This window comes from Myxine glutinosa, chromosome 11, assembly GCF_964187855.1.
Source record: "Myxine glutinosa chromosome 11, kmMyxGlut1.1, whole genome shotgun sequence".
Classification (NCBI taxonomy): Eukaryota; Metazoa; Chordata; class Myxini; order Myxiniformes; family Myxinidae; genus Myxine; species Myxine glutinosa.
This window is the reverse complement of record NC_136271.1, coordinates 36,961,899-37,092,817: the sequence shown is the minus strand read 5'-3', so window position 1 is coordinate 37,092,817 and position 130,919 is coordinate 36,961,899. Positions and strand designations below refer to the sequence as shown.

Genomic DNA, 130,919 nt, shown 5'->3' with positions numbered 1-130,919 from the left:
GTCGTTTTGCTGTATACATGCTAAATACACACGATTTGATGAAACACACATGGTTCTGCCCCCGAATAGTGACTTGCAACAAAAAAAATCTGCACAAACAACATGATTTTGTGTCAAAAAGCTTCTATTATGAAAACGAGGCCGTTTTTGCACAAATAAGTTTTCTTTTGAAATATATGTTGATTTCATTGTTACGGATTCGTCACTTCCGTCATTGTGGTTTTCATCCACTGAAAGCATTTTTGGTTCCATGTACTGTTATTGTTATCGTTTCAGTGAAATGGAGATAACTGTTTGCAAAAGGTAAAAAATTAATGTTTTAAAGGAAACCGGAAACCGGATCGAGAGAAAACCGGATGAAGAAGAGGAGGAAGAAGAAGCGGAGCAAGTGAGGTCGAGAAGAAGCCGAGTTGCTTTGAGGTCTTGAGCAAACGCTGGCGAACGGGGGGTCACGAGCGAACTTTGGGTTTCCTGGGAAAGGGATTCCTGTGACAGAGTGGTTATCGCTGTGGCAGATAAACCTGCATGACAGGTTTTGCGGTCGATTCCGAAGAGAATTGTTGTTGAAGTGTAGGTACGCCTTCAGTACGGGCCCGTCGGCCTTTTTGCCTCGCTCCCGATTTCGCATCGCTCCAGGCTTTTCAACTCGCTTCAGCCATTTCACCGCACCCAGTCGTTAAGCTGGTTTGCGTGTGTAAAGTGGATTTCGAGTGGGAATTTGCGGTTCGCCGTTTGGGAGCCGTTGAACGTTCATACCCGAAGGTGTGATTTCCCAGTCGCCTTTTGAGGGCACCTTTGCGCATCTTTGGCAGCGTGACTGTCAGCCGAACGGGATTCTGGTCTCGATACGATATCGTTCTTACGATCACCGGAGCGTGGATCGACTTTGGCTTGATGCCGGGACAGAGACTTTGGGAATGTTCTTTTCGCTCACTTGGAGCACAGTGAGTTATATTGTAAGAAATTGATGGTACCATCATAGGAATGATATTGTTGCGGTTTTGAGAACCCCTCACTTGTAAATACTTGTAAATAATAACTCTTGTAAATATCCCAGCATTTAATAAGGTCGCACCCATAGTTAGGCCATATGCAACAAGTAGGACACCATAGGACTGTCAGTTATTTCCTTAGTATGTGTTTCAGATAAGGCTGTGTTCCCAATAGTTAAATCTGCGTTGCATTAATTAAATAAGCTAGGCCCCATTCCGTCCATTTTGCCAGTCTCTCTCTCCAAATTGTATTACGCGCCTCTGCCAGCTGCAGCCGCCTCAACGTTCGCTCCAAATGCCATTACGCACACGGTCAAGCTTGGAGAAGAAGGGGGCAGAGAGCCAAGAACGAGGCGTGGCCCTGTCAACGTTCCGTCAAGGGCGGAGCCGGTGAGCCCTCGCTACCCAATCAGGGCTGAGGTGAGCTTACTGATGGGCGTGGTTTGAGAGTGCGCGGCCTGATTTCTAAGCGGACTATATAAGCGCAAGCGCAGCGCCTTTTCAGGGAGAGGAGAAGAGGAGAGAGAGGAGGAGAGAGAGAAGAGAGACTGCGGACTGCGCGAGGAGACCGATTGGTAACGGAACGGAGCGAGAGAAAGCGCTATCGCGGAACTGCGCGAGGGTACCCTCTGATACGAACATTGAGAGAGAGAGAGAGAGTTGGCACACATATTACGTATGCTGCATCCCAGTCCCCCGATATATCTATAAGGTCCGGTCGCGCGCCAACGACACGCCAAGCTGCCTGCCATTCTTCGCCGCGGACCCGGAGCCTGGAACCATCTGCTTGGACCTTCTCCTCCTACCACTACCATCCCGTGTGAGTCTGTCTGTTTGTCCTGGGGTTGTAAGTAAGACTGTTTAGATAAGCTTGCCCTGTGTCCTTTTGCTCTTGTGTATTCCTTTCGTTTCCTCTTTGGGTTTTTGTATATAATTAATAAACCCACTCGTTGTTCTTATTTTCTGGGTTTTCTCTTATTCAATCGTTTGCATCCTTTCTTTCAATTGAGTACCTGTGGCACGATAGGAACCGCTTTAATCGGGTTTAGTCTATGGTTAACGGCCCGGGTCGCGGCTCGCTTCGCTCGGCGTATCCATTACCGCTGCGGCTCGGGTGGGAGTTATCTCCTCGCTTACGGCCGGTGGTAGTACTTAGGTAATAAGACTAATTGGGCTTACAACCCTACTTACAACCGACCGGAAGTGACGTCATAATTTCCAGGTTTGGGGGACGGCCAGCTTAAAAGACAAGGGGATTACCCCCCCCCCCCCCCTTGATAAGGGGAGAGCCGACCCCCGAATCCGCAACAATATATTTGTTGTACAATTGATTAATATTGTTCTTGTACTGTTATTCTTGTGTGACCTTAATACAATACTTGTTTGTTGGTAACAATTGGTGTGGTGCAAACTTGTGTGGAATTTATCTTTTTCTGGGTCGCACCTCATGCGCGGCCTGGTAACTTGAGGCTTCCCTCCCCCCGTCAGTATTTTGTGAATATAAGTTCTTTCCTTCGCTTTATTGCTTGTTTCTTTGATTTTCTTCACCCCCCCCCCCCCCTACCTCCCACGACCATCTTACCCTTTGTCTAACGTTTTAAATCCAATTTTTTATTTATTTACTTTATTATTTTCTTCACTCCTCGTGGAGACGTGCTTGTTGTCTCACCCCACCCCCTTTATCTCCCTTTTCTTCCACCTCTCCAGTCGATACTCTCCTTCCAACTCCAGTTTCCTCTATGCTCATTCAACCCTTTCTCCTTCTTTCTCAAATCCACGTTCTCACTTCAGGGACTTTTCCCAGATTGTTTTTCACGGTTTTGTTTAAATATTATTTAAATATATTTAAACCTTGCCCTGCAATGTTTTATTCAGTGGTTTATTACAACACGCTGTTTTTCTTCCTATTTAAAAGGCTTTTTTCAATTTCCTCTTCAATTAATTCCACTTCAAAAAATTTCAATCTCTTACAGTCCTTCCTCCCTACATTCTCTGAACTCACCTTCATTCCACCTCTCCTCTATCGTTTTAAAACGGATCTCAAACTTGAAAATCCCAATAAAGCCAGTTTGTAATAAATGTTAGTTTTTCATTTATCATTCACTTTCATTGCTCCGCTCTAACAGGGAAAATGGCCTTTAAAATGCATGTTGTTGTTGTTCAATCCACTTTCTAAATTCCCCCCTCACAACTCCCCTCCTAAACTCCCCCCTCACCCCTCCCCTCCTAAACTCCCCCCTAAGCCCTCCCCTCCAAATCTCCCCCCTTCATCTGGACTGGTCTCCCATCTCTACTGCCTCTGACATCAACTCTAACTGGGAATTCTTCCAAAGTAAACTGCTCACTCTCATGCACAGATTTATCCCATCTCGTCTTCAGTTGTCATACCCTTCCTCCCGTCCATGGTACACTGAAGCTTGTTGTGAGGCTGTTGCCCTGAAACAACTTGCCTTTTCCTCTTGGAAGGGGAATCTAACTGTCGGCAATCTCAGTTACTTTCACAAAGCTCGAAACAAGTGTGTGTCTACCCTCAGGAGAGCCAGGAATCATTTTCTCTCTATTCCCAAGACTGAACTCTCAAACCTGTCTCCTTCCTTCAAATCATGGTGGTCTCTGGTAATTTCTGTTTCTGGTGTTTGTTCCCCATACATCCCCTGCCTTACCTCAAATAGCTACACAGCTGACACCACACATTACAAAGCCGAATGCCTCAACTCTGTGTTTGCCTCAAAATCTTGTGTCCCAAACCCATCTCTCTCTGTTCCCACCTTACCCAGTCGAACCCAACTGCTCCTGGACTCTGTGTCCTTCTCTCCTGACAAGGTGGAGAACTTTCTGGCAAACCTCGACTCTGATTCTGCAACTGGAACAGACAGCATCAGCCCACGGGTCCTAAAATCCTGCTCTGCCGCTCTTTCACACCCTCTCTCAATTCTCTTCACCCTCTCTTTTGCTCAAGGTCATCTGCCATCTGCTTGGAAATCAGCCAACATTACCGCTTTACACAAGAAAGGTGCAAAAACAGATCCTTGCAACGACAGACCAATCAGCCTGCTCCCGATTATCAGCAAGATCATGGAATCCATCATCGCTTCTGACATCAAATCCTGCCTCTTCTCCAATTGCTTGATCTCTGATTATCAATTTGGTTTCAGACCAGGTCACTCTACTCTGGGCATGTTGCTTCTGCTGTCTCAACAATGGATGGAGGTCCTCAATGCCAAACAGGAAATCAGAGCCGTCTCCCTTGACATATCTCGTGCCTTCGATACGGTCTGGCAACCCCGCCCTGCTCACCAAACTCTCCTTGTATGATATCCATGGAAACCTCCACGCATGGCTTGTGGACTCCCTCTCTGGTTGCAGTTAGTGTGTGGCCCTGAATGGAATTCTCTCATCTCCCCTTCCTGTTCAGGCTGGAGTTCCCCAAGGCAGTGTTCTGGGCTCTGTGCTTTTTCTGGTCTTCATCAATGATCTCTCCGACTCTCTGGAAAATCCACTCTATCGCTTTGCTGATGACGCCACTATTTGCCTCTCCATATCTCAACCCTAGGATTGGCAGGCTGCAGCCTCTTCACTCTCTCCAGATCTGGACAATATCACAAACTGGTCAAAGAAGTGGAACATGTCTTTCAATCCAGACAAATCTCACACTCACTATGTGTCGCCGAAAAGACCATCTGGAAAACCTTCCCATCTACTATCTCAACAATCCTCTTGAATAAGTTCTGTCACTCAAGCTTTTGGGTCTCACTATCTGCCATGATCTTTCCTGGGAAAACCACATTTCAAATCTGGCCTCCAAAGCCAGTCGCCGACTGGGCATCCTCCGTCGTGCGAAGTCCTTCCTTGGCATACCTGAGCTCCTCACCACATACAAGGCTTTCATCCGCAGATTGATGGAGTACTGTTCTCCTCTCTGGGCTGGTGCTCCTGCCTCACACCTCGCTCGGCTTCACGCTGTAGAAACCAAAGCTTTCAGAATCATTGGAATCTCCCAAAACGAAGCTGATTGTGAGGGACTTTCACTCACTCACTCACAGCAGGCAGGTAGGTTGTGTTTCTGTCTTCGACAGACTCCTATCCGGCCTAGCTCCCCCAGCTCTCTCTGGGCTCTGTCCCCCAAATATTCTTGCAGGTCGCACAAGATATGCCTGCAATGGTTAAACTGCCAAAATCAAGGACTCTCTGCTCACCTTCACTCCTTCATTCCCCTTTTCTCCCGCCTCTGGAACAAACTCCCTCACTCCCTTCAATCCCACTCCTCCCTTCAGGTCTTTAAAATAGCTGTTCACCACCATCTCTTATCTTCCCCCTTCCAAACCCTTGATCTTTTCTACCCCCATGAATTTACCCCAAATCCACCTCTTTCAAATTCTGTTTTCTTTCCTGAAAACCCTTGAAGTATCCATCTTGTGTACCCCGCCCCAGCCCTCTCCCTTCCACATGTCCCGATGTCCCCGTTCTCTAATGTTGATGTCCTTCCCTCTCTCTCTCCCTTTTGTGTCCCACTCCATTTATTATATGTTCTATGTGTCAGTTCTTACACGAGCCTCGACTTATTTTACAAAAAAATGGGGCTAAGTAAATAAATAAATGAAAAGAAACACGTGAATAATAGCGAGGCCGTGGGATGAGAGATCGAAAACGGCTTTGTTTTCGAGTTTCGTTCACTACGTCCGAGGCATTACAAAATACACAGCTTACAATTATGCTAACAATCAGTATTATAACAACCTAATTGTTCTTTTTGACAAAAGTTGCACATTATGGAGAAGTCTACGAACAAATGACAGACTTACTGCGCCATAAACATTGACAGCACAATGTACAAACTGGCAGCGTCTGATGAGACACGACACATGTGCATGCACTGAGTACGGTGTGTATCTGTGCATAAGCACGACACATGTGTGTGCACTGAGTACGGTGTGTATCTGTGCATAAGCACGACATGTGCATACACTGAGTATGGTGTGTATCTGTGCATAAGCACCACACATGTGCGTGTACTGAGTACGGTGTGTATCTGTGCATAAGCACCACACATATGCATGCACTGAGTACGGTGTGTATCTGTGCATAAGCACCACACACATGTGTGCACTGAATATGGTGTGTATCTGTGCATAAGCACCACACATGTGCGTGCACGGAGTACGGTGTGTATCTGTACATAAGCACGACACACGTGCGTACACTAAGTACAGTGTGTATCTGTGCATAAGCACGACACGTGCGTGCACCGAGTGCAGCGCGTATCTGTGCATAAGCAACACACATGTGCGTGTACTGAGTACGGTGTGTATCTGTGCATAAGCACCACACATGTGCATGCACTGAGTATGGCGTGTTGCTGTGCATAAGCATGACATGTGCGTGCACTGAGTACGGAGTGTATTTGTGCATAAGCACCACACATGTGCGTGTACTGAGTACGGTGTGTATCTGTGCATAAGCACCACACATATGCGTGCACTGAGTATGGTGTGTATCTGTGCATAAGCACCACACACGTGCGTGCACTGAGTACGGTGTGTATCTGTGCATAAGCACGACTCACGTGCGTGCACTGAGTACGGTGTGTATCTGTGCAGAAGCACGACACGTGCGTGCACTGAGTACGGTGTGTATCTGTGCATAAGCACGACACACGTGCGTTCACCAAGTACGGTGTGTATCTGTGCATAAAGACGACATGTACGTGCACTGAGTACGGTGTGTATCTGTGCATAGGCACCACACATGTGCGTGGACTGAGTACGGTGTGCATCTGTGCATAAGCACCACACATGTGCGTGTACTGAGTACGGTGTGTATCTGTGCATCAGCACCACACATGTGCAAGCACTGAGTATGGTGTGTATCTGTGCATACGCACGACATGTGCATGCACTGAGTACGGTGTGAATCTGTGCATAAGCATCACACATGTGCGTGTACCGAGTATGGTGTGTATCTGTGCATAAGCACCACACATATGCGTGCACTGAGTACGGTGTGTATCTCTCCATGAGCACGACACATATGCGTGCACTGAGTGCGGTGTGTATCTGTGCATAAGCACCACAAATGTGCGTGCACTGAGTATGGTGTGAATCTGTACATAAGCATCACACATGTGCGTGGACCGAGTATGTTGTGTATCTGTGCATAAGCACCACACATGTGAGTGAACTGAGTACAGTGTGTATGTGTGCAATAGCACCACACATATGCGTGCACTGAGTATGGTGTGTATCTGTGCATAAGCACCACACATGTGCGTGCACTGAATACGGTGTGTATCTCTGCATAAGCACGACACATATGTGTGCACTGAGTACGGTGTGTATCTGTGCATTAGCACCACACATGTGCGTGCACTGAGTATGGTGTGTATCTGTGCATAAGCACCACACATGTGCGTGCACTGAGTACGGTGTGTATCTGTGCATAAGCACCACACATGTGAGTGCACCCAGTGCGGTGTGCATCTGTGCATAAGCAACACACACGTGCGTGCACAGAGTGCGGTGTGTATCTGTGCATAAGCACCACACACGTGCGTGCACGGGGTGCGGTGTGTATCTGTGCATAAGCACCACACACGTGCGTGCACTGAGTGTGGTGTGTATCTATGCATAAGCACTACACATTCGCGTGCACTGAGTATGGTGTGTATCTGTGCATAAGCACCACACATGTGCGTGCACTGAGTGTGGTGTGTATCTGTGCATAAGCACCACACATGTGCGTGCACTGAGTACGGTGTGTATCTGTGCGTAAGCACGACACGTGTGTGCACTGAGTGCGGTGTGTATCTGTGCGTAAGCACCACAAATGTGCGTGCACTGAGTACGGTGTGTATCTGTGCATAAGCACGACACGTGTGTGCACTGAGTGCGGTGTGTATCTGTGCATCAGCACCACACATGTGCGTGCACTGAGTATGGTGTGTATCTGTGCATAAGCACGACACGTGCCTGCACTGAGCGCGGTGTGTATCTGTGCATAAGCAGCATACATGTGTGTGCACTGAGTGCGGTGTGTATCTGTGCATAAGCACGACACTTGCGTGCACTGAGTGCGGTGTATATCTGTGCATAAGCACCACACATGTGCGTGCACTGAGTACGGTGTGTATCTGTGCATAAGCACGACACGTGCGTGCACTGAATGCGGTGTGTATCTGTGCATAAGCACCACACATGTGCGTGCACTGAGTACGGTGTGTATCTGTGCATAAGCACAACACGTGCGGGAACTGAGTGCGGTGTGTATCTGTGCATAAGCACCACACATGTGTGTGCACTGAGTACGGTGTGTATCTCTCCATGAGCACGACACATATGCGTGCACTGAGTACGGTGTGTATCTCTCTATAAGCACGACACATATGCGTGCACTGAGTACGGTGTGTATCTGTGCATAAGCACCACACATGTGTGTGCACTGAGTATGGTGTGTATCTGTGCATAAGCACCACACATGTGCGTGTACTGAGTACAGTGTGTATGTGTGCAATAGCACCACACATATGCGTGCACTGAGTATGGTGTGTATCTGTGCATAAGCACCACACATGTGCGTGCACTGAATACGGTGTGTATCTCTGCATAAGCACGACACATATGTGTGCACTGAGTACGGTGTGTATCTGTGCATAAGCACCACACATGTGCGTGCACTGAGTACGGTGTGTATCTGTGCATAAGCACCACACATGTGCGTTCACCGAGTGCGGTGTGCATCTGTGCATAAGCAACACACACGTGCGTGCACGGAGTGCGGTGTGTATCTGTGCATAAGCACCACACACGTGCGTGCACTGAGTGCAGTGTGTATCTATGCATAAGCACTACACATTCGTGTGCACTGAGTGTGGTGTGTATCTGCGCATAGGCACTACACATGTGCGTGCACCGAGTATGGTGTGTATCTGTGCATAAGCACCACACATGTGCGTGCACTGAGTACGGTGTGTATCTGTGCATAAGCACGACACGTGTGTGCACTGAGTGCGGTGTGTATCTGTGCATAAGCACCACACATGTGCGTGCACTGAGTACGCTGTGTATCTGTGCATAAGCACGACACGTGTGTGCACTGAGTGCGGTGTGTATCTGTGCATAAGCACCACACATGTGCGTGCACTGAGTATGGTGTGTATCTGTGCATAAGCACGACACGTGCCTGCACTGAGTGCGGTGTGTATCTGTGCATAAGCACCACACATGTGCGTGCACTGAGTACGGTGTGTATCTGTGCATAAGCACGACACGTGCCTGCACTGTGCGGTGTGTACTGGTGCATAAGCAGCATACATGTGCATGCACTGAGTGCGGTGTGTATCTGTGCATAAGCACGACACTTGCGTGCACTGAGTGCAGTGTGTATCTGTGTATAAGCACCACACATGTGCGTGCACTGAGTACGGTGTGTATCTGTGCATAAGCACGACACGTGCGTGCACTGAGTGCGGTGTGTATCTGTGCATAAGCACCACACATGTGTGTGCACTGAGTGCGGTGTGTATCTGTGCATAAGCACCACACATGTGCGTGCACTGAGTGCGGTGTGTATCTGTGCATAAGCACCACACATGTGCGTGCACTGAGTACGGTGTGTATCTGTGCATAAGCACGACACGTGCGTGCACTGAGTGCGGTGTGTATCTGTGCATAAGCACCACACACGTGCGTGCAGGTGCATAAAACTGTATGCATTGTCGATTTAATGCGTGTCTAAAGATTATTAGTACTCGCAGAACACTCCCAACCCCGCAGACACAATAATTGTCTCGTGCACGGAGTGCGGTGTGTATCTGTGCATAAGCACCACACACGTGCGTGCACTGAGTGCAGTGTGTATCTATGCATAAGCACTACACATTCGTGTGCACTGAGTGTGGTGTGTATCTGCGCATAGGCACTACACATGAGTATGGTGTGTATTGTATATTTGTGTTGGGCCCAACTTTCATTTTAAACTTTCATATGATTGGGATAGACTATTTTTGAACAAATCACGCATTTCCAAACGAATTTTGTCATATCCAGCAATTATATTCTGACCTCTGACTCTCCACAAAACATGTACATCAGTGTAATATTAAGTGTTCAAACTTACACTTAATTCATCAAACATTTACTCAAATATATTGATCATGCAATCACACACATCTTATCTCATATAACTGATAACCTGAACTGATAATCTGAACTGATAACCTCAACCGCAAAAACGTCAATTAGCCAAGATCTATGCATCATCACCACGACACCAGATCACATCATAACTTACGGCCCTATCTTTTTACATCTAGGCCTAAGTTAACATTATTTGTGTTGGGCGACAATAAATTGTTGGGCGACAATAAATTATTGTCGCCAATAAATGGTGACAATAAATTTGTGTTGGGCGACAATAAATTGACAATAAATTGTTGGGCGAAAATTTATTGTTCAGAGCGACAATAAATTATTTGTGTTGGGCCCAACTTTTAGACCTTGGACACATGATCAATCTCCATCATTCCCCCAGACTTCGTTCACCATACACTACCAACATGACAAATGATATTGATAAGCATACAACTTGTTTAGGCTAGTCTAATAAATATATGAGCCAGGGCCAGGGCAATAACATTAAGTTTACATGGTTTATGTTAGATCTAAGCTTTATTTTGTTAGCTTGGCATAATTTTGCAGCCTTGCCTTTATATAGACTAGCAACGGTACCTGCCCTATGGGCGGGGCTTCAATTGGGAGGCCCAAATGAAAAGGCAAAATATCAGAAATTGAAGGCTTTTTCATTTTAAACGATTTATATAAACATCCGTTAAATCATATCACACGCAAATCATGAAAATCTAAACAGTATTTGTAGAATTTCAATAAAAGCCACATCACTGTTCATATCGGTAAATATTATTCCTTTGTGTTTGGAAAAACTGGAAAATTTGGAAAAACAATATAGTGTAGCAGTTGCCGCTGAACATACACAATCGCCTTACACATGCCGAGGACGCAACCACGGAGCGATCGCTGTGCCGGGCTCGCCCAGACACGCTCAGTCTCGCCTTTCCCGGGCATGCCCGGACTCGCCTTTCCCGGGCTCGCCCGGCCCGTCCGGCGACACCCAGTCTCGCCGTTCCCGGGCATGTCCAGGCACGCCCGGCCCGTCCAGCGACACCCAGTCTCGCCGTTCCCGGGCATGTCCAGACTCGCCCAGGTCTCCCGGACACGCCCAGTCACGCCTTTTAAGGGCAAACGCTCCGGCATGAGATATTCGAGTGCTTGTATATAATGCTGCCCGATAAACGGGCTTTTCAGAGTACCCGAGTTGATTTGATGCAATAAAGAAACTTGGACGAATTCCAGCTTTTTGTCGCATCCATTCTTTCGATTCGAGTTGGAGCACAGCTCCTTCATTGGTGACCTACCGACATGGACACGGCAGTTGCCCTCAAACTGCCTACCTTCTGGGAGGCTCACGCGGCGGTTTGGTTCGCCCAGGCGGACTCCCAGTTCGCCCTGCGAGGCATCACCGCCGACGACACCCACTTCCACCATGTGGTAGCAGCACTCGGCTCAGCCACCGCGGCCCGTGCCCTCAGCCTCCTCCAGCACCCGCCAACCGCTGACAAGTACGGCGCGATCAAGAAGCTCCTCCTCGACGCTTTCGCCCTCTCATCGGCGGAACGCGCATGGCGCCTGCTCGACCTGCCCGAGCTCGGCGACACGCGCCCGTCCGAGCGAATGGATTACATGCTCTCGTTGCTCGGGGAGCACGCCCCAGATTTTCTTTTTCAAGAGCTGTTCCTCCGTCAGCTGCCTAGCCAGGTACGCCTCGCCCTGGCAAGCACGCAGATCACGGGTCCCCGCGCCCTCGCCAGGGAAGCCGACAAGATCTCCTCGGCAGGCCAACGCATCGGGGCAGCGACCTGGAGCTCGCCGCCGTCCGAAGCAACGCCCATCGCGCCCGAGCACCCGGCACGGTCGGCGGCCGAACTGCCGGCGCAATTGGCGGCCGCTACGCCGCGCCGACCGCCTCCAACACGACGACTGGCGCCTACACCTGACCAGGCGTGGTGTTACTACCATGCCAGGTTCGGACAAAAGGCCCGGACATGCCGACCCCCGTGCACTTTCGGCAAGTCGGGAAACGGCCGGGCCGGCGTTCATTACCAGCCATGAGCGCCGGCCACATGGGCAACTTACTTTATATCAGGGACAAAGCGTCCGGACGGCGCTTCCTGTGTGACACCGGCGCCCAACTGAGCATCATACCCGCCTCCGATCAGGACAGGCAGTCCGCGGTTTGCGGCCCCTCCTTGGTGGCGGCCAATGGATCGGCCATCCGCACCTTCGGCCCGCGCAATGTCACCCTCTGCTTCAGCAGCCAGTGCTTTCATTGGACTTTAGTGACCGCAAGCGTGCCCATGGCTCTGCTGGGCGCCGACTTCCTCTGCGCACACGGGCTGCTGGTTGACGTCAAACGGCGTCGCCTCGTCAACGCCGAGACCTTCAGCTCCCTGGCATGCACGTTGAGCAGCTCCGCGCCGACCGAGCTAGCATGCGCCCTCCCGGCGGCGAAGGAGTTTGCTCGCCTGCTCGCGGAGTTCCCGGCCCTCATGCGGCCGACGTTTTCGGCCGTCGCGGTACGACATGGTATCGAGCACCACATACCAACTACGGGCCCGCCGGTCTACGCCAGAGCCCGCCGCCTCGACCCAGCCAAGCTCGCCGTGGCCAAAGCAGAGTTCGATGCTTTGGAACACCTCGGCATCGTGTGGCGCTCCGATAGCGCGTGGGCTTCGCCACTACACATTGTACCGAAGCCAGGGGGCGGCTGGCGCCCATGTGGCGACTACCGCCGCCTTAACGACGTTACCACCCCCGACAGGTATCCGATCCCGCACATTCAAGACTTCTCCGCCCGTTTGGCAGGACAGGTCATTTTTTCGAAGATCGATTTGATACGGAGATACCACCAGGTACCTGTCAGGCCGGCCGACGTCCCAAAAACGGCCGTCATCACGCCGTTCGGCCTATTTGAATTCCTTTGAATGCCATTTGGCCTCAAGAACGCGGCTCATGCGTTCCAGCGCTTGATGGACGGTGTGCTGCGCGACCTGCCGTTCCTCTCGTCTACCTGGACGACATCCTCGTCGCCAGCGCGTCCCGGGCCGAGCACCTCCTCCACCTCCGAACACTGTTCGGGCGCCTCAGCGAGCATGGCCTAATCGTCAACCCGGCCAAATGCCACTTCGGCACGACGGCCGTTGATTTTTTGGGCCACCACATCACCAAGAACGGGGCCGTGCCGCTGCCTACCAAGGTCGAGGCCATCACCGCGTTTCCGCGTCCCCGCTCCATCAAGGCCCTGCAGGAGTTCCTCGGAATGGTGAATTTCTATCACCGCTTCGTGCCCCGCGCTGCTCAGCTCATGCGGCCCCTCTACGAAGCCCTCCGGGGCAAGCCGGCCAAACACGACGTCGTCTGGTCCGCAGCCATGGACACGGCATTTACAAGCTCAAAGCGGGCCCTCACCGACGCAACACTGCTCGCTCACCCGGTGCTCAACGCTCCCATCGCCCTCACCACGGATGCCTCCGACTACGCGGTGGGCACCGTACATGAGCAATGGGTAAACGGGGTTTGGCAGCCACTCGCTTTTTTCAGCCGGCAACTCAGGCCGAACGAGCTCAAATATAGCACGTTTGACCGCGAGCTCCTCGGTCTACACCTGGCCGTTCGCCATTTCCGCCACCTCCTGGAGGGCCGACCCTTCACGGCTTTCGTCGACCACAAGCCGTTGGTTTACGCAATGGCCAAAGTCACGGAGCCGTGGTCGGCCCGCCAGCAGCGCCACCTCTCCGCTGTGTCGGAGTTTACCACGGACATCCGGCACGTCGCCGGCAAAGACAACGCCGTGGCCGACTGTCTTTCTCGGGCCAGCGCGAACGCGGTCCACCTCGGCGTGGACTTCGCGCTTATGGCGGCTGACCAGACCACCGACACCACGGTGCAAGCCCTCCGGGCAGCGGACACGGGCCTCCGCCTGGCCGACGTCCCCTTCGCCGGCACTGTCCTGCTCTGCGACATCTCCCAAGGCCAGCCTCGCCCCATCGTGCCCGTTACCTGGCAACGCCGCATCTTCGCCTCCCTCCACGGCCTTTCCCACCCGGGCCGGAAAGCTTCCCAGAAGCTGGTGTCGGCGCAATTCATCTGGCACGGCCTTCGACGGGATGTCCGCGATTGGACCAGCACCTGCACGGCCTGCCAACAGGCCAAGGTCCACCGACACACCCAGGCCCCGCTGGCACCTTTCGCCATGCCTGAACGGCATTTCGACCACGTCAACGTGGACCTGGTGGGCCCCCTCCCCCCATCACGGGGTTTCACACACCTGCTCACCATGGTGGACAGGACCACCAGGTGGCCGGAGGCCGTTCCCCTCATCTCCACCACCACCGCCGACATGGCGCAGGCTTTCATCGCCACCTGGGTCGCCCGTTTCGGCGCACCGGCGGACATCTCTTCGGACCGCGGGCCGCAGTTCACCTCCGAGCTGTGGGGCGCGGTCGCCCGCAACCTGGGGGTCAGGCTCCACCGTACCACGGCCTACCACCCCCAAGCCAATGGGTTGTGCGAGCGGTTCCACTGTTCCATGAAGGCCGCGCTCATGGCCGGCCTTCAGGACGGCGGCTGGACCGACCGGCTGCCGTGGGTCCTTTTGGGCCTCCGCACGGCCCCCAAGGAGGACCTCCGGGCGTCCACCGCCGAGCTGGTCTACGGCCAGCCGCTATGCGTCCCGGGCGAATTCGTGCCCGACGCCACCAGTCCCTGGTCCGCAGCTCGCCAGCGCTCGGACCTCCAGGAGACCGCCCGACGGTTTGCCCCCGTGCCAACGTCCCACCACGGTGACCCCCAGGCCTACGTCCCCCCAGCGCTTCGCACAGCGGAGTACGTTTTCGTGCGTCATGACGCACACCGGGGGCCACTCAGGCCACCGTACGACGGACCCTTCCGGGTCCTGCGACGGGACGACAAGTCCTTCGTCATCGACGTCGGTGGCAGGTCGGACCGGATTTCGGTGGACCGCCTCAAGCCGGCGCACGTGGACATCGACCAACCACCTCGGTTGGCCCTTCCTCCGCGGCGGGGCCGCCCCCCGTCCACGGTGCCTCCCGCTCGACCACCCACCCCCACACCGGACCCCCCCCCACGACCCTCCAGGGGTCGCTTCGGCCGGGTCATCAGGACCCCCCTTAAATTGACCCTGCCGGTGCAAGTCGATTCTGGGGGGGCGTGTGTAGCGGTTGCCGCTGAACATACACAATCGCCTTACACCTGCCGAGGACGCAACCACGGAGCGATCGCTGTGCCGGGCTCGCCCAGACCGCCCGGAGACGCTCAGTCTCGCCTTTCCCGGGCATGCCCGGACTCGCCTTTCCCGGGCTCACCCGGCCCGTCCGGCGACACCCAGTCTCGCCGTTCCCGGGAATGTCCAGGCACGCCCGGCCCGTCCGGCGACACCCAGTCTCGCCGTTCCCGGGCATGTCCAGACTCGCCCAGGTCTCCCGGACACGCCCAGTCGTGCCTTTTAAGGGCAAACGCTCCGGCATGAGATATTCGAGTGCTTGTATATAATGCTGCCCGATAAACGGGCTTTTCAGAGTACCCGAGTTGATTTGATGCAATAAAGAAACTCGGACGAATTCCAGCTTTTTGTCGCGTCCATTCTTTCGATTCGAGTTGGAGCACAGCTCCTTCAATAGCCTATTTTACTCCCAGGGGTCCCAGGATTACCCACCCAAAATATCGTTGCGATCGGTTCAGCCGTTTTTGCGGTACATGGGAACGGACAGACAGACAGACATTTGGTGAATTATAGTAAGATTAGAGGTCCAGTGTTAAAGAATGTTGAAAGGCAACTGGGAAGACCTACACTATACCTTGTTCTTGACTAGTACTGGTAGAGGATCGTGGAGCTAGAGCTCGAGATGCATGTGCTCTCTCCGCTAAACCAAGCTTTGAGCCATCAGTGAAACGTTGGTAGCCAAAGGTCTCGATGGTAGCCAAAGTGTAACCTCAAGACCGCTCCGCACACTGCCGAAATTTGATCCAGGAGCTCACGGAAAACGATGAAATCGTGGATTTTGTCGACGAACAGACGTGCATACAACACTCCATGTTGTGGTACGTGCACGTACCGTATATATAACGTGCGCTATAGCACAATATAACCTCGTCCATGCCGTATTTTTCCCCTCACGTGTACTATGTATCAACGCATGTGATTGGTCAATCAGTGTATACACGTTATTTATAGACCAATCGCGAATACCGTGAGAACATCGACATATTTTACGTCGTCAAAATGTTCCAGTTTTTATAAAATAATTTCCCATTCATGTGCAACTTTTGACAAAAAGAACAAGCATATTCGTTATTCAAATATTTTAATGCATTTTTAAATGTCAAATCTGTGTAGTGCCTCCGAGGCAGCGAACAAAACTAAAACAAAAACGGGGTCGTCCCACCGCCAAAGAGGAGTTAAGGAAGGGGCAGGATAAATTAGTGGAGGCGCATAGGGGAGTAAAAGGGGAAATAAATGACAAAGAGGGGCTGTGCAAAGAGAAGTACGGAGGTAACAATGAAGACGCAGGAGATGGGACAGATCATGGAGGCAAAGCGACTTGAGATAGACAAACAGATACAGAGAGAGGGAAGGAAATAGTAGAAAGGGAGTTCGTTGGAGCAAAGGGCGCAGTCGAGAAATAACTGAGGAGGTAAAGAAAGCCAAGGTAGAGGTAGAGAAGACCGGGGGGGGGGTAGGGGTGGTGGGATTCGGAAAAAACGGCAAAGTAGGTAGAAGAAGTAAAGGAGGAGGTTATGGGATGCGTGTTGGCTCTGGGGAATGATGCTGTGGTGACTTTACATGGCCACGAAAAGTGTCTGAAAGGTCTTGAAGCGCGAGATAACGGTGGTAAAAAAGGAAGTGAGAAGACTCGTGGAGAGCCACATCGACCATGTAAACAGGAGTGAGCCTCCACCCTTAGTAGTCCTTCCGTTGTACTGCTGCAGGTGCATTAAAATGTCCAAGGGCCTCTACCGATGTCCAAGGTGGATGGAGGGCTCTGCGACGGCTCCATGAGGACTGGCATTCAGAGTTCGGGCTCCAGGGTTCCGGGTGGTTCCTCTCGCGCCATGATGATGGTAAGAGGCGACCTGGGGGCATTCCTCGTGCAGTTTCACTGCGTAGCGCTCATGGGAACAGCTGGACCCAGGACGAGGGTGGGTTGCATTTGGTGGCAGCATCGGAGGTCTTGGCGACCATGCATGATGGCCCAGCATCTTTGAAAGACCTCGTTTCAGTCATAAAAAGAAACGATTTGGCATAGAACAGCAGAGTAAGCTTGTTAGATCTCATGTCAGTGCAAGAACGACACCAGATGAATCGGCAGCAGAATTAGGACATGGCATTCGCCGCACAGTGAGGATTGCGCATGCCGACATGACAGTGCCTGCTCAGAAAAGCTCGTGGAAGGAAGTGGCCTCTTCTCCCATGAAGAGGCCACTTCCGGTCCGGCATGGCCTGGACCGGCTTGTCCAGGCCATGCCGGAGCCAGACCTGAGGTCCCAGCTGTTGGTATGGCGCTGCATCCACCGTCGAAGCAGCCAACATCACAGCTGCTGGTGCCCACCAAGAGCGGCATGACAGGTGGGACCGATGGACGCCAATGGGTCTGAAAAAAATGGCCGAGGGGGACCAGGGACCCTCACTGCACGAGGTGATCAGCGCCATCATTGATGAGCGGTTATCAGGAATGGGACCAAGGCAGGTAGCTCCAATGGTGGGATATGGCAGGCTGTTTACAAGGAAACCAATTAGGCAACCCTGGAGAAGCGTGGGGGGAGGGGTGGGGATGTAGAGGGAGCGCACCACCCTACCAGGTGAGGTGCTTTAATTAAGGCCGGTTGGATCATAAAAAAGAGACTGCAGGTCTCCCCATCAGAGCCAGGGAAACCAGTAAGTGCCGAACATATAGGGTCGCGTTCGGCAAAGGTAGATGGTACAGAGCCCTCATCGTCATGGGAAATTGTCTTTTGTGGGCAAATTGCTACTGGTGATTTAATTGTTCGATGCAATTAATGGCATAAGGGTAGATAGAGGAACAGGAGCAAGGACCACATTCATCACTCCTGTGGTCCTGAATTAGAGTGTAAACGGCTGGGATAACATCCACCATTTGAAAGACCACAGTTTGCAGCTCTGGAGCAACTTCTCCCATCGTCGGGCATGGTTTTGGCACCCTGAAATTGAGTCCGGTAAAGTGGAGAGTCGAGGTTTTGGTGGCGGAGAATGTGTGGACTGTGCTTATAATAGGGTCGGATTTGCTATCTGCCAGTGTTTGTAAAATCGACCTGGGCCAAGGCATCCTGTAGGTGGGGTCGGAAGAGCTGTCATTGGGGTGGAGGGGTGTGAGGTAACCACGGAGGACAAAGTGGATCTGGAGCTTCCGGACTCTGTGACCATCCCTCCAGGTGCAGAGGAAATAGTCCCGGAGCAGTGGCAGATTCAACCAACCTGGTGGGAGCCTTGTGGCCTGGTGGAGCCGTTGGCAGAGCACCTATTCGAGGACTTCGTCGTGAGTTGCACCTACGTAAAGTAAAAGCTGACGGGCCTGTTGTGGCTGTCAGAGTAATTAATGTCAGTACAGAACCACACACTATAGGACCGGGCATGAAGGTAGCTGACTGCACCTCAGTTATTGCTGTCGCGAAGATGAGGGACATGAACATCCAGTCGAACTGACCCCAGGGGGAATGTCCAGATTCTCGAGTCTAGAAGGAATTGGTCCAACCCAATTTGTGAGATGGTTGATCATAGTAGTATAGATCTCAAGGAGGCCCAGCAGGAGGCCTTCCACAAATTAATAAGTAACTATGTGGATATCTTCACCTTGTCCTACGAGGACATTGGACACACAGGCTGATGAAGCATCAGATCCACACCGGCAAGGCCAGCCTGTTTGTCAGGCAACCCAACGGGCCCCATGGACAAGAGGGAGGAAGCTGATAAGCAGGTAAGAAAAATGATTGATGCAGGAGTCATCAAGCCCTTAGTAGTCCTTTGCTGTCACCGGTTGTGCTGGTTAAAATGAAGGATGGGACCACGCGTTTGTGGGTGGACTATCGCTAACTGAACAATATGACATTCAAAGCCTCCTATCCCTTGCCTAGAATTGATACGCTCGATGCTATTGCGGGCTCAAATGGGTTTTCACCTTACCTTGCGTAGCTCTTCTTGGTTGCTTATATGCAATTTTCTTTGGATAGAGGAGCATGGGAGTTACTTTATTTGATATTCCTTGACACCTGGGGTAATTTATTAGATGAGAGCTAATTGATTATTCCCTCAAATTATGGGTGAGAGACATGATTGGGCCTTGTTATTTTTATATTAACTGCTATTGACATTGCATATGGTACATGATTGGGAGCCTTAGTTGTTCACATTTCTGTCTATATGTGCCACTGATGATTCGCTAACAAGTGGTGAAACCGGTAGAGCGGTTGAAGGGGTGTGTAGCATTGGGATTCTCATGTCTGTACTACTTTTGAATGTCTGCAGCTGTAGAGGAACCCGGCTAGTGTTTGAAATGTCAAAGGGCTTACCTGGTGTGGCTTTTCTTGGTTGCTTTATGCAGCTTCCTTTGGCTAGAAGAGCATGGGAGTATATGATTATATAAATATATCTATATATATCTATATATATATATATATATATATATATATATATATATATATATATATATATATATATACAGACTTGGCATTTAATATGGAATATTTTTTTTTTCTTGACTTGGGTTTACTTTCTTAACTCAGTATATCAATCTAGTGAGTTTCTTTTACACTTTGGTGATTTATTTGTTAAAAGAACCATGTCACTGATTGTCTGTCGCAGCAAGAAGTCAACAACAGGATTATATCACAGGTGGCGTGGCAAAATGTACGGACAGGTGCATTTGATGATTGGCTTCACAGTCGGGTATACAAGGGTTGTTGCATTCTGTATTAGTAGAAAACAACTGCTGCACATCTCCAAAAGTTATTGCCGCTTCCTCTGGAGATGGTCCGTCAACTCGACAATGCTGTTTGTCATGGAGTGGTGGCTTTACGAAATTACGGCATGAAACAGCGTGCTATTGCTCGGCAGTATGGCATCACTCAAGGTCAGGTGTCAAAGATCCTGAAACGAAATGCTCAGAGGGGTGTCCCTACTCCAATACCGAGGCCAGGACGTCCCCGCAGAACCACAAGGAGGGATGATCGCCAGCTGCATCGGTTAGTCCGCAATGGCCGTACCAAGTCAGCGAATCGGCTTAGGGCTGAGTGGCAGCAACTGACAAATGTGCCTGTATCCAGAAGGCTAGTCAACCATCGACTGGTTCAAGCAGGCTATCGTGCCAGGCGTCCCCTGAGAAAGCCACGCCTGACCAGACAACACCGCCAGCGCCGATTGCAGTGGGCCAGGGCGCACCGTCAATGGCAGCCAGGACACTGGAATCACATGATCTTCAGTGACGAGTCGAGATTTCTGGTCTATCGTCAAGATGGTCGCGTCCGAGTGTGCAGACAAGTGCATGAAGCCTACAACAAAGATTGTATAGTGCCAAGAGTCCAAGCTGGAGGTGATGGGGTGACCGTTTGGGCTGCTTTTCATGCAGGGGGCAAAACTGACCTGGTTGTTCTGAATGGAAACCTGAACCAGTTCAAGCACAGGGCCATTCTGGAAGAAACATTGCTTCCATTTGCTCGTGCAGCCTTTTGAGGAAACTTTGTCTTCCAAGATGACAATGCACGGCCTCATCGTGCTCGCATGATCCAACACTTTCTTACTGACCGTGGTGTAGAGCATATGGAGTGGCCTGCCATGTCCCTGGATATGAATCCGATAGAGAACTTGTGGGCAAAATTAACGCATCAAATCGACCACTTGGACCAGCAGCCGACCTCTGTGCATGAATTGCAGCAGGCAATTGTCACTGCATGGCAAGCGATTCCTGTCCAAACCTTGTCAAATCTCATGAACAGCATGCCTCAACGTGTACGTGCTCTTCTGAATGCTCGTGGGGGTTACACGAAGTACTGAACTGTAATTTTACTGTCCGTAATCCCAGTCGTAATTTAACTTTTGTTATTGTTAAAAATAAAATATTTGGCTAATGTGCAAAATAAATAGATACTTCTGGAAAACGTACAGAAGTTTAACACAGTACTGTCCATGAATTGAGTTCGATATCAGTTTACATCACTTTCAAGGATCAATTTATTTGCTTCGAAATGTCAAATGTGGTTTTTGTTTCTTTTAAAGGTCACATTAACAAAATCTAGAATAATTTCAACATAATTCCAATGAACTTTTGGTTCTAAGACATCTTGAAAAGTAAGTTCACTCCCACAAAAAAAATATTCCATATTAAATGCCAAGTCTGTGTGTGTGTATATATATATATATATATATATATATATATATATATATATATATATATATATATACATACAGTATGTACATTTTGAGGTTTTCAATATATGGGTTTTCATTACCATTACATACACTAGGGCGTGCCCGTACGTGGGTGCAAAAAAACATGCGTGCAAACAACAACAACAAAAAAAAACTTTGAAACCACGTGGCAGTAACGACCACAGAACCCCCCCCTCTATTTACATGAAATGGTTTGGTCCATTCGCAAAGCCAAAGCGAACGGCTTGCGAGTACGGTAGAACCCCCCCCCCCCCTCTATTTACATGAAATGGTTTGGTCCATTCGCAAAGCCAAAGCGAACGGCTTGCGAGTACGGTGACCATACCTTGGGAACCACTTGTCCGATTAATTTCAAACCTTGAAAAGGCACATCCTCGGGTCCCCAGCAATATACCTGGCAAGTTTCAAGTATATCAGACCCGTGGTTGTCGAGAAACAGCGGTCACAGACAAACACACACACACACACACACACAGACACACACACATACACACAGAGATTACTGGAATTATTACATACATACATATATATATATATATATATATATATATATATATATATATATATATATATATATAACCTTAAAATGGTGATATAAATTTGAGAGTGTAATGTGTGTCGTTGTAGACGACATAATTTATATCTATGGGTAAGAGTCATGTTTTGCCTGTTTTAGATCTGGCAACATTGAGCGTACTAGGGCATTGCCCGTACGTGGGTGCCCGTTCCTTGCCAAAAAAAAAAAAAAACGCTACCCGTACGCTCTACCCCGCCCGTACGCCCGTAAACAAAAAATAACAACGCTCTTCGCTTCCGCCCTTCGCTCTGACTGAATTGGGAGAAATAATGCGCATAAGAAATCGAATTACGTACCGTAATGGCGGTCAGCTCGTAACGCGCACACTGTCCGGAAGTTCGCATATCGCATATCTATCTATCTATCTATTAATGCCCATTTATTCAATTATCGCCAACGTATTTTGGCTTTTTGCAATTTAATCGCAAGGAAAAGTAGAAAGAGAAGAGGGAAAAAAAGAAAAGCCTTGCCTTGCTGCAAACAGCTGCTGCAAACAACAACAACATGGAAGGCTGCACTGTCCGGAAGTTGGCATATCGCAGTTACGATTATTTTAGTGTTAATGGCCAATTATTCAATTAGCGCCAACGTATTTTGGCTGTTTGCAATTTAATCGCAAGGAAAAGTAGAAAGAGAAGAGGGAAAAAAAGAAAAGCCTTGCATTAACGCATTAACGCTTGCATTGCATTAACGGTTCGGCACACGTGATAGCTCGCTGCTCTCTGATTGGTTGAAGCGTTTTTTGGACATAGCTCGGTAGGTACTTGTCCGATTAATTACAAACCTTGAAAAGGCACATCCTCGGGTCCCCAGCAATATACCTGGCAAGTTTCAAGTATATCGGACCCGTGGTTGTCGAGAAACAGCGGTCACAGACAAACACACAGACACACAGACAGACACACAGAGATTACTGGCATTATAGATAGATGATGTCAGTCGAGCAGTTCCAAGATGGCGGCTCCCTTAGAACCATGTACCAGGAAGGAGCAACGTTCTGTCATACGTTTCTTGGGAAGTGAGGGTGTAAATCTTAGTGAAATCCATTGCAGAATGAAAATGCAATATGGTGACGCTAAAGGAAAACCGTCGCATTACGCTCGATGAAGTGGTCTCTGAATTGAACATTAGCCATGGTTCAGCACACCATATCATTCACAACATGCTCGGGTTCCACAAAGTGTCTGCAAGGTGGGTGCCGAGACAACTCACACCCGAACGGAAAAAACGGCGAGTGAACGCATGTGAAGAATTTCTGCGACGTTACGAAACAGAAGGCGAAGCTTTCTTACAGCACGTAGTGACGAGGGATGAAAGCTAGGCGCACTACTTTCAGCCAGAAACAAAGAGGGCAAGCAAAGAGTGGCGCCATTCAAATTCAACGAAGCCCAAAAAATTCTCCACACTAGTCGTCCGCTGGAAAAGTGATGCTGATGTTCTTCTGGGATAGCCGAGGCCCACTTGTAGAGCATTGCATGCCCAGAGGGACCACAGTCACCAGTGCATCATACTGCGACCTCCTTAAAAATCATCTGAAACCAGCAATCAGATCAAAACGTTGTGGACTACTCACTACCGGTGTTTTGCTGCAGCATGAAAATGCTCGGCCCTGTACTGCCCGCGCTACAGCTGCCACAATCGAGGACCTGCATTTTGAGTGTCTTGCTCATCCACCCTACTCGCCAGACCTCGCCCCTTCGGATTACCACATCTTTGAGCCACTTAAAGAGGTGCTTGGTGGAACCACTTTCCGATCCGACGAAGAGGTCCAAGAGGCGGTGCACGAATGGCTACACAATGCATTGAATGCAATGGAGATTATGTTGAACAATAACAGTCGTTTCACACGTACATGCAATAAAGAAGTTGTGAAAAATATAAAATATTTTAAGGTTACTTATTGACTGCCCCTCGTATGATTTTGAGGTCAAAAGGTCAACATAGGCTAAAGGTCAACAACTTTGTCAAATTTCTAAAATCCTAAATTTTCATCCATTTGACTTGAAATATTAACAGGATTTGCATATTTGGTCTTTGAATTCAACCACCAATTATTTTTAAGGTCAAATTTGTTATCATGGATTTCGCAATTATTGTGCTCTGCATGACATCTTTCTTGTTTGTTTGTCTGTGAACAGGATATCTCAAAAGGTTGCGGATGGATTCAGACTAAATTTGGTGGAGAGGTTGGGTGTGTGACAAGAACGAAATGATTAGATTTTGGTGAAGATCTAGACAACAACATTTTAAAAGTAATTCTTCACCATTGAGAGATAGGGACAAAAACGATGTATAACACGATATACTAAAAAGTTATCAATCAATCAATCAATCAATCAATCAAAATGGTTTATTGAAAGCATGTCTGGCAGCCGATGGCTGAATCACATATGCATACATCTTCATCATTTGCAATCAAGATTGCTTACAAGATAAAAAATATATAAAATCAAAAAAAATTTAAATGGTGAATGAACAAAAAATGTAAAATAAAAAAAACAAACATGCCATGTTTCAAACAGAAGAAAAATATTAAAAAGAATTTTTTTTAAAAAAGCAGAGAATTGTGACTAAGTATTACAAACTATTAAGAATACCAATTAAAAATGGCAATGCGCTTGTTTGAAATCTTTTTGTTTTGCATTTGTACTGTGAGTACTTTCATGCTTTCCCGAGATTAAAAGGTATATCTCTCATAGCAGGTCACCACTTTGTACGAAAATAATGGGTTTCAATAGCGAGTGCAAAATCTTTACACAACTTATATCGTCGTTCCTCCAGGGTTTGTAATTTACATGTTTCCAAAGCAAGATGGTAAGATGTGTAACGTTGTCCTAACATTATTTTTCAGGCTCAATTTTGAACCCGTTCTAAATTGTTCACCTGTGCTTTAGTCAAGGCTGCATTGAAAACAGGTACACAATACTCCAACACTGGTCTTATGTAGCCAATATAAATTGTCACAAGGCCACAGATGGGTAAATTATACGATTTAAGATTACATAAAATTTCTCCTAGAAAATTCATTTCTCCTCGGCCTGGTGTTGGCTTAGCGTTTAGGGTGCTGGCTTGGGATCCTAGGATCCCGGGTTCGAATCTCGGTCGATCGATGAATTAACACCAGGGGGGTTGACTCAGCCTGTCATACTTCCGAGGTCGGCAAATTGAGTACCAGTTCACTGGTAATTCCCTGTGTGTCGTAAGATGTGACTAACAGGGTTGGCGGCAGGAAGGGCATCCGGCCATAAAACATTGCTTCAAAAAGGGGACCGCGGTTCCCAAAAAAAGGCCAACCCCTGCTCTGCAGGGAAAAATGGCCTCTAAAGGTGGTTCTATAAGCATTTCTCCTATATGAGTATCCCATTTCAAGTTTTCCTGCATTGTCACACCCAAGCACTTTGATTGATTTCACACTTGGTAACTGAGTGTTATTTATAAAGAGTGTTTGGTGTTGCACTGGCTGCTTTGTGAAGGAAACTGTCATCGTGTAACATTTTAACGCATTCAGTTTCATGTTATTATCAGATGTCCAATTCTATCCAATTCTGGCTAACCCCCACTCTAGCAGGGGAAATGGCCTTAAAATGCCTGTTTTTTGTTGTATCAGATGTCCAATTCTGAAAAGAAAGGATTGCTGCATCTGTGACTGTTGAGTCTCTATACAACTTTCAACAAGGGTAAGATCATCCACATATTTAAAATACGGGATCGGACTTTTCTCACATGCATCACTGATCATTACCAAAAACAAAATCGGACCTAATTTTGTACACTGTGGTACTCCTGCATGACTATTTTTCATATCTGATATGGTTCCCTTATATTTCATGCACTGCTGACGGAATCCCAAAAAGCTAATAATCCAGGAGATAATATGTGGGCGAACTCCAGGGTGAATCAATTTACAAACCAGAACATTATGATCAATTCGATCGGAGGCTTTTGAAAAATCTAAGAACTACGGCGGATATTGATTTTGGATTATCGGCATTTTCATATAGCTGATGAAGCATTCCTATTAGATCATCACAAGTTGATAGCTTTCTTTTATTGCCGCACTGATTAGGATCAATTTTTTTTTCAATGTCCTCGAGGAGCCATTTTGCAATAGATTGCTCGGATCGTTTTTGGAAAATTCGAAAATTCCGCAACTTTTGCGAAGTGGCTCGTCAGTGCTATTGGTCTCAATTCCCACAAAGTCGGTGGTTGTGACTTTGGAATGGGTGTCACTTCTGCAAATTGGATATTAGAATACAAATGGGGGTAATTTGGGACAATTTTATCCAAGATATTAATCCCTCTCGTAGGTTGTGCAAATACTTGTTCAAAACGGTCATTTGCAAGAAGAAGTGTAAAGTCCAGATCATTAAAATCCCGACTCTGGAAACTCCAGCTCCTGGATATTGTATCAGTAACAAATCAATTGTTGAAATCAAATAATTTATACAGTCATCAGTGTTACCACTTGCAGGTGGGTAATACAACACACACATAACAAGACAAGATACTTCTCGAGGTAACCTTGGTGGTTGCATGATAACCCATAACGCTTCGATGTTAATGTTATCAGGTGTATTTACCGGCAAAACACGTGGTTTCAAGTGGTATCTTGCATACATTGCTACACCTCCACCAGGTCTTCCAACCCGAGGTTCAGAAAAATATAAAAACCATGGAGAGTAAACAGTTCTACAGGTGTATGTTCCTCAAGCCAAGTTTCTGTGAGAGCTAATATATCCACCTTAAGGTTTTGAGCTACAATGGTCACTTCATCAAATTTGTTATTGATGGATCTTGTATTTGAGAGGAGCAAAGTAGGAATGTTAAAAGAGCGTTGTGTTTGATGCTTTTATTTTACACTCATCACTTTCAAATGTCTAAATGTCCTGCAATCCATTGCCTGAGATCGTCGGTGTCATAGTGTTATGATCACTGGTATCTGCTTGTTTAAATGAGTGATGGCAGACGTAACTGTAATGGGGACGAAATCCCCAAACTCAGGGGTACTAAAGACGTGCAATGAAGCACAACAAGCCAAGATCGGCGCTCCGTGTCCGCAGGCCCGGATCGGCGCTCCGTGTCCGCAGGCCCGGATCGACGCTTTGTGTCCACAAGCCTGGATCGGCGCTCCGTGTCCGCAGGCCCAGATCGGAGCTCACAATAATGTGAGATGAAACAGAACAAAGGACCAAGAAGTCAAGTGAGACAAAAATGAGTGCTAAGTTCCTGAGCTGGTCTCGTGTGCCACGTGCAGGTGCCGCCACTACCAACAACCAACCAATTAAATTTTCCGCTCTTAGACTCTGCCAAATAACGCAATGTGGATTTGGACGAAACTTGGACAGGTTGGGTGTCTGACAACGCCAAATTGAATTGATTTTGGTGAAGATCCGAATCCGGATCTGTATGCGATAATTTTTTAATTGATCCATCACCATTGAGAGATGGGGCCCAAAAACGAAATATAGCATGATATCTCAAAAATTGTGGACGAGTTATGACAAAACTATGTGGACGAGTTGGGTAGGTGACAACAACAAGGCTATTCCGATTTTAGTTGAGGTCCAGATCCAGATCTGGCCTATCAGTGAGATACGAAATGTAGACTGTTCAGCCTGACAGAGGTATGCGCCCTCCCATGTGCCGTTCTAATTCTGCATGTAAGCATGTGCTCTAAGTAGGCCAGCATGGCACAAAATGGCCCAAGACATCATGTAATCATCAACCCAACACCATGCATTAAACAGGATGAAGAGTAAATCAGATTTAGCTGCAGCCTTGAAAATATTCCATGTTATTGTTACGTTTATGGGGGGAAGGTAAAAGGATACCGTAGGAAAGGTAGCACTGTATAATTAATAGCATGGACCGTGTGATGCGTTGGAGAAATCTCGATGTACAGTAAGTAGGGAAACTGTAACTTAAGGTTGTTTAAATGTTCTTCACACAGGGGGTGAAGACATGCTAATTAGTGGTAGGGTTTAAGGATAATTTTCCCCAGTGCATGCTTACCCTCTGTAATCTTACCCTAACGTTTTTGCTGCCAAGGGCACCCATGTAAAACCTCCTTTAATTGCATTTACCGCCAAAAAACGCCAAGGATGAACCGGTCAGACTAAGACACACCCCAATGGACCTAAGAGGTGAAATCCCCGCCAACAGGAGGCGGAGAATCAGGGGGGCGGTCAGAAAGGCCGTCAGGCCACTCCCCGAGGGACGCGATTGGGCCTTAGGACATTGGCGGGGCAAACTGCGAGGGAAACGGCCCGATTGGCTCGAGAGAGTGAAGGGAGGAGGTCGTGTTCTCTGCTCGGAGAAAAAGGCCACGCCATCTTGGTGGTTTTCCGATCATGTGCTGGACGGAGTTGGGCATGCTTTTGTGGCACTCGAGGAGCTATTAAGGCAGCGGTTTGTGGGGCTCTTGGCACTTTGGACAGAGTTGAGGGCGAAAGAGGGCCGTCTTCATTGCTCGCTTCACGGCTCTGTGCGCTCTCGCCGTCGTTGGTCGGTGCCAACTTTGGCGCTCAGGCGCAAGAAGCGTTGGACTTGGCCACCACTGCAGACCTCATTATAAGAACCAATTGGGACGCAGAGCTAAGTGCCGGCGCTAAAGGGGACATTTTATTTTATCTTATCATTCCCCTGTGTGTGTTTTGAGTCAGTGTGTGGGGATCCTCGAAGTAGAGAATTTTAGTTTACCACACATTTCATTTTTATTCCATGATTTATTTTCATTAAATCACTATTGTTGAATTTACTGTCTTGTTTGCATGCTTTGTTGTTTCGGGAACAAAGACGTGTATTTTTTCGTTCATATAAATGCCTCGTATCTCTTCCATCCCGCACTTGTAAATTAACCGCCATAATTGGGGAGCCGCCTCGGAGATAAAGCTGGTTCGGTTATCCGTCACCAGGCGATCTTAATCGCCGGTGACACGACAATATACTGCTGCAGAATAAAAGTTCAAAAGGGGACGATAAAAATTCAACAAATTGTTTATCGTGTTAACCTGCAATTTGAGTTGTGGAGTTAGATCTTGGAGTTAGGAAGGTGGACATGCTTCGATTGTCCATTTGACAAATTCCTTACTCATTGCAAAATGCATTTAACGCGATCCAATTGAAGCTGAGTCGAATCTTGAATTTAGCCTCCTTCGATGTGATGTCAATGCAAAAGGAGTCGACCGTCGAGTATTTCCAACTTTTAGCTTCGACCTCGTCTTGCAGTTCATTCTTGCCTTTATTTTCACGAAGCCGGACCCATGCCAAGTTGCCAACAGATCCGAGCATTTTGCCACATATCAAACCTTCTTTGCACGCCAACTCAGCCTCATGGGCGTCTTTAAACTCGAGCTTGTATGTGAAAGTTTGGGGGATGGGTATGGCTCCACCATGACTTTTGCATTTTATGAAGAAGAGAAACTTTGCTGGGTCACTGGCAAGAACTTCAAACGTCTCCTCCATCGAGCCATCAATCTCGGCAAGATCGCTGCTGCTGTGTAAGCCACACAGTGATACCTTTGGAGTGAGAACATGGACCTTCTCAAACAAGAAGGAAAATCTATGTCGTTCATTAGAAGCCATGTATGTCTGCAAATCGTTGTACGTTTCCTTGTACAGGTTGAGCAACGACCAAACTGTTTCTTCCATGGGAAGTTTGGCGAGAAAGAGAAGGCGAGCACGCAACTTTCCATTGAATGCTCCTTGTCCAAAGGTGTTTTTCTTGAGCAGCTTTAAGATGGTAGCTTCATTGCATGTATCAGAGGTACAGCTTCCCTGAACGATAAGCTTGAGTAAGCTGAACACATGAGAACAAAGATCCGGATAATTATGAATGTCACCTTTGTGAAGAATACGTTTCAAGTTTCTTGGGCGAAGACCTGGAAAAAAGTTTTTTCAGTTTAGAAATGGTCGTAAAACTAGTGTCATGACGACTGCTAAACAGCATGAGGATACAAGTTGACGTGTTTTGCTGTGATGCATGTTGTCCGTTTTAGAATAAGTGTGTGTGTGTATGCGTGCATGTGTGTGTGTGTGTGTGTGTGTGCACGCACACATGTGCTTGCCTCATGGCATGCTTGGTTGAGGAAGCCTAATGGGCCAGCTAAATGGCACTTTACTTGATTTTGTTCTCTGTGGCCTGTATGCAATGTCTACAAGGTGTCTCTAATGACCTCAAATACGTTATTCATGCTAATCATGTAAGAAGGATCAAGTATGTCTAAATGTCTCACCTTCAAAGGAAGTGACACTCCAAAGCGAGTGCTCAATGCACTCATATGTGCTGGGTGATAGCTGTTGGAGCCTGTACACTGAGCCACAGATCAACTTTCTAAAGAGCTCCCGCACCAGTTGCGCAACCAGAAACAGAAGAAACTGCCATGACTCACTGGAATTGTTCTCTATATCCTGTAAAAGGTCATCAAAAGTAGTCTTGTAGGCTGTGAAATGGTCTGCAAGCTTCCGTAAGGAATCCTTGAACAAATCCAAGCTGCTGTCATGCTGCAGCAGAGTAGAGAAAACTCATTAAAATGAACTCTTTGAGATGAATTCAGAACAGCAACCAGAACAGCAACCAATAAATAAGTTTGGTTTTTTTCCAATGATTTTTAATCAACATTCATCTCAAAGACGAGCAAAACCGTAGTTCTTTTTGTTTTTAACGAGTATTAGCAAATTAGCAAAAGGCAAAAATAGTGCAAAATTGAACTAACAGCTGGTCATTGCTACAATGGCAGCACCAATACATTATTATCAGAACAGTACTGTCTATCAAATACAACAGCCTGGTGTAATAGTGTTAGTCCAGTCAATCCAAAAAAATGTCATAGCTCAACCCACCACTAAATGCAACATAATTTTTTTCACTGCTATGCATTTCAGAAATGTCCCCTGAGCACCATACTAAAAGTATACCAAAATATATTTGGTGGAAAGGCGTCAAATTTGCATAATATGCCAATTAGCTGCTGCCATTGAAAAAAATACAGAATTTCCACTGTAACTTTGCATCTAAGCATCCATTCTGCATGAGTTTAGCGGTGGCCAGGAGGCTCAAATTTTCAGGTTTAGTATATACATATGAGTAAAACATTTTGGATGAATTATATGCATACATTTATATGAAATACTAAAATTAGCTGTCACCATTAATTTTGGTGACTGTCACCATGAATTAGCTGTCACGAAGTATTGCCAGCGAACAGAAAAGAGCAACTGCACAGGAACCGCCTTAATTTTGTGTTCTTCGCTCAGAGAGCCCGCAGTTCAGTTTAAAAAAAACATTGCTTGTTCTGTGGTCAACCAGCTAAATATGAAGGAAGAAAACGGGGGTTTGACGTCATCCCTGTTAGAACTGAAACGTTCCAAAATACTGTCTTACGTATGTGTGAAGAAAGGAAAGATGACTGGTCAAAGTTAGTTGTAGGTAGGATTGCTTATGCTCGGGAACTTTTTGCAGCTGATGCGGTTTACCATCAGAGTTGCAGCGTCAACTTCAGGACTGGAAAGCAGCTTCCACAACAATATTCCTCTTGTGCAGTTGACAGTACCAAGAAAAGAAAGCTTGGTAGACCAGAATAAAGAGAACGGTATGAAGCATTTCTTATGGTTACCTAGCACTGAGGAAAATGATGATGAACAGATAACCATTGCAGACTTGATCAAAAAGATGGAGACCTGTCTCCTGGGTTCAGAATTTGAGCCATACAGCTTCACACACATGAAAAGTAAATTACTGGAACATTTCGGTGAAAAAATAATCATCTCTGAGTTGAATGGTAAACCAAATGTCGTTACATTTCAAAGTACAGACGATGCCATTCTGCATGAGTTTTATCAGGAACAGAGGAAAGACTATTCAGACACAGAGATGATGAGAATAATACGCACAGCTGCCAAACTTATCAAGAATGACATCAAGGCTGTTCATACTTCCAGGGATACATATCCAACGAGAGAAGAGATGTCTTCAACTGATGAGGCAATGAAGTTCATACAAAGAAACATGGGTTTGGACACTTAATTTCTCATGATTGGATACTTACAGTCACGTGAAAAAGTAAGTACACCCCATGTAAAGTTTTGACTTTTCCAACATATTTCAACATACAGCTATTTGATCTTCATTTCAACAATATTGATAGATAAAGGTGATATAATATAACAAATATCATGAAACATTTACATTTTGTAGTCCATTGTATAATTTAAATAAACATAAATGCAAATTTCGCATGTGGAAAAAGTAAGTAAAAAGTAAGTTATATTACACCTAATCGTCGGTCTGTGTCGTCACAAATTGCTCAGGAAGTGCGAGGGGGGGGGGGGGGGTTGTGGAGAAGTATTGTGTATTGGAAAGCCGAGAAATAACTGCTCGTTTGACTGGCACCACAAAGTAGAGTATTAGCGATAAACTCAAAAAGCAGGTAAGATAGTTTATGATTCAAAATATCATTTATTTGTAATTATAAAGCTAGAAAAAATGTTTACAAGCAGAAACCCAAAACAAAATTTTTTCAACTTTTCAGTGATTTTTCTCCAGGGAACTCAGGGTGGGGGAGCCGAAAGTCCAAGGAGCTAAGGGTTCAAAAGATCAATCATTCTACAGTGCCTTAGCAGCTACATGAAAAGTGATATTAAATTATCCCATTCCTTAGTGGGTGGAGGGAAGTATTTTAGACCCCGACCAAAAAAAATAGAAAAAATTAGATTTCTTTAAAATGCCAACAGGATTAGAACAGCACCGGGCAACGCCGGGTACCCCCAGGGCCACCAAGATTCAGAATGGGCTCTGGGACAATACAATAGTCAAGCCCCCTTAAAATTTTTTTTATCAACCTGTAGCGACAGAGGTTTCCGTATTTTCGTCGCACTAAACACATACTATGTATAAGGGAAATTGGGGTGTCATTCATTTATTCCTATATGCGAATTCGTTTCTTAACCCATTTCATCCAGATGGGGTTTGGCCAACATTCTTTGGTCATTTAAATAATTACATCATACCGCGATTATCATGATGGAAATTGTTCCCACAGTAGTTTATTTCATGAGGGAGGGTGTTCCTCCCCATGACAATGGTATGCCAGGGAATCACCCTAAGTGGCTTGGAGGGAGACACAAAATAAAGCTGCTCATCTTATTTTATCATCACAATCATTATATGAAGAAGAAAAGAAGAACCACCTTTAGAGGCCATTTTTCCCTGGAGAGCAGGGGTTGGTCTTTTTCGGGCACCATGGTCCCCTTTTTGAAGCAATGTTTTACGGCCGGATGCCCTTCCTGCCACCAACCCTGTTAGTCGACTCTTGCGACACACAGGGAATTACCAGTGAACTGGTACTCAATTTGCCGAACTTGGAAGGATGACAGGCTGAGTCAAACCCCCCTGGCGTTAATTCAGCGATCGACCGGGATTTGAACCCAGGATCCTAGGATCCCAAGCCGGCACCCTAACCACTAAGCCAACACCAGGCTTCACAATCATTATATGAAACAAAAATAATTGAAGGAATAATCACGGGCCCCTTTTAGTTCAGGGCCACGGGGTGTTTAACCACCCCCCCCCCACCCCCCTCACCTCTCAGCACCCCTGCGTACCTCTGCTAGTTTTCAATATTTAAAAAAACCCAGCTTGCACACGTGTACAACCTTGAAATTAAAGTAATGTCTGCTCTGTTTGGTTTGGTGTGCACTTATTGTCTACAAATTGTGGTTAGGCTCTTAATACCCTCAGAGCAATTTGGGTTGTGCACAAAAATTGATGGAAAGGAAGTGCTGTCAAAAACGGCACATTATGCCAAAAAATAGAAGCCGCACCTTGCGGCGTTTTTCTCCCTTTCTTCTTTAGGGATGAGAATGGAAGAAGCCACACATGGAAGTAAATGTGAAGGAGAAACAACAAATGAAATCATAGTAATTACTTAAAAAGGGTGAGCTTGTTTGTCTTTTCATCAGAACCCCTGGATACTACAAATCCCATATATGTTTATCTATTGTTTACGAATGTCAATGTGGCTCATCTGAAATTACACCTATTTCTCCTACTGTTGTGTTTGTCCTGCATGTGATGTATGTACAAGCTCCTCCATGAGCTTTAGATCAATGAAAGAAAACAGAGAAATTAAAGGAAGGACGGACAAGTTCCAGAGATAGAAACATGTGAAAACACATACCAGAGTGTATAGCATAAAAATGATCTCAAAACAAAAACGTACTGATTCAGGTGACATTAGAATCTGTTCCATTAATTTCAAAGCTTCAGGGGGATCTTGAAGAACCTCCACAAGGCATTCTTGCACCACAACAGCCATTTTCAATTTCAGATCCTTCCAGTCTGGATTTGTTCCACTGTAATCTCTCTGAGCTATCAACAGCAAGTTCAACAATAAGGCGCCACGTGGAGACACCTGGAACCCTGTACGTGTATACCAACAGAGAGGAACACAAACATATGCATCGAGTCATGATCTAGAGGCGGTGTCTCAAGTGATCAACCAGTATGAATTTAAATAGTGCGATACTCGAAAGTGGAAAACATCTTACAGTCACGCTGGCAGACAGACAACTTGCTCCGAAGACGTTTTGGATCTTTTGAGGCGACCAGGAAGGTCTGTAGTATGGCTTTAAGCTGGTTATAACCATCCCAAGTTTCCAACGTTTCAAGGGCCTCGACAGAAGTTTTGTGACTCAGTCCTAGGGCCAATCCCACTGCCAAGGAGTCAAACTCCATCACCTTGGTTTCGTCCATTCCCAGGAGTTTCTGTGCAGTCACCACAAACTCTGCACAGAGATCAAACGTGCATCGCCATTACCAGCACCGCACAATATTACTCAACATGGTGCCTATAACACATTATTATCCATTAAGGTAGTCGACATCATGTAGTAATTTACCTGCATGACCGGTGTCTGCATTCGATAACCCTAGATCATTAAGCTATTCCTCATCACCGCCACGTGTTGGCAAGGCCCTGTGCTAACTTAGATAACTTATTCAGAGTGGCTGATTGTGTGCATTTCCAGCATGCTAAAATGACATTGGGCATAGTGACAGAAGGTTGTACGTCAAACAACACGCTGTCCCTTTGATGGAGTAGGGGGGGGGGGGGGTTAAGCCGGTAAACATATCTGCGATGCGAATGTTAAACATCTCATCCTATATTCCACAAGTCAGGTAGTACTGAAGTCAAATTCCTAAACCAGTCTAAAGGACAAGCAAAGGGCTAACTTATCACCTTGTTTGCCAAAGACCAGAGAAAATATATTTTCTACAACGTGCAAGGTCTTCCAACCATTTTTTCTCCTTTCCGCCCCCCCCCCCTCCCCTTTTACCCCCTCCTGAGGCACAACCAAGTTTGTTTTACTTGTGCAATTAATTTAACTAGCACAACCAAGTGTGGCCATAGTTTTTACTAGTACCCCCATGATTGCTCATGATGATATGCTTTTTGTTCCAATGAGTTGTATAAACAAGTGCAATGTAATGCCAGCATGGCATGGGGAAGCAAACGTGGGAAGGGTGGAATGTGAACGTCATGGCAAGCAAAAGTAAACCTTGATCACAATGACCGAGAGCCATCTCGGTAGTTCATCATAACACCAATGAAGCTCACAAGGGCAAAGGTCAACAAGAAAAACCTGATAGCATTTATCTACAACACTCACCATGGATTCCGAGCTCCTCTTCGCCTTGCTCCTGCTCGCCAAATTTGACGTTAATTTTGGAAAAATCTACAAAGAATACAAACAACGACAAGGAAATGTTGATTACATACTAAAACGAAAACGGCAATCAGTAGAGAGCATACCTCCACCTGGTTCGCCATATCACTCAATGGTGAAGAATCACTCAAAAAATTATACTTGCTGGATCCGGATCCGGATCCAGATCTTCACCAAAATCGAATAGATTCTTCCTTGTCGGACACCCAACCGATCCAACAAGTTTCGTCCCAAATTCATCCACAACTTTTTGAGATATCCTGCTATGTATAGTTTTTGGCCCTCTCTACCAATGGTGAACAATCACTTAAAAAATTCTAGTAGCCAGATCCCAATCCGGATCTTCACCAAAATCTAATCATTTCGTCCTTGTCACATACGCTACATATCCGCCAAATTTAGTCCGAATCCGTCCACAACGTTTTGAGATATTTTGTTCACAAACGGACAGACAGGGGGTAAAAACATAACCTCCAACCACCTTTGGTGGCGGAGGTAACGACTTTAACAAACACCGATTGCACAATTTGTATATGAAGCATAACTAATCGGTGAAGAAATTCTGTTCTTACCAAGCTACTCTGAAACTAGAAATCGAGAGTCATGCGTTTGTTGACCATTTTCATGAAGGGTAAGACTGTGTAGACTCAGCAAGCCAACAGGCTAGTCTAGTGAACAGTCCAACAAGGCATGTTGGTGTACGAGTCTAGTTTCATATTAAACGAGAACGCCACTCAGTGGAGCGCATACTCCCGCCGTGGGTCTAGTTGGAATAATACGTTTTGTTTTTGTTTGCAGAGTTGAGGCTCATGGAAGAGCTAGTACACTGAATGGATCAGGACGTAACAGCCAAAACCATGACGCAAAATACACATGGAATGAAGTAAACTCCAAGGAGGAAAAACTTGGCACACCTGAACTTCTATCCACATCGCAAGTGGATAGAAGTTCAGGTGTGACAAGGAAGGGCTTTGTATGATGGACGATACCAAGCTGGCTTTGGAGGCCACCTTTGAAATGTGGTTTGCCCAGGAATGATCATGGCTGATAGTGAGATCCAGGAGTTTGAATGACTCAAGAGGATTGTTAAGAAAGTAGATAGGATGGTTGTCCTGTTGGAGAGAGTGAGAGTGTGTGATTTGTCAGGATTGAAAGACATGTTCCACTTGTTTGACCAGTCTGGGATTTTGTCAAGGTCTGAATAGAGAATAGAGGCTGCAGCCTGCCTGTCTGAAGGATGAGGGATGTCACATCAGAGTGTGGAGTCATCAGCAAATTGATAAAGAGTATTTTCCTCAGAGTCAGAGAGATCATTTATAAAGATCAGGAATAGGACAGGATCCAGAACACTGCCTTAGGGTACTCCAGCCTTGACAGAGAGAGGAGATGAAAGGATTCCGTTGAGACGTTGGCTACGACACTAGAGGAAGTCAGTAAGCCATGTGTGGAGTTGGCATTGGATGCCATAGGGCATAGGCAGACAGTTTAGATCGCAAGTTGGGATGCCAGACTGTTTACATTTTGTATCCCAGTGATAGACCAAATCTGGATCCGGACTGTCGTGAAAATCAAGCACAGACACGACGTGACCTTTGGGTAGGTTTAATATCATTTAGATCTGAAGTAACATCCTGTAAAATACATTCATGCAACAGACATTAGAATCAGAGTGTTACATGGGCAATGTCCGATATCAATAGGTAAAACAAAGCAAGCGCAGCATATGGGGGCGTACGTACCATTCAAACTACAGGACTATGTCACAGTAAGTGCCGCTGGAGTGTCCGTGCGCCCCGGTTGTCCCGGGTCTTATAGACGCCCCTTTTAGTGGGATAAGCGAGCACTCCCTGGGTTCGCCTTCAGTATAATTTCACGACACGGACCTTAAACAAAATCCGGTTGGCTTGTTCTTGTCACATAACCAACTCATTCACCTAGTTTGTCATAACTCGTCCACAACTTTTTGTAATATCATGCTATAGATTGTTTTTGCCCCTCTCTCAATGATGAATAATCACTTGGAAATAAAAAAAACCTCGTAATTGGTTCCGAATTCAGATCTTCACCAAATCGAACCAACTTGTCCTTGTCACACACTCAACCTGTCCACCAAATTTCAGCCAAATCAGTCCTTAACATTCTGAGATATCCTGATCACAGACAAACAAACAGGCAGACAGACATGTGTGAAAACATTACATCCGTCCACCTCTGGTGGCGGAGGTAAGTACTAAGGATCAGAAATGAAGGGAATTTTTTCAACAAATATCTAATTAACAAGTGGCTTCAAGTTTAGTATGAAATGAGCAGAGAAACATTTAATGATGGGTTTGTATTGAATCAACTTCATGATTATATCCATCCAAAATCATTCAAATTAAAAAAGGAAAACCAAGCACACTTCAATTTCTTTTTAAGAATTACAACTCAAAACAATATAAAAAAAGAAAGAGCAATCAGAGATTGCAGACCCTCGCCAGGACGTGTTTTTAGTGTTTTTTTAAAAGGCTTTTGTGTTAAAACAAATATCGCGGCCGAACGTGACCGATGACGTCATCATTATTATTTTTTCTCCACCAATTTATCCCTTGATGATGCTCAAGAAATTTCATCTTGATAGGATGAAGTTTTGTACTTGTCGAATTATGACGTCGTAATGGAGCCACCTATGACATCATCATTAACACATGTTATTCCCCATGGAGAGTTCTTTACAATGAGCCATGTCTCAATTTTTTTTATGCAGCGCTTTCGGAGATATAGAGGTGCAAAGATTTTCGGTTTTACCAAGATGGTGCCTGTACCACGTGACCTATGACATCATAATTATCATTAAAAAAAATTCTACAGAGCGCCTCCTCCTTTGGTAAATTTCCTGTCAATCTGACCAACAGTTGCAGAGAAAATCATATTTATTATGTGCGGACAAACAAACAGACAAACAGACAGACAGACAAACAGACTCAGATGCAATACCCTCTCCTCTGGCGAGGGTAATAATGATAAATTTCACACCAAATTAATTGATAAACGAGATGCTTTTCCATTGTATGAATGCCTTTCTTAGACAGCAGCATTCCGTAAACGCTATTCTATGGTACGTTGCATGTGCAACTAGAACGGTACTTGGTAGAGCGCACACCTCTACCAGGCTGAACAATTTATGTTTCGTAGCCCACTGACAGGCCGAATCTCGATCCAGACCTGAACTGAAATTTTATTGCTTGTTCTAGTCACCTAACCAACTCATCAACCTAAAAACCACCTTTAGAGGCCATTTTTCCCCGCAAGCGGGGGTTGGCCTTTTTCGGGAACCGTGGTTGTTGTTGTTTTTCGGTCCCCTTTTTGAAGCAATGTTTTATGGCCGGATGCCCTTCCTGACGCCAACCCTTTTTGCCGCCTTTAACGACAAGCAGGGAATTACCAGCAAGCTGGTACTCAATTTGCCGACCTCAGAAGGATGACAGGCTGAGTCAACCCCCCTGGCGTTAATTCAGCGATTGACCGAGATTCGAACCCAGGATCCTAGGATCCTAAGCCGGCACCCTAGCCGCTAGCCCAACACCAGGGCCCAACACCAACTCATCAACCTAGTTTTGTCATAATCCATCCACAACTATCAATCGGTTTTGAGATATCATGTTATATATCATTTTTAGCCCTTTCAATCAATGCTGAGGAATTACTTTAAAATTCTGGTATCCAGATCTGTATTCGGATCTTCACTAAAATCGAAATGATTCTCCTTATCACACACCCAACCTGTCCAGAAAATTTCGCCCGAATCCGTACGGAACTTTTTGAGATATCCTGCTATATATCGTTTTGGCCCTTTCTCTCAATGGTGAAGAGAAGCCTGGTGTTGGCTCAGCGGTTCGGGTGCCGGCTTGGGATCCTAAGATCCTGGGTTCGAATCCCGGTCGATCGCTGAATAAACGCCCGGGGGGTTGACAGCCCGTCATCCTTCCAAGGTCGTACAAATCGAGTTGCAGTTCATTGGTAATTCCATGTGCTGCAAGAGGCGACTAACAGGGTTGGTGGCAAGAAGGGCATCCGGCCATAAAACATTGCTTTAAAAAGGGGACCCCGGTGCCCGAAAAAGGCCAACCCCTGCTCTACGGGGGAAAATGGCCTCCAAAGGTGGTTCTTTCTCAATGGTGAAGAAATACTTTTTAAAATTCTCGGATCTGGTTCTGTATTCAGATCTTCACCAAAATCGAATTGATTCTCCTTATCACACACCCAACCTCTCCACCAAATTTCATCTGAATCCATCCACAACTTTTTGAGATATCCTGCTCACAGACAAACAAACAGACAGACAGACTGACAGGTGTGAAAACATAACTTCCGTCCACCTCTGGGGATGGAGGTAACTACCAAGATCAGAAATGAAGGGAATTTTTAAACAAATATCAAATTAACAAGTGGCCTCAAGTTTCGTATGAAATGAGCAGAAAAACACAATTACGGTAAGTGAAGAAGTCGAGAATCAGAACCAGCTCATCACATTATCTGGAAATGATCATGAACTTGTATCGCAAACAAACCAGGTTGGATAAAGAATATCATAACATCACAGGAAGCACCTTACCTTCACTGATTGATGAAGCAACAGTAGTTTGTTCTATGAGGGGGTGGGGAAGAGGAAAGGTAAGGCAAAAAAAGAAAAATGAGCTCTTAACGAGGATTGTCCTGTTTTTAAGGTGTTTTGAGGCAAACAGGTATCTACTGTACACGACATTGTAACGGAATGTTGCACGACTTTAAACAAGTATGCTCTCTAATAGATTATTATCGATGTGATAAAGAAACAACGTTAACCGGGACGATGTTAAGCGAGGGCTTACTGTACTTGCATTAGGAGAGCTCATTTTTCAATACTTATGAGTCGTTTTCCACAAAAGACCCAGTGGACTGAGTAAAACAATGAGAATGAACCCCTTCACAAACGACCAATCGACACTTTCACTCCAGTTTGTCCTATTTATTCCTCCATCATGCCTTTCTGCTGAAGACAGTTAAACATGGACCTTGGTCCTCATGTCGACTTCACCTTCAATTACCTGTCCTGAAGCATCCCCCCTACACATGGCTGCTTTGAGCCCAATGTATATTTTAATTGTTTATTTTTTCAGACTTTATACAAGTCTTTACAAGTGGTGTATGTTTAAAAGCACCGGAAATAAAACTAAAGGAGCAAACTTTTAGCCTCCTGGTTACTCTCACTTTTGTATGTTATTGATTTGACAAACGTACACCTTTGTTTGTACAGTCAGTGTTGTGAGCTTTTCTCTGTGAGCACACGTAATAGTACAAATCAATACCAGGTTGTAATAGTGATGTAATGGTTGGAGGGTCCGCTCTGAGTCTGGGAGGTCGGAGGTTCGAACCCCGACCGAGTCATACCAAATTATTATAAAATTGTACATGCCGATTCCTTGCTTGACGTTCAACATTTAAAAAGGATAATAGTATGGGCAAACAACCATACTAGCGCAGGCTTTGATGAGCCTATTAGCCTCCTCCTGTGGCGAGGTTCTTTGAAAGGGAAATCATATTTATTGTACACCGCTCCTTTCCTATTCCATCTCCAGGCGCGCTGCATGACATCATCGCCGGGGGCACCGAAGGGGACCCGGCGATGACACGTGCCGAAAGGGAGTACTCAGTTTTCACCCCGTTTGTTTGTATGTTTTCTTTGTTAGTTGCGAAAATCGAAGATTTTTCAAATATATTGGTTGGTCTTGTGCGTTATTCTGTCTGTCTGTCTGTCGAACGCCTACAGGTCACAATTTTAAACCTATCTTTACAAAACCTAACCAAACGGTTGAGTTGGCCATAAGGATATGGAAGAAGCCTATCGATTTTGAAGTCAAAATGTCAACATCGGCCAAAGGTCAACACCAAATTTCTTTTATCAAATTCAAATTTCTAAAATCCTCGATTTTCATCTGAATGACATGAAATTTGAAGAGGCTTTACATATCAGGTCACTGAATTAAACAACCAATTATTTCTGAGGTCAGCAAAAGCCAAAAGGTCAACGTATGCCAAAGGTCAATAACTTATTTTAGGGATTTGGCCAGTATGCACGACATATTTCTTGTTTGGTTGTTTATTTGTTCGGATGATATCTCAGCCATCCTTTGAGCTAGGAAACTGAAATTTGGGCATAATAATTGAGCACGTGCTTTGGTAAAAATGGTATATTTTGTTTTTTGATCAATCAATTTATTGATTAATTACTTAATTTTTATCAATTTATTGGTTCATGAGTTATCAAGTGACCACTATATTTGTCATGTGTGTGTGTCTGTCTGTCTGTGTGTGTGTCTGTCTGTCAGCAGCATAACTACCCGACGATATCATCCGATCTTGATGAAACTTGGGTGGGAGGTTGATATCATGATCTAGTTGTGTCCTGTCTAGAGTGGGCGTATTGCGCCCATTGTGGGTGGAGCCACGCCCAAAAAAGATGTCTTTTTAGGGGGTAATCGAGTTCAAGCTACATCTTCTCCGAGGGGTTTGGTGGAATCTGACAGGGGTTTCGATATTTGGTTAGGCCAATGTCATGTGTCTAGCCCCACGGAGCTCGATTTTTCATTTTTAAAAATTTTTTAATTTATTTTATTTTTCACCGAATTTTTGATATTGTGTAGCTAACTAACCTCATAACTGATCATACATTATTTTCTATCTCATTTCAAGATCAGTAACCTTCGTTTTGACATTTCCAGGCCTGGAATTGTCATCCTTTGTCATTGAATACCGCTCGCTCGTGAACCATCGTCGTCTCCTGACTTGTTAAGTATTTATTTGTTTTCTTTCTCCTCAGGGCAATATCCAAGGCACCTTTTGAGCTAGGAAGCTGAGATTTGGATACAAAGTGATCAAGAGATTTAGCTATAAAGGGTATTTTGATTTATTGATTTATCAATTAATTGGTTAATTATTAATTTTTTCGATTAATTATTTAATTAATTACATTTCAAAAGGTTTCAGATTCGGATGAAGCAGTGCTAGTTTAGGGATGCTATCAGCCAATTAAGAAATTAATAATTTTACGATTATTATTTATTTATTTTAATTATGCAATTAATCAATCAATTATTGTACACCTTTACTTCCCAATTGCATCTCCGTGTACTGCACTGCGGCATTACAGGGCACCGAAGGCGCCCCGTCAATGTCGCTCGCTGGAGGATATATTATTTATTTATCTGGCATGGGGCGGTGTACTTTGAATGTATCTGTACTTGTTTAATAAATCAGTTAATTTAAACTTACTCAAAACATAAACATCTCTTGCCAACTGATTTGTTTGTGAAATAAATGTTAGCTCTTTCACGAGCCTCGATTCAGTATACAAAAAAACTCTTCAATCCCTACTCCACCCTCCAGGTCTTTAAAACAGCTGTTCACCACCATCTCTTATCTTCCCCCATCCAAAACCTTGATCTTTTCTACCCCCGCTAATTTCACCCCAAATCCACTTTTTTGAAATACCAACTTCTGTCCTGGAAGTCCTTGGTGTCCTTGTGTTTTAAACTTCTCCCACCCCCCCCCCCCCCACCCCCCTTCCCACGCCTCCTCCCCCCAAGCCCTCTCCCTCCCACACATCTCCCTGCTCTCAAATGTTGTGTTTGTGTGCTTCCCCTTCTCTCCCCATCTTGTCTTCCGCTCCCTCTTTTTATATATTTTGTTTGTCTCGTTGATTTGTTTGTGAAATAAATGTTAGCTCTTTCACGAGCCTCGATTCAGTATACAAAAAAAAACCTCTTTAAAGGCAGTGAATTTCACAGACTTTTACATAAGCATCATAACTCCTGAAATCTTTATCACACTTTAAGCCAATGATGCGATCAATCCATCAACAGAATTAAAGCAGTCACACTCAAACTCTCCATTTTATCTGAACTCAAAACGATACCTTTATCTCCATTCTGATTCCCTGCCTAGAGTTTAAAAGGGGATAACTATGGAAGCATATTACAAAGAGGTCGTAGTCAAATTTGATATTAAAATAGATTAAGGTCGTGGAATAATTTATTAATCAGTACCAATTCCATCTCCGACATGCCAAATGTTGGAAGGAGTACATGGAGGATAAGTACATTTATAGATTTAATTAAATAATTGTGGATACAGCATGGGCATGACACCCCAAGTGGACCCCTCCTGCGTTACCTTGCTTTGCACTCCTCGTATCTTCCTATTATTCGTTCAGGGGAGCTTATGCAATGGCGCGTCGTCAGTCCATCAGTCCGTCGGTCCGTCTGTCCGTCAGTCCGTAAACACTTGAACCTTCTCCGAAACCACTGATGGGATTGCGACCCAAATTTGGCACAAATTATATTTCCTATGTTGTGACTAAAGCTCGTTCACGGCATTAAAACAATCGGGGTCGAAGGGGATCTCCCGGGGGCCAAAGTGGATCCAGGTTTGACCCCCCCAAAATAGATATTTGCTTTCTTCTCTGAAACTACACACACGATTTCGATGAAACTTGACCACAACCTTCATCACCCATGATGTACTGAAGATTGTTCACGGCACTAAGAAAATCTAAGTTTAAAGGGGTCTACGTGGGGTCAAAGTGGGTCCAGGTTTGACCCCCCAAAATAGATATTTGCTTTCTTCTCTGAAACTACACACACGATTTCGATGAAACTTCACCACAACCTTCATCACCCGTGATGTACCAATGTTTGTTCAGGGCATTATAAAAATTGGGGTCCGAGGAGGTATACAGGATGGGAGGGGGTGGGAGAGGGGTTGCCCCCCAAAATAGGTATTTTTTCTGTTTAAAGTCTTATGATTCTGTCAGTATGACTATACATGCTGCCCTGTCTTCTAGAAACCATTAAAATTGGTTTAGAATACCTTTAGTCAGTGTGGTATACTGTTTATTCCACCAGGTGAGTGTCAGGGGTATTGCCCCAATGATTTATTAGAGACCATAGCCATCAAAAAGCTACATATATCGAACAAAGTTTCAAATGGAGCTTCTCAGCACCATTAGAGCATTTCAAATGCATAAGATGTGGCAATAAATGTGAACTGTTGTTTCCAGCTTGCCGGCCCGATTATATAAGACTAGCAGAAGTACCCGGCATTGCCGGGCGGGGGAGGGGAGGGGGTGGGGGAAGGGGAGAGGAGGGGAACGGGGGGGGGAGCGAGCCCCTTGGCAAAGCGAGCGATTTTTTTTTTCATAGCATCATAGCGTCATAGCGTTCATAGCGTCATAGCGTTTCATAGCGTCATAGCGATTTTTTTTTTTCATCGCGTCATAGCGTCCATAGCGTCATAGCGTTCATAGCGTCATATCGTTCATAGCGTCATAGCGTTCATAGCGTCATAGCGTTCATAGCGTTTCATAGCGTCATAGTGATTTTTTTTTTCATAGCGTCATAGCGTTCATAGCGTCATATCGTTCATAGCGTCATAGTGTTCATAGCGTCATAGCGTCATATCGTTCATAGTGTCATAGCGTTCATAGCGTCATCACGTGATCGCTCTGAGCGAATCAGCACCCACCTGCTCTGATTCCGTTGATTCCGTGCGCTGAAATGTGCTGAGGTAAATATGAATAAAAAATATGGATCGTCAAATATTTTGAGTTCGGCCATGTTCGTCGCAGGCTCAATGGCCATGTCTATGCCAAATATCAAGCACGTAAGCCTCTCCGTTTAGGAGTCTATCGGTAACATTACACACACACACACACACACACACACACACACACACACACACACACACACACACACACACACACACACACACACACACACACACACACACACACACACACACACACACACACACACACACACACACACACACACACACAAACTGTGTTTTATATATTGTCGCGATCCCGTCTGGGGAATGTATCCCAGCACGGAATACGGACGTAAATGTCCGGGCTTCAAGTAATCCACGGAGTGGACAAAAGAGACGTAATCAACACAATTGTGTTTTAATCGGCCTTCTAGGGGTAAGGCACGATGCTTTATTGGCTCGATCACAAAAACCATGAAAGGTAACCAATGGAATAGGCTGCACAAGCCTGCAGGAACGGTCGGCCACAGACGCTCCCACGAGACGCAGGTCAGATCCTCGCGGCTCCAATCGACGAGCTCCGGGACTCCAAGGATACCAGGATGGAATACCACACAAGGCCGCCAGGAACGGTCGGCCAGGAGCTCCAACACGAAGCAGGCAATATAGGACTCACAGTTCCAATCTACGATCTCCGGGAATCACTCGTTCTCTTCCGGAATCACTCACTCGTACAATCCATAACTATAAACGATCAGCACAACTCGCTGTCGTGAGGCGTAACGAAAGTCCCCTCGCCTCGAGGCCTCGAACCTCCGAGCTGCGTCCGTATCATCAGATGGCGGCCGCGCTCTCTGACCCTCCACCAATCACGTCCCGACTCGCCTCCCAATCGCGTGAGGCTCCAAGGAGGTTACGTCAGTGGTGGGCGGGGCACTCATTTGGGTGAGAACAAAGGTGGTTTCACCGGGGGGTTTCTCACAGTCCTCCCCCCCTAAGTAAAAACCCCGTCGAATAGACGGCGTTTTTAAAACCAGTATTTGTAGTAGGTGCAAATCACATGGCAAGATGATGGCGGGAATTGCTAACAGGCAATTAACGCAATTAACAATTACTAACACTTGTTAACAACAATAACGAAACAACGCAACAATACAACGCAACGCAATGGCGCAACACAATAACGCAACAATAACGCACTTATTAACGCAACAGGCAATTAACAGGCGTTAACAGGGTAAACAATGAACCAGTTTTTTTTGTTTTTTTTTTTCACACACAATATTAAACACCATACACCCCATTAACATCTACCCCACAAGAGTTACACTTCACCCAAAGCACAATAGAGAAACAAGGGAGCCAAACTCAAGGTGGGGAAACATTTACAGGAGGGAAACGGACCGAGACCTAGAGCGGCGGGTTCTCCTCCGGTGTCGAGAACGACAGTCATATGCGTAATGACCCCTTTCACCGCACTGGTAACATCGATCTTTCGGGTCGAACGGCCTGCGGACCAAAGGGCGTCTGAAACGAGGCCGCCGCGACATGCCATTCGACATCTCGACGCACACCCGCGATCCGCAAATTAACCTTCCATCAAGGGCTCTGACCGAATCTTCAGCATCTCGTGGATCTTCAAACTCAACAACTGCGAATCCAGGTGGGTTCCGAGCAACCCATACGTTGCGGAGTGGTCCGTAATGCCCGAAGACCCTCCCTAGCTCGGCTCTCGCTGCTCCATTGCCCAGGTTTCCCACATATACCTTAGCATTAGCGTTCCTGCTGAATCGCGACATGGCGGGAGCGGTCCCTGAGGAGCACGGCACCTGAGGTTGGCTTGACGGGAGGCTCGGGTGGACTTCAGCTGACGCAACGTCACCGTCGGAAACTGGAGTCGAGGCGCTAGGCTCCTCGGGCCAGAGTGAAGATATGTCTGACTCCGCCACTCTCTCCGCCTGTTTACTCTGGGCTCTAGGGACCCCCCCACAGGTCAGAGTCAATGACTCCTCCCTGGCTATGGCATCATTGCCAATCAGCAAGGAGACCCCGGGTATAGGGTAGTAGGGTACTACCACACAGGTCACTGGACCCTTAAAAATGTCACTCCGGACCTCGAGGAGGGCAAGGGGGTACCGGCCAAGAACCCGGTCAATGCCCCGAAGGAGGGTATACTCGCCGGTATAACGCATCTGAGAGGCCGGAACTACCCCCACCCGGAGAACACACCGTGTCGCCCCAGTATCCCGAAGGTATTTGGTCTCAAACTTCAGCATCGAATCGGGGCCACCCACTAAGGCTGTCCCGGAATACTCCTGATGCAGTGGATGAATGGAATTAGCCCCGGTGGCAGTGACCTCGGTCACCGATGCCACCGTCGTGTGCGAGGGCCCGGCGGATGAGTTCCACTGATCTCCCTCCGACTTAACAGGAGGGTTGCCTCGGTATGCCGGACTGGCGGGATTAGAGAAACAGCGGTTTTCACCGTGCCCCACGCGTTTGCAGAAATCGCACCAGGGCCCTGCCCTGGTCTGCGGCTCGCGAGCGCCCCCAGTGGAGGTCATCGGAGAACCCTTCCCCTCGATCCAGCCGCCGGGCAGACGGGGGGCGGTCTTGATCGCAGACTCCTCCGTCTTACGAAGCGACTGCGTGACTTGCAGCATTTTGCACGCCAAAACATGTTTATCAATAAGGTTGACGCAGTCTGCCAAGGAAACAGTGTCTTTGTCGACAAGAAACAATGCTAAGTCAGGCGGAAGCTGTTGATCGATACGGTAACGCACCAGGAGTTCCGCAACCGCTTGAGGTAACTCCACCTTGCTCCCCTTGAACCATCTCTGCAGCTGTTCCAACAAGGCCCGCGAATGTTCCTCATAGGTTTGACTGGACTCACGAGTCCAGCTGAAAAAATTTCTCCTATAAATACATGCGGACACCGCATAGGCATTCAAAATCTCGGCCTTCAATGCCCTGTATTTGTTTGCGTCCTCGGTTGCCATCCTCGCATATACCTCCCTCGCCTTCTCAGATAGATGGCTCACAAGATGGCCGACCCACAAGCTCTCATCAATGCCACCGGCAGCCAACAACTTCTCCGCCATCTCCAGATACGCTTCTGGCTTCGTGTCTCCCGTCCAGTCCGGCAAACGAACATGAACAGTTTCCGGGACTCTTGCAGCAGACCCCTCTGCCCGCAGTCGTTCAGTCAACATTCGCAACTCATGCTCTCTGACGCGTTCAGCTTCTGCTGCCGCATGCTCTCTCGCTGCTGCCGCACGCTCTCCCTCTGCTGCTGCCGCACGCTCTCTCTCTGCTGCCGCATGCTCTCTCTCTGCTGCTGCACGCTCTCCCTCTGCTGCTGCCGCACGCTCTCTCTCTCTCTCACGCTCTCTCTCTGCTGCCGCATGCTCTCTCTCTGCTGCCGCATGCTCTCTCTCTGCTGCCGCATGCTCTCTCTCTGCTGCCGCAGCACGCTCGGCCTCTGCCCTGTCATTCTCCCTGTTATACATGTCAAGTTGTTGAACCGGAGTCAGCCCGGTCCAGAAGGGCGAACGCATGCATTTAGTCATGATGGAATCGCTTCCTAACATCTCGGGTTGAGTGACCGGGTCAAGGCTGCTTGCGTCGCTCACCTCGCCACCCACGTGACTGTCAACATGATCAGGTTGAACTCTCACTTCCCTGGTCGACATAGCTTGGCTACGAGTTATCATACGACCAGGCACAAAACACAACCTCAAACACAACGCTCTGTTGGGGAAATACGACACAACTACGCAATATCACCCGCACATCAAATTGCCAATGAGAAAAATTACCACGTACAAATACTCACGTTTTTTTTTTTTTCGGTTGTTTGGAGGGATCCGAGGCTATTCGCTTATTCTTTGTCGGTTGTTTGGAGGGATCCGAGGCTATTCACTTCTCTGCCCAAGACAGCGTCCTACGGCGAGAAAGTTCCTCCCAGACGGCGTCCGCTGGTGAGAAGGCGATGAACAGATGCCAGAAGATGTCGTCCACTGCAGAATTCCCGTCTCAATCGAATGGCTCTTACTTGAATGATCCTAGGACGAGCAACCCATTTGTCGCGATCCCGTCTGGGGAATGTATCCCAGCACGGAATACGGACGTAAATGTCCGGGCTTCAAGTAATCCACGGAGTGGACAAAAGAGACGTAATCAACACAATTGTGTTTTAATCGGCCTTCTAGGGGTAAGGCACGATGCTTTATTGGCTCGATCACAAAAACCATGAAAGGTAACCAATGGAATAGGCTGCACAAGCCTGCAGGAACGGTCGGCCACAGACGCTCCCACGAGACGCAGGTCAGATCCTCGCGGCTCCAATCGACGAGCTCCGGGACTCCAAGGATACCAGGATGGAATACCACACAAGGCCGCCAGGAACGGTCGGCCAGGAGCTCCAACACGAAGCAGGCAATATAGGACTCACAGTTCCAATCTACGATCTCCGGGAATCACTCGTTCTCTTCCGGAATCACTCACTCGTACAATCCATAACTATAAACGATCAGCACAACTCGCTGTCGTGAGGCGTAACGAAAGTCCCCTCGCCTCGAGGCCTCGAACCTCCGAGCTGCGTCCGTATCATCAGATGGCGGCCGCGCTCTCTGACCCTCCACCAATCACGTCCCGACTCGCCTCCCAATCGCGTGAGGCTCCAAGGAGGTTACGTCAGTGGTGGGCGGGGCACTCATTTGGGTGAGAACAAAGGTGGTTTCACCGGGGGGTTTCTCACAATATATAGATGCCATTTGCAGTTTTACCACCTCCATCCCTATCCCATTTAGAATCTCGTGAGGGTACGGACAACTTGCCAGTATAGTTAAATGCTTCATGTAGAACTTACTCGAGAAAGTAGTTAGATGCAAAAAGGAACAAACCTGTGACCAAAAGTTGTTCAGCGAGGCCAGGAAGCTCAGCAAAACATGCTTTGTAGAACTCCTTGGAGACAGCTTCACCTTTAGTTATGCATACCTGAATCAACTGCATTGCTCTTTCCTGATTGGTGAGCTGGACCGTTATGTTCTCGTAGTCAAATTGTGTGATACACATTTTGGAGAGTAATTGGATTGCAATTGGATGCGATGACACTCCCAAACATTTACTGAGATCACTCATCTCCTGATGCAGCCGATCCACTGAAAGAGAGACAATCACAAGTTAAAAGCCATTGTGTTACGGATTCGTCACTTCCGTTGTGGTAGTTTGCATCCACTGTAAATGTTTCTGATTCCATATACTATTATTGCTTTCAAAAGGTTTATTGTCCATGAGTTGTTTTCAAAAGGTAAAAAAGTTAATGTTAAAAGAAACAGGAAACTGGATCGGGAACCGGAGGACGAGGAGAAAAGAGGGCGGAGCGAATGAGTAGGACAAGAAAGCCGAGTTGCTCCGGGTTCTGAAGCGAACGTTGGTGAGCAAGTCACTAGCGAACTTTCGGGTTCCCGGGAAAGGGGTCCCTGCGACAGAGTTGTCATCGCTGTGACCGATCAACCTGCGTGTCAGGTTTTTGGCAGTGGATTTCGAGGAGGAATATCGCCGGGCCGTTACGTCTCAAGAGCGGGTCGTCGGCCATTTTGACTCGCGCAGGACTTGTGCTTTGCTCGCGGTTTCGTCTCTTTTCGACCATATTCACCGCATTCAGATGTCGATCTGGGGCGTGTGTGTGTGTGACGTGGCTTTTTGAAGGTTACTTCGTCCATACCCGAGGGTGTGATCTCTCAGTCGCCTGTAGGGCACCTTTGGATTTCCCAGTCGCCTTGAGGGCGCCTTTGTACAGCTTCGGCGGTGTGTCGGTACTTGTTATCCGCACAGGATTCTGGTCTCGATTGGACATCGTTCTGGCGATCGCTGGAGCGAATCAACTTCGTCTTGAAGCCGGGAATAAGAGACATTGGGGAATGTTCTTGTTTCACTCACTTGGAGCACAGTGAGTTATATATGACAAAACTGATGGTACCATCATAGGACATATTGATTGTACTTTTGAATACTATTGTTGTTGTACTGTTATTCTTGTGTGATCTTAATACAATATTTGTTTGTGAGTAACAATTAGGGTGGCTTCTCCATTGATCTTTGACACACAGCATAACACATTTTTCTGCCGTGATCCTCTTGGGGCTCGGAGGTACACCGTGACCAGGGGGTCAGGGAGGAGCACGTAACAGCAATTGGGGGCTCGTCCAATTGGCTCGGGGGCTCGAAATTGGGTCTTCGTCAGGGATTAAATTCCCTAATAACATTCGTCCGGGATAGAATTCCCTAGCATTCCCAAAATTCCCAAATTTGGAATTTTTCTAACATTCCCAAATTTTTCAAAAAAATTGGAAATTTTTGTGTGAAGGTTAACAGGTGTTAAGTGATAGTCACCATGGTGTTTGACGCCGAACAGTTTGCGGCGTCCCCTAATGAGGCACAGATCCAAGCGTTAAAAAAAATCGGAACTCTTGATATTGGCCAGACATTTTAACTTGGAGGTACGAGTTAATATGAAGAAAGCAGAGATGCAGACATTGGTGGTAGAATCTCTGGTGGGACAAGGAACATGGACAGAGGTAGCCTTGGATTGGTTACCCGAGGAAAAAGAAAATGTGGAGCTCCGGAAGATGGAGATGCAACTGCAGAGCCAGGAAAGGGTAAAAGCAGAGGAAAGGAAAGCAGAGGAGAGAAGAGCAGAGGAAAGGAGAGCTGAAGAAGAAAGAAGAGCAGGGGAAAGAGCAGAGGAAAGGAGAGCTGAAAGGGAGTTAAAGGAACGGGACATGGATTATCAGAGGGAACTTAAACTCAAGGAGCTGGAATTAATGGGAGAACGGGGAGAAGTAGCATCCATGCCGGCTGGTACGACAACTAGTCAGAACACCTGGGATGTTGGTAAGCATGTGAGGCTGGTTCCACCCTTCAATGAAAAGGAGGTAGCCAAGTTTTTTTTACATTTTGAGAAAGTGGCTCAAATGCTAAAATGGCCTGTGGGGTCCTGGACTATGTTAGTGCAAAGTGTTTTGGTGGGTAAAGCTCAAGATATATTTTCGGCTTTACCGATTGACAAATGTACAGATTATGAGGAAGTGAAGAAAGCCATTCTCAAAGCCTATGAATTGGTTCCTGAAGCTTACCGGCAAAAATTTCGGAATGCCAGGAAGAGGGAGAGTGAGACCCATGTGGAGTTTGCCAGAATGAAGGAAACCATGTTTGATCGGTGGTGTGATTCGAAAAGGGTTGGGAAAGACTTCAAACTGTTGCGACAATTGATCTTGGTGGAGGAATTCCAACAGTGTGTCCACGAGGACATTAAAGTACATCTGGAGGAAAAGAAGGTACCAGAGTTGTATGAGGCAGCAACCGTGGCAGATAACTATGCCTTGACACATAGGATGGGGTTCCACAAACCTAACTTCCCGCCTAGAGTTCGCCAGGGGAGTTATGGTACATCCGGTGCGGAAAAAGGAATTTCATGGGGGCGGCCTAGAGATGACTATGAGGACAACACTGATACCACGACTTTTAGGGATCAGAAGACTACAGTTCCAAGACAAACTTATCTTCCGGGGGGCTCGAGGCAGACCACGAGTTTTCCCGCCGGGCCTACTTGCGCTTTTTGCAAGAAACCTGGACATTTGATGTCCCAATGTTATGCCCTGGAAAGGAAAAATCAGGAGCGGAGTCAGATTAGTCCAACTCCGAATGCATTGGCAAATGCGAGAAATCGTCCTTGGAGGCCAGTGCCTTGGGAAGGTTCCCATGCCAAAGTTACGGCAGCACAGAATGACCTTGCTCAAGAGGGTTACAAACCTTTTATTTCAGAGGGGTTTGTGTCACTTGATGGAGACTTGACTAACCAGAGACCTGTTAGGGTATTGAGGGACACAGGAGCACATCAATCTTTAATGCTGGAAGGCATTTTGCCATTGTCAGAGAAGACGGCAACTGGTGTTAGTGTTCTTTTACAGGGGGTTGGTGGCTGTGTTAAAGCTCCACTTCATGTCATCCATTTAAAGTCTGATTTGGTGTCAGGACCGGTCACCGTAGGTTTACAAGTCACTCTACCTGTAGAGGGAATATCTTTTGTTATCGGGAATGATTTGGCCGGTGGTCAAGTTTCTGGTAACCCGATGTTTGTTGAAAAGCCTAGTAGGGAAAATAACACCGCACAGGTAGAGCAGGAGATTCCGGGTATCTTTCCATCCTGTACCGCGACTCGTGCTATGGGTAGGAAGCGCTCTGAAGAGAAGAGGAAGGTACAGACGTCACGCTCTGCACAGACACTTCTTGTCAAGTACCCTGAAACTAAGTGACAGCACACACAAGTCAGGGATGGAGGCAATGTTGGCAAGCTCTTTGTAGGTGGACTGAACTTCAAAACAAAGGAAGATGTTCTGGACACTGTCTTCGGCAAATATGGACCACTCTGGGAAGTGCGGCTGATAAAAGACCGGGAGACGCAAAAGTCGAGAGGGTTTGGCTTTGTCACGTTTGAAAACACAAAGGACGCCAAAGAGGCAGAAAAGGATTTGAATGGCAAGGATTTGGATGGTCGGACCATAACAGTAGAGAAGGCAGGCCATGGGCGTCGAAGGGGCTACGGAGGAAGAAAATGGGGAGGTAGTTTCAGGGGTGGCTATGGCTCCCGGGGTGGGAGTAGTAGTTTTGGTGGTGGCCGCAGTCGAGATTACTATGGAGGCTCCCAGAGTTACGGCAGCTCCCGAAGGGATGATTATCAGGGTAGTGGCCGAGAAGGAGACCGCTATTCCCGTGACTACAGCGACAAGCGCCCCAACCGTGATTATTATGAAAGTCAGGAAGAGTTTGAAGCACTGAATGCTGCGGAGCAGCCGAGCCAAGATTCCTACACGGATTAACCGTGAACTCCACGTTCCTAAAAGCGTCCATGTAGTGAATACTTCCAGGCCTCACCACCCAACCACCATGAAACCTTGCTCTCAGCTCGGCCTCCCTAAAAAGTGCTGTAGATTTGCTTGACTTTGGACTTTTGATCACAACCCCTTAACCTTCATTCAAAAAAAAATCAAAAAAATCAGAGGTTGAGGAGAGGTTGTTTGGCTTTGCAGGAGTTCGGCTTGGAGATTGAGCATGTAAAGGGCAGGGAGAATGTCGTTGCTGATGCTTTGTCCAGAGTGAACTAACTTTGGAAATCTCTGTGGGTTGTTTGAAGTTTTGTTGCTTTATTTTTGAGAAATATTGATTATTATCGTGGCTCACGGGAATTGATGATTTGGGTGTGAGTTTACTCTTGTTTGTTGGGAGAGTTTTGCTTACAAAGAAAGTTTTCACTATGTTCAAACTTTCTTTCTTGTGTTACATATTTATGTGAATGTATGTGAATTACCATTCAGGGTTGCTTATCCATGGGTAGTAGATTAAGGGTTGTTGTGGTTGGAGGGTCCTGAGCCCTTCTGAAAAAGTGTCCGGAAACGGAGGTGACCGGAAACGGAAGAAAAAAAGACACGAGGAAGAAAAGCGACGGTGATTCTTCTTCCTCGCCCCGCTCCGACGAAAGGGGGGATCGACCTTGCGCTGCGTGGAAAAGCGGCGTTCCGAAGCCCGTCTGGCGAGAGGAGTTACCGGGACGTGTACCTAACCGGTGGAGACGTCAAGTTGACGTGGGGCCGTGCATCGACCCTGCGTCTGGCACCGTTCGCGGCACCGTCCAAACAGACGCGTACGGGTCGCACGTTGGGGCCTAACACGCCTTGCAAGCGGCGTGGGGCTTTTGGCTTGCTTTACCGTACCCGCTTCGCGTGGCCACGAGGGGCTGCAGCCGCGGTGCCTGGTACGATACCTGCTCGGTGGAAACACGTCCACCCGGGGTTCGTTCAACCGCCCGAGTGCGGCGACGCCGACCAGCATCTCGGTCAGGAGGGGCCCAGAGACATTGTGAGGGGCAGAGACCAAAAGGGGGTCGTGAGTACAGAAGTGGACACACATATATAAGATGGCCATCTTAATCATATAGGGAATTGATTGTGGATTGGGAATTGTTGATGGTTGTTTGTTGTTGATTGCTCGGGGAATATCCGTGATTGTATCATTGAAATCGTATGATATCCTTACCCTGGAAATATATCATTGCACATCAGTTTCTCTTGGGTGGAATTCATAGGGATTGCGCTGCGAAAGCGCATATATATAATACTACTTTCTGGCGAAGGTCCTCTCACGGTCCGGGGGTCACCGAGACCAGGTAGTCACCGAGGGGACCACGTAACAGAATTGGGGGCTCGTCCAAATTACGATTTCGCAATTGGGTCTACGTCCGGGATCTAAAAGTGTATTTGTATAAAATAATAAAATAATATTTTTATTAATTAAAATTTATTAATTAAGTATTAATTGGTAAATTTTTGGGGAAATTGGGGTAAAGTCTTGGGTGAAGGTTAACAGGTGTTAACGATAGTCACCATGGCGTTTGTGGCACAGAACTTTGCGGTAACACCGAGTGAGGCACAGTTCCGAGCGTTACTAAAGTCGGACCTCTTGAAATTGGCCAAACATTTTAACGTGGAGGTCCGAACTAATTTGAGGAAGGCAGAGTTGCAGGCCACGGTGATACAATCTATGGTGGGATTAGGAACATGGGACGAGTTAGCCTGGGAGTGGCTACCCGAAGAACCAGAAGACGTTGAGCTCCGGAAACTGGAGTTGCAATTACGGAGCCAGGAACGGATCAAAGAAGAAGAAAGGAAAGCAGAAAAGGAAAGAGCAGAAGAAGAAAGGAAAGCAGAAGCGAGGAGAGAAGAGAAACAAGCAGAGGAAAGGAGAGTGGAACGAGAACTCCAGGAAAGGTTAGAAGGGAGAAAAGCAGAGGAGAGGAGAGCTGCAAGGGACCTCGAAGCAGAGGAGAGAAAAGCGGAAAGGGAATTAAAGGAACGTGACATGGAGCTTCAGCAAGAAATCAAATTCAAGGAGCTGGAGTTAATGAGAGAACGGGGAGAGGCACCACCATTGCTGACGGGGTCGACACCTAACCAGAAAACCTGGGATGTGGGCAGACATGTGAGGCTGGTTCCACCGTTCAGTGAAAAGGAAGTCGCGAAATTTTTTCCACACTTTGAGAAAGTGGCTCGACAATTAAACTGGCCGGAGGAGGCCTGGACCATACTCGTGCAAAGTGTGCTGGTGGGGAAAGCTCAGGAAATTTATTCGGCGCTACCAATGGACCAATGTGCAGATTATGAGGTACTGAAGAAGCACATCCTCAACGCCTATGAGTTGGTTCCGGAAGCTTACAGGCAAAAATTCAGGAATGCCAGGAAGAGGGAGAGTGAGACCCATGTGGAATTTGCCAGAGTGAAAGAAAACATGTTTGATCGGTGGTGTGAGTCAAAAGGAGTCGGGAAAGACTTCGAAACATTGCGGGACTTGATCCTGGTGGAGGAATTTCAGCAGTGTGTCCACGAGGACATCAAAGTGTACCTGCAGGAAAAGAAAGTACCAAAGTTGTGGGACGCAGCCACCATGGCAGATGATTATGCCTTAACCCACCGAATAGGGGTCTACGAACCTAACTCCTCGCCTAGATCTCCGCAGGGGAGGTGGGGAACAGCAGGTGCGGAGAACGACCATACATGGCGGCGGCCTCGAGAGGATTATGGGGACAACGCGGATACCCCACCTGTTCGAAATCAGAGGGATGCGGGCCCAAGACAAACTTATAGTTCGGGGGGCCCGAGGCAGACCACGAGTTTTTCCTCCGGGCCTACTTGCGCTTTTTGCAAGAAACCTGGACACTTGATGTCCAGTTGTTACCGCATGAAAAGGGAAGACCCAGAGCGGAGTCCGACTATTACGACTCCCAATGCAATGGCCATTGTGAGAAATCGCCATCAAAAGGGTTACCAACCATTTATTTCAGAGGGGTTTGTGTCACGGGATGGAGCCTCGACTAACCGGAAACCGGTTAGGATATTGAGGGACACAGGGGCACATCAATCTTTAATGCTTGAAGGCATTTTGCCATGGTCCGAGGAGACGGCAACGGGGGATAGTGTTCGTTTACAGGGGATCGGGGGCGGTGTTAGTGCTCCACTTCATGTCATCCATTTGGAGTCCGATTTGGTGTCAGGACCGGTCACCGTCGGTTTACAAGCCACGCTTCCTGTAGAGGGTGTATCTGTGGTTATCGGGAATGATTTGGCCGGGGGTCAAGTTTATGGTAACCTGAGGGTTGGTAAAGAGCCCAGCAGGGAAAATAACACCACACCAGCTCGGGATGGCGACAAAAGTGCCAAGTTATTTGTAGGGGGACTGAACTTCAAAACAGAGGAAGAAGTTCTGACCTCTGTCTTCAACAGATATGGGCCGCTGGTGGAAGTGCGGTTGGTAAGAGACGGGGAAACGCAACAGTCAAGAGGGTTCGGCTTTGTCACGTTTGCCAGCACAAAAGACGCCAGAGAGGCAGAGAAGAATTGGAATGGCAAGGATTTGGAGGGTCGGACCATAACAGTAGGGAAGGCATTTCGTAGGCGTCGAGAGGTCTACAGGAGAGGACAACTGGGCGGTAGTTTTGGTGGTGGCCGCAATCAATATTATTATGGAGGCTCCCTGAGTTACGGCAGCTCCCGAAGGAAGGATTGGCAAAGTAGTGGCCGAGAAGGAGACCGCTATTCATGGGACTACAGGGACAAGTGGTCCCACCATAATTATTAGGGAAGTTCTGAGAAGTTGAAGCACTGAATGCGGCGGAGCCGCCGAGCCAAGATTCCTACACGGATTAACCGTGAACGCCGTTCCTAAAGGCGTCCATGTAGTGAACTTTCATGCACGGACTAACCGTGAACTCCACGTTCCTCAAGGCGCCCATGTAGAGAACTTTCCTGCACGGACTAACCGTGAACTCCACGTTCCTAAAGGCATCCATGTAGTGAATACTCGGCTTGGCCGCCCGGAAAAAGTGCTATCGAGTTGCTTAACTTTGGATCTTTGATCAACCCCTTAACCTTCATTCACAAGAAACTGACGGTCAAAGTCAGAGGGTCATGAGATGGAGTTTGATTTGGCAGGGACAATGTCGTTGCTGGTGCTTAGTCCAGAGTGAGTAATCTGGAGGGGTTGTGGTAAAATTTTGATTGCTTTATTGTTAAGTGATAACTGTGCCCGGGGGGAACTGATAATGTGGGTGGGTTGAGTTATCTGGTTTGTTTCTCCAAATTGGCCGGCAAAGAAAGTTTTCGCTGGGTTCAAACTTTCTTTCTTGAAGGGGGGGAGTGTTACATATTTATGTGAATGTATGTGAATTACCATTCAGGGTTGCTTATCCATGGGTAGTAGATTAAGGGTTGTTGTGGTTGGAGGGTCCTGAGCCCTTCTGAAAAAGTGTCCGGAAACGGAGGTGACCGGAAACGGAAGAAAAAAAGACACGAGGAAGAAAAGCGACGGTGATTCTTCTTCCTCGCCCCGCTCCGACGAAAGGGGGGATCGACCTTGCGCTGCGTGGAAAAGCGGCGTTCCGAAGCCCGTCTGGCGAGAGGAGTTACCGGGACGTGTACCTAACCGGTGGAGACGTCAAGTTGACGTGGGGCCGTGCATCGACCCCGCGTCTGGCACCGTTCGCGGCACCGTCCAAACAGACGCGTATGGGTCGCACGTTGGGGCCTAACACGCCTTGCAAGCGGCGTGGGGCTTTTGGCTTGCTTTACCGTACCCGCTTCGCGTGGCCACGAGGGGCTGCAGCCGCGGTGCCTGGTACGATACCTGCCCAGTGGAAACACGTCCACCCGGGGTTCGTTCAACCGCCCGAGTGCGGCGACGCCGACCAGCATCTCGGTCAGGAGGGGCCCAGAGACATTGTGAGGGGCAGAGACCAAAAGGGGGTCGTGAGTACAGAAGTGGACACACATATATAAGATGGCCATCTTAATCATATAGGGAATTGATTGTGGATTGGGAATTGTTGATGGTTGTTTGTTGTTGATTGCTCGGGGAATATCCGTGATTGTATCATTGAAATCGTATGATATCCTTACCCTGGAAATATATCATTGCACATCAGTTTCTCTTGGGTGGAATTCATAGGGATTGCGCTGCGAAAGCGCATATATATAATACTACTTTCTGGCGAAGGTCCTCTCACGGTCCGGGGGTCACCGAGACCAGGTAGTCACCGAGGGGACCACGTAACACTTGGGTTTTGGGGAAGTGTTACGGATTCGTCACTTCCGTTGTGATGGTTTGCATCCACTGTAAATGTTTCTGATTCCATATACTATTATTGCTTTCAAAAGGTTTATTGTCCATGAGCTGTTTTCAAAAGGTAAAAAAGTTAATGTTAAAAGAAACAGGACACCGGATCGGGAACCGGAGGACGAGGAGAAAAGAGGGCGGAGCGAATGAGTCGGACAAGAAAGCCGAGTTGCTCCGGGTTCTGAAACGAACGTTGGCGAGCAAGAGTCACGAGCGAACTTTCGGATTCCCGGGAAAGGGGTCCCTGCGACAGAGTTGTCATCGCTGTGACCGATCAACCTGCGTGTCAGGTTTTTGGCGGTGGATTTCGAGGAGAAATATCGCCGGGCCGTTACGTCTCAAGAGCGGGTCGTCGGCCATTTTGACTCGCGCAGGACTTGTGCTTCGCTCGCGGTTTCGTCTCTTTTCGACCATATTCACCGCATTCAGACGTCGATCTGGGGCGTGTGTGTGTGACGTGGCTTTTTGAAGGTTACTTTGTCCATACCCGAGGGTGTGATCTCTCAGTCGCCTATAGGGCACCTTTGGATTTCCCAGTCGCCTCGAGGGCGCCTTTGTACAGCTTCGGCGGTGTGTCGGTACTTGCCATCCGCACGGGATTCTGGTCTCGATTGGACATCGTTCTGGCGATCGCTGGAGCGAATAACTTCGTCTTGAAGCCGGAAATAAGAGACATTGGGGAATGTTCTTGTTTCACTCACTTGGAGCACAGTGAGTTATATATGACAAAACTGATGGTACCATCATAGGACATATTGATTGTACTTTTGAATACTATTGTTGTTGTACTGTTATTCTTGTGTGATTTTAATACAATATTTGTTTGTGAGTAACAATTGGGGTGGCTTCTCCATTGATCTTTGATACACAGAATAACACATTTTTCTGCCGTGACTCCTCCCGGGGATCGGAGGTACACCGTGACCAGGGGGTCGGGGAGGAGCACGTAACAATTGCAAGACCTATTTATTGGAAAGTATTAATAATCCACATTGTCACATCTTCCCACTCTCATATTCATTCTGGAGTTCACTTGTTTAAAACAGGACATTTTAACAGAAAGAGAACATCTCTTGTTTGAGTGTACAAATCAACATGAGAACCTCGTCAAGCAATGAAGAGATGAAGAAAAACAAGAATTGTGTACCTGGTCATACAAAGTAAGGATTATCAGGACTGAAAAGGCATGAATGCAATCAAAGCCAAGATATTTTTCCCCTTCCTCATATAAAATCAGACCATTTTGTTTTAGTTTAATTGTCCACCATTTTCTACCATTTGCAATATGGTACTCATATCGTCTTTCCAAAATTACACTATTTACTCAAATTACCCTAAGCCTATCCAGAAGCAATTACATAAAAGTAACAGTTAAACAAAATGTGTCAGCTCGATCTCTGAATTCTGTAAGCAAACCAGCAGTCACAGTATGTGGGAGTTGGGGACATTGTTTCGAGCACTTGATGTTCGACTCGACAGTGTAGTGAGCAACAAAGCCAGCGTCTCCTGTCTCCTTTCCTTCATCTATTTCCTGTGTCTGTCGATTTTGTCTGTCTCTCCTTCTCTGGATGCACTTTTATGGGTGCATTCCAGGCATGCCCCTTGCCTCACAAGGGCCAATCGCAAAGCTGCCCACGGCCTACAAGGCATCGACCTGCAAAGGCTAGATTTCACTCGCCTAGTAAAATCTCTTTGCTTCGCGATGATTGCTGCTGACCTTCAAGATGAATTGTGAACGGTGTGCTGGCTGTACCTCATATTCATTCCTACCGTGATTATCAACCAAGTTCACATTTCACTACTGTTTAACTTAAATAAAATTACAAATACTAAATTATTCGATGACAATAAAATATTGGGCATTTCCTAAGTTATAATCCCGAGGACAAGAATAATTACATCATCAACCATTCCGATCAATCAAAGCAAAACAACATGACAATAAAGCACAGAAATTCTCATTTTCTTAACAATATTTTCAATGAGATTTTCAGACCATTCAGGAGTCAGACATTTTCATTAAAAAAACAAGGAACTTTTATCTTCTAAATTACTCTTATTTGTGTATCGCAAACCTCCACCTGCTTGTGTTTGTGGTGCTGTGATCCCCACATAAAACAGAAAAAACATCTCACCTGTTGGTGTGGGTTCCTCTTCTGCAAAGCATAAAAAACAAAAAAATTAACACTTCTGCATTTGAGTGCAAGTAATAATCAGTTCATTTGTACTTACTCATCACATGCACAGGGACATCCCTCACCAGCCCTTTGAAGGCAGTTACTTTTACAGATATTTTTACCCCAAACTTTTACACTCTCAATATCGTAATTCCATAGAGTCTGGCAGATATGTGCTCAAATTTGGCGAATTGTGAACTTTATGATAAAAGCATGAAACTCGGTACACACATAACAGACACCAAAGGAAACACATTTAACATTGGATGTACTCTGAAAACCTACCGTGTCGGCCATTTTCCAAGATGGCCACTGTGGAAATTTCTGCGTTTGCAAAACCACCCTAAATAAGATTCGATTAACATTGTTTAGTAATTCAATCATCTGAATTATCTTTGTAGATTACGGAAATGGTCGTTCCGAGTTAACTTTTGATGACCGCTGTGATCTCATGGGGTCTTTTAGGGTAAGAAGCAGCAAAACTCAGCCCGGAATTTGGATCCAAAATGCTGCTAAATCTCTGTTCTTCTAATCCCAATTTGATGTGTTGGAAAGTAGTTTGGTCATGCGTTTGTGAGAGGATTATGATAGTGAAATGAACTTGTTTCTTCATATATATACTCGTATATATAATTTTAATGATATAGTGGTGCATCATGCTTCACAAACACGACACCTGTAATTGCCGGTAACTACCACCTGTACATGGAGAAGAGGAAGAAGTTGTTTCTTGGGTTTCTTGATCTGGAGAAAGCATTTGATAGGGTTCCACGTGAAGTGGTGACATGGGCATTGAGGAAGTTAGGAGTGGAGGAATGGTTGATCAGAGTAGTGATGGCAATGTACAAAACAGCGCGCACAGCTGTAAGGACGTAGGACGGGAACAGTGGTGAGTTTGAGGTGAAGGTGGGAGTGCATCAGGGGTCGGTACTAAGTCCACTACTATTTGTAGCTGTGATGGAGGTGCTGGCTCGGAACGTAAAGGAGGGTTTACCGTGGGAGTTGTTGTATGCAGATGATCTGGTGTTGATTGCAGAAAGTATGGATGGACTGAAGGAGAAGATGAACAAGTGGAAGGAATGTATGGAGACAAAAGGTCTGAAGGTGAATATCAGAAAAACGAAGGTGATGGCAAGTGGTAAAGCATGTGGTGAGGTGGAAAGAACTGGGAAGTGGCCGTGTGCTGTGTGCAGGAAGGGTGTCGGAGAGAATTCCATTCAATGTACAATGTGCGCTGAGTGGGTTCATCAAAAATGTAGTGGTTTGAGAGGGTCATTAACCAGTGTGGCAGCTACATTCAAGTGTACGGTGTGCACAGAGGGAGCTGCACATGGAGGAAATGTTGAGTTGGATCTTGGAGACAGCGTGAAGCTGGAAGGTGTGAAAACATTTTGTTACCTCGGAGACATGCTGAATGGAGAAGGTGGATCAGACTCGGCAACGGTTGCTTGAGTGAGATGTGCATGGAAGATGTTTTGGGAACTGAGTGGCGTGCTGATGAGGGGGGGAGTGTCGTTGAAGCTGAAGGGAAAGGTGTATGCTGCATGTGTGAGAAGTGTTATGATTTATGGGAGCGAGACATGGGTAATGAACGTAGAGCAGCAACGAAGGCTGGAAAGGGTGGAAATGCGAATGGTTCGGTGGATGTGCGGAGTATCGTTGAGAGAGAGGAAGACAAATGATAAATTGCGAAAGATGAAGGGAATAGAGCCTGTGATGGATGCTGTGAAGAGAAACAGGTTGAGATGGTTTGGTCATGTGTTGAGGAAGGATGAAAGTGACTGGTTGAGAAGAGTGATGGAAATGAATGTAGAAGGAAGTAGAGGACGGGGAAGACCGAGAAAGACTTGGCTAAAGATGGTCGAAGAAGAAATGCGGGCAAGGGGGTTAACAAGGAGAGATGCAGAAAATAGGGCAAAATGGAGAAGATTGTCATGGGGACCGCAAGGCTAACCTCCGCTCTTGCAGGGAAAATGGCCTTAAAATACCTGTTGTTGTTGTTGTTGTTGTACCACCTGAATTGCAACATATTTGCTTGCATTAAATGCTGGATGGATTGTTTCTTTCTATGAATCATACGCCAACAGATTTTTACTTCTTTCAGGTCGATAGCTTAATTTGTATTCTCATTACCTCCGCTACCGAAGGTGGATGGAGGTTATGTTTTCACCCCTGTATGTTTGTCTGTCTGTGAACAAAATATTTCAAAAAGTTGGGGACGGATTCAGACGAAATTTGGCAGAAAGGTAGTGTATGTGACATGGACGAAATGATTGGATATTGGTGAAAATCCGGATTCGGATCCGGATAGTCGAATTTTTAAGTGATTCTTCACCATTGGGAGATAGGGCCAAAAATGATAAATAGCAGGATATCTCAAAATTTATGGATGGATTTTGATGACACTTGGTGGACAGGTTGGGTGTCTGACAAGGACGAATTGATTCGATTTTGGTGAAGATCTGAAAATGGATTCGGATATGAGAATTATTTAATTTCTAAGTGATTTTTCACCATTGAGAGATCAGGTAAAAAGCGATAAATAACATAATATTTAAAAAAATTATGGACGAGTTATGAATAAACTTGGTGGATGAGTTGGTTATGTTGCAAGAATAAGCCGATTAGATTTTGGTTCAGGTCTGAATCCAGATCCGGCCTATCATTGGGATACAAAACATAAACTGTTCAGCCTGGTGGAGGTATGCTCTCTACCGAGGGCCGTTTAGTTTAGAGATGAGTTCTGTTCTGATAGTTCTGATAAACCTCTTCATGCAGCTTCAAAATTTGATCTTGACACTCGTGTGAGGGAGTGTGCTTTACATTTACAGGACGAGAGTCTCATAGGAAAGCTCATTCAAGGAGACATGACAGCAAAAGAGGCCAAATACAATGTTCACTGCCTGGTCTCCTTCTACGACAGGGATAGGGACAAACCACGAATGTCACGATAGGACTGTAGCAAGGGCAATACCCATAGCAAAGCATTTGCCAAACTCATCACTAAGATGGAATCTGTTTTTGAAGATGAAGATGTTGAATCTTGACCTGAATATTGGCTAACTGTGAATCAGATGACTTGAAGGTTGAATATACCAGTCTGTAATTGTATGTGCTGCAAAGAGTAGATTTTTTAGAATATTCTAGAACCTGAAGTAATTTACTATTGCTACATGTACCTCTGAAACATTACAACGATGCTGACAACTGCAGGACGATTGATAATACGTGCGGACATGGATGGAGTTTTGGTGTTGACTTTTTTCAGATTTAATAAGCCCTGCATTAGGTTACTAACTGCTATTAAGGGGCCAATATGCATCCAAAAGGCAATTCAACAGCTTTTGTGAAGTTCCATTTCAAGGAAAATGCTTATTTATGCTCAGTCAGCTGAATGTATAAATAGGTTGGCACCACTGTATATTATCTCCATTTCACGCAATAAATTGAACTCTGAGGCCACAGCGATCATTTTAAACCAATAATGCATTTTTCATTCATTTTTCAAATTTTTGGGCAATAGATTTATGGGGGTAGGCAAAAGCTGTGTCTAAAAGCCTATAAAAGCAAAGAATTCTGACCACTGGAAGATTTGATGATGGCCATTTTGGAAAATGGCTGCCATGGCTAACAGAGGCATTCTGGGAATTCCTCCAATCTTGAAAATGGTTGCTATATCACGTAGTATCATACGCCTGATCTACACATCTACCCCCTTCCCCCAAACCACATCCCCGAAACCCTCTCCCGTCTCACCCCCTCTCCATCTAAACTTCACTATCACTATCTGGCCCCAGCAAGTCTCTCGGGCCTGGTATGATGACTATTCTTTTTCTTATACTATAACACAGAGAAACGGTGCATTTTAAAACGATTTGTACAACTTCCGGGAGTTAAATTGATTTTTTCAAGATGACTTCCAGCTTTCAAGTTATTCCGCCCGGTGCAGGAGTTATTCTGTCCAACGGCACAGGAGTATATATTAACACGTATGATAATTGACCCACATGTTTGATGTCTTTGCTTTTATTATAATAATTCCCCACTTTCATGTAAAATTAAAATATAAGTTTTTATCATGAAGTGCACGATTTTTTTCACATATCTGCCCATTAAACCATCATCAAACTTTAAATCAGACTTAAAACCACCGATGCAATCAATCCAGCAACACAATAAAAACAGTTACACTCAAACTTTCCAACTAATCCTGACTCAAAACGATGCCGTTTGCCCCGTTGTGAAGCGAGAGGGCTTGGTGATGAGTAGCAAAATGTCGAGCAATTTTTTTCTTTTCTAAACAAAGCAATATTGAAGTAGTTACCTTGATAAGAATAACTCTTCAGTCCCTTCAGCTTTGGGTAATCAGATTCACTTTTCTTCAGACATTCCACAAATGTTTCCACCTGTTCAAGACTGAACTTGTTTTCCACAAGATCGAGAATACACCGCATTTTGTCCTGTGGAGTGGGCTTGCTCTGCACCAAGTGGTAATCTTCCATTTGCAGGAGTTGCTTTGAGATGAGAATGTCCAATAAAGGACTTGCGTTGTAAACTGCGTCGACAATGGCGTGACGGCATGATCCAAGCCAACGCTTGATGCCAGCATTCTCCATCTCGGCCTACACCGACTGCAAAAACAGGTTAGGCAATGACAAAGAAAGTAAAAAAAATTTAGTACTTGAATTACGTACTCAGTGTGGGATGTACCACAGAAAGAACACCTATTGTTTACATTTACATTATCCAATTGTTTCTTTAAATGGGTGTTTTGATATGAACCCCGAGGAAATGAAAAATTGATGATTTGCATCATTTCTGTTTACATGACCACAATTTACCTTTTGAATGGTAAATGAGATGAATACTTTAAAGTTTTATATGGGAGTAAAAATAGGTATGGTAAAAGATGGTGTTGAAGAAACTCCCTATATGAGAACAGACCCTCACTTTATCACGTCATTCCAAGATTTCTCATCATTGGTTGTTTATGGCGAACTTATAAAACAGGAGCAGGATGTCGATAATACAATTGTAGGTAGTGGATATAGTATTAGTAAAATCCTTTTCCTAGATATTGTTATGGATTCGTCACTTCCGTTGTGGTGGTTGTCATCCACTGTAAACATTTCTGATTCCATGTATTATTATTGTTGTCATTTAAAGGGAATAGATATTTCTATTTTCAAAAGTTAAAAGTTAATGTTTCAAATGAAACAGGAACCGGACGGCGACGAAGAGGAAGAGGGAAAAAAGAGGGCGGGGCGAGGGAGTTGGACAAGAAAGCCGAGCTGCTCCGAGTTCTGAAGCGAACGTTGGCGAGCAAGAGTCACGAGTGAACTTTTGGGTTCTCGGGAAAGGGATTCCTGCGACAGAGTTGTCATCGCTGTGACCGATCAACCTGCGTGTCAGGTTTTTGGCGGTGGATTCCAAAGAGAATTATCGTCGGGCCGTTACGTCTCAAGCACGGGTCGTCGGCCATTTTGACTCGCGCGCTTCGTGCGTCGAGCAAGGTTTCTTTGCTTCGTCAGCCGTTTTCACCGCTTTCAGACGTATCTGGTGTGTGTGTATGTGTGCACCGTGGCTTCTGAAGATTAATTTGCGGTTCGCCGACTGTGAGCCGTGAAAGTCCATACCCGAGGGTGTGATTTCCCAGTCACCTTGAGGGCGCCTTTGTGCAGCTTTGGGCTGTGTGACTGTACTTGCCATCCGCACGGGATTCTGGTCTCGATTGGACATCGTTCTGGCAATCGCTGGAGCGAATCAACTTTGGGCTTGAAGCCGGGAATAAGAGACATTGGGGATGTTCTTGTTTCACTCACTTGGAGCACAGTGAGTTATATATCACAAAACTGATGGTACCATCATAGGACATATTGATTGTACTTTTGATTACTATTATTGTTGTACTGTTATTCTTGTGTGATCTTAATACAATATTTGTTTGTGAGTAACAATTAGGGTGGCTTCTCCATTGATCTTTGACATACAGAATAACACATTTTTCTGCCGTGACTCCTCTCGGGGCTCGGAGGTACACCGTGACCAGGGGGTCGGGGAGGAGCACGTAACAATATACATACACATTCTAAAATCAGATCCTCTTAAAGCTTCTTCTTACATTGATTTACCAAGGGGTGTAAAACTTAAGAAGGCAGTTGTTAATATTAAAAATAAAGATAATAAATGTTTCCTATGGTCTGTTCTTGCTCACCGACATCCTCAAAATAAGAATCAACAAAGAGTATCGCACTACAAGAAATATGAGAGTACGTTAAATGTTAAAGATTTAAAGTTTCCAATGTCATTGGTAGATATTCCTAAATTTGAGAAAAATAAGAAACTATCTGTTAATGTATATGGATTAACGGATACAAATAAAGTTCAGATATTAAAATTTTCTGATAACTATAAAAATGATGAAACTCATATTGATCTTCTATGCTATAGTTCAGGAAAAAATTCACATTATGCTAACATCAAAAATTTATCAACATTGACTACTTCTCAAACGTGTAATAGAGCTAATAAAACATACCCATGTGAGTGTTGTCTTAACTTCTTTCATACTAAAGAAAGATTAAACCAACATTCAAAATACTGTAGTGATCATAAATCAACCATAATTAATATGCCAAAGGTAGGTTCAAACGTTTCATTCAAAGATCTTAACAAATCTATGAAACATCCGTTTGTGATTATACGCTGATTTTGAAAGTATCCTTGAAAAGATAGATACTGTTTCTCCAAATCCATATCAATCATATACGAGTAAATATCAAAAACATACTCCTTGTAGTTTCTGTTATTATATCAAATCATCTGTTGGTGATGAATACAACAGTTAGAACTTTACAGAGGTGAAGATGCATCGGAGGAGTTTGTAAGGCGACTGGAAGAGGACTGTATTCAATTATCTACAATACTGTAATGGGAAACACCAATGTACCAATGTGCTTAACGAAGGAAGAAAAAAGGAAATTTAGGATAAACAATATCTGTCATATTTGTGAGGAAAAAATTTGTGAAGGCCTAAAGGTAAGATATCATTGCCACCTCACAGGTAAATATAGAGAACCCACTCATCAAAATTGCAATCTCAATTTTAAACTTCCTTCTTTCATTCCTGTCTTTCTTCACAACAATGCCCATTATGATACGCATCTATTTATTAATGAACTTTCAAAGACATCTGGAAACATTTCAGCAATTCCAAACACAGACCAGAAATACATTTCATTCACAAAAGCAATTCATATATCTCCTATAACTCATAATAGGTTTGTTGATACATTTAAATTTATGGCAAGTCCATTATCTAACTTGGTATCAAATATTTAAAACTTTCCGTGTCTTAAATCACATTTCTCAAATCAAGAAGAGATTGAACTCTTATCACAAAAGGATATATATCCTTATGATTATATGAATTCCTTTGGGAAGTTTAATGAAAAACAAGTTCCCCCCAAAAGAAAGTTTTTATAATGAGTTAAATAAAAGTCATATAACTGATAAAGATTATATCCAAGCACAAAATGTTTGGAAAAAGTTGAATATAACGAACCTTGGAGAGTATCACGATTTGTATCTTAAAACTGATGTATTGCTATTGGCTGATGTATTTGAGACCTTTAGAACTGTCTGCCATAGTAAAATTTCCTATGGGTTAGACCCCGCTCAGCATTACACTGCCCCTGGATTGGCTTGGAGTGCTATGTTAAAAATGACAAAACAGGCTTTGGATTTAATCAGTGATGTCGATATGCTCTTGATGATAAAAAAGGCTAAAAGAGGAGGAATATCTCAAGTATGTTCGAGTAGATATGCAAAAGCTAACAACAAATATCTTTCTAATTATGATGCTACAAAAGATAGTTCTTATTTGATGTATTATGATGCTAATAATTTGTATGGATGGGCTATGTCTCAATCCCTACCTCATGGACAACTCAAATGGGTTAAAGAGAAAGTTTATGAAAAGGTTTTACAGGATATCGTTATCTCTACACAAAAATAATTGGATAAAGCTAAAATTGGATATTATTTTGAGGTTGATTTGAAATATCCTGAAGAACTTCACAACAAACATAAAGATCTACCTTATGCTCCTGATAAAGAAAGTCCAAGAAAAGAATGGTTAAGTGATTATCAACAATCATTTAATACCAAAGGTAAATCAACAGAGAAATTACTTGCGACATTATATAATAAAGAAAATTATGTTTTATACCAAAGGAACTTGAGACAATGTTTATCAGCAGGGTTAGAGTGAAGAAAATTCATAGAATTTTAAAGTTTAACCAAAGTCATTGGTCGAAGGACTATATTGATTTTAATACACTCCAGAGAACTGAAGCAAAAACTGATTTTGAGAAAGACTTTTATAAATCAATGAATAACGCTGTATTTGGAAAGACGATGGAAAATGTTAGGGATAGACAAAACACAAGACTTGCTACATCTTGGAAACAAGCAACAAAATTAATTAATAGACCCAGTTTTCAAAGAGCAGAGGTGTATTCAGAGAGTTTTGTGCTATCCATTTGGTCAAAGAAAGTATTGAAATGGATAAACCTATTTATATTGGAACATCAATTCTTTATTTGTCAAAGTCATTGATGTATGATTATTATTATAATGGATTAAAAAAGAAATATCAAGATGATGTTAATCTCCTTAAATGGATACAGATAGTTTTATTTTGAAAATTAATACAAAAGATGTTTATTTAGATATGATTGATGATATTGATATCGTTACATTTGTAGGGGGTAGGCAGAGATTACTTTAGTTCAGGTAGATTTCCATAAATTAGCATGCTCCGATTGTCGTGAAGAAGAACCACCACTATGTAAATAAGTAGGGATCTGGTAGGTCGTGAGTTTGGATTAAGTGTTACGTGTGGCCATACGAAGGGTGGCTCTTGTGCTAATTAGCTCAGGGATTATGGGTAAAATTATCCCTTGTACGTCGTTACCTCTGTACCTATTCCTTTGTCTCTTTTGGCAATGCACCATAGACACGTAGGGCTAGAATCGTAGGTGGAGTGTTGCAGTGATGGTTGTCCTTCTGGGAGTTTCTCCCATCTCCACACAGGATCTCTGGAGCTCAGCCAGAGTGACCATCGGGTTCTTGATCACCTCTCTTACCAAGGCCCTTCTCCCCCGATTGCTCAGTTTGGCCGGGCGGCCAGCTCGAGGAAGAGTCCTGGTTGTTCCAAACTACTTCCATTTAAGCATTATGGAGGCCACTGTGCTCTTGGGAACCTTCAATGCAGCAGAAATATTTTTGTAGGCTTCCCCAGATCTGTGCCTCGACACAATCCTGTCTCTGAGCTCTGCAGGTAGTTTCTTCGGCCTCATGGCTTGGTTTTTGCTCTGATATGCATTGTGAGCTGTGAGACCTTATATCGACAGGTGTGTGCCTTTCCAAATCATGTCCAATCAATTGAATTTACCACAGGTGGACTCCAATCAAGGTGTAGAAACATCTCAAAGATGATCAAGAGAAATGGGAGGCACCTGAGCTAAATTTCAAGTGTCATAGCAAAGGGTATGAATACTTACGTAAATGTGATATTTCAGTTTTTTCTTTTTAATAAATTTGCAAAACTTTCTAAAATCCTGGTTTCTCTTTGTCATTATGGGGTATTGAGTGTAGATTGATGAGGGAAAAAATGAATTTAAACGATTTCAGCATAAGGCTGCAACATAACAAAATGTGAAAAAAGTGAAGGGGTCTGAATACTTTCTGAATGCACTGTAGGTACGGCATATTAAAATTATCTAGTCCTTTCTGTTTCACCCAGTATATAAAAGGAGCTAAAAATGAAAAACACTGTGAAGCCGGCCATGGAGGAAGCTTTGGTCAACCCACGACCCACGTGATGATGGGCCGAATTTACAAAAGGTGTTTAGAATTAGTCACCAATCGCAGATGAGTCATTTATCTAATGCGAGGTCAAAACCTAATCACAAGCGTTTAAATAACAAAGGAATTTTACACGTCTCGGCAGGGACATGTTAAAGATTGCGTTTAAGGCCTTCAAGCAAGCATTACACAGCTTACACGAACCTCAACCACGAACAGTTCAGTTTCTCAACCACAAACCAGGCAAGTAAATTTCAATTACACTGAGTGAGCACACCACTGAACTCTCTCTCACTGTGAGGTTGGACAGGAAGTGGACGCGTGATGTTCGAACACGTCCATTATGCTCAGTCAAGCATTCCATTATGCTGAAAGTCAATAATTCCTCAGTCCATTATGCTGAAATAATCAGAATCACTAAACCTAACCCTGAGATGCAGGCATCAAAAATCCTACATAAACGCAGCCATTTGGCCTCTGAGGCCTAACAGATGAATTCGTGTAATGTTTATTTTATTTTTTTATAGTTTTTTTTTCTTTTATATCCTTTTTCAATCCAAGTCGATGCTCATGGATGTGTATTTGCTCAGAAAATGTGAATCATTGATCCTATTAGTTGGAAGAATCCCATAGAAGTAATGAATCTTTTATTTTTGCAAAAAAAGTTTTTTGTTCTTGGTTTTTCAACTTTTTTTTCTCCAAAAAGTTGAGGCTCATGGAGTATTTGCTAAAAAAATATGATTCACTATTCCTTTTATTTCGAATGCATATGACCACAACTGTCAAAAATCCCCCACCTATGCAGCCATTGGGCCTCAGAGGCCCCACGAATGTATTAGTGTACAGTTTTTGTTTTTTTCTAATAGATTTTTTTTCTTTCATATCCTTTTTCAATCCAAGTCGATGCTCATGGATGTGTATTTGCTCAGAAAATGTGAATCATTGATCATATTATTTGGAAGAATCCCATACAAGTAATGAACAATTATTTTTTTTTGAAAAAAAAAAAAAACAATTTGGGGGGGTTTTCAACTTTTTTTTTCTCCAAAAGGTTGAGGCTCATGGAGGAGTAACCGACACCTATGCAGTCCTGGGAGGCCCGGGCATTTTATTTACTTATTATGATTAGTGTAATGTGTCATAAGTGTAATGTGTAATTTGTAATGTGTAATGTGTTATGGGTAATGTGTTATGGGTAATGTGTTATGGGTAATGTGTTATGGGTAATGTGTTATGGGTAATGTGTTATGGGTAATGTGTTATGGGTAATGTGTAATGTGTTATGGGTAATGTGTTATGGGTAATATGTAATGTGTTACGAATGAAGGTTTTACCTCGAATCTGAATGAAATATTTATGTATTTATTCCATCTAATTATTTATATCCAAGTTATAGGAGCATACAAGAAAGCTCATGCAAAGCAAAAAAATTATATAACATGGTTATAACACAATAAAAATTATGAGGTGCCTCTAATGCCCCAGGCCTGCATTAGTGTTATGAATGAAGAATGAAGCTTTTCCCATGAGCCTGAATGAAATTTTTATTTATTTATGTCACTGAATTTTGTGTAACAACATGAAAGTCGGTAAAAATGAGGCTTATTCCCAAAAAAAAAAATTGTACAACATAATTTTTGCAACAACAAAAAAAAACTTTGTGGGCCCCTGAGGCCCAACCACTGCATCCAAAGGTTAAGACAGGTGGTGGCCAATTAACTTGGTGTGTGATTTTTAAGGTGATTGGTTACACCTGAGATAATTTGCAATTGCTATTATAAGGGTGGGGGAGGAGGGGTAGGGGGGGTGGAGGAGGAGGGGTAGGGGAGGTGGGGGAGGAAGGGTAGGGGGGGGGTGGTGGACACTTATCAACCAAGATATTCTAGCTTTGGATTTTTAATTAATTTTCTGAAATTTGTAGAATTTGTTTTTCACTTGGAAGTTGTGGGTTAATACAGGTGGAAAAAGTGTGATTTAATGCAATTTAATTCAAGCTACAATGCAACACAGGGTTAAAATTTTGAAAGGGGGTGTAGACTTTCTATAGGCACTGTATGGCATATCATTGTTTCATCAAGGTGTCCTTGTGCTTTATACTTCTCCCTCCCCCCCCCCCCCCCCTTCCCACGCCTCCTCCCCCCAGGCCCTCTCCCTTCCACACATCTCCCTGCTCTCGGATGTTGTGTGTGTGTGCTTCCCCTTTTCTCCCCATCTTGTCTTCCGCTCCCTCTTTTTGTGTATTTTGTTTGTCTGGTCGATTTGTTTGTGAAGTTAATGTTAGCTCTTTCACGAGCCTCGATTCAGTATACAAAAAAATCAAAAAAACAAAAAAAAAAATCTGCCTGTAAATACCTGCTTGGCCTACTGTTGTAAATACTTGCATTGTTGTTACATGCAATAAAGGCCATTTCTTTCAGAAACCGTGTATTGACTTATTCTGTCCGTTCTGATGGCGACATAAGACTGCTGAGGCATTTGGCCAGCTCGGATTTGTTATCAAAGTTCAATCTCAGATGCGTTTACGTGACATTGGTTCCGCCCGGCCGACTGACTAGACCGACTGACTGACTGACTGACTAAAGGTCTGTTACATAATTGCCGGGACGGTTCCCCTTTTGCCTCACTCAACTTACCTTCACGACTCACGATAGACCGACCTTGGACGGAAAGATCTGGGCAGAGTTGAGAGTTGCAAACTCGATCTCATGGACACGCTGTCCTCTTACAGAGAAATCCTGAGGCGACGCCCACAAAAATCCATAACAATATATTGTTTTCTGAGCCTTTTATTTTTGTTATCAATCTCAAAATTTCATTTTTAAGCCTGGTGTTGGCTTAGCGGTTAGGGGGCAGGCTTGGAATCCTAGGATCGTGAGTTTGAATCCCGGTCGATCGCTGAATTAACGCCAGGGGGTTGACTCAGCCTGTCATCCTTCTGAGGTCGGCAAATTGAGTAACAGCCGGCTGGGATGAATGATCCCGGTGTGTACCCCGATTTAGAATAGGTACACCGTCTCCCTGTAAGAGATGACGCCAGGAAGGGCATCCGGCCATAAAAACATTGCCTCAAAAAGGGAACCATGATGATTGTCATGGGGCCCGCAAGGCTAACCCCCGCTCTACCGGGGAAAAGCTAACCTAACCCCCGCTAACCGAGGCTTACCCCCGCTTTTTTTTCTTTTTCTAAATTTCATTTTGCTGAGCCTGCTGGGGAAGCTCAGAGCTCTTTCATATGGCCCCCCAATAGAAATTCCTGACTATGACAGTGCCTGTCGGGCACTAGTATTGACCTTTGGCCCTGGGCACCACAAACACTAACTACGCCACTGTTTTCATCCCAGTCTGTCCATTCGTCTGTTAGCAGGATATCTCAAAAAGTTATGGATGGATTCGGACTAAACTTGGTGAACAGGTTGAGCGTGTGACAAGGAAGAATTGATTCAATTTTGGTGTAGGTCCAAATCTGGATACGATAATCTTTTTTAAATTTCACCATTAATTGAAATTTCACCAAATTATTCTTCACCATTGAGAGATGGGGCCAAAAACGACATACAGCATGATATTTCAAAATGTTGTGGATTGATTAATGATAGAACTAGGTCAATGAACAATAGAACTCCGTCGTGCGAAGTCCTTCCTTGGCACACCTGAGCTCCTCACCACATACAAGGCTTTCATCCGCAGCTCAATGGAATACTGTTCCCCCCTCTGGGCTGGTGCTCCTGCCTCACACCTTGCTCGGCTTCACGCTGTTGAGGCCAAAGCTTTCAGAATCATTGGAATCTCCTGCGATGTAGTCAACGCCGAGGGCCTTTCACTCACTCACCGCAGGCAGGTTGGTGGTCTTTCTGTCTTCTACCGACTCCTCTCCGGCCTTGCTCCCCCAGCTCTCTCTGTGCTCTGTCCCCCCAATATTCCTTCAGGTCGCACAAGATCTGCCTGCAACCCTCTTCTGGTTAAACTGCCAAAGTCTAGGCTCTCTGCTCACCTTCACTCTTTCATTCCCCTTTTCTCCCGCCTCTGGAACAAACTCCCCCACTCCCTTCAATCCCACTCCTCCCTCCCGGTCTTTAAAACAGCTGTTCACCACCATCTCTTATCTTCCCCCATCGAAAACCTTGATCTTTTCTACCCCCGGTAATTCACCCCAGAGTCCTTGCAGTGTTCATATGTTTTAATCCTCTCCCACCTCCCCCCAAGTCCTCCCGATGTCCCTGCTCTCAAATGTTGTGTTTGTGTCCTTCCCCCTCTCTTTTGTGTCCTTCCCCCTCTCTCCCCATCTTGTCTACCGCTCCCCTTGTTTTTTGTGTTTTGTGTGTCGGTTTGTCTTTTTGTGTGATTAATGTTAGCTCTTTCACGAGCCTCGATCTTGTATACAAAAAAAAAAAAAAATAAAAAAAAAATAAAATGAGTTTGTTAGGCGACAAGAACAAGCCGATTCGATTTTGGTTCAGGTCCGAATCCAGATTTGGCCTATCAGTGGGATACAAAACAAACTGTTTAGCCTGACGGAAATGTGCTCTCTACCGAGTGCCGTTCTGATATTACTATTGGCTTGTGTACTTTCCTATCAGAAAGTTTTAAAGTTTCAAACTGCCATGCACCACTTTACTACACAACAACATCATAATAACGAATATTAATATATATATATATATTGTTGTGGTTTTGAGAACCCCTCATTTTGTAAATAATACTTGTAAATATTCCCTTTGTAAAGGTAATCGGAGCACCCGTAGTTAGGCCACAACAACACGTAGGACACCATAGGACTTGTAGTTATTTCCTTAGTATGTGTATCAGATAAGGCTGTGTTCCCAATAGTTGAATCTGTGTTGCATTAATCAAATAACATAGGTCCTTTTCAATTCCATTCAATTCCATTCATTTTGTGGCTTGACTCTCTCCAAATTGTGGTACATGCCTCTGCTCGCCCAGCAGCATTCGCTGCCTGGCTCAAAACGCCATTACGCACGCGGTCAAGCTGGAGAAGAAGGGCGGAGCGCCGGGAGGAGGCATGGCCCCCTGTCAACTCATCATCAAAGGTGGAGCCAGCGAGCCCTCGCCAACCAACCAGGGCTGAGGTGAGCTCGCTGGTGGGCATAGCCCTATGAAGCGCGGCTTAATCGACGCCCACGTTGTATAACGGCGAGCGGAAAGCCCTTTCACTGACTGTGGATGGGGGACTGAAGCTGCGCCACACTCTCATACGAACTGCGTGCTGGGACTCGCATGGACTTCTTGGGATTCGGAATCGCACGGCCTTGGTGAAAGAGCGCACTGAGTAACATCTGCGCGAGGGTACCCTCTGAGATACGAACAGTACGAAAGAGAGAGAGAGTTGAGAGTACAACTATTACGTACGCATCCCAGTTTCCCTCGCTATATTCTTAAGGTCCGGTCGCGCGCAAACGACACGAAGGCGCCTACCATTCTTCACCGCGGACCTGGAGCTTGGACCGAGGCCGGATATCGTCGCCTGGAACCATCTACTTGGACCTTCCTCTCCAACCACTACCCTCCCGTGTAAGTCTGTTTGTTCGTCCTGGGGTTAAGTAAGACTGTATAGGTGAGGTTGCCCTGTGTCCTGCTTCTTCTTCCTTTGTACATTCTTTCCTTTCGTTTCCTCTTTGATTGTTGTAATAAATCCTGTGTTCTTCCTTACCCTTTTGGTTTCTTCTCCATTCGATCGCTTTAGTCTTTTCTCTCCATTTGGTACCGGCAGCACGATTTGGCCAACCGCTCAGGATCGGGTTTAGTTCCTTTGTTAATGGCTCGGGCTTCGGATTGCTAACCGCTCGGCAATTTCCATCTTGTCCGCGGTCCGAGCGGGAATTATCTCCCTGCTTTGCAGTCGGATTGGCACTCAGGTATTTGGGACTCCATTGACCAATCACCCTGGCCAATCTCGACCGGAAAGGAGCGTTATAATTTCCAGGATCGGGGGACGGCCAGCTTAAAAGACAAGGGGATTAACCCCCCCTCGTTAAGGGGAGCGCCGACCCCCGAATCCGCAACAATATTCCTTTACAAGGAACTTTTCTTTGAAAATAATAACAAGAAAGCATCTGAAAATGCAAAGCCCATGCACATCCGTTTGAATTCAGACATCTTCTTCTTACTATTCTCAAAACAACGAAAACAGTTTTTAAAAAATACAAAATGAAAATTGATGCATTTATGCAGCCTTGACCTTTGTGCTTTCGAGCTTAAAAAAATAATTAAAATAAAAATCAGCTTCTAGCTTTTGATTGGTGTATCAATTATGTGACCGAATCTGCTAATTCTTAAAATTTGTCAATTGGACGAAAAAATTGATTATTTTATGCAACGTTGCCCTTCGACCTTATTCATCTAGAAAAAAGAAACCTAAACGGCTTCTATCTTTTGAATTGGTGAACCAATTCAGTGACCCAATATGCAAATTCTTTAAATTTCAGGTCAAACAGATGAAAATCGGCAATTTTATGGGACGCTGACCGATTTACGATAAATTTGCCTTCTCCACATTCCCAAAAGAAATTTTTGTTGAAAATTTGATGACAAAACTCAAATTGTAAATTTTAATTTCAGGTCAATTGTATGAAAATTGATGACTTTATGTGTCGCTGACCTTTGACCTTTTAATAAAATTATTAATTTGCCTTCTCCGTATCGTCATAATAAAGCTTTGGTGAAAATTTGATGACAATCGCTCAAATAGTAAAAAAAAGTTACGGGATGGACGGACACGCGGACACAAAACCCAGGGACTAATAATGATAAGTTATTTATATAATATCCTATAAACGAAAAGGAGTTCAATAGCTTTGAAAAGTTGGTAAATGTACGAGTCACAGAATCCACCTGCACTGTACAGATCAATGGACCCTCGAGTTCATCCCTTGGCAAATGTGCCTCAAAGTGCAAAACACGATAGGTCTACACTCACTGCTTGGTCCCCGCCAAGACTCGATCCCAAGGTCCATCCTACGTGGACCCGGTACTCGTGTTCATATTTCTTTTTGGGACCGACCGGAGCGCAGACACCCCCTTGGAACCTCGAAGGAAGAAATCCACTATTGGGGAAAACTCATCACTAATGGCATTCTGGCGGCCTCTCACTACTTCTACTGCATTAACACAAGGATATCCCTTCGAGAAGTTAACTTTAAATGTTTGAACCGGTGAGAATAGAAACTTTTAACTACGTACCTCGACAGTCACACTTTTTGACTTCCGCCCTGTTCACGTGACGTCACACTTCCCGAACATAGACACCGCGACCGCATGCTCCCGCACTACCACGTGATTCCATCGTGCCACGCCCCCTCACTACCACGTGATTCCAACGTGCTCCGCACTGCATTTACGCATCCTTCTCATGTGGTCTGGAATCATCGGCTTGTTGCTGAAAAGGTTTAATGCTGTGCTTTATTAATAGTAATAAATGGCATGATTCTTCACTTTGGTTAACTTCACTTGTTTTCTTTTAACTTCAATATCCAAACCCCCAACGCAATATAACAAGGAGCTGATGATACTCGAGGCCCCCCACCTTTTGGGTGGTACGAGAGATAGATCTGTGTAAAAAGAAAGCCAAATGTTGAACGGTTTTTGAAATATCGTGTACATAAGCCAAGTTACTGATATGGTTGCCATGGCAACACGATTCAGCCAATCACATCTGTGATCTAATCAGGTTAAGATAATGTCATGAGGAACAGATATCTGCAATATGAAAGCTAAATATTGAACGGTTTTTAAAATATCGTGTACACAAGCCAAGTTACTGATATGGTTGCCATGGCAACACGATTCAGCCAATCACATCTGTGATCTGAGCAGGTTGAGATAATTTCCGAAGGAATTTGCAACAAGAAAGTTAATTGTTCAACAGTTTTTGAAATATGTCATGAGAAATAGACTGTCACTCAAGCTTTTGGGTCTCACTATCTGCCACGATCTTTCCTGAAAGTCATTGCAGTGTCCATCTTGTTTATATTGTGTACCTCACCCCAGCCCTCTCTGTTCCACAGATCTCCTGATGTCCCTGTTCTCTACTGTTGTTGTGCTTCCATCTCTTTCCCCCTCTTTTCTCCCGCTCCCTTTATTATATGATCTATGTGTTCGTTTTTTCACGAGCCTCGACTATACAAAAAATATACATGTATATATGTTCTATATATATATATATGTATATATATATATTGTTGTGGATATGAGGATTGTGTTTTTTTTTTTTAATTGCTTTATTCTGGACCCTCCTGCCTCCAGTTGTGTATAAAGGTCAAAGGTCGTTCCGTAGTTATTTCATAAACACTCACGTTAGCCAATCATAGATTTCCCCCTTGTTGACAGTTATATCCTTATTATGTGTAGTAGGGTAAGGCCTTGTCTTCCATTAATTGACACTCCATTGCACCGAATTCAAATAAATAGATCCTCTTTTATTTTCATTCCCAAAGCCCCATTCCCAAAGCCTCGATTGCCAACTGCATTCGCCGCCATTGCCATGTGCTCCGGGCTCGGAGAAGAAGGGCGTGTCTCCACCTCGTCATAGAGGGGAGGAGTGAGCCAGCCCCGAACAACCAACCAAGCACGAGGGGTTTGGTTTGAGAGGGCGGAGGAAGAGCGATCGGGGAGGTTCGAAAAGGTTCAAGGGTGGGGCTATATATAACCCATGGGAGGCACCCCCACCACAGATGAGTTCTGAGTGCTGCAAAGAGACGAGCTTCAGAGAGAAGTGCGCGAGGATGGAAGAGAAGCGAAAAGGAAGCCTTGAGACAAGTGCGACAGAAGCGCGGGGGAAGCCTTTAACACAAGTGCGCGAGAGAAGCGCGGGGGAAGCCTTGAGAGAAGTGCATGACGTCACCCTGCTCGCTCCCAGCCTGACGAGGCCCTGCTCGCTCCCTGCTCGCTCCCAGCCTGACGAGGCCCGGCTTGCTGTGCGCCCTGCCAAGCCTTCCAGCTTGTGGTCCGAGCTGAACCTTCCTCCCGGTCCAGCCAATCGTTCCTGCCTCCATTCCCCATTCGTGTGAGTCCGTCTTTGTTTGTTCTGTCCCTGGGTTAATTAAGACTGTAATAGATAAGCTAGAATTTCACTGTGTCACCTTTCCTCTTCTGTATTTTATTTTCTTATCCTTCCTTCTTCCTTGGTTTCTTTCAATTGTGTAAATAGTAAATAAATTATATTTGTATTCCTTACCCTTTGTCTTTCTTTCTTCTTTACATCCTTCGTTTTAGTCTTTTCCCCATTGAATATCTGTGGCGCGATTCGGCCAACGTTCAGGAATCGGGTTAGTCGGGGTAACTGTTCGGGCGCGGCGGCCATCCGCTCGGCAAACATCCTCGCCGTGGTCCCGTAACAATATATATATATATATATATAAATATATAAATATATATAGTATATATATGTGTGTGTGTGTGTGTGTGTGTGTGTGTGTGTGTGTGTGTGTGTGTGTGTGTGTGTGTGTGTGTGTGTGTGTGTGTGTGTGTGTGTATGTATATATCATGTACACAACCCAAGTTACCGAGATGGTTGCTATGGCATCAAAATTCAGCCAATCACAGTCGTTGGGTGTGTGATTCCGACGAAACGTGCTGGACAGGTAGGGTGTGTGACAAAGGCAAATTGATTTGATTTTGGTGAAGATCCGGATCTGGATACGTGAATTTTTAAAGTACGATAATTCTGCATCATTGGGAGACGGGGAAAAAACAATATATAGCACGGTCTCAAAAAGTAATGGACGGATTCAGACAAAACGTGGTGGACAGGTTGGGTGTGTGACAAGGAAGAATTGATTCTATTTTGGTGAATATCTGAATACGAGATTTTTTAAATTTAATTTTGGGTAATTGACAAGAACAAGCTGATTCGATTTTTGATTCATATCCAGATCCGGCCTATCAGTGGGATAAAAAACATAAACTGATCAGCCAGGTGGAGGTATGCTCTCTACCGAGCACCATTCTAGTGGCATCCATTTATTCACCGTTTCATTCACCATGTGTGCGGTCATGTTCTCTTCCCTTCTCCCCCACCCCATTTCTTATTAGTTATTACTAACACCCCTATTAACGAGAATCTGTTTTGTGGACATTGGGGGAGGGGTGGGGTGTAAGAGCAAGGTATTCCATCCTCGTCACCAATATGTCGTACAGTAATGGGCAGGAACCGCATGCAGTTCAGCTCAACAGTTTAATAGCATCTTTTCTCCAACCCTTCTCTCACATCACTTCTACATCACTAATGGTTCATCATCATCATTTCCAGTTCATCATGCATTCATTAGTGTCCAAGTAATTGCCAATTCCACAAAAACTCAGCTTTATGAGGTGGAAACGAGAAGCTCAGCTTTCACCACACGTGCAAAAACACCCCTGAATCGGCCGGATGTATGCCTTCCCAAGTGTGCGTACCTCTGGGCGATAATAAATTCTTCTGGGTGAAGGTGGCGATAATAAATTCCACCATTATCGGGATCAACCTCACGAGATTTAAGAGAACCTTTGGTATGTAGCAGAGAAAGCAATCATAACCCTCAATCAGACAAATAGGTTTTTATTCAGTTCACAGGAAGGTGAAGAAAGCTGTAAATGACATGACACATAAACAAGAAAAAAAAAAGCGTTAACTTACCTCCTGCCTAAAAAGAAAAAAAGAAAAAAAAAGAACATTGGAACAAAGAGGTGACTGAGTGCAGCGACAAAAATAGTGATTGCAGGGACATTGATTTATTATTGATAAGTGCTGTGGATTTTGGGCCATTCTGTGCAGGCATGAGCCAAGTAGCCTCCTCCTGAAATCAAAGTTCCTTATGAATCCTGAAAATGTGTAAGTTTCAAATGTGTTCATGATCGATTATACACCATCAGAATGATCAATTCACAAATTGAGTTGAGGAGGTAGCATCGGGGAATTGGGGCAGGTTTGTTTACTTGGTGAAGGCGTCTGACGGGTCAGGGCATCATGAAAAATTTTAGCAAATTCAAAATAACAATTCAAAACCTCGGTATCGAGAAAATTGCAAGGCAATGTCAGGCAGGAAAAGCATCTCGAGAGAATCAAGTTTTTAAAACAAAAATGGTTGAAATTTGAAAACAAACATTAATAGGATGTTGGACTTGAAGAATAATGAAGCTCAAACTTTGCAAACTTACCCAAAACTTTACTATATAATATCAAGAATGAATTTCGCATTTCACATCCTTCTCTGAACAAATTCTCTATTAAGCATTGGGAAACTTGAAAACATGGGGATTCGGTATCTTTTTGAACACGAGGAAATACTCTTTGAAACGCTTGTTCCATACAATGAATGTTTCCACAACAGGAATTTGGAAGCTCAGTCACTTAAAGTGATAACAATTCAAAGCTTTAACCCTCAACGATATCATGAAAAGTAGTTTGAATCTAAATAAGCAGAGTTTATTGATTAAGTGAGATGATTTAATTAAAGTAATGAAACTTCACATATTCAACAACTCACAAATTTCACTTCCCACCAATTTCACTTCCGCTCACTTCTCTTCTCATGCAGTTTCCTTCACATGACCTAAATACAACCTCTGCTTCCATCTTGCTTTGTTAATCCCTCTCTTCAACCATTTCTGGAACTTCCTCCCATCCTCCATCACTATTAAGCTTTAAAACTATCTGTTGTATTCTTATTTTTCTACCCATGTTATTTTCACTCCTCCACTCATCGCTTTACTTCACTTCTTCCTTTTTAACCTTCTCCCACACCCTTCCATTTGGAGTCTTGTCAAGCATGGACGATGCTCTATACAGTGTCGCTTCTGCCAAAGCAGTTTCTTGGCTAGGGTTACAATCCTGGACGGGTTGCCACTCCAACACAGGAAGTCATGGCAGGAATTGTACACCGCTCCTTTCCTATGCCATCTCCAGGCGCTGCATGACGTCATTGCCGGGCACCGAAGGAGCCCGGCAATGACGTACGCTGAAAGGGAGTACTCGGTTTTCACTCCGGTTTTTTGTTTGTTTGTCCGGGCGATATCTCAGCCATCCTTTGAACTCGGAAGCTGGAATTTTGGCACAATAGTGAGCAAGTGCTTAAGCAAAAAAGGTATTTTTTGTTTTTTGATTAATCAATTAATTAATTAGTTACTTAATTATTATCTATTAATGAGTGTCCCTGGTGTTAATCCCTGGTGTTGGGCTAGCGGCTAGGGTGCCGGCTTAGGATCCTAGGATCCTGGGTTCGAATCCCGGTCAATCGCTGAATTAACGCCAGGGGGGTTGACTCAGCCTGTCATCCTTCCGAGGTCGGCAAATTGAGTACCAGTTCACTGGTAATTCCCTGCTTGTCGTTAAAGGCGGCAAAAAGGGTTGGCGTCAGGAAGGGCATCCGGCCGTAAAACATTGCTTCAAAAAGGGGACCGAAAAACAACAACAACCACAGTTCCCGAAAAAGGCCAACCCCCGCTCGCGGGGAAAAATGGCCTCTAAAGGTGTTTTTTTTTTTTTTTTAATGAGTACTTATTTATTTCCTTTCTCATCTGGGCAATATCTCAGGCACCTTTTGAGTTAGGAAGCTAATGCTTGGACACGACAATGACCAAGTGATTTGGCTGTAAAGGGTATTTTTGGTTTATCAATCAATTAATCGATTAATTATTTAATTATTCGATTAATGACTGAATTAATTACTTTTTTAAGTTACAGATTCGGATGAAACGGTGAGGGTTTAGGTATTCTATTAGCCAATTGATTAATAATTTAATTATTTTACGATTATTATTTATTTATTTAAATTATCAATCACTTATTTATTTCCTTTCACATCTGGGCAATATCTCAGGCACCTTTTGAGCTAGGAAACTGATATGTGGACACGACAGTGACCAAGTAACGTGGCTATAAAGGATATTTTTAAATTATTGATTAATCAATTAATCGATTAATTATATATTGATTAATCAATTAATTATTTAATTTTTCCGATTAATGACAATTCATTTTCAAAAAGTTACAGATTCGGATGAAGCTGGCTGGCTGGCGGACTTCCTCTCCAGTCGTAGTCAACGTGTGGCCCTGAATAGGTTTCTCTCATCTCCTCCTCCTGTTCAGGCTGGAGTTCCCCAAGGCAGTGTTCTGGGCCCTGTGCTTTTTCTGGTCTTCATCAATGATCTCTCTGACTCTCTTGAAAATCCTCTCTATCTCTTTGCTGATGACTCCACTCTCTGTCGCTCCATTCCTCATCCCTCAGATCGGCAGTCTGCAGCCTCCTCACTCTCTGCAGACCTGAACAAAATCACAGACTGGGCAAACAAGTGGAACATGTCTTTCAATCCTGACAAATCTCACACTCTTACGATGTCTCTCCGAAAAGACCGACTGGACAACCCTCCCATCCACTTTCTGAATAATCCTCTCCAAGAAGTTCTGTCACTCAAGCTTTTGGGTCTCACTATCTGCCATGATCTTTCCTGGGAAAACCACATTTCAAATCTGGCCTCCAAAGCCAGTCGCCGACTGGGCATCCTCCGTCGTGCGAAGTCCTTCCTTGGCACACCTGAGCTCCTCACCACATACAAGGCTTTCATCCGCAGCTCAATGGAATACTGCTCTCCCCTCTGGGCTGGTGCTCCTGCCTCACACCAAGCTCGTCTTCACGCTGTTGAAACGAAAGCGTTCAGAATCATTGGAATCTCCCGCGATGAAGCTAACTCCAAGGGCCTTTCACTCACTCACCGCAGGCAGGTTGGTGGTCTTTCTGTCTTCTACCGACTCCTCTCCGGCCTTGCTCCCCCAGCTCTCTCTGTGCTCTGTCCCCCTAATATTCCTTCAGGTCGCACAAGATCTGCCTGCAACCCTCTTATGGTTAAACTGCCAAAATCAAGACTCTCTGCTCACCTTCACTCCTTCATTCCTCTTTTCTCCCGCCTCTGGAACAAACTCCCTCACTCTCTTCAATCCCACTCCTCCCTCCAGGTCTTTAAAACAGCTGTTCACCACCATCTCTTATCTTCCCCCATCCAAAACCTTGATCTTTTCTACCCCCACTAATTTCACCCCAAATCCACTTTTTTGAAATACCAACTTCTTTCCTGGAAGTCCTTGGTGTCCTTGTGTTTTATACTTCTCCCACCCCCCCCCCCTCCCACGCCTCCTCCCCCCAAGCCCTCTCCCTCCCACACATCTCCCGATGTCCCTGCTCTCAAATGTTGTGTTTGTGTCCTTCCCCTTCTCTCCCCATCTTGTCTACCGCTCCCTCTTTTTATATATTTTGTTTGTCTGTTTGATTTGTTTGTGTGATAAATGTTAGCTCTTTCACGAGCCTCGATTCTGTATACAAAAAAAAGAAGAAAAAAGCACTGGTGGTTTAGGTATGCTATTAGCCAATTGATTAAGAAAATATTTTATGGTTTTCATTTATTGATTTTAATTATGCAATTAATCAATCAATTATTGTACACCTCTCCCTTCCAATACAGTCGCTATGCGCTGGATGGCGGTAATGTCGGGCGCCAAAGGCGCCCCGGCAATGCCGCGCTAGAGGATGTTATTTATTTATTTGGCATGGGGGTGGTGTACTTTACGTATGTGTCCTTGTTTGTAATTTGTTCAGGGTGCCGGCGATAGCTCACCTACTCTTTGCAAAGGACTTTTACGCACACCAACTGATGCAGGCAGATGGGATGCCCAGTTTACCATTCATCTGAGGGACTGCACAAAAACTGGTGCCTCGCCCTGCCTGCGAAAAACCTGCTCTAACAATTAAAAACAACATTCAAATTATAGTTTTAAATAATGAGCATTTCATTGAGAAATTTAATAATATCAATTATTGTGAATAACTTATCATATCACACATCGAAATGCACAAGTGTGAATTGTGCATGAAAGAACACTTCAGCAAACAATTACAACTTGATTGGTGTTTGAGGCATCAAAGTAAACTGGAAAATACACATACAAAAAGCTCTGGACGAACATCTGGTGTCAAAATACTACGAACAACAAATTCCCAAATGATCCATCTCTTGAGCACATAAATGACCGGGATTCAATTAAGAGTTATCTTTTCCGATTTCATGATGATGGAGGTTAGTCTACCCCACTGATGCAGTGCACAAGTAGATTCAGACATTAATTTGACCAAGGCAACGGCATACAGCAGCCATACAGCAGCCATACAGCAGCCATACAGCAGCCATACAGCAGCCATACAGCAGCCATACAGCAGCCATACAGCAGCCCACTCTTTTTTTTTTAACATCCCCATTAAACTCCTTTAAATTATCTGGTATAGCCCTAACCATGAATACTGAAGCTATTTCATCAGCGGCAACTTTTAACGATTCAGCAATAAAACCACAAGGCCAGTGACAAATATCAAAGTGAAAATAGTTTATCAACCTTAAAGCTACAAAACAGAGCGATGACAAATTAAGTCGATTCCAGCTCATGTCATTGGAGGTGAACTGCATGAAGATTACAGATTTCATCCTTCATGCTCCACTGTTGCTTGATAAAGTTCATCAAGAAAAATAGGCAGTGATTTGGAAAGGGCACAACAAAATCAAACCAAAAGCATTGTACTCACAACAAAAACAGACAGAACAGAAAGAACCACAAACCGAGGAATTCTTTACGATCGCCAAGGCACGCTATCCAGGTGGTGCGTGCTTGGTGGAAATGTTCTTGTTAAGCCAAGGAGTATTCTGGTGGTGGGTTGTCTTTTAGTGGAGGCTTCACCACAACCATCTCATAAGGGGGAAGCAGGTGCTACAACACAAAAATCCATAAATAAACAAAGGAACACTCAATAGTGAAGCATTCGCAGGAGAAAGCATCTACCAAGAGAAAAAATACATTACAGCTGTGCATTTAAAAATGATGTTTGAAGAGCTGGATCACAAATTATTATTATTATTATTATTATTTAACAGCCACAATTATTCCCACGTTCTTGTGGGGTTGGCTGGGGCAAGTTTTGGCCCAAGTCTTTCACAAACAGGCAGTCCAGGTCTGATGTTCGACTAAGGTTAGGGCAGGAATTTGTAATTTGTTCATGGTGCCGGTGGCGGTGGTAGCTCGCCTACTCTTCGAAAAAGACATCGCGTGATCTTTAACGTCCACCAACAAATGTCGGCAGTAGTGACGCCCACTTTTAGGTCCTTCTGAGGGACGGCACACATATTGATGAATCGACCTGTCTGTGAAACACCGGGATGACAGTTTATATCTGGGTCGAGATTCAATCCCAAGCTAGACGCCTTAGTGGTGAGTGTGTGTACCTCTAGTCTAGGCCATCCTGTCAGCCTGAACTCAATTAAGAACAGATTCCTTAAATAAAATGTAAACTTTCTCTGAATGATAAAACTCAAAGATTTTTCACATCTTGTTTGCATATCGGTTACATTGAGGCAAAGCAGACTGTGCTTCACAACTGTAATGACAATGAGATATTTCAGTCAACACGTTTGGTGTGCACCTGTGACTCATTATACTGTGAAGAAGTGTACAAATCCCACGTCATTGTCCAGAATTATTTTCATATAGGTATCGAGGTGAGGTAAAACATAATAACAGGAAAGAACAACAAACCGTGGGGGTAGTCCATGAGCCAGATAAAATTTGACTACCAAAAAAGAGGGCAAATCGCCACTATATTTTTCAGTTAGCCTTACATATTGCCTGTATGAAAAAATGTGGACATTTGAATTCGGTAGCTAAACCCATTTTGGCGGCCATTTTCCAAAATGGCCGCCATTTTCATATTTCATCAATTTTCATATCTCATAAATTTGGCCATAACTTTTAATCGGCTGGTCTGAGGCACATGCACCCTACATAAGATATGTTCAGTATGTCATTTGGCATATTTCAAAGTAAACGAAAAGGAAATTTGTTCACTACCTGTCGAGATAATCGGGAAAATATGTAAAAAATGTGTAATTTTCACGCAAAAATGCTCAACTTGCCCTGCTTGGTGAAGGTTGAATATTTTTCATTGCTATTGCTGGCTGTCATTAATTATTTAATTAATAGGCTGTGCGCTTGTGAAGAGTTTCCCTGTGCCAGTGCATTTTGAGGGTAATTTACACCCAAAAAACATTCTTCAAATCCGTAAAAACGGAATGAAGAATAAAATCTATAAGTTGTGTGTTATATATAGGGACATTTGCAAACAGAAATTTTAACGTAGAGCCATTTTATGTTACTTCCGGTGAAGAATGATATACGTTTGATTGCAGTCATTTCATATACATGATATAATAATCCACTTACCGATGATGGTGTCTGTTCGTACTCTGGTCAGGCTTGTATCGTCTGACTTCTGGGAGTTGTGTGCCCCCGGTTGCTCGTCGTACTACCCTTGTTGTTTCACCGCTGACATCATCAGATGGTTGCCAACTGTCACTGGACGTTTCGACCCATTTGTCTTTATGCAGCTTCCAATGGGGATCTTCGCGACGATACCATAACCAGCATGACGCCCTCCCTGCTTGCTCTCCTAGTCTGCGTATAACTGTCCTCCTCTGCCTTCCTCGAATACCTAGCATTTGGCACATCATCTAAAATGACTGCGCAGGGAATCTGTGACAGTCCACCTCCACAGGGAATAGTCATGTCTTCCAGCCCCTCTGTTGACACATCTCCATCAGCTCGGCGTACTTGGCACTGTTCCTCTCATAGGCCTCCTCGCAGCCTTCTTCCCATGGGACTGCTAACTATCACGATGATGATCTTTCGCCGAGTTGACCAGATAACAACATCTGGCTGAAGGGTTGTATGCACAATATCTGGAAAGGCTAGCTTCTGGTGCAAGTCCACCTGCATCTCCCACGTAGATCCATCTAGAAGGCATGCCTTTGATTGATGAATATGTGTAGGCCTCTGATGGTCTTGCAGACTTCACTTTATATGTAAACAATGTGTGTTCAGTCATCATCGCTATCCGACGAAACGTTTTCAACCTGTAGAAATTCTTCTTCGTCATTCACCATGTTGGAGCATGTCAACAGCTTGCAGGCTTCTGTACATTTGAGTGCATTGATTAATACATGTGCAGTCAGATGGCCGGCAAGATCGAGCACACTTGCAAGACAGGAGACTTATCACGACCTCTGGAGCTGGGGAACCTGTCATCCACTTTATAACTGGAATGCCGTTTCCACTTGATGTCCATCCATGACCTGCGATAGGATTGGGAATGTCTGGAGAATAATCAAACTACGTCTCCAGATAGCAGCCTGGTAGTTTGCTCGAAGTGTGTGTTGTCGAAGTGTGTCCTCACATGGGGGAAGCTGTCCGGACTCGATTTCCCCGCTTCTGCTACGGAACATTGGGTATCGTAGCTCATTTACTTTACTTATTTTAGTGTTGCGGCAGTAAAGTTGGCATGTGAAATCTTGAATGACATTGACTAACTCGTTTGAGATGTCCCAGTTGTTGCCAAGTGACGCAAAGGCTTCTCTGAACTTCTCATCGCGTACGAGAATTTTCAACGCTTTCAGCTTTCCTTGCCCAGCAAGTGAGCTGACAGTATCACATCCAGTCCATGGATGAAGTCCCAATAAGGCAGTACAAACATCTCGTCCCAGTGCTGCAGCCAGTTTGGTGATGTCGACAAGCCTGACTGATGATTTGTTTCCACGTCTTATGAAGAGTTTGCTGTTGATATCTCTACTCAGTGTGAGGCAAATGATGTCTTCGGTGACACAGATCAGGGATGAATAGCTGTCTGCGGCATGTTTGGCATGCAGCAATAGGCGTGTATCAGCCTCTTCTTGGCTTGAGTTGAGATCTTCAACTTCTTGCCAACTGTCATGGGTAAGCTTCAGGCAGAGATCACCACACGTCACAAACATAACTCGGTTTCCAAGCTTCTCTCTCTTCTGTTGGTCTTTCCAGTTTTCAGCTAGGAAAGAAGCGAGCTGGTTTTTGCTCTCGGTACATGACAACAGCCACCTCCAATTTTGTATCTTGTGGCCTGGCATTATCTTGATGAAGGCAACCCCATCTTCTGAACCACGATTAGCGTGCTCAGCGGCTTTGATTGATTGATCTTGGTAGATATCGAATACCACATCGATTCTCACTTCCCTCGCTGGCATGGATCATTTGTGCAAATACATGATCAGAGAGTTCATTGAATGTGCGATTCTCACCATGAAGTTTCTGGATGAGTCCCATTGCATCGATGAGGGTAGCAGATGGGTGAGGGACTTCCTCCACTGGTGATACTTTGGTCTCTAGGTGTTTCGACAAAACAGCTTTATTCGTCTTTTTCATAGTGCCATCCATGTTTGCTAGCGCCCAGGGTAATGGGCCAAGAGGATGACATAGGACATCACGCATCTCCAGTTTTCGGTTTTGGGCAATGAGAACCATGTTCGCGAACAACCGTCGGTCAGCTTTCAAGACTGTTTCTTTAGTTGGACCTTTAGCAGTTTTATTTTTCATGTCACTGAATGTTTTCAACTTGAGCTTCTTGATCGTGTCATGGAAGCCCTCTCCCTTTTGAAGCCGTTGCTCCTGGAATACTGTGTAAGCTTCTTCTCCCTGTTTGCGTGCCGTCAGCAGGCTACTGGAAACCTCAGGTGTAGCAACTGCCCCAGTAAATATACTAGTCTTTCTGTCTTCTACCGACTCCTCTCCGGCCTTGCACCCCCAGCTCTCTCTGTGCTCTGTCCCCCAAATATTCCTACAGGTCGCACAAGATCTGCCAGCAACCCTCTGATGGTTAAACTGCCGAAATCTCGGCTCTCTGCTCACCTTCACTCTTTCATTCCTCTTTTCTCCCGCCTCTGGAACAAACTCCCTCACTCCCTTCAATCCCACTCCTCCCTCCAGGTCTTTAAAACAGCTGTTCACCACCATCTCTTATCTTCCCCCATCCAAAACCTTGATCTTTTCTACCCCCGCTAATTCACCCCAGATCCACCTTGTTTGAAATTCCAACTTCTTTCCTGGAAGTCCTGGCAGTGTCCATATGTTTTATACCTCTCCCACCGCCCCCTTCCCATGCCCCCCCCCCCAAAGCCCTCGCCCTCTCTCAGATCTCTCGATGTCTCCATGTCTCTCGGTCCCTGCTCTCAAATGTTGTGTTTGTGTCCTTCCCCCTCTCTCCCCATCTTGTCTACCGCTCCCGATGTTATATGTTTTATGTGTCGGTTTGTCTTTCTGTGTGATTAATGTTCGCTCTTTCACGAGCCTCGATCTTGTATACAAAAAAAAAAAAAAAAAAAACAAAAAAAAAAAACAAGATCTGATGGATCTCTGCCAAAGGGATTCGTCCAGTTGTTATCCATGAGATCAACCAAACTAGCAACATCAGACTCGTCTCTCTTTATTCGTGCCTTCCCAAGGTCTGCATGACTGACTTTCCCAGGACTTTGCGACGAAATCTGATACCAGAGTTCCCTCAGCGCTGATGCTCTATGCTCTGCCGTTGAAATTGCACATTTGTGACATATTTTCTCAATTATCTCGACAGCTAGTTAACCAATTTCCTTTTAGTTTACTTTAAAATATGCCAAATGACATACTGAACATATCTTATGTCACGGAGCATGTGCCTCAGACCAACCGATTAAAAGTTACGGCCAAATTTATGAGATATGAAATATGAAAATTGATGAAATATGAAATTGGCGGCCATTTTGGAAAATGGCCACCAAAATGGGTTTAGCTACCGAATTCAAATGTCCATCACATTTTTTCATACAGGCAATATATAATTCTAACTGAAAAATATAGTGGCGACTTGCCCTCTTTTTTGGTAGTCAAACTTCAAAATTCGACAGTGGGCACAAGGACTAGGGGTGGGGGTGAGAATTGGAGCAATGACAAAATAGGTTGAAGGCAAAACATGGGGGCAGCAACAAATGGATGCAGTGTGGCACAAAAAAAGGAAATGTAGATGGGTGGGAACACAATATCAGCAGGTGCAGTAAATCTCAGAAGGAACAAGCGTTACGCTTAGGTCCCCTGTCGGTGAAGTGATGCGAGTTGACAAAGTGGAAGACGCAGGAAACATGGAAGAGTCGATAATATTTGCGAGTGGGTTGGAGACACACCCACACACCAGATTAGAAGTTAGTAGTTCGTTTATTTTTCAAGATATTCCGCTCACAAGGTTCAGACATATATGGTGGCGGCCATCTTGGATTTTGACGTGGCGACCCAATTTTCAATAGCGTTCTTCCTTATGCGTAGATACACCCACACACCAGAGTAGAACTTAGTAGTTCGTTTATTTTTCAAGATATTTCGCTCACAAGGTTCAGACATATATGGCGGTGGCCATCTTGGATTTTGACGTGGCGACCCAATTTTCAATAGGGTTCTTCCTTATGCCTCGATACACCCACACACCAGATTAGAAGTTAGTAGTTCATTTATTTTTCAAGATATTCCGCTCACAAGGTTCAACGCATGCACGCACACACGCACGCACGGACGCACACACGGACGGAGGGGAAAACCATAGTCCCCCTTTCACTCCGCGGTGCGACGGGGGACAAAAATGAAGCATGACATGCGGTGAACAGCAGACTTAAAATCCTGTAGGGAAGAGTTTGAGACAACCGACTCAGGAAGACTGTTTTACAGACAAGAAAAGAGGTATGAAAGAATGGAGGTGAGCGTTTAGTATCAACTTAAGGAGCGGAACAAGGAAAAGGTTGCTGGTAGAGCACTTGTAATCTGGAAGGACAGGGGCTGTGTGGAGAGGTGAGAGAGAGGAGGAGTAAGGCCAGAATAGATCTGGTAAACACTACAAGGTCAGCAACCTGCTTATGGTGAGCAACAAGCAGACCCTGAGACCCAGTTCCCTGGAGCAATATTCTAATATGGAGGGCATTAGATCCCAGGGTCTCAAGGAGAGTATTTGTGACAAAACATGAAGGTCTTTCACTCGATCCAAACTAGCAGGTGAGTGTATTTCAAACTTGAGCTTAGTCCCAAGACAAAGCAAAAAAATAAAAATCTAATTCCACTGCAGCACAGTACACTACAAAGTAACACTGGACTGTCTGCAATTGCTTCTTCTTCTTCTCACTCCACTTTTCCATTTGTATATCCTCGAGAGAGAACATTCACAAAAGCTCTGCCTCCTACCAACTCTCATACTTGCCAGATGATTCTATATGCAGAAATATATGAAATCTCTCGTACCCTGGTTATCTATCTACACAGATTAAAGACCGACTTCAACATTATAACTTGTTACCCTTTCACAGAAATCACCTTTTGGAATAAACATCTCACCTCAACAAACATTACACATCGGTATGTGATACCCAACACATTCACATTCCCAGGTGTGCAAACAAGCATGAACCTCACACTGTACCAATACACCACCTATCAGGCACATAAAGCAATTATGACAATCGGATAACTTGAGAAATAGCGGATTCACTTTTGAGTTGTACAAGCGTAGCTTTGATTCTCAACAGAGGAGGATCCGACACAAAACTGGAATGATATGATGCACGCAAGGTCTTTTATTTTAGAGGGGACTTAAACCGGTTCTTCCATCACTTACTTACAAGTGGAAATAAAATATCCCATTAATATGGGCTTAATATGTTAATATGGGCTAACCATATGGGCTAACCCTAACCCTAACCCTAACAACCCTAACCCTAACCCTAACCCTAACCCGAGTTGTATAACCCTAACCCTAACCCTAACCCGAGCGAGATTGGAAATTCCTGTATCCCCTTGATGTGCATCTTTACAAATTGGGAAACAGCTTGGTGTGTACTTTTACTCCATCTTCATAGTCGTCCCTCCGATCCATCAGGAAGTACATTTATAAATATAATAGTAATGTCATTAGAACCCTCTGCATGTGCATGCAAAATGACATGTTGTCGAGAACCATGGACACATGTGCATTGCTTTTCATTAGCAAATCGACGCAACGGCTTACCTCGGTCCACTGGTCGGTGTGTACAGACACGTTGGGCGACTTGCAACTGAGCGCAAACTTGTAACAATTCCATACACCACAAATGAAGTACAACTGCAAAGAACGAAGCATGAGGGCACAAAACAACATGACATTACACCATGCTTCTCACCATCACATCTCGTCATTGCAACACGTCTTTGTGTCATCACACCAAAAACCATGTGAGCTCGGAGAATGAAGTAAAGGTACAGAACTTTAAAAAGACCTAAAAATTGTCCCACTCTCACTCAACCCGCTACGCATCCCACCGCTCCTCCACAAACAAGGCCACCAACCGCTTCCGGCTCCCCCTGCCACATTTCCCATCTCCACTCCCACCACCACGAGTCCCCCTCCCTCTGCCACATACTCCATCCGATCCTCATCGACTCCTTCCCACTCCATCACAGTGTAGTCCACCAATTTCCAAGGTCTCCGATTTAATATTTCCGATTTTTCCATTCAGATTTCCGCTGCTCCCCTGGGCATTGTGGGCCAAATTTACGAGAGGTGGTCAAGAGTTTCACACATGTAGAATTGCTAAACGTGCGATGATCACCCGCTCAAAGTTTATTCCCAAACGCCGAAGAGTGATTATCTAATGTGTGATAAAACCGAATCACAAGCGGATAAATACCAAACTTTTTGACGTCGGCGAGGAAATGTTTAAGAGTGCGTTTAAGGCCTTAATAATAGAGATGAAATAAATAGAGGTGAGGAGACGAGGACATTGGCGGTCAATGCAGAAGTAAGCTAGTCGTGACGTCACACAGTGCTTGCCTGGCTAAACATGTCTTTCTTCAGGTGAGTAGTTATACATTATTTTGTATCTATATATCGATGACATGTCGTCGATTTGTGGGATTAATGACCACGGGGGAGGGGGTTTGGGGGGGGGGGGGGGGAATTACATGTCTGCTGAGTGGACTCGAATGGAGGCAAGAATGGGCCCCAGGAGAGGAGCAAATGGACTTAATTTCATAAATCATGAACCATTGATTATCATCGAATTTCACAGTCTGCATATCTGATGACAGTTTTTCTTGTGCTTTTCAGCTTTCCCTGATTCGATCCCAAAAGTTTTTTTTTTTTTTTTTTTTTTTTTTTTTTTGTATACAAGATCGAGGCTCGTGAAAGAGCTAACATTAATCACACAAAAAGACAAACCGACACACAAAACACAAAAAACAAGGGGAGCGGCAAACAAGATGGGGAGAGAGGGGGAAGGACACAAAAGAGAGGGGGAAGAGGGGGAAGGACACAAACACAACATTTGAGAGCAGGGACATCAGGAGGACTTGGGGGGAGGTGGGAGAGGAATAAAACATATGAACACTGCAAGGACTCCGGGGTGAATTACCGGGGGTAGAAAAGATCAAGGTTTTCGATGGGGGAAGATAAGAGATGGTGGTGAACAGCTGTTTTAAAGACCTGGAGGGAGGAGTGGGATTGAAGGGAGTGGGGGAGTTTGTTCCAGAGGCGGGAGAAAAGGGGAATGAAAGAGTGAAGGTGAGCAGAGAGCCTAGACTTTGGCAGTTTAACCATAAGAGGGTTGCAGGCAGATCTTGTGCGACCTGAAGGAATATTGGGGGGACAGAGCACAGAGAGAGCTGGGGGAGCAAGGCCGGAGAGGAGTCGGTAGAAGACAGAAAGACCACCAACCTGCCTGCGGTGAGTGAGTGAAAGGCCCTCGGCGTTGACTACATCGCAGGAGATTCCAATGATTCTGAAAGCTTTGGCCTCAACAGCGTGAAGCCGAGCAAGGTGTGAGGCAGGAGCACCAGCCCAGAGGGGGGAACAGTATTCCATTGAGCTGCGGATGAAAGCCTTATATGTGGTGAGGAGCTCAGGTGTGCCAAGGAAGGACTTTGCACGACGGAGGATGCCCAGTCGGCGCCTGACTTTGGAGGCCAGCTTGGAAATGTGGTTTTCCCAAGAAAGATCATGGCAGATAGTGAGACCCAAAAGCTTGAGCGACAGAACTTCTTGGAGAGGATTGTTGAGAAAGTAGATGGGAGGGTTGTCCAGTCGGTCCTTTCGGAGAGACATTGTAAGAGTGTGAGATTTGTCAGGATTGAAAGACATGTTCCACTTGTTTGACCAGTCTGTGATTTTGTCCAGGTCTGCAGAGAGTGAGGAGGCTGCAGACTGCCGATCTGAGGGATGAGGAATGGAGCGACAGAGAGTAGAGTCGTCAGCAAAGAGATAGAGAGGATTTTCAAGAGAGTCAGAGAGATCATTGATGAAGACCAGAAAAAGCACAGGGCTCAGAACACTACCTTGGGGAACTCCAGCCTGAACAGGAAGAGGAGATGAGAGAAACCCATTCAGGGCCACACGTTGACTACGACCAGAGAGGAAGTCCGCCAGCCATGCGTGGAGATTTCCATGGATACCAAAGGAGGAGAGTTTTGGTGAGCAGAGCAGGGTGCCAGACCGTATCAAAGGCACGTGAAATGTCAAGGGAGACAGCTCTAATTTCCTGTTTGGCGTTGAGGACCTCCATCCATTGTTGAGAAAGCAGAAGCAGCATGTCCAGAGTAGAGTGACCAGGTCTGAAACCAAATTGATGATCAGAGATCAAGCCATTGGAGAAGAGGAAAGATTTAATATCTGAAGCAATGATGGATTCCATGACTTTGCTGATAATTGGGAGAAGGCTGATTGGTCTGTAGTTGCTGGGATCTGTTTTTGCACCTTTTTTGTGCAAACCGGTGATGTTGGCTGATTTCCAAGCAGATGGCAGATGACCTTGAGCAAAAGAGAGGGTGAAGAGAACAGAAAGAGGGAGTGAAAGAGCAGAAGAACATGATTTTAGGACCCGTGGGCTGATGCCGTCAGGACCAGTTGCAGAATCAGAGTCGAGGGTTGACAGAAACTTTTCCACCTTGTCAGGAGGAAAGGACACAGAGTCCAGGAGCAGCTGGGTACGACTGGGTACGGTGGGTACAGAGAGGGATGGGTTTGGGACACAAGATTTAGAGGCAAACACAGAGTTGAGGCATTCAGCTTTTTCACGTGCGGAGTCAGCCGTTAAGCCATTTGAGGTGAGGGAGGGGATGGAGGGGGAACAAACACCAGAAACAGATTTGACCAGACGCCACCAGGATTTGGAAGAGGGAGACAGATAAGAGAGTTCGGTCTTGAGAATGGTGAGATATTGTTTCCTGGCTCTCCTGAGGGTGGACACACACTTGTTTCGGGCTTTGTGAAAGGAAATGAGATTTCCTTCCGTTGGATTTGCTTTCCAGGAGACGAAAGCAAGTTGTTTCAGGGCAACAGCCTCACCACAAGATTCCGTGTACCATGGACGGGAGGAAGGGTATGACAACTGAAGACGAGATGGTATAAATCTGTGCATGAGAGAGAGCAATTTACTTTGAAAGAATTCCCAGGATGAGTTGATGTCAGAGGCGGTAGAGATGGGAGACCAGTCCAGATGATTGATGGCTGCTTGAAGACCGTGCCAGTTGGCCTGAGTGAAATGCCAGACTCGTCGACGCTGAGGAGGCTCTCTGAGAATGGTCAGAGAGATGTCCACTTTGACAAGCACATGATCAGATGAGCCGATTGGAGCAGAAGAAGACCAGACGACATTTTCAGGGAAGTTTGTCATAACCAAATCCAGAAGAGAAGATGCTCCGTTGACTGAGATCCGGGTCGGGAAATTGACAGATTGTGTCAGTCCCAGTGAGTCGCAGAAGTCCTTTGCTGAAGAGCCATGGCTGGTGAGAGAGGTACCCACACCCAGCCAACTGGCATGGTGACAATTGAAATCACCACATATGAGGAAGAGAGAGTTGGGATGGGTAGATAGAAGTTGGTCCATATTATCAGACAGTGAGATGTAGATGGAGTCATCGCTGTTTGGTGGACGGTACAACACACATATGAACAAAAGGTGGGAGCGAAGGGGAAGCCGTAGCCAAAGGTATTCCTGGGGGTGAGGTGGAGAGAGGGCAGTGGAGGGCGAGTGAGGAAGAGAGTTTTTGATAAAGATAGCAACCCCACCTCCAGGACGAGGCTCAGGTCTATCATACCGGAGGAGGGAGTAACCTGGGAGAGATACCAAGGCATCAGAGACATCATGAAGGAGGAAAGTTTCTGTTAAGCAGATCACATCTGGTTTGTCAGAAGCAACCTGTATGGAGAGGTCAGTCAAGTTTGAGCGAAGGCCCCGGATGTTTGAGGTCCATACCGTTAATGAAGAGGAAGGGGGAGCATCGGGTCCAGAACAGGGGGGGGGGGAGGGGTAGGGTAAGATGTGGAAGAGGAGGAAGAGGTTGGGAGAGCTGTTGAAGGTGTGTCAGAGATTTCAGAATAGCTTGGAGAAAGGGAAGAATGGGGCGGACAAAAGGTTTGATGGAGATTGGGTGAGGCATTTGAAGAAGAGTGTCCATGTGGCATGGATTAGAAATTGCCAGAGAAGTGATCGGAAGCCATCAAAAACATCAGTGGTGTGCTCTGATCATCGTGAAACCAATTGTACGGAGGTCTATCATCACAACCTAATGTGGTCCGGGAGAAAAATATGAATTCTGCATCCTGATATGATGCTGTGCCAACTTATATTATATTAAATTAAATTTGCCATTCCATATTGTGATGAGTTGCATTTTCAAGTCAACACATTAGTTTCCCATTGATTGAGCAATCCAGATGATCACTTTGAAGATTGTTATAATTGAAGATTGATTAATTAATTGTTTCTTTGACTTCTTTCAACCTATTGACCCTCCATAAAGGGTGATTCACACACAACATTTTGCTGATGTACTTTTTCTCTGCACAGGTCAAACAGAGGCAGAACGTGATTTTCTCTTGCGGGTAGTTAGCGTGACCACTATGAACAGAATACAATTGCTATCGCAAGTGGTTGCTACCATCAGTGAGAAGAAGTTGTTTGATGATGAACATGAGAAGCAAACACGTGTCGGGATTGATAACCATTCAGTAGATCTGATCCCCATCATCGCGAGAATCTTCTACGAGATCCGTGTACATCACATATCCCGACAGAATGCGGACGTACAGAAAAAGCTGTCTCTAATAAACAAACTCGAAATATTACATTCATGGGTCAGGAATTGAATGAGGTGAAATATCTTTGGGACCTGAAATTAGGTTTGTTATAAGTTATAACCAAGAGTTTGTTGCATCCAAATGTCTCAGAAGAAAACGACTATTGCGTGAAGCCGGTACCTGGTTTAGAAACTGTTGTATTATATCCGAGAGCTCGCTATAAGTGGAGTTATATATGTAATGAGGTTTGACTGTATATTTTATGTTCGTGAAAAAATGTCTCCCATCCGGATATTCTGTGCTCATTATAATGTCCTCCGATTTGATGAAAAGAAAGTTACAATCAAACTTGTAAAATACCCCTTGAAAGGATCAGGTATTTTGACTTTTATATCATGAAAATGTCTCTTCTTCATGGACGCCAAAAATGAGTGTACGTCAAAATGAGTATTGGAGAATATTAACGTTCTCAAATCAATTGTAAAATTCCCCATATTCGTCGTACGTTTAAAATTTCTTGAATACATATGAGAGATATGATCTGTAAATTGTGTCGAATTGGATCCAGAAGTTACAGAGTTAATGCACTTTTCCCCAACCCACTTTTTGAGATTCTATGACTAGCATAAGGCTAGTTTCGCCAAGTTGGCTGGAGCACTGTGTGACGTCATGTTGGCATCACAGCCGCATGACCGTGGCTCACTGTACTGTCGGAGATAGGTGCGTCATATCTATTTTATATATATATATGCTTGAAGAAAGAATTGCACGGCTTATAAAAATTTTTTTTTTTTAAACCACCTTTAGAGGCCATTTTTCCCCGCAAGCGGGGGTTGGCCTTTTTCGGGAACTGTGGTTGTTGTTGTTTTTCGGTCCCCTTTTTGAAGCAATGTTTTACAGCCGGATGCCCTTCCTGACGCCAACCCTTTTTGCCGCCTTTAACGACAAGCAGGGAATTACCAGTGAACTGGTACTCAAATTTTTTTTGTACCTTGTACGGGGATTTGCACCTTGTACAAATTCCTTGCAGGGAATTTGTACGGCTTATAATTGGTAGTTTATATGGGATGGCGAATATGGATGTGTTAGCAGTGCTTGAATTAGCTCAAGAGGAGGCAGAATAGGATAGGAATAGGGCAGTTCACTGACGTGCATTGAGAATCTTTGAAGATGGATGCAATGAAGAAGTATGACAATATCAAATTTGGCTGGAGTTACGGACTCTCGAAGGAATCATTTCCTTGGCTGCTAAATCTAGTGCAAGATGACGTGGATCAACCTACAATGAGTATTGCGCTGAACTCGCTCCAACGATTTTCTGTGGGACTGTTAATCAATCTATGCAAGTGCATCATTTCAATTGGATGTTGGAGATATGGGCGGTGTCTCACAGGTTAATCGGCTGTTTAGAGGAGCCGCAACTAATCAGCTGTTAACCTCCCATGTCTTAGCAAGATGTTAGCTAAATAAATGCCTTTCATAAATTCGGCCCTGTATTTTTAACAGAAAAAGTAACCTATACAACCCAAGTAGACCAAATCAATCAAAAGCCAACAGAAGCAACAACATAACTTATCAAAACATCAACCAGTATATAACAGTTTGGCTTAGTGGTTAGGGTGCCGGCTTGGGATCCTGGGATCCTGGGTTCGAATCCCAGTCGATTGCCGAATGAACACCACGGGGGTTGACTCAGCCTGTCATCCTTCCGAGGTCGGCAAATCGAGTACCAGTTCACTGGTAATTCCCTGTGTGTCGCAAGAGTCGACTAACAGGGTTGGTGGCAGGAAGGGCATCCGGCCATAAAACATTGCTCCAAAAAGGGGACCACGGTGCCCGAAAAAGGCCAACCCCTGCTCTGCGGGGAAAGATGGCCTCTAAAGGTGGTTCAACCAGTATATAACGGACCAAAAGCAAAACGCAAACGCTGAAATCCTGGTTTCTTACAACTTGAACAGCATTGGTGTTTTATCCCCGCTCACTCCCTCTCCCCGGCCCCCCTCTAATCCTCCCCATATCCCTTTCATCTTTCATATGAGGCACCTCATGTTGATATACAGCATGTTGTGTTTGAAAAATCCTGAATATCATCAAAACTGGGTAAGGGAACCAACTCCCAACCCCTAAAGATTCATGGGTGAAGATCATAGAGAGCTAACCTTGAAGGTGAGCACAAAGGCAAAGAACAGGACGGCCACAAGAACAACCCAAGTCACATTCTCTCTCAAATCTTCTCTGTAGGAAAACTCAGGCTGTGAAATAAAAAACAACACAGAACAAATAGAACAAACACACCACGTAAACATGCAAATTCTCGTACCATGCGAATTATTCCCAAGGCAATCACCTCAATTCAACCAAACCACAGCGAGTTCATTATAATCTGAGTTTTCAATCAACAAACAAATATCGTCCCGTTGTTTGTTCCAAGTTAAACAACGTCGGTAGAATGGGGATGATTACCAACCAGCTGTTTCACGTAGTCCTGAAACCACGGCAGGTAGGTGAGAAACCCAATGGTAACGAGGCAGGTGAGAGCGAAGTCAAACAGCTGATAACAGAAGAATGGCACAATCCACGCAGGCCGGTACTGGAACACGAAACAAAAGGACAGAGCATATCCTCAATGCCATGCATCCCAACATCCAGGAAGTTCGCCATTTGTAAAATCTCAGTAAAATCTCAACTCAGGCAGTGTGGGTAGAATCTAGTGCTTCGCAAATGCTTCAAGGACAAACACTTCTGAGCAAAATTTCCGAACAATTCATTCACTATTCTGATTCCAATGTACCATACCCTGTTATAGAGTGTTGGTACTGCCAAAGGAGTTTATTGGCAAGGGTTATACTGGGTGGTTTGCCATTTCCTTCCAATAAGTAATTAGGGTAGGAATTTGTAATTTGGTCATATTGCTGGTGATAGCAGTTTGTCTACTCTACGAGAAGGATCTTTAACGTCCATCAATCAATGTCAGCAGACGGGATGCCCAGTTTAATGCCATCCGAGGGATGGCACACACATTGATGAATCAACCTGTCTGTGAAACACCGGGATGACAGTTTATAGCTGGGTCGAGATTCGAATCCAGGCGACACAGCTTAGAGGAACTTGCATATATGGGTTAATATCATAATTTGAAGAGTATGTGTACCTCTAGTCTAGGGCCTAGGCCATCCTGTCAACCCTCATTCACCATGAGAATTGCAAAAGAAGTACAATTATCATTCAAAGGTACAAATACATCAGCAAAACCAATGGGAATCACACAAACAAGTATGATGTAAAATTCTTACCTTCCAAGCTCCGTAGATTAACATCACGCTAATCGTTATCATTACAAAGGAGATTATGACGGCGATGGTTGTGTCTGTGGCACAAAAAAGCAAATGAGGGCAATCATTTATTACAGAGACATAGGAAAGGTGGGTATGCTGCATATTGTTGAGGTTTTTAGAACCCTCCACTTGGTAAATTTTTGTAAATGTTCCCTTATAAATAATCCCCTGTAAATACCCCCATTTGTCTAACGTTAAAGATCGCACCCACAGCTAGTCCACGAGCAAGGGTATCAGCATATTGTGGGTATCAGCATATTGTTGCGGTTTTTAGAACCCTCCACTTGGTAAATTTTTGTAAATGTTCCCTTATAAATAATCCCCTGTAAATACCCCCATTTGTCTAACGTTAAAGATCGCACCCACAGCTAGTCCACGAGCAACACGTAGAACACCTTAGGATCTCTATAGATATCTCATTAGTATGTGTGTAATTAAGGCTGTGTTCCCAATAGTTTGAATCTACGTTGCATCAATCAAATAAGAATAGGCCCCAATCTCTTCAATGGCAGTAAGAGTGCTTTTCTACGACCCGTGCAAACGCCATCACGCGCTCGGTCCTCTGGAGGAAAAAGGGGGAGGAGTAAGTTGGGCGCCAAGAACAAGGCGTGGCCCTGTCAACGTCTCATCGAGGGGCGGGACCGGTAAGCCCTTGGAGCCAACCAGGGCTGAGGCAAGCTCACCATTGGGCGTCCAATAAAAGCGGCCGAGAGGGAGCGCTTCAGGAGATGAGCACGACGGCGACACCAGAGGTTCGAGCAAGAGAAGAGAGGCGCGGTGTCGACCTATTACATAAGCAGGAGGCCAGTTTCTCCGAGAAATATATTGGCATTGTCCAACCGTGTGCAAACCATACGCGCAGCTGCCGCTGGGTTTTTGCTCAAGCCCGGAGCGTGGACCGGAGCATGGACCGGAGCGCGACCTGGAGCGGACCTTGACGCCTGTGCCATCTGCTTGGACCTTCTCCTCCATTCCTGCCATTCCTGCCTTTCCTGCCATTCCATCCCTTTGAGTGTAAGTGTGTAAGTGTGTTTGAGTGTAAGATGGTGGAAGAAGAAATGTGGGCAAGGGGGTTAACAAGGAGAGATGCAGAAAATAGGGCAAAATGGAGAAGATTGTCATGGGGACCGCAAGGCTAACCCCCGCTCTAGTAGGGAAAATGGCCTTTAAAATGCATGTTGTTGTTGTTGTTGTTGAATGTAAGTGTGTTCATTCTGTCTGGGTGTTTGCTAAGTAAGACTGTATAAGGCTGCCCTGTGTCCTTCTTCTTCTTCTCTTGTATATTCCCTTCTTTCGTTTCCTCTTCGTTATTGTACATGATTAATAAATTATATTTGTTCCTCCTTTACTTTGGTTCCTCTCATCCGATCGCTTGCGTCCTGTCCCCAATTGAATATCGGTGGCACGATATAGGAACCGCTATAATCGGGTTTAGACTGCCGCTAACGGCTCGAGCTTCGGATTGCTAAACAGCTCGGCAACATCCCATCTTGTCCGTGGCTCGGGCAGAAGTAGCGCCCTGCTTTGCGGCGAGGTTGGCGAAGGTATCTGGGACTCCATTGACCAGTCACCCTGGTCAATCTCAACCCCGCAAAGGAGCACGATATCTTCTAGGACTCGGACGGCCAGCTTCAAAGATGAGGGGATTAAACCCCCCTCGGTAAGGGGAGCGCCGTAATCCGAGATCCACAACAATATAATGAAAACAAGAATTCAGAGAAGCACTGGAGAACGTATCACATCTTCACTATACGTACACACGACAAGTAGCCTTTGTATTGGAATGTCAACTCGATGAAAAGTGGTGTTATCAACTCACCGACACCGTCGGCCATCGAGTAGTACGACCCAGGAATGTTGTACCTCTTCGAAAACTCAACAATCTGATCCGGGCTTATTGAAGCCGCAAGAAGGAAAGTGACGGTGACAGCATACATTACCTGCCAACAACAACAACAACAAAGCTAAAATCTTAAACAGAAATAGGGTGAAGTAATCGGTTAAGTGTTACAAGGGGCAGATACAACTTAAGAAAGGGGATAGATAGCGTTTATGGATAGCGTATTGGTAAAATAAGCAGATTGAGAGAAAACACTGCGGACGAGTTGATGATATTGTGATAAACAATGTTGCGTAAAATTCTGACTTGTGCAAATTATACTTTGATATATTTTTATTTTTATTTTATCATTCCATATACTGAATAATTCAGAAAGGAAAAGTCTGTTTGAGTGTATACATCTCTATTTCAGTGTCTGTATGTCTATTTCAGTGTTTGAGTGTCTATTTCAGTGTCTGTATGTCTATTTCAGTGTTTGAGTGTCTATTTCAGTTTATGAGTGTCCATTTCAGTGTTTGAGTGTCTATTTCAGTGTATGAGTGTCTATTTTAGTGTCTGTATGTCTATTTCAGTGTATGAGTGTCTATTTCAGTGTTTGTATGTCGATTTCAGTGTTTGAGTGTCTATTTCAGTGTTTGAGTGTCTATTTCAGTGTTTGAGTGTCTTTCAGTGTTTGAGTGTCTATTTTAGTGTCTGTATGTCTATTTTAGTGTCTGTATGTCTATTTTAGTGTCTGTATGTCTATTTTAGTGTCTGTATGTCTATTTCAGTGTTCGAGTGTCTATTTCAATGTTTGAGTGTCTATTTTAGTGTCTGTATGTCGATTTCAGTGTTTGTATGTCGATTTCAGTGTCTGTATGTCGATTTCAGTGTTTGTATGTCGATTTCAGTGTCTGTATGTCGATTTCAGTGTCTGTATGTCGATTTCAGTGTCTGCATGTCGATTTCAGTGTCTGTATGTCGATTTCAGTGTCTGCATGTCGATTTCAGTGTCTGTATGTCGATTTCAGTGTCTGTATGTCGATTTCAGTGTCTGTATGTCGATTTCAGTGTCTGTATGTCGATTTCAGTGTCTGTATGTCGATTTCAGTGTCTGTATGTCGATTTCAGTGTCTGTATGTCGATTTCAGTGTCTGTATGTCGATTTCAGTGTCTGTATGTCGATTTCAGTGTCTGTATGTCAATTTCAGTGTCTGTATGTCGATTTCAGTGTCTGTATGTCTATTTCAGTGTCTGTATGTCTATTTCAGTGTCTGTATGTCTATTTCAGTGTCTGTATGTCTATTTCAGTGTCTGTATGTCTATTTCAGTGTCTGTATGTCTATTTCAGTGTTTGAGTGTCTATTTCTGTGTTTGTATGTCGATTTCAGTGTCTGTATGTCAATTTCAGTGTCTGTATGTCGATTTCAGTGTTTGAGTGTCTATTTCAGTGTTTGAGTGTCTATTTCAGTGTTTGTATGTCGATTTCAGTGTTTGTATGTCGATTTCACTGTCTGTATGTCTATTTCAGTGTTTGTATGTCGATTTCAGTGTTTGTATGTCGATTTCAGTGTCTGTATGTCTATTTCAGTGTTTGTATGTCTATTTCAGTGTTTGTATGTCGATTTCAGTGTCGGTATGTCGATTTCAGTGTTTGAGTGTCTATTTCAGTGTTTGTATGTCTATTTCAATGTCAATTTCAGTGTCTGTATTTCGATTTCAGTGTTTGAGTGTCTATTTCAGTGTTTCTATGTTTATTTCAGTGTTTGAGTGTCTATTTAAGTGTTTGAGTGTCTATTTTAGTGTCTGTATGTCTATTTTAGTGTCTATTTCGATTTCAGTGTATGTCGATTTCAGTGTTTGAGTGTCTATTTCAGTGTTTGAGTGTCTATTTTAGTGTCTGTATGTCTATTTTAGTGTATGTATGTATATTTTAGTGTCTGTCTGTCTATTTCAGTGTTTGAGTGTCTATTTCAATGTTTGAGTGTCTATTTTAGTGTCTGTATCTCGATTTCAGTGTTTGTATGTCAATTTCAGTGTCTGTATGTCGATTTCAGTGTCTGTATGTCGATTTCAGTGTCTGTATGTCAATTTCAGTGTCTGTATGTCAATTTCAGTGTCTGTATGTCAATTTCAGTGTCTGTATGTCAATTTCAGTGTCTGTATGTCAATTTCAGTGTCTGTATGTCGATTTCAGTGTCTGTATGTCAATTTCAGTGTCTGCATGTCAATTTCAGTCTGTATGTCGATTTCAGTGTCTGTATGTCAATGTCAGAGTTTGTATGTCTATTTCAGTGCTTGAGTGTCTATTTCAGTGTCTGTATGTCTATTTCAGTTTTTTTTTTTTTTTTTTTTTTTTTTGGATACAAGATCGAGGCTCGTGAAAGAGCGAACATTAATCACACAGAAAGACAAACCGACACATAAAACATATAACATCGGGAGCGGTAGACAAGATGGGGAGAGAGGGGGAAGGACACAAACACAACATTTGAGAGCAGGGACCGAGAGACATGGAGACATCGAGAGATCTGAGAGAGGGCGAGGGCTTTGGGGGGGGGGGGCATGGGAAGGGGGCGGTGGGAGAGGTATAAAACATATGGACACTGCCAGGACTTCCAGGAAAGAAGTTGGAATTTCAAACAAGGTGGATCTGGGGTGAATTAGCGGGGGTAGAAAAGATCAAGGTTTTGGATGGGGGAAGATAAGAGATGGTGGTGAACAGCTGTTTTAAAGACCTGGAGGGAGGGGTGGGATTGAAGGGAGTGAGGGAGTTTGTTCCAGAGGCGGGAGAAAAGAGGAATGAAAGAGTGAAGGTGAGCAGAGAGCCGAGATTTCGGCAGTTTAACCATCAGAGGGTTGCTGGCAGATCTTGTGCGACCTGTAGGAATATTTGGGGGACAGAGCACAGAGAGAGCTGGGGGTGCAAGGCCGGAGAGGAGTCGGTAGAAGACAGAAAGACCACCAACCTGCCTGCGGTGAGTGAGTGAAAGGCCCTCAGAGATAGCTTCATCGTGGGAGATTCCAATAATTCTGAAAGCTTTGGTTTCAACAGCGTGAAGCCGAGCTAGGTGTGAGGCAGGAGCACCGGCCCATAGGGGAGAACAGTATTCCATTGAGCTGCGGATGAAAGCCTTGTATGTGGTGAGGAGCTCAGGTGTGCCGAGGAAGGACTTCGCACGACGGAGGATGCCCAGTCGGCGACTGGCTTTGGAGGCCAGCTTGGAAATGTGGTTTTCCCAAGAAAGATCATGGCAGATAGTGAGACCCAAAAGCTTGAGCGACAGAACTTCTTGGAGAGGATTGTTGAGAAAGTAGATGGGAGGGTTGTCCAGTCGATCTTTTCGGAGAGACATAGTAAGAGTGTGAGATTTGTCAGGATTGAAAGACATGTTCCACTTGTTTGACCAGTCTGTGATTTTGTCCAAGTCTTCAGAGAGTGAGGAGGCTGCAGACTGCCGATCTGAGGGAAGAGGAATGGAGCGGCAGAGAGTGGAGTCATCAGCAAAGAGATAGAGAGGATTTTCAAGAGAGTCAGAGAGATCATTGATGAAGACCAGAAAAAGCACGGGGCCCAGAACACTGCCTTGGGGAACTCCAGCCTGAACAGGAAGAGGAGATGAGAGAAACCCATTCAGGGCCACACGTTGATGACGACTAGAGAGGAAGTCCGCCAGCCATGCGTGGAGATTTCCATGGATACCAAAGGAGGAGAGTTTGGTGAGCAGAGCGGGGTGCCAGACCGTGTCGAAGGCACGTGATATGTCGAGGGAAACAGCTCTAATTTCCTGTTTGGCATTGAGGACCTCCATCCATTGTTGAGACAGCAGAAGCAGCATGTCCAGAGTAGAGTGACCTGGTCTGAAACCAAATTGATGATCAGAGATCAAGCCATTGGAGAAGAGGAAAGATTTCATATCCGAAGCAATTATGAATTCCATGACTTTGCTGATAATTGGGAGAAGGCTGATTGGTCTGTAGTTGCTAGGATCTGTTTTTGCACCTTTTTTGTGCAAAGCGGTGATGTTGGCTGATTTCCAAGCAGATGGCAGTTGACCTTGAGCAAAGGAGAGGGTGAAGAGAACAGAGAGAGGGTGAGATAGAGCGGCAGAGCAGGATTTTAGGACCCGTGGGCTGATGCCGTCGGGTCCAGTTGCAGAATCAGAGTCGAGGGTTGACAGAAACTTTTCCACCTTGTCAGGAGGAAAGGACACGGAGTCCAGGAGCAGCAGGGTACGACTGGGTATGGTGGGTACAGAGAGGGATGGGTTTGGGACACAAGATTTAGAGGCAAACACAGAGTTGAGGCATTCAGCTTTTTCACGTGCGGAGTCAGCTGTGTAGCCGTTTGAGGTAAGGGAGGGGATGGAGGGGGAACAAACACCAGAAACGGATTTGACCAGACGCCACCAGGATTTGGAAGAGGGAGACAGATAAGAGAGTTCGGTCTTGAGAACGGAGAGATATTGTTTCCTGGCTCTCCTGAGGGTGGACACACACTTGTTTCGGGCTTTGTGAAAGGAAATGAGATTTCCTTCCGTTGGATTTGCTTTCCAGGAGACGAAGGCAAGTTGTTTCTGGGCAACAGCCTCACCACAAGATTCCGTGTACCATGGACGGGAGGAAGGGTATGACAACTGAAGACGAGATGGGATAAATCTGTGCATGAGAGAGAGCAATTTACTTTGGAAGAATTCCCAGGATGAGTTGATGTCAGAGGTGGTAGAGATGGGAGACCAGTCCAGATGATTGATGGCTGCTTGAAGACCGTGCCAGTTGGCCTGAGTGAAATGCCAGACTCGTCGACGCTGAGCAGGCTCCCTGAGGGTGGTCAGAGAGATGTCCACTTTAACAAGGACATGATCAGATGATCCGATTGGAGCAGAAGAAGAGCAGCAGACATTTTCAGGGAAGTTGGTCATAACCAAGTCCAGAAGAGAAGATGTTCCGTTGACTGAGATCTGGGTCGGGAAATTGACAGATTGTGTCAGTCCCAGTGAGTCGCAGAAGTCCTTTGCTGAGGAGCCATGGCTGGTGAGAGAGGTACCCACACCCAGCCAACTGGCATGATGACAGTTGAAATCACCACATATGAGGAAGAGAGAGTTGGGATGAGTAGATAGAAGTTGGTCCATATTATCTGACAGCGAGATGTAGATGGAGTCATCACTGTTTGGTGGACGGTACAACACACATATAAACAAGAGGTGGGAGCGAAGGGGAAGCCGTAGCCAGAGGTATTCCTGGGGGTGAGGTGGAGAGAGTGCAGTGCAGGGCGAGTGAGGAAGAGAGTTTTTGATAAAGAAAGCAACCCCGCCTCCAGGACGAGGCTCAGGTCTATCATACCGGAGGAGGGAGTAGCCCGGGAGAGATACTAAGGTATCAGAGACATCATAAAGGAGGAAAGTTTCTGTTAAGCAGATCACGTCTGGTTTGACAGAAGCAACCTGTATGGAGAGATCAGTTAAGTTTGAACGAAGGCCCCGGATGTTTGAGGTCCATACCGTTAATGAAGAGGAAGGGGGAGCATCAGATACAGAACAGGGGGGAGGAGGGGTAGGGTAAGATGTGGAAGAGGTGGAAGAGGTAGGGAGAGCTGTTGAAGGTGTGTCAGAGATTTCAGAATAGGTCGGAGAAAGGGAAGGATGGGGCGGACAAAAGGTTTGATGGTGATTGGGTGAGGCACAATGAGGTGTTATTTGAGGAGGGGGAGGAGCGAGGCAGAAGGTTGGGGGAGATGGAGGTGAGAGTTGGAAGGGGGAAGAAGCGGGGAGGACGCTTTGAGGAGGGGGAGTGAGAGGGGGGAAATTGAGAAGCAATGAGGGTGGGGAGATTTGAAGGAGAGGGGTGAGGGGGGAGTTTGGGAGGGAAGGGACAAGGGGAGGGATTTGAAAGGGATGGGATATGGGGGAGATTTGGAGGGGAGGGGTGAGGGAGGAGTCTAGGAGGGGAGGGGCGAGGGGGCGTCTTGGCGGGGAGGGGTGAGGGGGTAGTTTAGGAGGGAGGGGGCAAGGGGGGAGATTTGAAAGGGATGGGTGATGGGGAAGATTTGGAGGGGAGGGGTGATGGGGAAGATTTGGAGGGGAGGGGTTATGGGGAAGATTTGGAGGGGAGGGGTGAGATTGGATTTTAGAAAGTGTACGATTTATGGGAAACGAACATTTATTGCAAAATGAGTTTCTTGTGACCTTCGAGTTAAAAATACGTTTAAGGACGCTGGATGGAGGATGGAGTGCAGGAGAGTTTCGGGAATGTAGAAAAAAGGCACTATAGGAGATGGATATTTTTTTTGGGATGAATTGATTTGGTGAGCAAGTCGAAAGCAGCCTTTTAAAGAAGAAGAAGAACAAGGTGTTATAAAATATGACGGAATACATAACTTGAGGGGAAAGTGTAAACATTGAAGGTTAATAACAGTGAAAACTATCTGGGGAAATGGGGGAGAAACACGTGGTCGAAGAACGAACGAACGAATAAGAATGAATAAACGAATGAGAACAGAGAAGGAAATGTTTTTTGTTTTGTTTTTTTTGAGTTGAGATTTACACAAGGAAGTAGGCTATGGGTGAAAAGCCTGGGAATACAGAGAACGAAAGTTATTGGATCACAAACGACAGACCGCTGAGAGAAAAACAAAGCCTCAAGGTTGTACAGTGTACACTGTACAAGGCCTCAAGACACGACACGAATTAACACGATTTTCAATACAGGTATGAAAGATTTGCACTGAAAAATCTTCGTCGGGACACAATATATGTACAACACCATAAATAAATACAGTTTTAACGAAAATACAAATGGGAACAATCACTTAACTTCGATTTCAAATCGTTCGCGACGCGGCAAAGGCCTTGCTCGCGACACAGCAAACAGACGATCAATTTATGAAAGATAAACACCGAGAAACAACCAAAGTTGCACACAATAACTTCACACCCCGAAAGATAAATACAGTTTCGACAAAATACAATTGTGAACAGACTTAACTTCGAAAAACATGGGGACCGTGTGGAGCTTCGAAAATCCCTCCCACCGTCTCCGAGATCTCGCGATTGTGTGTCTATTTCAGTGTTCGAGTGTCTATTTCAGTGTTTGTATGTCGATTTCAGTGTTTGTATGTCGATTTCAGTGTTTGTATGTCGATTTCAGTGTTTGTATGTCGATTTCAGTGTTTGAGTGTCTATTTCAGTGTTTGTGTGTCTATTTCAGTCTTTGTATGTCTATTTCAGTGTCTGTATGTCTATTTCAGTGTTTGTGTGTCTATTTCAGTGTTTGAATGTCGATTTCAGTGTTTGTATGTCGATTTCAGTGTTTGTATGTCGATTTCAGTGTTTGTATGTCGATTTCAGTGTTTGAGTGTCTATTTCAGTGTTTGTGTGTCTATTTCAGTGTTTGTGTGTCTATTTCAGTGTTTGAGTGTCTATTTTAGTGTCTGTATGTCTATTTCAGTGTTTGAGTGTCTATTTCAGTGTTTGAGTGTCTATTTCAGTGTTTGAGTGTCTATTTCAGTGTTTGTGTCTATTTCAGTGTTTGAGTGTCTATTTCAGTGTTTGAGTGTCTATTTCAGTGTTTGAGTGTCTATTTCACTGTCTGTATGTCCATTTCAGTGTTTGTATGTCGATTTCAGTGTTTGAGTATCTATTTCAGTGTCTGTATGTCGATTTCAGTGTTTGAGTGTCTCTTTCAGTGTTTGAGTGTCTATTTTAGTGTCTGTATGTCTATTTTAGTGTCTGTATGTCTATTTTAGTGTCTGTATGTCTATTTTAGTGTCTGTATGTCGATTTCAGTGTTTGTTTGTCTATTTCAGTGTTTGAGTGTCTATTTTAGTGTCTGTATGTCTATTTCAGTGTTTGAGTGTCTATTTCAGTGTTTGAGTGTCTATTTTAGTGTCTGTATGTCTATTTCAGTGTCTGTATGTCTATTTCAGTGTTTGTATGTCTATTTCAGTGTTTGTATGTCTATTTCAGTGTTTGTATGTCTATTTCAGTGTTTGTATGTCTATTTCAGTGTTTGAGTGTCTATTTCAGTGTTTGAGTGTCTATTTTTGTGTTTGAGTGTCTATTTCAGTGTTTCAGTGTCTGTTTGCATATTTGTGGCTTTGTTTGTTTTGTGCTTTACAGAGATGCTCCAAGTTCTGCTTCCTCTTCCTCTCGTCCATAAGGACAGGCTCTTTATAACAAATAACTGACATTTACCTCGTAAAAGTGACTGTGGCTGCGTGGTTAAATTGACCTTTTCTCAAACGGTCACATCTCGGACCATCAGTTTGAATTCAGATTGGGTTACCCGACCTTGGACATGCTGACTCTGCTCTCCCAACAATGGATGGAGGCCCTCAACGTCCGACACGAGATCAGGGCCGTCTCTCTGGGCATATCTCAAGCTAACGATAGAGTCGGGCACCCTGCCTTGCTCTCCAAACTCTCTGCCTATGGCATCCAAGGTCAACTCCACACATGAATTACTGACTTCCTCGACTGTCATCGTCAATGTGTGGCTCTTATAGTCCGGCAGCTAAGCTAAATATAGCATAACAATTGTGCATTTTGTGAGGAAAGCACCAAATTTGGCACACTCGTAGACTATCATATTATGAAAAGATCTGGATATTGTGCCATCTCAGATTCGGCCTCTGATGGCTATGGCAGCCATTTTTCAAAATGGCCACCAGCGGTTACTGTTATGATACATATCTGCTTTACTGGAGAGGAATGCAGGTTGACAGTGAAGGTTTATTTACTCATAAAGGTCCAATAATGGTCAAAGAAAGTGACAATTTGATTTGGTTGAGAAAAAAAAGTTAAAGTGGACTAACTAGTCTAATTAAGACACAGATTCTGAATGAAAACCAATGATAAACATACATAGCACTATTGGCTTGGCACCTGGTAGTAGAAGTGGCAATAGTATTTATGACTATGGGCGAGGAGAAAACCGGTTTAATTCATAACTAATTTATCCTACTCTCTAAATTCCCAAAAGGTGCTTTGGTGCATGAACTTTGACAACTATATCAGGAGAAAATCGACCCTTGATTCTGTCTATGTATGTGTGGGCATGTGTGTGTTAACAATTACATTGTGTCATTGCAGGTCCTGATGGTGGTGGTTGCTGGTGAACAGAAGATATAGCCTAGTGTAACATTGAACAACTTGACCATGTCCAAGAGCTTCCAATTGGTTGGCCTTGAGCGTCCTGTCCCATCAACATCAACGCACCCAACTCAGACTAACTGGAAGCTGTGTATCATTTGCCAAGAGGACAAAGCAGAGTCTCTTACATGTCCTTCACAGTCCAAGCGAAAAGACTCTGGGAGTGGGTACAGTTCACTCGCAGCCAATTTGATCAGATTAAGTGAGCTTGGACAATTTCCAGGAACACTTCAGTTGGAAAGACTCAATGAAGGGTATGGCATTGAAGCGGCCATGGTTGCAAACAATGCTTTGTACCATCAAACATGCAAGCTCAAATATAACAATACAAAATTGCAAAGAGCAGAAAAGCGAACACTCATGACAGAAGGAGAGATCCATGACGTACCAGATGCACGCACCAGATTTCATTCAAGATCATCAAGTACAGAGAAGGCCCAAGAAGCCCAGTGTTTCTTCTGCAGACAACCTGCAGGAACCGATGGTCTTCATGAAGTTGCAACATTTCAAATGGACAGTAAAGTTCGAGACTGGGCAGCCCTTCTTGACGACACAGAACTGCTCGGTCGACTCAGTGCCGGGGACATGGTCGCCCAGGAAGCCAAGTACCATAAGAAGTGCTTATCAGTGCTGCACAACCGTGTTAGAAAGGCCCAGTCTGAGGGACCCAAGTACAAAGACAAGGAGCGAGAAGTATCAGGTATTGTCTTCGCCGAACTGGTCCTCTACATAGAAGAAGCTAGGCTAGATGAGGAGACAGCACCGGTGTTCAAGTTAGCTCATCTCGTAGAGCTCTATCAGTCCAGAATGGAACAGCTAGTGGTTAAGCTCGACACGAGGGTCCACTCCACACGACTGAAGCAGAGACTCCTTACCCAGTTGCCTGACATGCGTGCACACACAAAGGGGAGAGACGTCCTGCTGGTATTTGAAGAAGACGTTGGGGCTGCTCTCATCAAAGCCTGTGAGCTGGACAATGATAATGATGTGGTCCATCTTGCACGTGCTGCACAGACCGTGCGCCGCCACATGTTTGAAGAAGCTAAGCCCTTCAACGGATTCCCTGAAGGATGCCAAGAAGAATCTGTGCCATCACTGCTGCTTGCCCTGGTGAGCATGGTCCTAGAGGGTCCCAGCATTAAGGATCAGATGGCAGACACAACCCCTGCAGCACTTGCCATTGCCCAGATGCTGAAGTTTAACTACATCAAGCACAAGCGGGCACATCGCACCACAGGACCTGTGACTGCCAGGCACAGTGCTGCACAGGAGACCCCAGTTCCCACATACGTAGGGATGATGTTGCACGCTCACACACGAAAGAGGGAGTTAGTAGACAGGTTGTCACACCTGGGCATGAGCATCTCCTATGCCCGCGTTCTCCAGCTCTCAGCTCAGATGGGGAACAGTGCCTGCCAACAGTTTCACAGAGAACAAGTGGTCTGCCCCCCAAAGATGCGCAGCAATGTCTTCATAACGTCAGCCATAGACAATATCGACCACAATCCCAGTTCAACGACAGCGAAAGAGTCCTTCCATGGTACAGCCATCTCCCTCCTCCAGCACCCCTCTTTCACTGGCGAAGGAGTGGACCGAAGCATTGTAATCGTTGGTGGATCTAGAGATGCTAGCTCGAAGATGGTCGGCCACTTGCCACACTACTATACTGATGTGCCCCCAGTCACTACCAGCATGAAGAACCTGTCTGTTCCAGCTACTAGAGTGGTGTCCTTGACCAGAGACGACTTCAAGGAGCAGACTGAGGAGGAATACCTGTGGCTAGAGCACGCAAGGCGGGTCCTAGAGGACAACACTGGGACAGCCGAGAACATATCGTGGTTAGCGTTTCATGCCAGTCGCCAGCCGCCGTTAGCTCAAACCATCTGCCCCACCGCCCTGCTTCCACTGTTCCTTGAGAGTGCCCACACAGTGGCCATGATCCGGCACTCCATGGATGTGGTGAAGAATGCTGTAGAACATGTGAATCCTGGCCAGACACCTGTCGTCACCTTGGACCAGCCACTGTTTGCCTTGGCAAAGCAGATTCAGTGGAAGTGGCCAGAGAAGTATGGTGAAGAAAAGATGGTAGTGATGTTTGGTGGGCTCCACATCGAGATGGCCGCCCTGAAGACGCTGGGCGACTGGCTGCGAGGAAGTGGCTGGGTACAAGCCTTGGTGCAAGCTGAGATTGCAACGCCAGGGATGGCCGAATCCTTCCTGTGAGCTGCCCACGTCACCCGCACAAGAAGAGCTCATCAAATCACTGCAGCGGCACTGCACATCCTGCAACACCGTGCGTATGAACGCCACTGTATGACATATGCTGATGATGCAGAAGACCTGCCTGAGTTTGAAGACTGGTGTCACCAGAGAGGAGAAGACATTCCCAACTTTCAGTACTGGGCAACTGTGCTGGAACTAGAGATGTTGGTACTGGTCTACGTGCGTTCTCTGCGGCAGGCTTCATTCACGATGTACCTTGATGCCCTGACGGAACTGGTCCTATGGTTCCATGCCTTAGACCACACACACTATTGCCAGGTGGGTCCCTGTTCACCTGAGGGACATGGTTGCACTCCCAATGAAGCACCCAGATGTAGCCAGATAATTCAGGGCTGGCAACTTCACTGTACAGAAGATGAAGAAGGTGTTCTCTTCGATCCCAATAGACCAGGCGCATGAACAGAATAACGCCTGCATCAAAGGAGGTGGTGGAGCAGTCGGCCTCACTGACAACCCAAGTGCCCTGCGGCGTTGGATGATTGCCGGGCCAGAAGTTGCCAGGGCCATAGAAGAGTTCCAAGATGGCCATCAACACTGGGGGAGGTGAGAGGACACACGTCATCATGACCAGACACCAAGTGTGCAGACCTCTTTTGCCAAGGATGTCCGCGCCGTCAGCGTCATAGAAGAGCTTGGCAACCCCTTTGAGGAAGAGAGCATGGATCTGGTTGTCCTTGACACAAAGGAAATTGCAGGTCCTGCTGCAGTTGAGACTGTCAGGAATGTGAAGAAGATTGGCCAAGAGCAGTTCCAGGCTTTCACCAGAGAATGCCTGGTGGAAAGGACCAAGCCAATTGATGATGCAATTCGTCGGAACAAGCTGAAGGTGTTCAGCACTTCCACCCCGAGAAGTGTGAGCAAAGGGAAACAGCAGCTGGCCTCTCTCAGGAACGACATGGAACTTTTCTCACGGCTCTACATTGGTTGCCAGACGAGGGATGGAAACCTTGAAGAGTTCTTTCGTCATGAGAATCAAGCGTGTCCTCCAGCTCTCTCTGATGGAGAAAGTCTCCATCTAGGTACGAAGAGTGATCTCCTCACATGCTTGGAAGAGTTCTCCAATGCCCAATCAGAGGCTCCTGATACCACCAGCCTAGGTCTTGATGGGGCAGTCATTGTCCAGATGCTGAAGCCTGCGGTAGCCAAGAACTTTGATGACTATGCCCAGGATGTCTTCATACCGTACCTGTCAACAAAGCTTCAGACTGTGTCATGCCTGGACCTGGTCTGGGACCGCTACATTGCTGATTCACTGAAAGGCAGTGCAAGATCAAAGCGTGGAAAATGAGTGCGTAGACGCGTGGTCGGAGCAGCAGTTATACCTGGAAACTGGCAGAACTTCCTCCGAGTGGACACCAACAAGACTGAGCTGTTCAAGTTCCTATCAGAAGCTATCTTCAAGTGGTTTGACCAGGATGACAAGCAGCTGGTTATCACTGATGGAGAGGCAGTCCTGAGCAAGCCATCGCTGCTAGACCTGGCCTTGCTCGCCCCATGCAGCCACGAAGGAGCTGACAGTCGAATGTTGTTGCATGCATCCCATGCAGCCAACCATGGTCACCACAAGATACTGATCAAGACAGTTGACACCGATGTCATGGTGTTGGCTGTGTCAGTGGCCCAGGGACTGCAACCAGAAGATGAACTGTGGCTAGCATTTGGCACTGGGAAGAGTTTTCGGTACCTGGCAGCCCACGAAATAGCAGCTGGCCTCGGACCAGAGAAGGCACAGGCACTCCCTATGTTTCACGCTCTGACTGAGTGTGACACTGTATCTAGCTTTGCTGGACATGGTAAGAAGACTGCCTGGACAATCTGGACCGTTCTGCCAGAACTTACAGACGCACTGCTGAAGCTATCCTCTGCACCAAGTGGCATACCAGACGATGTCATGCACACCATCGAGAGGTTCGTCATCCTGCCCTATGACAGAACCAGCACGTGCAAGGACATTGACAAGGCCCGGAAGAAACTCTTCGCGAAGAGGAACAACGTGCAGCTGATCCCGCCAACTAAGGCAGCTCTGGAGGAGCATGTGAAGAGGGCGGCCTACCAAGGAGGCCATGTGTGGGGTCAAACACTGCTACCAACGCCAGAGCTGCCTCCTCCAACCAGCTGGGGCTGGGTCAAGAATGACGAGGTGGTGTACGAGCCACACTGGACGAAGCTACCCAAAGCAGCCCACACCTGCTATGAGCCAGTATAGTGCAAGTGCAAGAAGAGCTGTGTGAAGCGTTGCAAGTGCAAAAAGGCCGCACTTGAATGCACAGCTTTGTGTGTGTGTGAGGGAGAGTGCTCACAAAATTGAGAGAACATGAACAGAGCAGACTGTGTCACTGATTCAGAACAATTTCGATATCATACCAAACAGTAAACAAATGTTCACTAGTATGTGAATAACTCGATGCCATGAGTGGCGGCCATTTTGAAAAAAAAACGGCCATCTTTGATTTTCTAGTGGCATGCAAGTTTTTAAATATTATGTTTTAAAATAGTCTAACATTGGCAAATTGACACTAAAATCAGTTAAATCAGACAACTCGATCAATTTATATGAGTGAGATAGTCGTCCGGTACAACAAATAATTAGCGGCCATCTTGAAAAATGGCGGCTATCTTTAAACTTGAGGTGGCTACAGGTTATGTTTTTCTTAATTCAGCTTTTAATAAATGTTCAGACCAATGTTAGTGTTAGTATTATCCTTTGAACGACTGGTACACTAAGGGTTTGTGAAATTATAGTAACCGCTAGCGACCATTTTGGAAAATAGCTGCCACAGGCATCAGGGGCTGAATTTGAGATGGCCCAATATCCAAATCTGTTCATAATAGGATAGTCTACTAGTGTGCCAAATTTGGGGCTTTCCTCACAAAATGCATAATTCTTATGCTAAGTTGCCCCACTATGAGCAGGTCCCTTCATCTCCTCTCCCTGTTAAGAATAATGTGCCCCAAGGCAGAGTTCTACGTCCAGTCCTATTCCTGATCTTCATAAATGATCGATATTACCAACCTCCTGACCCGACCCCCCCCCCCCCCCCCCCATCCGGACCAAATTCAGATCCTGGGGGGACAGGGCCTTCTCCATCGCTGCTCCCACCCTCTGGAACTCACTACCTCACACCATCAGAGACTCCTCCTCACTCACCACATTCAAAACATCACTCAAGACCCACCTGTTCAACACTGCATTCAACATTTAACCCACAGCATTTAACCCCTGACTATCTCTTCTCCTTCTCCTTCCTTTTGCTTTGATTATTTACCTATTGATTTTTGTCTTTTTGCACTTGTTTTTTGTACTCTGTCAAAGCGCCTTTGGGCTTCTTGAAAAGCGCTATATAAAATAAATGTATTATTATTATTATTAATATCTACATGACTCTCCAGAGAATCCTCTTTCTCTACTTGTTGATGACACCACCCTCTGCCATGACATCCCTCATCCTTCAGACAGGCTGCAGCCTCTACCTGCGCTTCAGACGTCCATAAAAATTACAAGCTGGTCAAACACTTGGAATAAATCTTTCAATCCTGCCAAATGTCACAAATACGTGTTTGTGCGTGTGTGTGTTTATATGTGCATGCAACAGTGTGTGTGTGTGTGTGTGTGTGTGTGTGTGTGTGTGTGTGTGTGTGTATGTGTGTACATGTGTGTACATGTGTGTCTGCGTGTAACTGTGTGTTTGTGTGTGTGTATATATGTGTGTGTGTGTGTGTGTGTGTGTGTCTGTGTCTGTGTGTGCATGCAACAGTGTGTGTGTGTGTGTGTCTGTGTATGTGCATGTAACTGTGTGTGTGTGTGTGTGTGTGTGTGTATGTGTGTACATGTGTGTCTGCGTGTAACTGTGTGTGTGTGTGTATATGTGTGTGTGTGTGTGTGTGTGTGTGTGTGTGTGTGTGTGTGTGTGCATGTAACTGTGTGTGTGTGTGTGTGTGTGTGTGTGTGTCTATGTGTGTGTGTGTGTGTGTGTGTGTGTGTGTGTGTGTGTGTGTGTAACTTTGTGTGTGTGTGTGTGTGTGTGTGTGTGTGTGTGTGTGTGTGTGTGTGTGTGTGTGTAACTTTGTGTGTGTGTGTGTGTGTGTGTGTGTGTGTGTGTGTGTGTGTGTAACTTTGTGTGTGTGTGTGTGTGTGTGTGTGTGTGTATGTGTGTGTGTCTATGTGTGTGTCTATGTGTGTGTGTGTGTCTATGTGTGTGTATGTGCATATAACTGTGTGTGTCTATGTGTGTACGTGTGTGTCTGTGCGTGTAAATGTGCGTGTGTGTGTGTGTTGTTAAATCCTGTATTCTCCATTCCATGGTCTCACTGCTCCACGAGCCTCGACAGTGGATACAAAAAACCTCTTAACCACACCTTGTCCTGTGCTCACAGTTGTGCATTTTATTTACATTGTCCTGCCCTCTATGACTATGAGTGTTGTGGTTCCATGTCATCCAAATGGGTTTTCCACAACTTTCGTTAAGTGGTGTGTTACGTTAGTCATGTGACTGCCAAGGGTCAAAGTTCATGAATAATTATCCATTGCTGTGAATGACAACAACCACACAACAACCACACAACAGTGTTCTCTTGTTAATCTCGTTCAATCCACCTCCATTATAGCTCTGGAATTGAGTATCTATTGCATTGACCATTGACACCAATGAACCAACCTACAAACAAGTTACAAGATAATCCCTCGTTAACAATCATCGACGTCAATGTCGCTCGCGTTCAATGTGGTAGATCCCGTTGTTGTTGCTACACGACCCTTTTCTCGTTTAAAACCCCTGGGGGGGGGGGATTCCCGCACACCTTGTTCGTACGTCGCACGACAACGTACCAAATACGAGAGTCCCAGTAAGATGGTGCCGGTTCGAACGTGAAAACAAATACAACAACTCGTCCAATACATCTGCTTCGCCAACGACTTGGCCATCTTCGGCTCTGTGGAGAAAAACATCTCTCGCATTTCGACAGAAAAGGGCGAAAGCAATGAAATGAATAAACACCGGGATCACAAGGCTTCGCCTTCAATGTTGTTCGTCCTTCGACGATGACGTCATGCGAGGGGAGGGGCGTTTCAAAGGACAAACGTCATTTCCTTACAGTTGTTGTTGGTGATGATGTTATTATATAAAATGTGTGCCGTATTTTCAGTTTGACCAAGTAAAAAAAGAGCAGGAAATGATTAAGGAAATGTATCACGAATGTTAAAAATAAGAATAGAGTGAAAAAAATAAATTAAAGTTTCATGAATTAAATTAAACGAATCAAATGTCAATCCTCTGGCGCATCTCCACAGGATGTGAGTGTTTTGATTTTCTGTTTGTGACACATCCATGTAGACAAAAAAAATTCGCGAACAAGGAAGGAAAGAGTGAGTGAGTCTGTGAGTGTCAGAGACAGACAGAGGTCGATTTATTATGCACACAAAATGGCAGCATTTATGTCCTCCCGATCTTCAGCAACTTCATTCCTCACTCTTTACACACTGAACAAATTCCCACCTTTCTCCATTTCCAATTATCCTCCCAACTGTTGCTTTTTCTCAACTCGTACACCCACTCCGTATCGGAACAGCAGGAAGGATCATGTTATGATGTAGATATCGGCTTGGTTTGCAGTACATGTAGTATATATATTACAGCAGATCTAGTAGACAGATATTACATCTAGTATAGAGATTACAGTAGATCTAGTATACAGATCACAGTAGATCTAGTATTTAGATTACAGTAGATCTAGTATACAGATTACAGTTGATCTAGTATTTAGATTACAGTAGATCTAGTATTTGATTACGGTAGATCTAGTATACAGATTACAGTTGATCTAGTATTTAGATGACAGTAGATCTAGTATTTGATTACGGTAGATCTAGTATTTAGATTACAGTAGATCTAGTATTTAGATTACAGTAGATCTAGTATACAGATCACAGTAGATCTAGTATTTAGATTACAGTAGATCTAGTATACAGATTACAGTTGATCTAGTATTTAGATTACAGTAGATCTAGTATTTGATTACGGTAGATCCAGTATTTAGATTACAGTAGATCTAGTATTTAGATGATAGTAGATCTAGTATACAGATTGCAGTTGATCTAGTATTTAGATTACAGTAGATCTAGTATACAGATTACAGCAGATCTAGTAGACAGATATTACATCTAGTATAGAGATTACAGTAGATCTAGTATACAGATCACAGTAGATCTAGTATTTAGATTACAGTAGATCTAGTATACAGATTACAGTTGATCTAGTATTTAGATTACAGTAGATCTAGTATTTGATTACGGTAGATCTAGTATTTAGATTACAGTAGATCTAGTATACAGATCACAGTAGATCTAGTATTTAGATGACAGTAGATCTAGTATACAGATTACAGTTGATCTAGTATTTAGATTACAGTAGATCTAGTATTTGATTACGGTAGATCCAGTATTTAGATTACAGTAGATCTAGTATTTAGATGACAGTAGATCTAGTATACAGATTGCAGTTGATCTAGTATTTAGATTACAGTAGATCTAGTATACAGATTACAGCAGATCTAGTAGACAGATATTACATCTAGTATAGAGATTACAGTAGATCTAGTATACAGATCACAGTAGATCTAGTATTTAGATTACAGTAGATCTAGTATACAGATTACAGTTGATCTAGTATTTAGATTACAGTAGATCTAGTATTTGATTACGGTAGATCTAGTATTTAGATTACAGTAGATCTAGTATACAGATTACAGTTGATCTAGTATTTAGATTACAGTAGATCTAGTATTTAGATGACAGTAGATCTAGTATACAGATTGCAGTTGATCTAGTATTTAGATTACAGTAGATCTAGTATTTAGATTACAGTCGATCTAGATTCGGTTCATAATAAAAAATTGTGTTGGTGTCAAAACCAATGAGTATATATGAAGTGTCAAATTCAAAAATCCTATTTCTTAACAGCAAAGAAAATTTTTTGGGAGCGATCAAGGAGCAGTCATGTAGCCTATACACTGCCTGGGTTCAATTTTTTTATCTGATTGGCATTTAAAAAAAATAATTTTCCTTTAGGTTTAGATTAATTTGAAACAACTTTTACTTGATTTTTTTTCATCTTCGAGGAGAGTTTCCATGTTTCTGGGTGGGATGGGCAGAGACAGACAGCTGGCATTAGCCTATTGTATATACTAGCTCTGCACACCTCACACGTCATTTCAGAGGAATAGGCATCTTTGACCATTTCGGTGTCTTTTGGGTCTTCAGGGTCTTCAGGGTCTTTTGGATCCTCTGGGCCTTTAAGGGTATTTTGAGTCTTTGGGGTGTTTTGGGTCTATTTTCTTCAATCTTTCCCCCTGTCTATTTTGTGTGTCTGTGGGGAGACACCTCAAATTAGGATTTCGTTAAATTTTCGTCAACATTCATTTTTTACCTCATTGCTTTATTTCATTAAATTCATTATTGTCTGGCATTTTATTTGCCGTGTGTGTTCGACCGTTCGAGGAATAAGCCCTGTGGTTCCATTGTGCAGGTAAGACCCTGGTTTTCTTCGCCCACGCGTGCCAAAAATAACACCGCCAAGTTTCGAACGACCCCTCGGAGTTAACTGTTCGGCTATCTGTCCAGGGCTCGTTTTCATCGGCCACTGACATGACAATATTAGGCCTGTACGCCTCTGCTGATTATACACTGCACGGGATTGTTGCAATTATTATACACTGCCCATAAACAAAGAAAAATCTAATCATATGTCGAATAATAGTAAGGTTTAATCAAGCCCATCAGAACAAATGGTGAGGTGCTGAGTTAATTTTTTAATAGTGCATTAAATGTGTGTTTCCCAATCGCGCTGTTCATCGTTTTAAGAGTGCTTTAAATACGCATTTTCCAATCGGCCCGTTACCAGATTTTGTCGCAGGTTGTGACCACAGTGCAGTCATTCTTGTTATTAAATGCCTGTGCTATTCAATGACCATGATCCATCATTGTTTTGCATCAAATGGCCGATTTTCATCACTAGCATTTTTGCCTGATACCGAAATAAAAATTTAGGCTCAAAAGGCCAGACCACGCAGGAAGTTTAAGACAAGATCAATTGTCTCCAAAATAATGCAATAGTCATCTCTATTGATCACCATCATCAATGTACCATAGTCTTAACAAAAAACAGTCTCTTGAAATGGTTTACACTTGGTGGTTTGCCGTGATCCTTTCGTTATTTTCTGGACATTTGTAAATCCGTTTTCGTGTGAGTTTATTTTCCGCAGGTTCGGGAATTGCGGCGGGACCACAGGTAAGCTCTTCAGCTTCCTCTACTTCTCTTTCTTCCTCCGGCGCATATAGTAAAATCCGCATTTGATCATCGCCTCCGAGTAACGCTCGATTTGCCTTCGGTGACTCTCCTGGTGTTAACTGAGGGAATCACGCGACAGTTTTTAATAATGCTAAAGAAATTCGAAATTATACGAACCCATTTTAAAACATGAATTTGTTGAAAGTACAAAATAAATAATCAACAAAAAACACATCAAGCCTTGTAAGGAATATATAATTAAAACAAGTCTTTCACAGCAGGAAAAAAATGTTTAAGGCCCCTCCCTCCAAAAAAGTTTACACGTCTATCATCCAAGTATGATGCAAAGGTGAACAAGAAAGAGCAATCAGAGATTGCAAACCCTCGCCAGGACGTTTTTTCAGTGTTTTTTTGAAGGCTTTTGTGTTAAAACAAATATGGCGGCCGAACCACATGACTGACAATGTCGTCTTTATTTTTTCTCTCCACCAATTTATCCCTAGATGATGCTCATGAAAGTTCATCTTGATTGGATGAAGTTTGTACTTGTTGAATTATGACGTCATAATGGAGGCACCTATGACATCATCATTAACATATGTTATTCCACATGGAGAGCTCTTTACAATGAGCCATGTCTCAATTTTTTTTGTATGCAGCGCTTTCAGAGATATAGGGGTGCAAAGTTTTTCGGGTTTTCCAAGATGGCGGCCGAAACACGTGACCGATGACATCTTTTTTTTTTCCCGCTCCACCAATTTATCCCTAGATGACACTCAATAAATTTCATCTTGATCGGATGAAGTTTTGTACTTGTCGAATTATGACGTCATAATTGAGGCACCTATGACATCATCATTAACATATTCTATTCCACATGGAGAGTTCTTTTCAATGAGCCATGTCTCAATTTCTTCTATTCAACGCTTTCGGAGATATAGAGGTGCAAAGTTTTTCAATTTTTTCAAGAAGGCGGCCGAACCACGTGACATATGACTTCGTAATTATAATTTTCAAATTCGACAGGTGGAGTTGCACCTATGGTGAAAATTTCCTTTCAATCAGACCAACGGTTGCAGATAAAATCATATTTATTCTGTGCGGACAAACAAACAGACAAACAAACAAACAGACAAATGAAAAATCGGTCAGTGACCGAGGACTTGTTGGAATGTACTTTTTTATCGGCCATTTTGGACAAATATGGAGACCGAACCACGTGACCGATGACGTCATCATTATTTTTTTTTCTCCACAAATTTCTCCACATGGTGCTCAAGAAATTGCATCTTGATTGGATGAAGTTTTGTAATTGTCGAATTATCAAATTATGACATCATAATGGAGGCCTTGGGCCGAGAGAGTTAAAAATTGGGCACAGTCTATTCCACGTCAAGACAAATATGTGTGTAAAGTTTGGCAATTCTACATGCAACGGTGTAGACGTAGTGCTGCGCACAGACAGACAGACAAACCAACCGATCAACATACTTGCCGGAATCTTTTCCGGCAAGTAACAAAGACACAAACAAACAGACAAACAAGCAGACAAACTAAAATGCAATACCCTCTCCTCAGCGGAGGGTAAAAAGAGCAAACACATGCAGGAAGAGAAAAAATAGGGGCAATACCCCTGGGCGCTTTTCTGGAAGAACAAGCATTCTGAGTATTGCGCTGCAATACAGGTCCCCTACCAAAGTTCAAAGTGCCATAACTTTGTCAAAAATGATCGAATATGCAAATTTATGCACGGTTGATGCTGGTTTTCAAACTTGATCTGAGGTATGCTGAGACACATGTGTGTCACGCCTCGCCTCATTGATAAGCCTGCAAGCTCGCTCCGTGGAGCAGCCTGCTCGTATTGCACTGTGTGAATTATATAATTACCAACTCACAGTCTGAGGAACTAGCGATTCAAGAGATATCCATTTTTAAAATATTTTCGTTTAATTCACGATATCTGCCAAACCACGTGACCTATTGCAAATTCCAAAAGGACATTTTAGTAGACTGACATGCTGAACAGATCTGTGAAGTTTCCCCTCGATTGGATCCAAAATGACGGAGGAGCTCGGTTTTAAAGGTTCATGCTTAAAAACGTCATAACTCTGAAACCATGTGACACATGACGTCATGCTCGCTGACTTTTTTGTTCGTCATGGGTATGCGATTGTGCTTACAAAGTTTGGCCTCGATCTGTTCAGCCGTTGCAGAGAAAAGGGGTTTTTTGTGTTTTTACGAAAAACAATATGGCGGCCGAACCACGTGACGTCATAATTACCATTAAAATATTCTGCAGACCGAGTCCCTCCTACGGTGAAAACTTGATCTCAATCGGTCCAATTATTGCAGAGAAAATGTTTTTTTAAAGGAAATTAAAAGTTAAAATGCCACTGAGTTAAGGATCATCAGATTTATCAGAATTCCCAAAGTTCAAAGTGCCATAACTTTGTCAAAAATGATCGAAACGTCGTGAAGTTTGAACTTGATCTGTTACTTATCATGAGGAAACCATGTGCCAAGTTTGAAATCATTAGCATTAAGAGTAGAAAATAAAGTCCGGAAAACTGTTCTTTGCGTGACGGACTGATGGACGGACAGACGGACAGACGGAGGGACCGAGTCCAAACCTATAGTCCCTCCAGTGTGCACAGGTAGGGGACTAATAAACAGAATACTGCACCGTCTAAAGGTATTTTAAACCAATTTCAATGTTTGCTAGAAGACAGGGCAGCATGTAGAATCACACAAACATAATCATAAAACTTTAAACAAAGAAAAAAAAAATACCTATTTTGGGGGGCAACCCCCGTCCCCAACCCCTTACACCTCCGAAGACCCTAATTGTTCTAATGCCTTGAACAAGCATTGGTTGTGGCGAAGTTTCATCGGAATTGCAGGTGTAGTTTCTGAGAAAAAAGCAAATACCTATTTTGGGGGTCAAACTTGGATCCACTTTGACCCCCGTAGACCCCCCCATTAGACCCGTTTTTTTTAATGCAGTGAATATACTTTAGTCACCACACAACAAATATTATTTGTGCCAAATTTGGTCTCAATCCCATCAGCGGTTTCAGAGAAAAAGTTTCAAGTGTTTACAGACTGACAGACGGTGCGTCATCGCATAAGCTCACCTGAACTTCGTTCCAGGTGAGCAAATAAAAATTTCCTTGGATCCAGATCTTCACCAAAATCGAATCGTGCATCTTGGTCACACACCCAACCGGTCCACAAGTTTTTGAGAGATATCCTTCGATGGCGGAGGTAATAAAGACGAAAACTCATGACGTCGTTTCTATATAATGTGCCTGGGTTGCAAAAACATTTTGAATACCAATCGCCTAATCACGATTTGAAGTTCATTACCTGCGCTCACGGAGCGAAAAGCATGGTTAGGCATTCGGGTGCGTCCGGACGTGTTTGCATTTTAAAAATTCATTTTCGCAGCAACCGTTGGTCCCATAGGAGTACCGCCTCCTATAGAATATTTAAATAATAATTATGACGTCATAGGTCACGTGGTACAGGCGCCATCTTGGAAAAAACTTCATACCTCTATATCTCTGAAACCGCTCAATAGAAAAAATGTAAACATGGCTCATTGTCAAGTACTCCCCATGGAGAATAAGACGTTATTGATGTCATCGGTGCCTTCGTTATGACGTCATAATTCGACAAGTATAACGTTTAATCCAATCAGTATGAATTTTTTTCTCTGCAACTGTTGATCTGATGTACACGAAATTGTTACCATAGAAGCACCTCCACCTGTAGAATATTTTAATGATAATTATGATTTAATAGGTCACGTGGTACAGGCGCCATCTAGGAAAAACTGAAAAACGTTGCACCTTTAAATCTCCAAAACGGCTCCATGGAAGAAATTGAAACGTGACTCATTGTAAAGAACTCCACATGGGGAGTAGGTGCTGTTAACGATGACGGAATTGGTGTCGTAATTATGACGTCATAATTCGACAGGGACAACGCTTTGTCTGATCAGTTTGAAATTTATTGAGCGTGATCTGTGCAACAATTATATTAGAGAATATAAATGTATGATGTCATCGATCACGTGGTCTGGCAGCCATATTGGATCAACGAAAAAAAAAACCTTCAAAAACAAGAGTTGGCTCGCACCAAGTTGACTTGGCAGGGTAAGTATTCTATGAATACCATCTAGTTTTGGGGATGCAATTCAATTCTTTCTTTTTAAACTTTGATCATTATTCTTACGATGAACAATGAAATGACAAGTTATTTAAATTATATGGGTCATTTGGTAGATTTTTTTGTTGATCATTTTTGCTCATCAGCTGAACTTGTCATGTCTGCCAACATTTATTTTTAGTGCAAGGAAAGAATTTTGCAAAGTGCAATACGCTTTGCGTATAAAATGGAGGATCAGTGTATATTTAACGTTTGACGACTTTATAGCATTCGCCTAAGCCTGGTGTTGGCTTCACGGATAAAGTGGCTGGCTTAAGTTCTTGAGATTGAGCCCCTGTCGAGCCATCAAGACACCAGGTGGGTTGGCTCCGTCTGAAATCCTTCCGAGGTCAGTAAAATGAGTACCAGCTTACTGGGGTAATAGACCATTCGGGTATCCTGCGTTGGAGTGGCCACCTGTCCAGGAGTGTGCTCCTCAGCCAATGAAACTGCCTCGGCAGCCTTCTGCTCCTCACGGCGTGCATCTGTAATCAGGTGGAGCATCTGCTCATATGGGATACAATTACATTAATCAACAGGATTAAATAATTAAAATTGATATATGTGGGAAAATTACACACCCAGATCAGGAGTCAAACCCAGGTCCTCTGGTATCTGGGCGACCCTGACCAAGCATTCAGATGACAAAGCACCGCTACGGTTTTCTAGATGACCTGGGTTCGATTCCTGGTCTGGGCGTGTAATTTGCCCACATATATCAACTTTAATTATTTAATCCTGTTGATTAATCTAATTGCTTCACTACACCCCAAGTGGTGTTTATAATAGAGGACATGGGTTTGTTCCTCCATTGGAGGAAGACCTTCTCGTGAACAGGCCGTTGCTGCTCCTCTGGTTGACAGCGAGTGCCCCGGAAGCATTGCCAGAAAGAGAGTGACAATCACAAGTGGGAAAATTGCATGCTTCCGGGTCTTCATATCAGGGTCGCCCAGATGGCAGAGTACAGGTACGGTTTTCCAGAGGACCTGGGTTCGATTCCTGGTCTGGGCATGTAATTCTCCCCACATATATCAATTCATATAGGATAGCTCATGTAAATTGATCGAATTCACTGTAATATACCAACATTAGCAGGCTTTGTAAAAAAAAAAAAAAAAATTTGCCCAGATGTCATGATCGACCATTGGCATACATACCTTGACATATTGGCATACATACCTTGGATACATATTATGTAAAAAAGAAAGAAAAAAAAAAAGTGTAAAATGCACCAAGTGATGCTTAGGTCAATCCCTTTTCGTACACCTGTTTGATTTCATTGCAACAAACCATGAGTAATTCACTTGTCATATTTCACACCATTAGCAAAACAAACGTATTAACCTCCCAAATTATTTGCCCAAATATTTACAGCTTTTCTCCATTGCATCCTGAACAATTTTCCATCTGCAGGATACTTTCCTCTCCTCTCTTTCTTTAAATGACTCGCGGCTTCTTGCATCAAAACAAAAGCATCTTTGAATGCTTCGTGGCAGAACCATTTTACTCAACCATCCGTGCCCGTTAACTCTCGTCCGTACAATCATTCATAACTGACAAACTGGTATCAGTTACAACTGATGGGAATGAAGGTTTGTGTGGATATAAACGATAAGATATTTTTGAGTGACAATTGTAATGGAGATGTTTGCTTGAGTTTAATTTTTTTTTTGTCAGCCACATCCATAAGTTTCAAGAAAAGAAGAATTCAGAGCAGAAAAGAGCATCTGCAAAAAAAAAAAAAAAAAAAAAAAAAAAAAAGGTGGTGAGTACCTCTAGCCATGCTGCAGGTGGAATCAAAATCTCTAAAATGTGCATCACACTTCGCACAGGACTTCACATTTTTGCCTCCGCCAACAAAGGTGGATGGAGGTTATGTTTTCACCCCTGTCTGTGTATATGTCCGTTTGTGAACAAGATATCTCAAAAAGTTGTAGACGGATTCGGACGAACTTTGGCAGGGATGTAGCGTATGTGACAAGGACGAAATGATTAGATTTTGGTGAAGATCCGGATTCGGATCCGGCTAGTAGAATTTTTTAAGTGATTCTTCACCATCGGGACATAGGGCCAAAACAATACATAGCAGGATACCTCAAAAAGTTGTGGACGGATTTTGACGAGACTTGGTGGACTGGTTGGGTGTCTGACAAGGACGGTTCAATTCAATTTTGGTGAAGATCTGAATTTGGATTCGGATATGAGAATTATTTAATT

At 44.8% G+C, this 130,919-nt stretch overlaps 2 protein-coding genes and 1 long non-coding RNA gene across 4 annotated transcripts; all 3 read right to left on the bottom strand.

The window, feature by feature from the left end:
* Positions 1 to 27,242: 27,242 nt before the first annotated feature.
* Positions 27,243 to 78,932, bottom strand: LOC137436578 (uncharacterized). Of its 2 annotated transcripts, none has more exons than XM_068130499.2 (10): positions 78,873 to 78,932; positions 66,130 to 66,436; positions 61,764 to 61,784; positions 50,310 to 50,567; positions 40,436 to 40,468; positions 35,785 to 35,850; positions 34,663 to 34,899; positions 34,335 to 34,534; positions 30,351 to 30,618; positions 27,243 to 29,996 (listed from the first exon to the last, which is right to left on the bottom strand). In XM_068130499.2, the coding sequence occupies exons 2-10, from the start codon at positions 66,419 to 66,421 to the stop codon at positions 29,203 to 29,205; spliced, it is 2,169 nt and encodes a 722-aa protein (XP_067986600.2). In that variant the 5' UTR covers positions 66,422 to 66,436; positions 78,873 to 78,932; the 3' UTR covers positions 27,243 to 29,202. The 2 variants fall into 2 exon arrangements, with proteins under 2 accessions (XP_067986600.2, XP_067986601.2); XM_068130500.2 differs by lacking the exon at positions 78,873 to 78,932 and adding an exon at positions 78,610 to 78,733.
* A 3,279-nt stretch (positions 78,933 to 82,211) lies between these two features.
* LOC144894253 (uncharacterized) lies at positions 82,212 to 85,671 on the bottom strand. The gene is made up of 2 exons (XR_013624941.1): positions 84,166 to 85,671; positions 82,212 to 83,821 (listed from the first exon to the last, which is right to left on the bottom strand). It is a non-coding gene; the product is annotated as an uncharacterized LOC144894253 (long non-coding RNA).
* A 1,353-nt stretch (positions 85,672 to 87,024) lies between these two features.
* LOC137436577 (lysosomal-associated transmembrane protein 4B) lies at positions 87,025 to 121,285 on the bottom strand. Its single transcript, XM_068130498.2, has 7 exons — positions 121,037 to 121,285; positions 104,777 to 104,897; positions 102,916 to 102,989; positions 102,090 to 102,212; positions 101,782 to 101,874; positions 94,580 to 94,672; positions 87,025 to 87,417 (listed from the first exon to the last, which is right to left on the bottom strand). Exons 1-7 carry the CDS (start codon positions 121,163 to 121,165, stop codon positions 87,337 to 87,339), a joined length of 714 nt encoding a protein of 237 aa, XP_067986599.1. The 5' UTR covers positions 121,166 to 121,285; the 3' UTR covers positions 87,025 to 87,336.
* Positions 121,286 to 130,919: the final 9,634 nt, after the last annotated feature.

What these genes read in the sequence shown, in the direction of transcription:
- LOC137436578 (XM_068130499.2), bottom strand. Translation starts at nt 66,421, where the DNA reads ATGGAGAATGCTGGCATCAAGCGTTGGCTTGGATCATGCCGTCACGCC. An exon ending in AGAGGAGCTCGGAATCCATG is followed by an intron (nt 34,900 to 35,784) that starts GTGAGTGTTGTA and finishes ATCTCTGTGCAG; the next exon opens with AGTTTGTGGTGACTGCACAG. An exon ending in GTCTGTCTGCCAGCGTGACT is followed by an intron (nt 34,535 to 34,662) that starts GTAAGATGTTTT and finishes ATACACGTACAG; the next exon opens with GGTTCCAGGTGTCTCCACGT.
- LOC137436577 (XM_068130498.2), bottom strand. Translation starts at nt 121,165, where the DNA reads ATGCGAGAGATGTTTTTCTCCACAGAGCCGAAGATGGCCAAGTCGTTG. An exon ending in CTCGATGGCCGACGGTGTCG is followed by an intron (nt 102,990 to 104,776) that starts GTGAGTTGATAA and finishes TTTGTGCCACAG; the next exon opens with ACACAACCATCGCCGTCATA. An exon ending in AGGACTACGTGAAACAGCTG is followed by an intron (nt 101,875 to 102,089) that starts GTTGGTAATCAT and finishes TTTATTTCACAG; the next exon opens with CCTGAGTTTTCCTACAGAGA.